Source organism: Callospermophilus lateralis, chromosome X (genome assembly GCF_048772815.1).
Source record: "Callospermophilus lateralis isolate mCalLat2 chromosome X, mCalLat2.hap1, whole genome shotgun sequence".
In the NCBI taxonomy this organism is placed as follows: Eukaryota; Metazoa; Chordata; class Mammalia; order Rodentia; family Sciuridae; genus Callospermophilus; species Callospermophilus lateralis.
In genome coordinates, this window is record NC_135325.1 from 111,081,687 (window position 1) to 111,225,865 (window position 144,179).

At 37.7% G+C, this 144,179-nt stretch overlaps 2 protein-coding genes across 10 annotated transcripts; one reads left to right on the forward strand and one right to left on the reverse strand.

Annotated features, from left to right (window-relative positions):
- Nucleotides 1-6,093: 6,093 nt before the first annotated feature.
- On the reverse strand, nt 6,094-115,573 carry Arhgef6 (Rac/Cdc42 guanine nucleotide exchange factor 6). 9 transcript variants are annotated; one of them, XM_077107373.1, is made up of 23 exons: nt 115,455-115,573; nt 114,609-114,721; nt 113,181-113,264; nt 86,730-86,814; nt 84,408-84,532; nt 82,475-82,676; nt 69,409-69,479; nt 51,697-51,791; nt 48,040-48,135; nt 46,433-46,555; nt 30,347-30,485; nt 28,163-28,222; nt 25,868-26,014; nt 23,011-23,097; nt 22,139-22,217; nt 20,997-21,142; nt 19,807-19,932; nt 18,221-18,241; nt 16,614-16,707; nt 15,448-15,525; nt 12,553-12,652; nt 10,458-10,512; nt 6,094-8,489 (listed from the first exon to the last, which is right to left on the reverse strand). In XM_077107373.1, the coding sequence occupies exons 2-23, from the start codon at nt 114,627-114,629 to the stop codon at nt 8,349-8,351; spliced, it is 2,175 nt and encodes a 724-aa protein (XP_076963488.1). In that variant the 5' UTR covers nt 114,630-114,721; nt 115,455-115,573; the 3' UTR covers nt 6,094-8,348. The 9 variants fall into 9 exon arrangements, with proteins under 9 accessions (XP_076963488.1, XP_076963485.1, XP_076963487.1 ...); XM_077107370.1 differs by lacking the exon at nt 115,455-115,573 and having other exon boundaries at nt 114,609-114,904; XM_077107372.1 differs by lacking the exons at nt 19,807-19,932; nt 115,455-115,573 and having other exon boundaries at nt 114,609-114,905.
- Nucleotides 8,963-9,280, forward strand: LOC143639194 (protein BEX3-like). Its single transcript, XM_077107379.1, has one exon. The coding sequence runs from the start codon at nt 8,972-8,974 to the stop codon at nt 9,278-9,280; it is 309 nt and encodes a 102-aa protein (XP_076963494.1). The 5' UTR covers nt 8,963-8,971.
- Nucleotides 115,574-144,179: the final 28,606 nt, after the last annotated feature.

Genomic DNA, 144,179 nt, shown 5'->3' on the forward strand with positions numbered 1-144,179 from the left:
CACTTAATGTGATTGGGATTTTCCCTAATGTGCTGTGAGATTCTTGAGGACCAAGACCTTGTCCTCTTCACCATGGTAACATCATTGTCTACCACAATGTTCAGCACAGAATTGGCCCCTTTTTTGTTGCATGAAGGCATAAATGAGTGAATAAATGCAGCTGCTTATAACCCAAGAGTCCAGGAAATAGTTCTGTGTGTTAGTTGAAGCAAAATTTACAAAACAAAATTTACAAAATACTCATTATATCAAAAATATCTAAATAATAAAAATGTGTCCCTGGAGTAGAAGACAAATTAGAACTAAACTGTGAATAAAAATAGATAATTTATCTTTGTTATAATTTCATTGTAGTCTGAAAAATAGTACATGATGCTTGCTCCAAACTTCACTTGAACACTTTAGTAGTTGTTCTAATAAATGACAAGAATTTGAGTACATTTCTGACCTACCTATAGTAAGTTATCTAATTTAGTTCCAGTTTTATAAACATGTTACTTAGGTATTCCATCTGAAGATGAAGAAGGAATGCTTGAAATTCCTAAAAATTTTTATTTCTAGATAAACAAAAAATTAACAAAGTAAAAATATTACAATGTTTGTTGTTTGATGGGAAACAAATGACTATAAAATGCAATAGGGTGTGTAGCAAGCTGTCAGTACAGGGCACCCCACTTACAGGAAAAAACACATAAACACTTGGGCTTCAGGAGAGAACCCATTTTGAACCATATTTGACTATTTCTACTGAGTCTGATACCACTGTGTTGGGACCTGTGCTATCTTAGGTCTCTCAAGCAACTTAAGGCCCTTTGAGACACAGAAACATGGAACTAATTACAATTTTAGTTATGCTCTTTTTTGTGAACCACATGCCCATTTAAAAAAAAAAAAACAGAAATATTCATTGTAGTGTGGAGATTAATTTTGGAGCCTAGCAGATATAGCCTTAACTGAGGTTCTGCTATTTACCAACGTTATAACCATATGCAAGTCTTTTTGCCTCCTCTCATCCCTTGTCTCTTCATCTGAAAGTTTTGCACATTTTAGCTTTGAGGTGATACAGACGTACAACCTGAAATGGTAGCTGAATCCATGGGTCCAGAGCTCAAGAGAAAGGTCAGAATGAAAAAAAAATGTATGGATGTGGAAGTCATTGCATTTTTATAAATGAAATAATAGGACTACTTCAGAAAGAGGCTAGAGAGTGAAAAAGAATGTTAAGGGATCAACAATATTCAGGGGACAGGCAAAGGATATGGGTACAGCAAAGAAGATAGAGGGGTGACCAGAAAGATTGAATGAAGGGCAAGGAAGTGAAGGATGACAAAAACAAAGGAAAAAGAGCTCTATTGAGAAGGCAGGGTTGAATACTCTAGAGAGGTCAAGATGGGTATTAGCAGGCAATCATCTGAATTTGTCAATTAAGAGTTCATTGCTATATTCCATGCTTTTATAATTATGCCAAAATGAATCCTATCATCACATATAACTAAAAAGAGTCAATAATAAGGCTCATCGTTGACCTTACAAGGGTAGATAGCTAAAATAGAAGCCTTAACAGGTGTCAAGTGCAGAGGAGGAAATGTGGTAGAAAGAGGTAGATAGATAGAGTCCAAGAGGCAGATAGCTCAGGAGATTAAATCCCAGCTCCACCACGTATTAGCATATTGTTCAACATCTCTGTGCCTCTGTTCATTTGTAAGATGGAGATAATGGTAGATAACATCATATGGTTGTTGGGAGGCTTACGTGAACTTAATATAAAACACAGTGCAGTGCCTAGCACATGAGAGGTACAATGCTATATCTATTGGTTCAGAATAGGAAAGGTTAACCACTGAAGGTGTATCAGACAGAAAGGCTATTAGGTGTCTACTAAAACCTAGGGCTATAGAAGTAGGAGTCAAGGGACTTCCAGTGATCTAACGGCTTCAAGTTCATCCCACTGCAGTTGGAATCCAAATGTCATGAAGCTACTGCTGCTACTACTACCCATGAATGCTGTCACATAGCCTCTCACCCACAAAGGTTTAGTAGACATATTGGAATGTGGAATACAGAAGCCACAAACATGTATTTAGAACTGCCTACAGGCCACCATGCTCCAAGAAGAGAGCTCCTGCCTAATTTAAGTACTCCAAATCTCATTGGCAGAACTTAAAATGCATCAGAATCCTCATTTTATCCAGAAATATAGCTGCAAGGAATTCTCAGAAATGTACTTTTTGGCCTTTGTTTCCAGGAGGATAAATAAAAAAGGGATAGGAATGGATGGTGGATAGCAAGGGATCCTACACAGCTCATCTACCTTTAGGTAGAACAAATGTTTTCTTCCTGACAGGTGACACTAGCCTTTGACCGTGGACAAAATAGAGGATCTCACTGATCAAAAAAGTCATATAAAATATAAAGATAGACAAGGACAAGACTAAAGATCAAGGGATAAGCTTGAACAGGAAAATAAATATATCCTTTTTTAGTATTAAAAGGGAAATGATGAGAAGAGGTACAAATAGTTCATAATTTGGGGCCAAAATAATAGAGGTAGGGAAGTTAAGAAAAGTTCAAATTCATGGGCAGATGATATTTGCTCCCTACTTTACAGAGATAATACATGCCATGAAATAGAAACTTCCCTGAGTAGAAAAGATAGAGATTGGCTAGGGGGTCCCAATGAGACTGGACTAGCAAATAATTCTACCCCCAAACTAAAAACCATCTATATTCCTTCTCACCATTTCCAAAGGAAATGAAATTAGAATGTCAAAGAGCTATCTGCACTCCTGTATTTATTGCAGCACTATACATAGTAGCCAAGTTGTGAAACCAGCGTAGGTTTCCATCAACAGATGAAAGGATAATATGATATACATACACACAATGGAATACTATTCATACTTAAAAAGAAAGAAATGCTGTCATTTATGACAACATGGATGAACCTGGAGGACATTATGCTATGTAAAATAAGCCAGGCACAGAAAGACAGATATGGCATGAACTCAATTTATTTGCAATATAAAAGAATCAAACTATGAGAATCAATAAATGGGGTGGCATCAATATGAACATCATATTAAGTGAAATAAGCCAGACTCAGAAAATCAAGGTTCATTTATTTTCTGTCATATGCCCTTCAGTAGATGAATGGATAAAGAAACTGTGATGTGTGTGTATGTGTGTGTGTAAACTAGAGATAAATAAAGGACAAAAGGGTGATTTTCACAAGAATAGAAGGGAGATCAGCAGAGTAGAGGATGGGAATTAAGAGGGAGGGAAGAAGGAAGGGAAAGAGGAGGTACTGAGCAATGAAATTTACCAAATTATGTATTTATACAAATGTATCCAATGAACCCACTATTTTGTAAAACTATAATGCACCAATAAAAAAGGAGAAGTAAATAAAGATGGTTCTGTCTCTTGCTTTAAAAAAAAAGAAGAGGTACATTTGGCTAACAATTATATGAAAAAATGTTCAGCTTATCAGGGAAATGCAAATCAACATTATACTGAGATTCCATCTCATTCCACTAAGAATAGCAGCCATCAAGAATAAAAATAATAGTGCCTAATAGAACAAAAAGTAGGCCCAAATCTTCATCATGTCGGATTAGGTCCTGACTTCCTTCACCAGACTCCTAAAACACAAGAAAAAAAATCAAGAATCAATAGCTTCTCGGCCTTTTGGCTAAGATCAAGTGTAAGAATCAATAAATAGGATGGACTCTAACTAAAAAGCTTCTTCTCAGCAAAGGAAATGATCAATGGCATGAAGAGAGAGCCCACAGAGTGGGAGAACTTCTTTACTACATGCACACCAGATAGAGCACTAATCTCTAGGATATATAAAGAACTCAAAAAACTTAACACCAAAAAAAAAAAATAACCCAATCAATAAATGGACTAAGAAACTCAACAGACACTTCTCAGAAGATATACAATCGATCAACAAGTAAGTATATGAAAAAAAATGTTCAACATCTGTAGCAATTAGAGAAATGAAAATCAAAAATACTCTAAGATTTCATCTCAGTCCAGTCAGAATGGCAATCATCAAGAATACAAGCAACAATAAGTGTTGGTGGGAATGTGGGGGAAAAGGTACACTCATATAGGGCTGTGATTGTAGTTCAGTGGTAGAACACTTGCCTTGTACATGTGAGGCACTGGGTTCGATCCTCAGCACCACATAAAAATAACAATAAATAAAATAAATATTCACCTACAACTAAACAAGAATTTAAAAAAAAGGCACACTCACACATTGCTGGTGGGACTACAAATTGATGCAACCAATCTGGAAAGCAGTATGGAGATTCCTTAGAAAACTTGGAATGGAACCACCATTCAAGACAGCTATCCCATTCCATGGTCTATACCCAAAGGATTTAAAATCAGCATACTATAGTAATGCAGCCACATCAATGTTTATAACAGCTCAATTCACAATAGCTAAATTATAGAACCAACCTAGATGCCCTTCAGTAGATGAATGGATAAAGAAACTGTGGTATATATACTCAATGGAATATTACTTAGCATTAAAATAGAATAAAATTATGGCATTTTCAAGTAAATGGATGGAGTTGGAGAATATCATGCTAAGCATAGTAAGCCAATCCCCTAAAAAACCAAGACCAAATGTTCTTTCTGATAAGTGAATGCTCATCCATAATGCGGGGAAGGGGGTATGGGAAGAATGAAGGAACTGAGATGGGGCAAAGGAGAGAGGGGAGGGGAGGGAGCATGGGGGTAGGTAAGGTGGTGGAATGAGATGGACATTATTATCCTAAATATATTTATGATTGCACAAATGGTGTAACTCCGCATCGCTTACAACCAGAAAAATGAAAAGTCATGTTCCATTTGTATACAATGAAACGAAATACATTCTGCTGTCATGTATAACTAATTAGAAAAAAAATAGAAAAGAAATAAAGTAAAAAAAAGAATACAAATAACAAAGCTAGGTGTGGTAGCACATGCCTATAATCCCAGTGGCTTGGTAGACAATAGGTAGGCAGGAGGATCACAAGTTCAAAGCCAGCCTCAGCAACTTAGCAAGACACTAAGCAACTTAGTGAGACCCTGTCTCTAAATAAAATATAAAAAGAGGCTGGGGATGTGGCTCAGTGGTAAAATGCCCCTGGATTCAATTCGTGATACCCTCCCCCAATATATATATATATGCTGGCAAGCATGTGTGGAAGGAAGGTGATACTATAAATCAGTCCAGCTACCATGGAAATAGTACAGAGGTTCCTCAAAAAACTAAACGTAGAACAACCATATGATATAGCCATACCACTTCTCAGTGTTTATCCAAAGGAACTAAAGGAGTTTTATAAAATAGAACAAAATTATGTCATTTGCAAGAAAATAGATGGAACTGGAGAGAATTATGTTAAGTGATATAAGCCAGACTCAGAAAAACAAGGGTCATATATTTTCTCTCATATATGGAAGCTAGAGGGTAAAAAAGAAATCTCTTGTGAAAAGTAGAAGGAAATCATGGACAGAGGAAGAGGATCAGGGGAGGGAAGAGGGAAGGCAAGGAGAGGTATTAAGGAGTGAAATTGATCAGATTATTTGCATGTATGAATATGCTGCAATGGAATCCATTACTCTGTACAATTAATGTACACCAATAAAAATTTCAAGTGAAACTCTCGGAAGTAGAGAATAGAATGGTGGTTTCCAGAGGCTGGGGTGGGGGTGGGGAGATGAGGAAATGCTCATCAAAGTGTACAAAGTTTTAGTTAGGAGGAATGAGTATGTGAGACCATTATAAAACATGCTGACTATAGCTAATGATAATTTATGATGTATTTCAAAATAGTTAAGAGAGAATTTATAAATGTTCTCACCACAAAGCTATGATGACTATTTGAGGCAAGAGACATGTTTGTTAGCTGATATGATCTACCACAATGTGTGTGTGTGTATATATATATATATTGAAACACCATACTATACCCATAAGTACATACAATTATTTTTCAATTAAAAATAAAATGAAACTTTAAACAATTAAAAGTGAAAAAAAGAAATCTTTCTTCATTCCACCTAGAAAAAATAGAAACAAGTTACTTATGTTATAAAGCACTGTTTATTCTTCTTTATGGAAAATGTCAATTTTAAAAGTTTTTAAACTAAAAACAAGTTAGAAAATTTGCGCTTGTGTAAGAAGGGACATGACAGAGAAGAAACTGAGAGGCCTCTAAAGGCAGCAGTTTAGTTACAGAGGAACAAGAACCCATTTATAGAGTATTGTAAACAACATAGCTATGAAGACACTTCTCTCGAGTTAACATGGCTTCATTTCCTTTATATTATTGTTTAGTGTATGAGCACGGACAGCTCTCTGCACAAGCTTCATTACCCAGAGTACCAAGGGCCTCTCATCAGAAGGGCCAAGTCCCCAAAACATGCATATGTACATATCACTTTAAAATAAAGATCTTTCAATATCTTAAGCAATCAACTAAAATATTTTATAGTCACAAAAATGTTTCCTATGGATATACTTTGCACATTTATTGCAAGCCATTAACTAACGCAGACAGGGCAGATGTGAAGATCTGTGTTGTTATTGTTTTAATTTTGAGGTGAAAGATGTCATATCTAAACTTCTGCACTTAAAAACCGAACAACAACCATTCTTAGAAATATTCACTATTTACCTTCCAAAGATGTCTGTGTGTGATTGGCTGATGTTGGATTGTGGATGCTGTAATTTCTGCCATGCAGCAGGCACACAGAAGCCCTGTACCATAAAGCTATGGAACCCTGAGACTCTCAGTGCCAGAAAGCAAAAGGGCTCCTCAGCAAGCTGAAGGATTCAAGTTCCAAGTTTGATTTTTAAACATTTGCAAATCGCACATTTATTAGGAATCCATCAAATGTATCTGTGCAGGACAACTTGTATCAGCCTATTGACTATTTGCCTTTCTTTCCAGTAACCTTCCCCATCTGTCCAAATGTCCCCTGTCTAAGTGGGAAGGAGGAGTGGGCTGCATTACTCTGTCCTATAGTCTTGGATAGACATTGAATTGAGCTGAATTTGGATGTGCACTGTTCTTTTGTGACTCTCTTCTAAACCTGGTTTCTCACAATTCTAATTTCTGGGATACTTACAAAATCAATGGTCTGATTCAATAAGTAACTTGAGTAAATCAGTTTCAAATAATCAGCATCACTAGGAACCAACAGAGCTACTAGAGGAGACTTTCATTCTGAATATACAAACTGGACCAACTTCACATTTCTGCAAATAATGCTTACAGTCCTACTCAAAAGAGGCTAATGATTATTACAACTTCTCATGGTGTAAAGGGGAAAAGCAATAAAGTGAGTGACATGTCTATTAGGGCACAATATCTTCTCAATGTAGATTCTTTCAAAGAATGAGAGGTTGCAGTTTGAATATGCAATGTCAAATAACCACTCACATTCTAAGTTCATTTTTTTAAAAAGTAAGCAAAGCACATACATACTAGTTTACACAGCACTCAGTATGGTTGGCTAAAAGCACAGAAGAAATATAGAACTTACACACTAGGCAGAAGGCTTGGAGGAGGGAACCCCATCATGCACTAGGAAGAGCTGGTCAACTCTGCAGCTGAAGGAGGATTGCCTAATGTAATTTGCTGCTGGATTTGGTGTTGGCATGAATGACCAGAGCTTCTGCTCCACCTAGTTAAAATGTACACCCGCACAAAAGATATCAGGGTACTATAGTTTTCTTGGTCTTGTAGACAACATAGGGCAATAGTTTCAAATGGTGTGATTGAAGGGTGGCATATGACAGTCTAGGAATAGTCGGGTAGATCCCTACTCTACTCATAGCTCAGGAAGACTGCCTTCAGTAAATCAGGTACTGAGGAGCAGCTGAGCACAGGAAGTGAAGAGGGAAACCTGGGTTCATAATTATTACTCCATGGCCAGCTACTTTATGAAAACAGTCAACCCAAAAAGCATGACCAGAGGGCAATGGCTATTGCAGAGGCACTGCAAAATGAAGGCCATCTGAAGAACACTGAAGCCATTTGCCTACATTAGCTTTTCTCCTTCTTATTGAAAGAAGAAGATGCTGGGGCCACTTCTACCACCACCTTCTGCTTTTTCCCATTGAAAAGAAAAACCAATCAACCAATAATCGATCAACAGCAAACACCCAAACACAGACTCACACACACATATACCTGAGCACACTCACACATATACACACAGAGAGAGACTCAAACACAAAACAGAAGCCATAGAAGTGAGCAAAATGAGTCAAATCATTCAGCCAGACATTTGAAGATGCACCAAAAGCACAATGCCCAGCTGCACAGTGATGGTTATGGAAGAATCGGGGTCTTGCTACTGGATTCAGCTCGAATGCACTCATCTGTTTGCTTCAACAGCCTCCGGACCAGTTTTTCTAGATCCCTTCTTGACTTCAATTCTTCTTCTAGGCACTGCTTCATTCTTTTATTCTCCTAAAATGGAAAAAGACCTGTCAATTACTGAACAGAGCGAGCCTTTCCCAGGCTCTTCCTGCTAATCTTCTTGGCACCCTTTACCCGTGATTACACTTTTTCTTTCTCAAACTCTGTTCCTGCAGCCTCTAAGACAAAGCAATTTTCTCACCTGTGTCTGCTCAACCCTTTCCATTCCTCTTTACTGAAATACAAGCATTCTCCGAGGTCTGACCTACCCTGGCCCTCTTTTCATTTAACACTCCTGTCACTTAGTGTCTTCTCTTTCAACCAAGTGTCTACTAAGGGACCTCCCAAATAACTCTGGTAGTGGTCACTCATGTCTAGCTACCAGCTCCCCGCTGCCCTGCGCATGGTGGGCTGGCATCGGGCCCAGGGAAAGCAAAGCAAGTCTGTGGGGGCCCAATGTCGCAGCAGCACACCTAGCAGTGAGAATCCAGAGGAGGAGGAGAAGGCAAGGATAGGCCCAGGAAAACAAAGAAATGGAGCAGCCTTGCAGAATGGAGAGGAAGACCCGCCCTTTGGGAGGAGGTAAAGGCTACCAGCCTGCAGGAAATAATAGATGGGGACAGGCCTGCCAACTTGCCCCTAATTTTCGATGGGCCATACCCAATAGGCAGATCAATGATGGGATGGGAGGAGATGGAGATGCTATGGAAATGTTCATGGAGGAGATGAGAGAAATCAGGAGAAAACTTAGGGAACTGCAGTTGAGAAATTGTCTTGGTATTCTTAAGGGGGAGCTCTCTAATCACCATGACCATCATAATGAATTTTGCCTTATGCCTTGACTTCTGCACTTTTCCATGAGATTAATACTGTGATTCCCCCTGTTTTCCTTTTCCTTGCATTTTCCCAATATGCCTTTACTGATCTGTTTGCTGTAAACCTTGTTATTTCCATGTGTCAAGTGGGTCTTACGTTGCCAGCTTCTGATGAAGATTGCCTTTGCACCCAGCCTAAGTTTCTGCCAGCAGTGGAGTTCTACCCATTTGCATGGAAAAATTTAAAGTTAATAAAGCAGTTAAAAAGTAAAATAATAATAATAATAACAACAACAACAACTCTGGTAGTGACCCCATCTCCTGAGCACAATGTCCACAACCCCAAATGCCAGCTTGGTATTTTTACCTAAGAGGTTCCAATCACATCAAACTCACTAAGGATCCACAAACCATGATTGATGGTTCTCTTTACATTTATATGCTGTTGTAATTTGGATAAGAGTTGTCCCCTGAAAGTACCTGGGTTAATGCAGGAATGTTCAGAGATGAAATAGATTAGGAGATCTGAAACCTAACTCGTGGACTAATCCATCCATTTTATAGATTAATAATTTGAATGGACTAACTAGGTAGTAACTGTAGGCAGGTAGCATAAGGCTAGAGGAGACAGGTCACTGGGGATGTGTCTTTGGGGTTTATATTTTGGCTCCTCAGTCTCTTTCTCTCTGCCTCTCGGCTGCTATGAGCTTAACAGCTTTCCTCCAGTAGGCTCTTCCACTATGATATTCAGCTTCACTCAGGCCCAAAGCAGTGGAGTTAATAGACCATAGACTGAAACCTCTAAAACCATGAGCCCAAAATCAACCTCCCCTAAGTTGTTCTTGTCAGGTATTTTGGTCACAGCAATGAAAAGCTGACTAACACACACACACACACACACACACACACACAATTGATTGATATGCCTTTTCTGAAGCTCTGTTTACAGATGTCAAAACAAAATAATCATAACTAAGTTTGGAACCCTATTTCAAACTGATAAGTAGGAATATAAGTAAGCCTCAGAAATCTAAACTCCAGGCCACATGGCAAAATCAATAAAACCCACCATGATGACACAAGGAAAATAAAAATTCCCCCTTACCACCTTGCTCCTGGGCCTTTCCTGACAGCATCTCCCAGTGGGCAGCAAGGAAGATGGAGAGGTTCTGTTATCAGAGAAAATGACTTTTAATTTTATTACCTGCTTCAGTTCTTTGACTTCATCCTTCAAGGCATAAACAGTATCAACGAGGCTTCTAGAACATAAAGAGAAAATTCACAGATGAACGACTGGCACCAACATACAATTAATTAATACTGAACTCCATAAACATATGGATCCTGGGAAGCAGTATTTCTCTAGCCAGTGGGGAATGGGATTGCACTGACTAGTCCTTGCTTTCTTTTCATGGAAGAACAACTGCTGCATTCCAGAGCCGTGTAATGCACCTTCTCTGTAATTCCCTCCTCCTTGGCTACTCCCAGCTTGTATAACCAGAAAACAAGAGACAGACTATCATAAAGTTTTTCCCACCTTGAAATATAATTAACAAATAAAAATTGTATATATTTAAGGTATACAAATAAAATTGTATATATTTAAGGTGTCTGGTGAGAACACTTATAATCTACTCTCTTAGAACACTCCAAATATATAGTACTGTATTGTTAATTTAGACCCCATGCTGTACATGAAGTCTACTAAAATGAACTGATCCTGCCTAACCAAACTTCATACCCTTTGACCAACAAGTTCCCATTTCCTCTATACCATGACAGCTTCCAGCAACCATTCCTCTGCTTCTATGAGTTTAACTTTTTAGATTCCCATCATAAGGTTTGGATTTCTGTGGCTTTAAGGCAGGAATGAATATCACTTAATGTATAATGAGAAGTGTCAGAAGGCCCTGTCCATACTACAGTAGCTCTGCTAAACCATTGCCTTTTTCACTTACCCGACCATAACTGACCTCACATGACACAAAATCAGGGCATTATTTCTGGACTATTTCATATGTTACAAAAAATGAGGAAGTACCCTGGATAAGCTGTGAAGCAGTCTTTCCTCTCAGGCTCTATCCCTGAACAAGGAGTTTAGAGATCTACATTCCAGTTCAGATCCTGCCACTTACTAGTCTTTTAACTTTGGGTAACCAGCTTCCTTCTCATCTTCTCTTGGTCTTAGTTTCTTTGCATATAAAATGGGGATAAAAACCACATTCCCTGAAACCCTAGGAAAATTGTGAAGACTAATATAGATATAATAAAATTTATTATTATTATATTTATGTACTGAGTACTAGGCTTTTATACTTAACTATAATTGTTCATATAACAACTTTAAAAGCATTGCTATCATTTATATTGTACATATGAGGAAACAAGTCCAGAGAGGTGAAGGAAGTAGCCCCAGGTCATACAACTAATGAGTAGCAGAATCAAGAGTTGAACCGGGCCTGGGCGTGCATGCACGTTCGTTCGTTCTCTCTCTCTCTCTCTCTCTCTCTCTCTCTCTCTCTCTCTCTCTCTCTCTCTCTCTCTTTTAATTGTAGATGGACACAATATCTTTATTTTATTTATTTATTTTGATGTGGTTCTGGGGATGGAACCCAGTGCCTCACACATGCAAGGTGAGCACTCCACCACTGAGCCACAACCCCAGCCCAAGTGCTTCACCATTTCTGCCATATCACTTTATACACCAGATATAAGAATACATAATGATGTGAAGCACTTTGAAATGTGCTATCTTGTGCAAATTCAGGTCTGACTTCAGAAATGACTCAAGATTAAACAAATTAATTTTAACTACTTTGTATTTATTTTATGAGCCATAAGGTATCTATCCTCCAAGTCATACTTACTTCTGTGAAAGGTAGATCAGAGACTTAATTTCCCTGAATCTCAGCTTCCTCATCTGTAAAAGTGGTGAGAATCATGTTTGTCTCACTGGATTACTGTAGGACTTTGAGGTCAACCATGTGAAAGACTAGCCCTGACTCAAAAAATGTGAGAGGCACCCCTGTAGGCAGGGAAATCACAGCTATGGCATTCCTATATACCTTCCAGAGCACTGAACTCTTGGGTGCTCTGAAGCACATTACTTTCTGGAGGAGCTGGCTGCAAATGGAATTGTTCTGGAGGATTTTGGTCCCTCCACCATTATTTCCCCATGTTTCCTTCCCTTTGTAAGGGAGATATCCCTCCCAAGGCCCCCAACTGTATGCTCAGCAGAGGACTAGACTTTCTTTCCAGCCCCTGGACAAAACAGGAAAGATGTCACCTGCTCTACTCACTTTTCTTCAATTATGGTCTGGCCATTGCTTCTGGTTTCTTCAATGATGATTTTTTCTTCCTCGGGGAGTAAGACTTGTGGAACAGAATCTTTGCGAGCACCTACAAATGAGGGTTGCAAGAGGGATAAGTGACTAGCAAAAATTACTTGTAAGAATTAGTTCTTTTCCACTATCATTAAGGTTGGGTCTTTGTTCATAGCATCCTGCTACCTTGTATTCAGAGATGAATATTTGCTGACTATTTTTCCTAGCACAAGAAATTCTAAATGCTAAAATATATTACTTAATTTGGAGGGGGCATTTTGCATTCAGAAAAATAACATGAAATGATCACTGTAATAGCTGTTCTCAATCAAGATTCCCAGAGTTTCCTGTTTTGCCCGCTGCAGCAAAGAGCTAACTAGCAATTGCTCCATGCCTGCAGTTCTCTAGGACATTCACACCACATCCTATGCTATGCTATTCTATAATTTTAATAAAGCTCAGGTTGAAAGCAGCACTGCATTAGACACAATGCTCTTGAAGGGTTCCAGAAGCAGCATTCCTGCTCATTTCTTCTCTTTGTGGTCCTAAAAGGGAATGGTGGGTCACTTAAACTGTTTTTTAGGGGGTTCAGGGAGTTGAACTTAGGGGAACTTAACCACTAAGCCGCATCCCCAGCCCCTTTTTGTATTTTATTAGACACAGGGTCTCACTGAGTTGCTTAGCGCCTCACTGTTGCTGAGACTGGCTTTGAATTTGCAGTCCTCTTGCCTCAGCCTCCAGAGCCACTGGGATTACAGGCATGTGCCACCATGCCCAGCCACTTAAGACTATTTTGATCCAGGGTAGAATGAGATCATCATGCCAGCAGAAAAGCTTCAAGTGTCCACACTTCTCTCTGCTCAGACTGTCTCCAGGCAATGGCACAGTAAAGGTGACAAAACAGACATGGAGGCCTGACCAAACAGCTCTCCTGAATCTTCAACTTCCTCCTCTTTCTGGATCCTTCCTCTATGAGCTCAAGTGCTTAATCCTTGGTCTCTCTGAGATGCTGGCCAAGTTCCTTCAGAGTTTTGTAAACTCACTGCCTTCACTTGATCATGCCCTGCTTTCATGAGGTGAGATGTGTCTTTACATTCTCCAGGGAATAGCACTTTGTAGATACATAATAAGTGTACAGAAGACTGGCTGACTGATAAATAAATGCAGCAAAACAAAGAGCAGTCAGTTCCCAGGAAACAGGACATCTGACTGGGCTTGGCATCTGTCAAACATGCAAAAGAGAGGCTAAGGAGAAGGGGCATAAACGTGGCTATATTCAGGCTAGGACACCTGCTTACACCTTCGCCTGTGAGTAGATGAGTGAACACTATGGAAGTAAAAAGAAGTGGTGGGGGACAGAGATGAGGTCAGATTCTATAGGAATATGCTCCTTCTGGTGTCTGCTTGTCTCCCTTGTACTCCTAACTTTCACAATAAAAACTGCTCTGACTTTTTTCTTCTGCATCCTCCAAACTTGTTTTCAAAACTGGGCATGCCTGAAGTCACAGCCAGGTTTTGTCTGTGAAGCAGAAAGTGTCCCTTCATGGTCAAATGGTTGACTTCCATGTGGAATGCTTTCCTCTTGACAGACTCAAGATACTTTGAAAGAATATGTGAAAGCAGTCTGCCTAAAAAGTCCCCTCCCGGGAGGGGAGGGGGATAGTAAAGGATAGGAAAGGCAGCAGAATACAACAGACACTAGTATGGCAATATATAATCAATGTAAGTGTAACTGATGTAATTCTGCAATTTGTATATGGGGTAAAAATGGGAGTTCATAACCCACTTGAATCAAAGTGTGAAATATGATATATCAAGAACTATGTAATGTTTTGAACAACCAACAATAAAAAAAAAAAGATGCAAGGGTTCATCTTGAACAATGTGAATACAGTTAACACTACTGAATATCATGCTTATGATGGTTTGGGGTGATAAATTTTGTTATGTTATGTTTTTAACATGATTTTAAATAAACAGATAAATAAATGTGAAAAAAAAGTCCCCTCCCACACCAAGTGATTGATAAGTGGCTGTTCAAATGGAGCATTGTGGGGCATTTGTTTCTTATGCAAATATGAAAACCTCACAATCAGTATCTTGAATGTCTATGATAATGGCAGAAAAAAGACATTATCCATGTGACCTGGCTTTTATAAAGCATCAGAAAACATAATCCAGCTTTCATTTTGTAGCCTGCAAGTTGTGTAGGGAAATAATCTCACCTCAGAGCTCCCTGATCAATCTCATACATTTTGAACAGCCCTGCTACACTGCTACATATCCAGATTTTCAGAGAAACTTTGAAACTTGATTCTGGTGCAGCATTGTTTGTTTAAAATGCAGCTGATCAAAGATAGTATTTTGACTTCCTTTCCAAATCTGCCTCTAACATGAGATTAGCATCAGTTCACAGAAACAGGAACTCTCTGGGCTCTTTAATTCCTAACTAGTGCTGGTGCAGGTATCTGTGTACTTCAAAGGAGAATGAATGGCTTTTTCAAATTGTTTTCATTTCGATCACCTCCAACTTTTTCCCTCTTGCATCTCTTTCTCTCTGGGTGAAAAGCAACAGTGGTAAACAAACCGCTCAGTAGCTAAAACCACCTTATCTGAAAGATGCAGTCCTGCACCGCTCCTCTGCACTCAGTCAGCTGCTTTCCACACCCTGCAACCCCATATGCATTGCCCCTCCCTCCCTCCCTCCCTTCCCCCCTCCCTCTCCCTCCCTCCCTCTCTTTCTCTCTCTCTCTCTCTCTCTCTCTCTCTCTCTCTCTCTCTCTCTCTCTCGTCTAAGAGGCAGTGAGCAGTAAAGGAAGAAACACCAGTCATTAGAGAAAGTAGTTTGAAAGAATCTAGTTGAGGCATTACCTTGTTGAAAACTGGCGCTGGTGCAGTAGGCTTCGATCACCTTGAGAATCTGAGCATCTTCTTCCAGAGCAGCTGTACCTGTCAAATTGAATTAAAAAGGACTTCATAGATCAGTGCCTCTGAACCCTCAAAATGATGCAGCACACTTCACCACCAAGGACCAACCTCTCTGATGAGTAATGTTTCTAAAAGGCAGTAGGAACAACTATTAGATCCTCATGCTAAAGAAGAGTGATAGCAACCCCACAGAGCTCTGCACTGAGAGAGGCCTGCTCCTGCAGCCCAGAACTCTAAATTGGACAGTCCTGTTTGCCATCTCTTGGAGGACAAAATCACAGTGTGGACTTGATACTGGCTTCAGCTCTCATCCAATATACCACAGCCTTCCTCTCCTTCAAATTTCAAGGCTCGACTTCTCTAGAAAACTTTCCACATTAACCCCCATCCATCTTTCCAACCAGCTGGCATATTCATTGTCTCTCCCTCTTCTCACCCATCTCCCCAACTCATTCTTGAAATGACTGGAAGGCACCCTGTTAATAAGTTGATGAAAATACTCAAGGTGTGTGTGGGGGATGAGGCATGCAGAAGTTAGAATCCAGCAAGAATTCATCCAAACTATAATTTTTACTAATGCACATAGTACTACCACCTGTTTGAGACTTGCTTTTTTTACATGAGTCTCAAAGTACCTTGTCCACAGTATTATAGCCAAATAGGTATGTATGATTGGCTAACTGGCTTTGCAGCTTGCCTCTAAATAAAGCCCTGTTTCTAGATGTCAGCAGGCCAATTCCTTGACAGAAAACATCACTGAGCTTTAGACTTCCTGAAAGGCTTCAGTATTCAGATCTATTTAGTCTACACTGTACAGGAAAACATTTCAGCCATCAGAAACTAAGAGGAAGAAATATTGTATCCTTAGGAAATGGGTCCCGTTAGCAGTTCTAAACCAGGTGGGGTAAAATGTTCGGTGTCATAAAAATAGATGATGTCTGCCTAAGATGACAAGAAATACTTATTTAAAAGTCTTAGAGATGACCAAACCTATCCATGCATTTATGTAACTGATGATGCCAAGAACAAATTGCTCTGATCAAGTGCTTTGAAAAAATTCTCATGTTAGTTCATCCATAAATAACTTTCAGAAAATACAAAACACATACTTTTTCTAATTACATATTCCTCCTCTGATGGTTTTCTCTCAGTCTTTCTTTTATGAAGAAACTTCTTCATTGTTTTGGGGCTTTTACTGGACTCCTGTAAGGATAAAGTTCTCTTAATGAATTAAAATTCTCTCCCAAATTCAATTTAAAATAGAGCAAATTAAACACAATAGAATACCTTTCTCTTATTTGGATAGTTAGGAGTGCATCAAAATTTAATACCTTACATAATAAAAATGACTCAAATAAACTCTACAAGGTTAGATAAAATACAGGCGATGATATTATCCTCTCAAGTGCCATAACAATGAGAATAAGAATGGAGACAGTCTACTAAAGATGAGACCAAATGCCTTTAGGGTACCATCTGCAGAGAAAGTAATGGGTACCAACCCTATAAAAAAATAATAATATTTTTAAATTGGTTTATGTTCCCCAGTGATACCATTTGAAGGGAATTAAATAATAACTGTGGCTAATAATATAGCATTTATCACTTTTCAAAGAGCTTCAAAACTACTTTTAAGAGTATTTTTAGCAACAGCAGCACAAAAAGTATAATGTTCATTTGTCAAATGGGAAAGATTAAGACAGACAGATTAAGTAATTTTTCCAAACTCAGAGAGAAGAGCCAAGTGAAGGATTTTCCAATAAATGATTGGGTTAGGAGTAATATACCAACAGACAAGCTGACATATATATGCATAAAGCATACTTTAAATTAGTAGACAGTGGAGAAGAGAATGACTAAATTTGCTTTTGCTTTAAGAATGATGAGAAAATTGAAAAAGAGTGCTCATTGTCAATATCCAAGCAAATGGATTAAATCTTACATTAGGGAAAAACTGTCATGATTACCTTATCCCAATCTTCCATGCAATGTATATATGTGATGCATAAATGATCATTAGTATTTTAAAATATATTAAACAATGCCAAATGTTTTCTCTGATATGAGGATGATCCATAAAGGGGATGGGGGGTGGAGCATGGGAGGAATGGAGGAACTCTAGATAGGGCAGAGGGAAGAGAGGAGAAGGGAGCGGGTATAGGGATAGGAAAGATGGTGGAATGAGATGGACATCATTACCCTAAGTACATGTATGAAGACCTGAATTAAGTACATGTATGAAGACCTGAATGGTGTGACTCTACTTTGTATACAACTAGAAACATGAAAAATTATGCTCTATATGTGTACTATGAATTGAAATGTATTATGTTGTCATATATAACAAATTAGAAAAAAGAAAGAAAATATATTAAACAAAGAATTTCATTCCTTTTGCTTAGCCACAGTGATCCACTTGGGCTTAAAAACAGACAGACATGAAAAACTCACATGTGACAAAAATAAGAGGAAAAAACAGTATTTAAAAAAACAGGAAATGGACCTTTTTAAAGCATTACATAGAAGATGACACTTTTTTATGTATCTCTCACAAGCCTGCTTTTTGAAGAAAGTACTTACATGTCAGAATCGCATCTTCATATTTGAGCCACCAATTATAACAAGGGACAAAACAAGCATAAAGCAAAGCTTCATTTATCAAAGGTTACAGCACAACATATGTCACTGTAAGCCAAAGATATTGTTCTACCCTTACCTTTAAGATATAAGACATCCTCTAAAATGAATATGTAAAGAAAGAGAAGATGAGCGTGAGAGGTCGATGGTTATAATGACCAAATCCATTTATCAATAATTCTAAAACAACATTTGAAATGTTAGTGTTATCATAAATTACACAGAAAGAATATCATCACATTTCCCACATTAGTTTCAGGTGCAATTTATCATGCAGAAGTCCAAAGAATACAGTACTGTGAAGAATAACGAAAACTGAAAATAACTGAAATACACACTGCATAGTAAGAATATATTAATAAATCTCTTTCTCCAGCAGAAACAAAGTGATCATGCCTTAGTTTTAATAGATTAGTTATGTGAAGGATTAAGTCAACTGTACACTTCAAAGCTCACCCCTGCACTGAATTTAATAACTGACAACTATAAATTATCCAGCATTGAAAAGGGGACCTACATAACTAGGAAGTGGCACTCCTGCTTTAGGTAATTAAAGAAGAAAAGTAGATGATTGCAGGAATTTCAGGTTAATTTCCAAAGCAAATCTATGGGACAGTTTTCTGGTCAAATTCTGAATAGAGGTGAACAATTCAGATTCAACTCAAGCATTTTCTCTCCTATTGTGTTGGGTCAAAAGTGTCCAAAAAAATCTCCTCCAATGTTCATACATTGTTCTATTTTTACTGCACTAAGAGTTGGAGGCAACAATTAATCAAAGCAGAAGCATGGTGGTTAAAATCAAAACATACTCAAAATTGAGCTAAGTCTGCATCATCCACTGAAACACACATTTGATATGCTGCCTTTGCAGTATAATTCTAAAGCTTATATCATAACTGTCACAAACTTATTCTTCCCTCAGTGAGACCTATTTAAAAACAGATATTAATAAACAAGCACTTATTCTGAAATCTAAAACTATAAGAAATTGGTTAGAGGGAGAAAAAAATCCCACTATATGGAAAAACTAACACTCCACACAGTTATAGAAGCTAGTGACTGACCTAACTGCAACTATGAGAGAAAAAAACCACCACCACCTTGAAATCCCACCTACTCAGATATCCAATGACCCTTAAGGTTGTTGACAAGAAACCTCTCTTTAAAAAGACATTTCTTCCATTGAATTCTTTTCCCATTCCCACTGCAGTAAATATTATTTTCATAATTTGAACTCATGGCCTGCTCTTATAACACTTTCCTGATTTGGTTTAATAAGTCAAAATGCTCCAAAATACAGAATTGGGTCTGTTTTGTTGAAAATTCAACTCCAAATAAAGTGGCTCTCATTCAAGATGTGTGTGCATGATTAACTAACTTAAAGAATTCTCACAATCACATAAGGTAAACCAGAGGCACTTCAGGAGGAGGTTGGAAAAATTCAGGCAGTGCACATTAACCATGTAGGTATCTGATAAACTTTTGTAGATGGACAAAAGGGAAATAGAAAATTAAGAAACAAAAAAAATCACCGAGCCTGGTAATTCAAGATTAACTGACATATATCACCTATCGTACATTCTAGCACATTCTCACAGAACTGTTTGGAATAAGCTACAAGATTAGCTTGTCAGAAGCATTTTATACCATATGTAGCAAAATTACCTCTTTATAACCTAGGGCTGCTGATGGTCTAAGTGGAGGTGCAGGTCGTAGACAACTTAAACTCCACGGTTTTATAATTTGAGGAGGCTCCAAGGGTCCTCGGGGCTGTCCAGTAGAGCTAAAAGACTGGGAAAACGTCTTATGAGATGTTGGCAAACTGCCATCTGAACCCGACCTTGGGTCACACAGTAAGACAACCACAATCACTTCATTGGGTCAGCAAAGCCAGCCAGAGAAAGGAAATGATGGGGAAACAAAAGTCTCCAGTTTGAGAACTGGCACTTTCCACTCAAGATTATGGGGTCTCTAAAGAATAGCACAAATTGACTCAACATCCCATGATCCTGTCCTTTCTCTCTCTCTTCTGCAATTTCGTTGAAGTCAGAAGGTTCTCCCCTCTAGAAGAGAGGAAAGTTGTGTACCAGGCAACATTTGAGTTCAGTGATGTGTTTAGAACTCAAACAGGTGTTTAAATAGGTTATTTTATCAGAACAACATACAGCACAGACTCAGCAACTGAAATCTAGCTAGTAGTTGGCAAAGTTAAGATTTGAACACAGATCTGAGGCCAAAGCCCATGTTCTACCACCACAATGCACAGTGCTCAAAATAGGAATTTTGGCATCACGGGTTTGAGTGTTAACAGACAACACAGAATATCTTCCATTTCACTCAACAAGTACAGTAAAATCTCATCAATTCAATTTTCATGAATTCTAAATGCAGGAACTCAGAGGAAGACAACACTGAAAGTTTATCTTTGAAGAAGGTTATTGAGCAAATGTGATAGCATGAGTGAGGTTACATGGAAATGTTTAAGTACTTAGGGAAATAAGCTATTTGTTTGACTCAGCATATTATTAATATGAAAATAACAGTTGCTAAACAAAGTAAGTTTTGTTGATCATGAAAACATCTTAGCAGGACTTTCGGTTGAAAACACTTGGCCAGTAGTTATTTGGAGAATCTGAATACTATCAAACAAAACTGCACACCTCTAAATGAAACTTTTTATTAATTTGGATGAGCCTCACAATGAGAAATCAGAATTAGTGAGGTTTAACTGTACTTCGAAATCTATGAATGAAAGACTAACCAAAGACGAAGGTTGTGCTCACTGCTTCGTATTAAGTGTTCAGCAGGCAAGATCTGAAGTAAGCATTCCTGGGCAGAAAAAATGGACTACTTACGGAATGAGCACTACATGACGATGATGATGTTTTGGATAATGAACCACCAGAGGCAGGTCCTTTAGTCAGTCTGGACAGCTGCTCCAGCCATTCCTGGAAGTCCTGGCTATTGTTGCAATGGACCACAACTCTCTCTACTATGTTACCTGCATCATCCGATTGTGAACATTTGAAAAGAAAAGGCAAGAAAAACCTTGAGTTTGTCTCATTCATAAATATACCTCATGCAACTAAGACTTGGGTGTCTATTTTCTGGGGTCTTCATATTCATGGATAACCCTTTCAAACTTCTATATTAGGAATAGATAAGCTATGATAAGAAAGTAAATAAATATTCATGTCTGCATTATAAAACTGTACTTGATTTCTTCCACTTACAGAATCTTAGAAGTAGTGTAAAACCTCACTGTGAACAAAATAGCAATCCAAAAATTTAAGAATCTAGCTCATAAGTCTGAAGTGAGGCTCTTGTACTGGATCCCCCAATATTAAAGTCAGAATAAGATTTGGGCAAATACCAAATTATATGCTTTCTATTGGGAAAGAAGAGTACTGGTAAGGCCAGGGGTCATTATCCCAGTCTTAGCTGCTGAACCACATCAGTGCAAAAAGTGCAGTCATTACATGTAAATCACACAGGCCTGGCAAAAGAAATAACAGCCCAAAATGTCAGAGAGCATTATCAAGACCTGGCATTTTGCTCAAATTGTGAAGAAAGTTTCATGGCTTTTTAGCACTTTTTTGAAACACAACCAAATCTTGCTAATTCATAGGGGGATATTAAGATTGCTGGTAAAAGTCTACATCTTTGGATCCTCTGCCACTAGGGAATAGATGACAGAGAGAGAGAGAAAATTACATTTACATCAGTCCATTTTGTTATTCTTTAGCTCTCACCAGTAGCTCTTACGCAAGGGAAGATTGAAACTAATGGCAAAGCCAAGGCTTTTAAATGACCAGGTGACTTGTCTGTTCTATCACTGTACCCTAGTTATTCCAAGAAATGGAATATACTGTGCCATGTCCACATAAAACTTTCTCATGGACTGTATAACAGAAAATAATTGCATTTATTTATTTAAACTCCACTTCATCCCCAAAAAGATTTGAAGTAGCTACATGAAAAAGTGAAAATTACCTACCTGTGATTTCAAATGTGCAGTCATTCCCTTCAATTTCATCTAATCTAGTCACCACCATTCCTGGTATTGGTATTTTTCCCTACCAGAAAAAAAAAGTAGATTCCCATTAATTCTATGATTTTATATATCTCTCTTAGATTTTTTGATCCTCTCTGAAATCACTGCTGAATTACAGGTAGATATATTTCTCTAGCCTGTTAATAGATAATGTTTCCTTGTTTAAAATTTTAATCAGACAAGAAAGCAAAGGGGAAACAAGGGTTGTGTTTGCCTAACACACCCTAAACAATAAGATCAGGATTTACAAAACAATTTGCTTTTTGAACACGTTTTCACATGAAGTAGTAAACAAAGAAAAGGTTCAATTTTATGAAAATTTGCCATGGTCAGGCCAGGATATAACAGGCATTAATAACTTATAACATTCTGTATCTTGGGAGCACACTGAGGGAAGTTTAATTTCCTAAGGAGTTTAATGACTTGCATCTTAGATACCCAAATTGTGTGATGTGACTGTAATAAGACAATCACAGGAGCAGGTGCCAGCTTTGTATTTTCTCACCAACAATGATATGGACCTATAAAATATTGCTGCTAATTTATCCAACTGTAGACTTAGATTTCTATTTATACATTCAAAACCCAGTTCAGAAGCAGACCAACAGATATTCAGGACAAACTCATTACTAACACAAAGGTCTTTGATCTAATGAACATCTGTTCTGATAAGCTGTTTAATTATAATGAAGGATCAGAACATTCTGCCTGCCTTTGCTGGCTTGAGCTTTTAATGCCATAGTGGAGACATTATGACTGAATGGAAGCCTATTTCATGTGGGTCCTGCCATTTGTTTTATATGAAATCTACTAACCTGATAGATAAAGCCACTCATCCGAGGACTTGCAGATAACATTAGCAAGACATTTGAAAATAACATAAGGTATCGCTCCTCTTTTTCCTGTGGTGGAATGAAAATATTAAATGGAGAATAGAAATTGGTCATTTTTATTAAGAATTTTAGGTTTAAAAAAAACCATACTCAGCCTCAAAGCACAAAACTAGTTTAATTATACTTTCACATGGACATAAACACACAATTTCTCTCTCCTTCTTAAACATAAAGTTAAATACAAATAACCGTGCTTGTTTCCCAAATACATAAGCCTGAGAGGTCAACAGTTTATGTAGCCAGTGCAATGAGCTAGGCCTGGGAACAAATAAGTCTCTAAGTTCACAAAACAAAAATACAATTTTACTTTGAAAAAGTGGCAAAAGAATTGGTTTCTTACTTTTTTTCCCTTTCTTTCTTTTTTTTCTTTCTTTTTTTTTTTGTGATACTAGGGATTGAACCCAAGGATTTACACATACTAGCAGAGGCCCTACCACTGAGTTACACCCCCAGCCCATGAAGTGGCTTTTGAGTTATGCTCTAATGCATGTGAATTTTTATTCACAAAATTATTTTTAATCATCAAAAATAGGATAATTAATTATATCCATATAAAACACAGAAGTAAACACACTTTTAAAAATTGTGGTTTTTGTATATGAATAGTGCTGGGGGTCAAACCCAGGGCCTCATGCATACTAAACACACACTCTAGCACTGAGCTGCACTCCTCAGCCCAGTTTTGTGGGTTTTTTTATTTACACATAATAATTGTACATATTTATATGGTACAATGTTATATTTCATGTATACATTGTGTAATGATTAAATCAGTATAATTAGTATATCCACCATCTTAAACTTTTCTCATTTCTTTACAGTGAGCACATTCAAAATCCTCACTCCCAGCTCTTTTGAGATACATATAATGCATTAATGTTAACTATATTTTTATAGCATTAGAAGAATCTTCATATATGAGGGTTCTTGGAATCCCTTAAAGAGACATGCAATTGGTAAATGCAAAATTTCCATTTGGCTTTCATGCCCAGCCATCTTAGCCACAATTGTCTGCATGCCTGTCTGTATTCACCTCCTCCTATTTGAGAAGAGTTAACACTCAGAGGCTAACTATTCTAACAAGTGCTCTACATTCTCACCAACCTTTCTCTCATCTAGTTTTCTTCTGCATATATCTCCTCTCCTCCTTCCTCCTTCAGCCTCCCATGCTTTACTAAGCTTTTCCCCTTTTGCCTTTAACATATGTGGATCTGCTGTCCTAAAAGGCTTTGCTCTTCCCATGTGACTCCTTATACATAATATCTCATTTCTTGACATTTTATTGCCAAATTACTTGCTGCCTTCATTTTCTTCCCATTGATCCCTCCCTAACTGCACCCCTACTGCTTTCTCAAAGCCATCAATAACTGCCTTCTAGCAAAATCCAATGGCTTCTTCTTGGTTCTCACATTCCTTGACCTTTGAACCTTCTGGAGCACTCAGCTTGCTGACAACTTTCAAGTGCTCCTCCAGGAATTTCCATGATACCACAAACCCCCAATTCTTTTCTACCCTCCTATTTGTCTTTCTTTTTTCTGGCATTTGTTCCTCCTCCTTTCACCCAGGGGATTTATCCCAAAGATGTGAAATGACTAATAGTTAGACTCACTGCATTAACCTTCCCCAGGGTATCTGCATTTTCAATGAGATTGCTTATTAACCCAAAGTAATGAATCTCTGCCAGAGGCACATCTGGGAATATAGGAAGATGTTTTGGGAGAGCGAAGACAATTCTAACACCCGATAAATCATAGCAGGTGACATAATCAACCTTTCTCCTTTACCCTACCCCCTTCTTAAAAGAAATAATCTATCTTCAGCCCCTGTGCTTCTCTTTGAATATTTACCTCCTAGGAAGGCACATCTGTCAGGGACATCTAAATCTCTGCCTGTAACTCTGACCTATCACCCACATTTCCATACTATTTCAACAGCTGCCTACAAGATATCTTCACATGGATAGCTATAGTCTCTTGAAAGTTAACAGGTCTAAAATTACATTCATCATCTCCTCTAGCCCATGGGTCACCCATTCCCATTGACTTTCCCATTTAAGCATGTTTCAGAGTTGCCTCTTATGCTCTATTACCTCTACCACCACCTTGGCTAGGGGTACTTCTCACTTCCCATTCAGGTTACCCTTTCTGTTTCTAGTCCCATCCTCATCTGATATATGTGTTCACCAGATTAAGTGTCAAACAGCCCTTTCATTATGTTTTTCTGCTACTCAGTACTCTTTCATTACTTCCTATTGCCTGCTGCATCAATCTAAACTGCTCTAGCCCAATTTCCAATGTTCTTCAAAACCTGATTCAATTAACCTTTTCTTTCATTCACTATGTTTAAAATGCTTCCTCTGATGCCCGAAGTCTAGTTTGCTTACTGCCCTACAGAAAAAAGTCACATTCCTGTTCTTGCTTGAAATAAAAATGACCTCTACTTTATCCTCCCTTTTTCTTTTTAGCATCTTCCTCCTTGAGTCCTGTCTCTATAAGGTCTTTTTGGTTGCTCCCTTCTCTGAATTTCTATGGACTCTACTGCTGGTTATTTGGTTTGTTTTCTAGTTGCAATTTGCATTTGAATCTATTTTAGTGTGTTATTTGAAAGCAAAGCTTGTTCATTCTCTCTATTTCCCATAGCACCTAGCAGACTGTCGGGCAAAGAAGGGGTGTTCAGTTTCTGATTTGAATGTTCAAGCATTTGTCCTTGATAGAAGGACAAATAAAGGAAGAAAAATATGAAACATAGAAGAAAAATGTTAATATTTAAAGCACTTTACCTCACATGTTCCATACTGCACCATTACTTGTGACATAAAAATCACATTTCCCAAGGTTTTAATATCTTCCCCTTCCCATGCCTGAATAGGTTCCGAAAGTATCTGTAACTCCAGCTGTTTTCTCTTTCTCAGATCTTGGCACTGTCCCTACAGAACCAAAACAGAGCACATTTTTGCAAAACAGGAATTCTTATGAAACAGATCAGTGAAAGTTATCAGACCTAACAGAAGATCAACGTAAGATGTGACATTTGCCTCTCACATTCACTGAATCCCACTATTCTTCACCTTGAATTCCATGAACAGACCCATTCCTGACAGACAGAAGATCTACTATCTTCAGTCTCAAGCTTTGAGCTCCTATAAAAGTTATATGAGGATGAACTACTTTTCATTTCACCAAAGCATCAAAATAGAAGGGTAGAGGGCTGGGGATACAGCTCAGTTGGTAGAGTCCTTGCCTTGCATACAAAAGGCCCTGGGTTCAATCCAGCTCCACACACACACCAAAAAAAAAAAAAAGATCAAAGGGTAGAAAGAGTTTGTTTGTCCCTCCTTGTAAGAGTCTAGAAGGACAAGTAGTGGAGTCAGATAAAGCAGAGGCAGGAAAACAGCTGACAGATTTAGATCTGTAGATTGGTACCCTGCTCTAGATCCTTGCCATCTTGTCTATCTTGGTATAAATAGGGCTTTAGTTATTACAAAGTAATTTTATTTTTCTAGCATATCTTCACTTTCCATCAAGGTAACATCCTCATAATAACAAAAACAAACAAACAAACAAAAGCTACAAGACTTATAGAAAAGAGACTGGCAAGAAAAATGTAAATTCATTTTTATGGCACAGGGAACCAAACTGAGCTTATAATGAAACATATGCACCACTCTGCTCTGTGCAGAGGGAGCAATACTAGATTGCTATAAAAAAATACTACATTAATTTTCTTTTCGAAAAGGATTAGGAAAAGGAGGACAATGGAATTTCATGATGACAAATTGAAAATTCAAACCAAGAAACAATTTACTGTTTATGTTCACACTGGCAAACAGTAAATTTTGGAGTGTGAACATTATATATATATATATATATCCCTGCTTTAGAAAGTGTGAGGCTATCTTAGAGTAATTTAACAGCACTCATTCCAAATTGAATACAAAAATAAGCATATGGTTAGTTATATTACTGTTTCCAAATGACTGTAATGTAATAGCTTTTTGGAAGTAATTTTTCCATAAAATCTCTGTTGCCTCATTTAGCTAAATGGAGACTTGAAGAAATAAATTTATTATAAAGATACTTTCCTGCATCTATACCAAAAATAAACAGACTACAACCACCAAAGCAGATTTTACATGATCAAAAATAAAAGCAGCTTTTTTTTCAAAGAGGCATTTTATATTCCATTTACACAGGAAAAATAAGAAACAAATTACAACAAATGCCATGGGTTTCAGTGGGCTGTTCAATTAGGTGGAGCCATGTGAAACTGCCAGGATTTGATTGTTTTTAAGGCACAACAGCAGCGTTGTTAACTTAATACCTTACTCTGGTCTTCAACTTGCTGTTTAACCATGGATATGCCAGTTACTGATCTTTTAACAGCAATATAAATGAGGTGATGGTAAACATTGCATCACAAACTTACAGCAAGGAAAATAACTGAACATTGATCCAAATAACTTAGTATGCTACAGAAATGTCAAAAATGTAGCTAAACTTAATCCATCACCAAAAATAAAATTTTCTTTGCTTTTAAAATGGCACCAAGTTGTTTTACTTCAGTGGGTTCAAGAACACACATTAATCATGATGGTCAAGATATAAGATTTCAGTACCTTTGGTAGCAATCTATATAAAGCAATTGTATTTAGTAGATGATAGGGTTTTTTTTTTCCTTTTATAAAGGATTTCTTTTTCATATGCAAAGAACAAACTCAAGGCCTTTGACATAGTTGATTCCAGTACTGATGCCAATCAGTGAATGACGAGTTATACAGACACAGGGTGAGGAAAGGGGGTAAAGACAAAGACAAAAGGAAACCCCCCACCTACACACCAATGCTTAATGTGGCCAAGACTTCAAATGTGATTGCTTTATATCTTTAGCCTGGCAACCTTTCATAGATAAGCATGATTTTTGGAGGACAAAATGACATGAAACAATCACTGCAATACTGTCATGAAAGGTCTGAAGACCTTTGCATAATAAAGAAAATATTACACACAAATCATTCTTTCAGGAACAAAATACAGAAAACGAAGAGTGACCATTCTTCACTTAAAACATGACCTACCATGAGCGTTTTGAATGCTACGATTGCTTTCAGAATATCCTGATGATCTGGATGAGTATCCTATCAAAGTAAATATTGAAAACAATATTAGCAGAGAACGGGTCATCAGTAGCCAGGGGTTCCAGGTGGGAGGAAAGTGTGGCCCCAAATGATAGTAAGCAAGAATTTTGGAGGGTGACAGAATCATCCCAACTGTAGTGATGATAACACAAGTCTATACCTGTGTTAAAGTCAAAGAACAGTGAACCAAAAGAAAATTTAATTATCTAATAATTGAGATTCCAAATGTCAGTCTGTGTTTTAATCCTTAAACTAGCATAAAGTATAACGGACTTTTAAAACAGCAGGTATTACAGCATATATTTAGTAACAGCACAGTAGATATAATTATTGAAGCAAGAGTTCCCATTTCTCTTTTTTGCTGTTGTGCTTTAGATAATAAATATTTAGCAATGAATATGGTAATTAAATAATTACCTGAGGGACCATGTTAAGTCATAGCATATACCTAACATTGAGGGGTTATATGGGGTTATACCTCACCTGAAGGGTGTATGTTAAATGTATGTAAACCTAACCCCTGGAACTCAGCTGGCACAGTAGGAAGATGCAATCTGCTCACCGGTTTTGGGTGAGAAAATACAGAGCTGAACTTGAACATTATCAGAGTCTGACTCAAGCCAAGAATAATATTGCTCATGGAAAGCAGGTTTGTATTCCTTTATAACAAAATTTGTAGTCACCCAAACCAGTTGACAACTGAGAATTTCAGGTTCCATTCTACTGCTAGCCAGCGATCATGCCCAGCAATCAGAAATATGGATAGTGTCTCAGCACTGGTGAACTAGCAGGAAGGAGGTGTCTTATAGAATGGTGGGCAATGGGAAGCAAGCCAAAGACAATGTGAACAATTGAAGGCAGGGGTAGAAACAGGCTCCACTACAAGGAAAGCCAAAATAGAGAATCTGAGCTGTGGGAGCATCTTCTTACCGCTTGAGGTTTTATTTTCTCCCCAAATTAAATGTGTATTTGTACTTCAGTACTAAGAAGTAACAGAAACTTAGGCCATTGGTTTCTGGATTTTTGTGATAAGCAAGGAGGGGCAAACCTCAAACGGTTCAGCCAACCAGTTTGATTATGGAAAGACCCCCCAGAGGCCAACACCTTTCCAAGCCCTAACTGAAATTTCATTCCGGCAGGCTTTATTCACCTGCTCCCCACTGCCTCCAGCTTTCAGGCAGGTCAAACACCCTGAGAATGCGGTTTCCCTCAGAGTACATGATTTCAATCCTGACAAATGCTGACAAACCTGACAGCATGCAACCTTTTGCTTTAAAGATAATCAGCCCTTTTAAAACCTCAAAACCTTCCCCCAGACACAGGAAGAGCAACTAGGGTAAATGCAGCCTCTCCCACCCACACCTCCACACCCCATGCATAATCACCAAAGAACAGCTTAAAGAGCTATCCCTGTTGACTGGTTTTTAATCACAACAGGATTTGGGCTCTTGATGAAAAATGATTCAATGATCAGTCTTCATCACAAATCTTAATATTTACAAAAGATTATACGCTGTGTCACGTAAACTGTAAGTTTATGAGCCAAAATGTGATGGGACTTTGATGTAGATGTACTGGTGTACAGAGAAATGCATTAATATTGGATGCATTGATTAATCTTGAAGGAATACCAGAATCTTCCACTGTAATCCAGAGTCAGAAAGCTGAATGATTGCAGTGTTCTGGAGATTAAATATTCCTGTCTACAATGAATGTGTTATTTGTATTTTCTGATGTTGGTTTGCTTTATCTCCCACAATACGTTTGGTTAATAGATCAGAACAGAGATTTCTAGGTCTGATTTTGACTGCACCACCATCTACAGATGAGAAGGCAAAAGAAAACCTAAGTAAATATAGATTTGAAGCAAGAAACAGGACCAAGACTTGGGAAGAAGGGAGGGGGATAATTATCATGAACATTTAGTACAAAAGAAAATAGATCTTACTTGGTTGCATAAATAAGTAAAGTAGAAGCCTTGGAAGAAGGAAGATGGGAGTGAGTAAATTTTGAAATAGACATTTTCTGGATCCTCATCAGGGCTAGTTTGGAGGCAAACTGACTGCTTCCCAGAGCAGAGGGTCATACAGGTACAGAAGCTTAGAAAAGCTTGCCTTGCCTTACCTCCATATGTCGTTCCAGCTCTTGTAAAAGAGTAACATACTTTTCCAGTCGCATAAATGGCTTGCTGAGGCTTGTGGTTAAAATGAGGATACCTGGGCTGGATGCACCTTGATTTTCCATAAATTGTTCCAGATCATCACTAGCAAAAAATGAATATAGCTTTGTTACTGATGACTATCCCAAGTAAACAGTTGTCAATCAAACATTATTTTACTGTATTTCCCACAATATAAAACCAAATAAAAATTTATTTAACTGGTCCAAAATGCTGTTCAATTTATTTCAACTCAATTCAACCAACATTTATTCAGTTCTTCCTTTGCCATTGGCCCTGTGCCCAGCAAGGGGACTCCAGTGGTGACCAAACAGTCATGATCTCTGATGTCCTTGACTCAGTCAGCACTTACTGACTAAGCATCTACTAAGTGGTATGCTCTGTTCTCTGATGGGGATATAGCAATGAATGAAGTAAAAATCCGCACCCTTCAGGAGCTTCCACCCAGGGGGATGGGGCATGCAGACCATCAGATGACCTCAACTTAAGTTTAAAAAAATAATATATTTTCTTAGTCACTTCAAATATTCTAGGTATTTGCTGGTCAAATACTAAGATTAGCAACTCACTAAGTACTCCTGTCACCCATTTGCAATGTTCTAGAATAAAGCCCTACATTCAGGTAACAATATGTTGTAAGACTCACCAAAAAGTTACTTAGCCTAGGATCTGAATCCAGTATTGCAGAATACCTGAACACTTCCATAAGGCAGCAATATGGTGAAAAGAGTAATAATAGCTTGTGAACTATGTCCTGTAAATGTTTAACTCTCAGCTCTTTAGCATGCTTCCAAATCATCTCCTTTCCACTCATAGGGGTGTGTTGAGTCCTGGGACCACTTGGCCATTTTAATAATCTTCTGCCTGACAACATATTTTGAAATTTTTTGTTTTCTCCCTTGACTCCTTGACTTTCTTGGTTGCCCATTCATATCCAACGAGTCCCAGTTCTCCTTGGATCCATTCCCTCTGCTACAGCCTAAATCCAAGCTCTCATTGCATCCAAATCTGGCTTGCTTCAATAGGCCAACTGATCTCCTAGCTTCCAGACTCTTTCACCTGCAAATCATCCTGCAGACCACGACTTAAGTCCCACAACTTTCCTACTCCAAAACCTCTGAGTTGGGTGTGGTGGTGCATGCCTGTAATCCCAGCAGCTCTGAAGCCTTGAGGCGGGAGGATCATGAGTTCAAAGCCAGCCTCAGTAACTTACCAAGGCCCTAAGCAACTCAGTGAGTTGAGTACCTACAAGGTCAAGTATTAACTTTTTAGACTCTTACTGATTGCAACAACCTTTCTCACCACTCCCTAACAGGAACCCCCCTACTGAGAAGTGACCTACTTATTCTTCCTAGAGCACATCTTGTGCTGTGGTTCCAACTGTAGTATGTTGCCACAGGTTGCAAAATGGGTTTAAAGAGACTTGTTATTGGTATTCAAGTATGGGGGATTGGGAATAGAGTGGATCACAGTTGATCTCTACTAATAATAAACACTCTTCCTCCTTGGGCATCTGTAAGCAACTAACACATCAGTAGCTTGGAGTCATGGATTAGCACACATATGTCAGGGAGAAGAAAGAGGGGTTGGGGTTGTAGCTCAATGGCAGAGCACTTGCTTAGCATGTGTGAGGCACTGGGTTTGATCTTCAGCACCACATTAAAAATAATAAATAAAATAAAGGTATAAAAATGTTTTTAAAGAAAAAAATGATGTAGTTTGATCCCCAACACCATAAAAATCAATTTAAAAAGAAGAGAGAAGAAAGGCAGGAATGGGCGTCTTACTGAACACTAGATCATATTTGGGTGGTCCCATCAAACCATGGCTACTAAGTATTTTATTTCACAGTTTTGTCCCAGAAGCAGCTGAGAAGTAGGAAATGGCCTGGGCTTAGAATCAGAAAACAGATTTGGTGACCCTGGGTGAGTTGCCTGAGCCTCAAATGACTCATTCGTAAAACCTACTTCCTAATAAAATTGTGCTGATCAAATCGGTGGGGTTTGTTAAGGCTACAATTTGATGCTAGGATCATTACATGAATTCATTCTTGTTTAACATTCACAACAGTATTTCAACATAGGCATTATCTCCATTTTACAGATGAGAAACCTGAGAATCAGGAAGGGTGAGTAATAGCTATGATGGGGTCATAACCAGGTCTGAAGCTAAAGCTTCAGGTCATTCCATGTTACCGCCCTGCCTGACTGCAGAAAAGGATTGTTTAAACTTTAATCAATAGATGTATTATTATCTTTATTCCAAGACACCTTGCCAGAATCTGATCTTTAAAAATTACTAGTACCCATGATTCCCAAATTAAAATTCAATTGATATTTAATTTCCAACCAAGAGCATAAATCACATAGAGGTTTAAAAATTCATCACATGTAAAATATAATTAGGAAAATAACTCAGATTTGGAGAGTGCATTTGAGTAGAAATGTAATTTTGAGAAAATCACTATCCTAACTTCTTTTGAGTTATCAAGTCCTATGTTTTCTTTCCAACACTAAATGACTGCTATATCTTCAATAGTCTACTCTAATTGATGAAAGAGTTATAGCAATTAAAAGAAAATGATTATAGGTATTTTATTATTACTTTTCATTCAACATACTAATTTCTAGGCTTACTAAATATTATTAAACAACATATTTTTTTGGTACCAGGGATTGAACCCAGGGGCATTTTACTACTGAGCCACAACCCCAGCCCTTTTAATTTATTTATTTTTAAAAATAATTTTTTTACTTGTAGAAGAACACAATATCTTTATTTATTTTTTTAATGGGGTGCTGAGGATGGAATCCAGTGCCTCATACATGCGAGACAAGTGTTCTACCAGTGAGCTAGGGCCCAGCCCTTTTTATTTTTTGAGACACAGTCTTGCTAAGTTGCTTAGGGCTTTGCTAAATTGCTGAGGCTGGCCTTGAACTTGTGATCCTCTTGCCTCAGCATCTGGCACTGGGATTACGGGTACGTGCCACCAAACTAGCTTAACTAATTTTTAAAGTTTTCAGTATAATATGAGCTCAATATCTCAGATTAAAACAGAGGCTACTGGACAGACAAGAAAATGTTGCTACTGCAAAAAAGAACAAAGCTGTTTTATATGGCCACTGCCTATTATAAGCAGATCCTAAAAAGCACATTTTACTTAGCCAAATAAGCTTAGTAAACAAATTAATATCATTATATGCAAATATGTATCATTATACTAAGAACAATCTGTCTTTAAAATGCAGTTTATAATTTTAAATGATCTGTTTGAAACAACAGTGGGTTAAGACTTACTTTTCAAGCTTAACATGTTCTGTATATGTGCTGTGATAAAATGAAAGAAGTTCTCAATGTACAAATGATGTTTAAAACTCAACATGCATTTATCTAATAGAATACATAGCAGATGGGGCTCTTTTATGTTCCTGGTTGGATAGGAAGGCAGGAGAAAACTATTCTACCTCATAACACTACAGAGCTTAACCATCTCATACAACAGTGTTTCTGTGGAATCTTTGTGTAGATTTTCAATTTGAAAGGTCATGACTCTCCCTAAAAGAGGGTAAAAGATTCCTGTTTCTCATCGCATTCCTTTCCCACAAGCCTGTCATGGGAATTTCTGTGGCCTGACAGATTAGGTGAAGCAAGAGGAGTTGGAAGGTCCAACTTCTGCCAGTGGAAAATCCCAGGTTTGCTACTCACACTGGACTGGGTAGATCCCTATTTTCCCTTTTTCATTTATCCAGACCCAAGATTAAGCTGTCTGCTTCTTTCTTGCCCCTACCACATTTTGTTTGCAACCATTCTCTGTTTTCCTGGTTCCTCAAAGACAGTAGCAAAACAGAATTGAGGCTCAGAATTTTTCCTATGCTCCTTACCCCCAAAGCAAATACACAACTTTTTGGGGGGTTTTCTGAAAGTCGTCATTGCTGGCAACAATGGTAAACAGAAGGTGAATAAAACTAACAAGAGGAAAAGTACACAGGGTGTTTGTGGTAGTTGCTTGCTACAACACAGACGGAAGTGAGATCCACATCTGTCTTAATGCCAACTCTTGTCCTCTTCTGGCTCTCTTGGAACCTTCTCCCTCATGGAAAGAATGGATATTACACCACTACACTGAAGCACAGGAAAGAAGTGGGTATTTTTGTAAGGGAGAAGTTATTCCCAGGAAGGGACAGAAGCTACCTAAGCAAATCAGCAGGGGAGAGATAGGGGAAATCCCCAAAGGCCTCACCCAGGGGATAACAAAAAGCTGGGGCAACCATACGAATATATGTAAATATGGGAATACACCAGGTTGGGGTCAATTACATGTCCAAATTTGGGCAACATGTTACTGCATTTTTATCCCAGCATCTGCATGCAATCAAACAATTTTAGGGTTGGATGTCTTGTCATCGTTGACTGTTGTGAACATTTCTGGTTTGAGATTGCCACCTACAGACCAAAAGAAAGAAGTTACCTGAGCATCAAAGATTCAGCAGAAGGAGGAACTCAAATCCACGGATGTTCCTATCAGCCAAAATATTCATCAAAAATAAAATTTTAATCTGAATTTTCTGTGAATTTCATCCAACTATGTTTTGCCTCTAATATGTCTTCATATATTTACAAGAGACTCATCGAAAATACCAGCGATTACATTAGAAGCATATCTAAGGAAAATCCCAAGAATTTAAGTTCAAATTTCATCCCTTGTATGTAAATGAATCAGAATGTAGGCATTTAGCTCTATGAAGACTTCAGTGAGTCTTCCATCATTTTCAGGGTGTATAATAAAATTCTCAAAAAACAACACTAATTGGGGGCTGGGGTTGTGGCTCAGTGGTAAAGATATTGTGTCCACCTAAAACTAAAATAAATATATTTTTTAAAAATAACATTAATTAAAATCAAGCAAACAGTATTGTGATTCTCAAAATAATTGAGAAATCTTTAAATCCATTGGGTAACAAATTTTAAATCATTAAAGTTGAAGGCATCTTTAGTTAAAAAATTAAATTCTTAACATAGGTAAATGCAGAAAATATTATTTAGCACACAGGGCTACAACAGAAACTTCTCTGAAACACCACAGAGAGTCTAGTCTTTAAAGGAAACCATTTCTTTCTGGTATTTATCCAGAGCTGTTCTCATATCAAAAGAAAAAGAACATGCACTCATATAAATAACTAACATGCCAGGGATCTCATATTTTATTGGTTAAACAATTTTCTCTTACACAAACAGGATATTTATATCTTCAACAAAGGGAGAAATGCCTCTGAATGACTTTTTCCTTATTGTATACATGAAGTAAAGTATGAAAACATTCCTGGAAATGAAAAAACCAAGTTCAGACTATGGTTCCCTCTGGTGAGAGAGGAGGAGCAGAATATATTAGAGAGTAAATATAGGATTTGAATTGCATTTGTAATTTGTTTATAATGTCAAATGTGGGCATGTACATTATATTGTCTATTATTTGTGTCTTGAAATATTTCTTGAAAGCCACTGGTAGCAGCAGGTAGAAGATGAATAAAGTCATATGGTGTGTGGTATCAACTACCTCATACTGTGTACTACATACTTTGTATATATCACTTCATTTAATCCTCACATCAATCCTGCAAGGTTGATGTGAGGATTTATCCTCATTTTATAGATGAGGAAACCAAAATGTAGAAGTTAAGTGAAATGCCTTCAGTAGAACAACTTTTAAGTGGTTGAATTTTGAACATACAATTTTGAGACAATACAAAAGCAGTAAAACTTTTAGGCTAAGATCAGGTAGGGGCACATGAAGACTTAAAAGGAAATGGGGAAGAAATCCCTTTTAGGATGGTGGCATGAGCTGCTCATTAGACCCACTCTCCAGTGAAACTGGCATAAGTGGAAACAATAAAAAACAACCATTTAAATTGTCTAAAAATTATTCTAATGGCATATGACAGATGAAGAAACATTCATTTAAAAAATGTACTAAAACTCATGAACAACAGGAAAGTGTGGCATTTGAATCACAACCTGCTGTGTCCTTCTTCCCAACTCATCTTGACAGACGCTCCATTCCAGGCAAATGTGGCCAAGAAAACAAGCCCTGTCCTTCCTCAGTTCTCAATCAATAGGCGTATTTCACCAAGCGGGGCAGACCACCAGCACATCTCATCCACTATAACTTTGGGTAAAATAGACTAAATTTATGGAGAGTGTGGCTGAGAGGTAGGAAACTCCCTTCATCTAAGCTCCCACACATAGGGTTGAAACTGTACCCCAGAACTGGCAGGTTGAAAATAGTGGGGCCAAATCGCCCTCACCCCAGCTCACTTGAAGGAGGTTCCATGGCAGATGAGGAAAGCTGAGAACACCAAGAGACATCACCTGCCAAGTGTCCAGAGTAGTGACTCAGAGAAAAAGGTCATCTATAGGAACAGAGAGCTCTGAAGGTCTTCCCAAGGAATTGGTTTGATTTGGGAAAGGGTCTGAGGAGACTTAAGACTAAGGGCTCTTACAAAAACAATGGAGATTTTGGTAATAAGAAAATAAAAGGAATCTGGTGATTCCTTTAACTGAAGAGCAATAACCTGTACTCATAGGCCAGCTAGGTCACCAGAAAGAACTAGGGGAAAAAAAATAGGAATTGCTCAAAAGAAAAAAAAAACACTCCTCCTTGAATTTAATCAGATTAAATAGTGGGGCAATTTATGCCCCAGAGAATTGTCAAAAATATTAGAACCAATCAGTGGAGTTTAACAGTGGGTATGATACTAAATTGGTTTTAACAGAGACATTAGGGACAGAGGTGGTCAAAGAGAGTCCTTTTCATACTCCTGTCATTCCAAGAGACAGCATGCCTGTGCCCTCTGAGGAGTGACACCAGAGGCTGTACACTGTAGGGAAATGGACTTCACTAAAATAGTTCAGTCAAGTTACTAAACAAACAAACAAACAACAACAACCAAAGCCCCAAAGAAGGGGTAGTGGAATCAGGATCTAGAGCTGTAAAACCTAAAATTACCTAAAATGTTTATTTTTTCAACCCCAAAAATGTGGTATGCAAAAAAAAAAAAAACAGGAATGTGTGACCCATACACTGGGGGAAAAATAAGAGCAACTGAATATCAGATTTAACAATGATTTCAAGTAGTCATTATAAATATGTTCAAAGAACTAAAGAAAACCATGTTTAAAGATATATGAGGGCAATGTGTCATCAAATAAAGAATACAAGTAAGGACTGGGGATATAGCTCAGTTGGTACAGTGCTTGCCTCACATGCCCAAGGCCCTGGGTTCAATCCCCAGCACCACAAAAAAATAAATATAAGTAAAATTAAATTATGGAGGCCAAAAGGCAGTGGGCTGACATACTCAAAGTACTGAAAGAAACAAAACTGCCAACCAAGAATTCCGTATCCACTCAAACTATTTTTTAAAAATTGAAGGTGGAATGAAAGCATTCTCAGACAAACAAAAACTGAGTTAATCCTTTGCTAGAAAATGCACCTTATAAGAAATATTGAAAGAAATTCTTCAGACTAAAAACAAAAAAATCCAAATGTAAATTTAAATCCACATGTAAAACCAAAGTACCAGTAAATGGAATTATGCAATTATGAATGATAGTATAAATACATGCTTATTCACCTTCTCTTAACTGATATAAAAGCAATTGCACATAGCAAAATTATATTATACCTCTTCCATATCTGTTCTACAAGAAATGCTAAAGGAAGTTCTTGAAACTGAAACAGATGTTATTGAACAAAAAGAAAGAATGGGAAAACATAAAACTCATTAGTAAGAGTAACTATGTAGACAAATTCAGAATTCTCTAATATTGTTAACATGGTGCATAACCCATTCATATCTTTAGTATGAAGACCAAAAATCAAAACAAATAAAAATAATAATACATTGAGTATGTTAAGAGGGGGCTGGGGTTGTGGCTCAGTGGTAGAGCACTTGCCTCGCATTTGTGAGGTACTGGGTTCGATCCTCAGTACCACATAAAAAATAAATAAATAAAGATATAAAAAATATGTTAAGAGATAGGCAACACAGAAAGATGCAAAGTGAAACATCTAAAATTCAAAATGTAGGAAGGAATGGGATACAAGTGTAGAGTTTTAATAGTATATTTTTTCTGTTTCTTTTTTATTGGTGTTTCTGTTCTTATCTTTATGAGTTACTATCATTTTAAAGTATCTTGTTACCATCAAAAGATGTTTTTGTAACTTTTGTGGTAACCACAAAGCAAAAATCTAAAAGAGACAAACAAAAACAACAATCAAGGAATTGAATCACACCACTAGAGTAAATCACATAACCACAAAAAGTATAAGAAGAGAAAGTACAATAAAAGTAGAAAACAAGTTACAAAACCACTGTAGGAAGACCTTACCTGTCGAGAATCACCATAAATGTAAATAAATCAAATTCTCCAATTAAAAGACACAAAGAAACTGAATGGATTTTAAAAAATGAGAACCAATTCTATGTCACTTATGAGGAACTTACTTTATTGGTAAGGACACACAAACTCAAAATGAAGGTACGGAATAATGTATTCCATGCAAATGGAAGAAAGCAGAAGTAGCCATGCTTACGTCAGATAAAACAGATTTCAAATCAAAAGCAGTAAAGAGATAAGTAAAATAATTATATGTAATGATAAAGGGATAATTCATCAAGAAGAAATGATAATTCTAAATACTTATGACCCCAGTATCATAGCACTCAAATACATGAAGCAAATATTAATAGAACTAAAGGGACAGATCAAAAACAAAACAAAACAGAAACCAAGAGAGCCACATTTCAGCCTAGACCAAATGGACCTAGCATACATCTACAGAACATCACATCCAACAGCTGTAGAATACACCTTCTTATTAGCACATGGAACATTCTCCGGAATAGATATGATAGGACACAAAACAGTTCTCAACAAATTTGAAAGAACTGGAATCATACTGAATATGGAATAAAACTACAAATTAATAACAATAAAAATTTGGAAATTAAGCAACTTACTGGAACAACCAATGTATTGAGAAAAAATTTAAGAAGTAAATTAAAAAGTGTCTTGAAACAAATGAAAATGCTGACACAATATAACAAAACCTATTAGATACAGCAAAGGCAGTACTTAGAGGGAAGTTTTAGCAATCAATGCCTGTAACTAAAAAAAAAAAAAAACAGAATGATCTCAAACAACCTATCCCTGCATCTCAAAGAACAAACCAATAATAAGTCATGAGATTGACTTTTCAAAAAGCCTTCCATCCAAGAAAAGCCTAAGGACCAAATAATGGCACTTCTGAGTCCTACCAAACATTTATGGAAGAACAAATACCAATTCTTCTTAAATTATTCCAAAAAAATGAAGAGGAAGGAGTTCTTCAAAACCCATTTTACAAGACTGGCACTACCCTGATGCCAAAATTAGACAAGGATACAAGAAAAAAATAAAACTACAGAGAAGTATCCATCACGAACACAGAAGCAAAAATCCTCAGCAAAATACTGTCAAACCAAATCCAATAGCACATTAAAAGATTGTTCATCGTGATCAAGTTGGATTTGTCCCAGTAATACAAGGATGGTTCAACATATGCAAATTATAAGCACGATAAACCACATCAATACAATAAAGGACAAGACCCATATGATCATCTCACTAGATTCAGAACAATACACTTTCATGATAAAAAACATCGACAAATTAGTCATATAACATACATACATCAACAAAATAAAGACCTTATATAATAAGCTGACAGCTAACATTATGCTAGGTAGAGAAGAACTTAAAGCATTCAAGATCTGAAACAAAACAAGAATGCCTACTTATCAACATTATTTTCAACTTAGTACTGCAAGTCCTAGCCAGAGAGATCAGGCAAGAGATAGAAAGGGCATTCAAACGGGAAAAGAGAAAGTCAAATTGCCGTTGCTTACAGATGACACGATAGTATATAGAAAACCCTGGACTTCACCAAAGAATTATTAGAACTAATAAACAGATTTTACCAAAGTTTCAGAATAAAAAATCAATGTATACAAAAACACTGCTATATCCAATGTATAAAAAAACACTGCTATATTTATTTATCTGAAATAAAAATTAAAAAAAAACATTTACATATTATATATTATAATAGTTACAAAAATAAAATACCTAGGAATAAATTTAAACAAATAAGCTAAAGATCTCTACAAAAAACATTCTTTTTATATTGCTGAACTAAATTGAAGAGGATACAAAAAAAAAATGGTATGACACCCCATGTTTATGGATTATAAGTTAATTTTATTAAAACTATCCATACTATCCAAAGGAATACACAGCTTCACAGAACTAAAAAAAAAAATCCTAAAATCTATATGAAACCACAATAAGCTCCAAATAGCCAAAGCAATCCTGAATAGAAAGAAGAAAGCCAGAGGTATTATACTACCTGACTCAAAAATATACCACAAGGCTATAGTCATCAAAATAACCTGTTATGAGCATAAAAAACAGACACATAAACCAATGGAATCAAATATAGAACCCAGAAGTAAACCCATGCATCTACAGCCAACTAATTTTTGATGAAGGTGCTGAGAACACAATTAGAGCTTTATTTAATAATCTTTTTAATAAATGATGCTGGAAATATTGGGTATCCGCATAGAACAGAATGAAACTAGACCCTTATCTCTCAGCAGTTACAAAAATCAACTCAAATCTGCTTCCAGACTTAAATGTAAGACCTGAAGCTATAGGACTACAAGAAAACAAAGCATATGGCAAATGCTTCAGGACATTGGAATGAGCAACAATTTGGGGGACAAGACCCCCCAAGAGATGCATACACACCCACACCCCAAAATCAAAAGTGGATAAATGATATTGCAACACACTAAAAAGCACAGCAAATGAAACAATCATCCAAGTAAAGAGACAAACTACAGGAGAAAATATTTGAAAACTATACATTTGGCTGAATTATAAGGAACTCAAAAACTCAATAGCAAAAGAAAAAAAAAATACCTGATCTAAAAATGCACAAGACACCAAAGTAGACATTTCTCAAAAAAAGACATATAAGGGGCTGGGGATGTGGCTCAGTGGTAGAGTGCTTGCCTAGCATGCATGAGGCACTGGGTTTGATCCTCATCACCACACAAATGTAAAATAAAGATATTGTGTCCACCTAAAACTAAAAAATAAATATTTTAAAAAAGAAGAAGACATACAAATGAGCAATAAATTTAAAAAATACTAATGTCACTAATCATCAGGAAATGTAAATCAAAATGACAATCAAGGCCAGGCATGGAGGTGCACACCTCTAATCCTAGTGGCTTGGGAGGCTGAGGCAGGAAGATTCTGAGTTCAAAACCAGCTTCAACAAGTTGGTGAGGCCCTAAGAAACTTAGGAAGACTCTGTCTCAAAATCAAATATCTTTAAAAAGGACTGGGTATGTGACTCAGTGGTTAAGACCCCTGAATTAAATCCCTGGTACCAAAAAAAAAAAAGTCAATGAATTATTACATAAGAATGGTTCTTATCAAAATGACAGAAAATAACAATTTTTGGCAAGGATATATAGAAAAGGGAACCCTAATACACCGTTGGAGGGAAAACAAATTAGTACAATCATTAAAGAAAACAGTATGGAGGTTCCTCAAAAAATTAGAAATAGAATTATCATATGATCCTACAAACCTGATACTGGATATTTATCCAAATGATATTAAATCAGTATGTCAAAGAAACATCTGCACTTCCATATTTGTTGCAGCACTGTTCATTAATGTCCAAGACATAGAAACAATCTAATGGTCCATCAACCAATGAATGGTTAAAAAAAAAATGTGGTATGGTATATATAATGGAATACTATTCAACCATTAAAAAAGAACAAAATAATGTCATTTGTGTCCATATGGATGGACCTTGAGTTAATTATATTAAGTGAAAGAAGCTAGGCACAGAAAGACAAGTACTACACAATCTCACTCATATGTGGAATCTAAACAGTTGAATTCACAGAAGCTTAGAATGGTGGTTACTTGAGGCTGGAGAGAGTACAGGGAAGGGAAGGACAGAAAAACACTAATCAATGGGTACAAAATTATAGATAGATAGGAGCAAGAAGTTCTGGTGTGCTATTGCACAGTAGGGGACTATAGATAACGACAATAATAATAATAATAACAACAGCAGCACATTTTAAAAAGCTAGAGGATTTTGATGGGTTTTCATCATAAAGAAATGATAACTGTAGCCAGGCATGGTGTTGCATACCAATAATCTCAGTGACTCAGGAGGCTGAGGCAGAAGGATTGCAAGTTCAAGGCCAGCCTCAGCAACTTAGTGAGAACCTGTCTCAAATTAAAAATGTTGGGGATGCAGCTCAGTGGTAAAGCACCCTGGGTTCAATCCCAGTACAGAGAGAGAGAGAGAGAGAGAGAGAGAGAGAGAGAGAGAGAGAGAGATAACAGTTTGACTAAATAAATATGTATAACTTGATTTAAACATTAGATGATACATACATTTATTAAAACTTCATATGATACCCATTAATATGTATGAAAAGATAAAAATAAAATATAAGATAAAAATAGGTAAAGGCTCTGAATAGACATTTTGCAAATAAATATGTACAAATTCTTAATAAATACATGAAAAACTCTCAATTAGTCATTAGAAAACTACAAATCAATGCCACAATGAGAAACCTACTTCACTGTCACTAATAAGAGTGATTATCAGAAAGACTGACAATAGCAAATGTTGGTGAGGGCATGGAGTAAAGTGGAACGCTCATATACTGCTGGTGGGAAACCAAATTGATATAGCCCCTTTAGAAACAGTCTGTTAGTCCATAAATTTGCTTCTACACTATAATTTAATGAATTTAAGTACATTTGTTTTATATATAAAAACTATAGTGTTTTAAATATGAGAACCTTATTGTCTAAAATATTAAAAAGAAAAATAATTGTGAACTGATGTATACATGTGATGCCCATGTAATCACTGCTTTGGAAACATGTTCACAGTATACCATTTCATGGGTAAAAAGAAGCAGATCAGAAACAAACAAACAAAAAATAAAACAGTCTGACAGCTTCTCTGAATGTGAAACAGAGTTTCTACATGATCCACCAGTTTAACTCCTAGGTGTTTATCAAAGAGAAACAAAAACATGCCCACACAAACACTTATGCATGAAGATTCAAAACTGTACTATTCACAATCCAGCATTATTTACTAGTGGATGGAAGAACAATATGGTAGCCACACAATAGAATAGTATTTATTAATTTAAAACTGAAGTACTGATTCATACTACAATGTGAATGAACCTTGGAAACATGCTAAGTGAAAGAAGACAGACATAAAAGTCCATACTTTTATGATTCTACTACATAAATGTCCAGCATAAGGAAATCCATAATGACATAAAGTATTTTAATGTGGCTACCTTGGGCTGGTAGGGTTGGGGAAAATGGGAAGGGACTGTTAGTGGTATAGGTTTCCTTAGGAAGTGAACCAAACAAAAAATATTCTAAAACTGATTCTGGGGATAGTTACACATATCTATGAATATACTAAAAATCAACTCACTGTATACTTGAAAGGGATGTTATCAATCTCATTCCACCATCTTTCCTGCCCCATCCCCCTCCCCACTTCTCCCTCCCCTTTGCCCAATCACAGTTCCTCCATTTTGAAGTGTAAGATTTGTGAATTATTTTTCAATGAACTGGTAGTAGGAACCTGGTGCTCATTTTAATTCTCTAAATTTGATTTTAGATTATTCTTTGTGGATAACATCTTTTAAAAAAGCATTTTTAGGGCTGGGGATGTGGCTCAAGCAGTAGCACGCTTGCCTGGCATGCGTGCGGCCCGGGTTCGATCCTCAGCACCACATACAAACAAAGATGTTGTGTCCGCCGAAAACTAAAAAATAAATATTAAAAATTCTCTCTCTCTCTCTCTCTCTCTCTCTCTCTCTCTCTCTCTCTCTCTCCCTCTCTCTCTCTCTCTTTAAAAAAAATTCTCTCTCTCTCTCTCTCTCTCTCTCTTAAAAAAAAAAAGCATTTTTGGGGAGTCTGACAGACCCGAATTCTGGTTCAACCACTTAACAATTATGAATTCTTGGGCAGATTGCTTAACCTAAGCCTTCCAATGTCTTATCTGTAAAGCAGAGATGGTAATAATAGTAACTCCCTGGTAGGCTTTTGAATCATGTGCCTGGCACATTGCCAGTACTATTATTAGCTAATGTTACTTCTAAGCATTTGAACCACTTGCCTTAAAAACAAAAATCCATGCCTCTCTTGCTTTAAAATCCAACTTCCATGTTTGCTATTTCAAAAGTGTTTATAACTTTGTTCAGGGGAGAAAACTGACCTTCTGCTAGGACATACTGGATTCAAATCTAAAAATGTCCTTAAATAACAGCTCTATAATACAACTGAAGCTCTAAACAAACCAAGGCAAAAACCAAAATTTCTGTCACTTCTGAGGGTTGGTGTTAACTAATTTTCTCACCTGATTCTGGGAGTTTAAATCTAGGCCAGATTAAGAGAAACTTATTCTTTCAGTGTCAAACAGTCTCCAGAATCTGTGTCTGCTCTGAATCTCGTCCCAGAGTTAAAGTCAAAAGAGCCCCTGAGGGGCTGGGGCTGTAGCTCAGTGGTAGAGCACCCGCTTCGCATATGTGAGGCCTTGGGTTTGATCTTCAGCACCACATAAAAATAAATAAAGATATTGTGTCCAAATACAACTTTAAAAAAAAAGCCCCTGAGCATGGATCTTGCTATTGCTATTGTCCCACTTGGGTTTCTAACATATGACATCAAAAGGCAAGCTGCACCTTTGAGCCTCTCATACAGTTTTCTGGTCCAGATGAACGTGTCAGCGAATGTGTCAGGGATGGGTAGTCTGAAGCTAAGGGAAGGTAGGAGAGCTGTGGCATTCATCCTGGTCCCTTCGAAAGACTTTTATTCTTCTTTTGTGTGTGTGTGTGTGTGTGTGTGTGGTGCTGGGGATTGAACCCAGGCCTTGTGCATGTGAGACAAGCACTCTACCAACTGAGCTATATCCCCAGCCCAAGACCCTTATTCTTTTTTTTTTCAAATATTTTTTAGTTGTAGATAGACATAATACCTTTATTTTATTTATTTTTATGTGGTGCTGAGAATTGAACCCAGTGCCTCACATGTACCAGGCAAGTGCTCCACCACTGAACCACAATCCCAGCCCCCAAAACCCTTATTCTTTTTTTAATATTTATTTTTTAGGTGTAGATGGACACAACACAATACCTTTATTTTTATGTGGTGCTGAGGATTGAACCCGGGCCCCGCCCATGCTAGGCGAGCACTCTACTGCTGAGCCACAATCCCAGCCCTAAGATCCTTATTCTTAAAGGAGACACTATTTTATTGTTCTTCATGAACCTGAAACAATTTATATTTGTGTAAATTATCATTGGAACCCTTTTTTAAAGGTTGTGGCACACAGCTCACACAAGTGTTGGTCTTCTTTCACCATTCCTTACCAATACCTGTTTCGAGAAGTGATTTCCTCTACCCACAAAATATTCAATAAAACATTGAATAATAATATAATAATACTCCAATAAAACATTCTTCAGGGCAGGGAAGGCTAAGTTCATACCACATTACCAAACTCTCCCAGATCCTTTTAATTACGCTTTTGGAATACTATGTGTTCACAATGTTTTATTTAATACCTGTATTTCCCTCAAGAATCTATGCTCCACAAGGGAAGGGTTCTTCTATTCTTTGTTCACTACTAAATTCCCATCAGATAGTACAAGGCCTTACACAAAGTAGGTGCTCAATAAAGTATGTGTTGGATTAATGACCAACTCATGTAACAATGAAGTAATTCCTGGAATCAAGAACATGGATAACCAAGAGTTTAACTAGAGGCCTTGGATTTCCAAATGAGGTGGTCCTAAGAAAGGATCTTATTACAAAACAACATAGTTGGGAAAATATTAGCAATTTACCTGTGCTGGGTAAGCACGTTTACAGCTGAAGGATGATTTGCACAATAAGCCAGATACATAGATTTAAAATGAGGCATGAGATTCAGCAGACAACCTCCTACTTTGTGTTGATTTTCTGGAAATCTGTAAGAGAAACCGGTGAAACACAGAATGTAAAATAGGAAACAGAAGGTGAAAGATGATTCCAGTTAAACTTGGCAGCATGTAAACCTTTTGACTGTTTTGCCATGGATAAAAATGAAACTGTATTAAAACCATTTTATCCATGAAATATACGCTTTTTTGAGCACTGCTTTAAACTCTAACCACCAAATACAGCTATAATACATATGTCAGATGCTTACCTAGAATTAGTAGGTAGGGTTGTTTGTTTATTTCTAGGATGCTTATATTCAAATTTAGCTTGACACATTAAAAATGCTCTTGACTGGTTTATATGAAGTACAGACAAAACTAATCAAATCCAAAAGCTACACACCACAAAAGGATATGATATAGTCCTGTTGGCCTGGTGGTTGCTAGGCAGGGTGGCCTCAAGATTTTAATTTTAAAAATTAAAAGACATCCCTTTTTGTTTGTAGAAAACTCAGAGGAGCATGAGAAAGAAAAACTTACTCAAAATCACACCCTTCAATTATATCTACTATAATAATTTTGGCATATTCCATGGGCTTTTATTTCTACGTGTTTCTCCATAGAACAGCAAACAAAGATCAGGAATCTAGTTTGCAAAACTGCCCTTCTCAGTAAACATCCTGCCATATCAAATATTTAGATCTCTACTGGCATTTGAAGTGGCTCCTCAGGTCTCTGTAGTTTAAGATCTTTCCATCTTTCTCCCTGGACAGCCCTCCGGGTCCCATAAAACCAAAGAAACAGGCAACTACCCCCATTTTCTTTATAGAGATGAAAGTTACCCATATCTCCAAGATATGCTATTTAGAAAATTAATCTTGCAACAGAAATACATTGCATAATGACTAGAACTGTTAACTTTGTAGTACAAAGTTGAATGCCTCAGCAACCAGCCATCAAATTATTTTGTAGTTCATATAAAGATATACTTTTCCTTCCCTCACTTTTATGTGTTTGAACACCTAATATAATAGACACAATTCTAGGAATGAGTAAAAAAGAGAAAATGGTCTGGGGGTGTAGCTCAGTAGTAGAGAGCATGTTTAGCATGCACAAGACCCTGGGTTCAATTCCCATGAGAGAAAACAAACATATGAAATAGATAATCTGAATGCCATTTCCATGTAATTTGCAATGTGCCAAAGAAAATATTTAATCAGAGTCAAAGGTGTCATCCATGGTCAATTAAAGAACTTATGTATCTCTTAAAGTGACCAGAAGTAGTAAATTGATATAATTTTAAATTAAAGTCAGAAATAATTTACCAAACGTACAGCCCTGATATACATCTAGTGCTTTGACACTGCAAACACCACCACCTAGTGCATCTTCTCTGCATTGTTATTTTGCTCTGGGACAATGTATCAAAACTAAAGCAAATGGATAAATATAAAGCACCCTTATGTAAGGCAACAGATAAGACAAGAACAACTCAATGTTGCTGGCCATCCTAACAAACATGCCACACTTACTTTGAACATTCTTCCAAGGCTTGACAGAGTGTTTGTTGAAATGTACATACTTCCTCAAAGTTTCCTAGTAAAGATGTAAACTCCACAGAACTCAGACTGAAAAACAAAAAAAATAATGCACAGAGTTTCAGTTAACAGAATTGAAGGATGATGTTACATTATCTATAGTCTAGTTAGCAGAGGGATTGCTAGTGTCTGGCAAATATGAAGGTAGCAATCCCTGTATTTTAACTGTTGCTTCTTAATTTACACCAACTCTTGGTCTTGGGCAACTTTTTAAGTTTCTTTCTTTGGTTTCCCTTTCCTATATTAACAATTCTAAACAAAATTAGTGGTAATATGGTGGCATTTTGGTAGTTTATAAACCCACGAGGAAAATCAATAACAAGTGCATAAAAACCTAAGTAATCTAAATAGATAAAATATACATCAGGGCTAGGAATAAGTGTAAAAACTTTTGTGTACCCTCTCCTGGGAAAACCAAAAAAGTAATTGAAAGACATATGCTCAAATAATGCACAGAAAAATAAAACAGAAAAATCATCTTTCTCCTGAACTAAAATGCTCATAAATCAACTAAAAGAAATCTTTATGAAAGAAAGTAAGAGAAAGAGAATAGTACTGATGTTTATTTCTTCATTTTTGTAATGCAGTAGAGTCAAATAAAAGCAAATTGAATAATTTTACCTAGGGCCTCTCTATGAAGAATGTTCTTGTTCAGTTTTCCCTTACCAAACAGTAAATGATAATGAGAACAAGATCCAACCTTCATACAGTGATGAACAGTTATTCAAGCTTTTAACAAATAAGAACTCATTTTAACAACCTTATAATATCTGTATGGGGTAGGTACTACTGCTGTATCTATTTTCAGGTTAGACAACCCAGACCCAGAGAGGTTAAACACACCAACCAAAGTCACAATGCCAATGAATTGCAAAGACAGAAATTGGAACAAAACATCCTATCTCCAGATTCCATGCTCCCAACCACTTCTAAAGAGAGAATTTTCCAAAGATTTACTCAACAGATTAGTGTTTGCTGCTTGTTCTTTCTCCTTAAGAATAAAATGATCCTTGGAAAGTATTTCCAAGAGAATATTTTTTCTAATAAAAAATGGGAAGACCCAGAATGATCTCCAGTAACATCTCCAGTAACCCCTAGAGTGTAAAAGCTTCCAGTTCTTCTGCTATAATACCCTCTTGAACAACAAGCTGGAAAACCCCAGTGATGGGTGACAAAAGCGAAACTGCTAGTGGCCAGCTTCTCTGCTTGCTGCTCTTTGTAGCAGCAAAGGCCCGAATCAGGAGCTTACTTAAGCCTGACAGGAGGCTTCTCTGGCACCTTCAGGATCAGACAATAAACACTCTTATTTTCTGAGATCACTCTGGGATCGACCAGATAGACAGAACTAATGGAAACTGACTACAACTACATACCGAATATATTTAGGAACAATGCAGGTCTGACCTCAGGTCTCTCACCTCCCCTGCCCTGGCTCTTGGCCTATCTTTTCCTCTCACTGTGTCTTGATTGCTAATCAGTCTCTTCCTCATTTGAAATACTACCCCCTCCCCTCCCAGGTTTACCACTTAAATTCCTCTATCCTCTGCTTGTCACCTCCAGAAAACAAAGAGCATATTTCACCTGGTGTCAAGAGACATGGTAGATCCAGTCGGGTCTCTTACTGTCTGCGTACAGACAAGGCAGGAAACCTCTCTGAGCTTCAGTCTCTCTTTTTAAGTCTGTGCAATGGAGATAGTAATTTTCTCCCAGGGCACTGGACCCTGAGGTGCCATCCAACTCTAAGAACTATGATTCATATCAAACTTCATAGTTCGCATAGCAATAACAGCCCAGAACAATGTTGTTGATCATGTTCAAACTCTTCCCACAAGGAAATACACAATCCTTTCATACTGAAGAAAGATTCCTATAATGCCATGAGAATAAGCCAGAAATTCAGCAAGACAAACCTGAACAAACATAATTTTTAAAAAGGAAGACAAATAGCGAAAAACTCATTTAAGTTGATAGTAGGCCACTGTCTAGCAAAAGTAAGCAAGTTTAAGGTCTAGGCAAGGAAACTTAGCAAGATCCTGCCTCAAGATAAAAAAAAAAAACACATAAAGGAGCAGCCCTGGATTCAATCCCCAGTACATAAATAAATAAATAAATAAAAGTCAGTTCCTATGGAAATTAAAGGGGAGACTTTTGTCCTTCATTCCTTGGATTGCTAAATTTTCTATTTTATTTATGTATCACGATCTCTAGTGATATATAATCAATTAAAATAATACAAATAAAGCAGTTAGCCCCTATATGTTAAATATATTATGCCTACAAGCATAAAAAATTAAATGGTCAAGAGTTTTCTTTTGTAAAAACTAAGTTTTCATTTCAGGCCTTTGACAATCACTTTAAATTTCTAACACCAAAATAAGGTTCAAACATTTTTGTTTTAAAGAACAAGGGCAGCAGAATAAAATAGACACTAGTATTGCTGTATGTATATACATGTCTGTATAACCAATGTGATTCTGCAATCTGTACACTCAGAAAAATGAGAAACTATACCCCATTCGATTCAAATGTATGATATGTCAAGATCATTGTATTGTCATGAGCAACTAATAAAAAATAAACATTTTGATATTTCATTATCATTCACATTTGCTCAGCGAAAGACTGTCTTGAATTGTTGTTATGAATATCTACAAAATGCTACATGCATTCCACTCTCACAGCATGGCAAAGAAGTTCTGTCCTGGCAAGGAAATACCAAATGTGCACGAGAATTTTCAGTTTATGTGCTTTCTCAATAAAAGCACCAGCAAGTCCTTAGTAATGGTAAATAAGACATGCCACTTTTAAAATGTACTAGATACATGAAAGATTAAAAAAAAAGTTCATCTAATAGATGCAGAGAGTGAAATAATGGTTACCAGAACCTGGGAAGGGTGTGAGGAAGGGAAGAGGATGTTTAACAGGTGCAACTAGATAAGAGGAATGACTTCTAATATTCTATAGCACCATAGGGTAACATGGTTGATACCAATTAATTGTATATTTAAAAATAATTGGTAGAGAGGCTTTTGAAAATTCCCAACACAAAGAAAACATATTTAGGGTGCTGGATACACCAATCTGCTGGATCTGATCATTACACATATGTATTAAAACTTCATACTGGGCTGGGGCTGTAGCTCAGTGGTAGAGCAGGTGCCTACCACATGTGAGGCACTGAGTTCAATCCTCAGCACCACATAAAAATAAAAAATAAAGATATTGTGTCCGTCTATAACTAAAAATTTTTTTAAAAACTTTATACTGTATCACATAAATATGTGTAATTAGTATTTGTTGATTACGTTTTGAAAAAAACTTAAATAAGGGAAGACACAAAAATGTACAAAATAAAAAATTGTAACAGGAGAAATTCATATCTACTCATTCCTTCCACAGAAAGCAAGTCAAGCTCTCCCAGAGCAACATCTTGCATAATTTCTGTTGCCCTGACCATGTTCTTGGCAACCTGTGATCTGTGGAAATTCTTCTAAAGGGCAAAATCAATTATTCAGTGACATAAGAGTAATGACTCCATATGCTGACATTATCTTTCTTTATTTAGCAAGGAGTTTCAAAGGAAAAACTTACTTGTTATTGGATTGCAAGGGTCTCAAGTAAGTAACAAGAAGAGACTGAAGTTCTTTAGCATATTCTCTTTCAGTGTCCAAGATATTCTGTAACACCTACGGAGAAAAAAAGGTTAATGTATTATAACTGTCAAGAGAGTCCAAGGTCTAATATAGCTTTAGATATTTTAACCAAATTACTAGCAAAATAAAGGCCTTATTTATTTAGGTTGGTGCTATAAGTAAGGAGCACAGAATCTGAATGCACTTTATTTTGATCTAGCAAGGTATTCTAATAATTGACAACTGGTTACATTGCATAACTCATACAAACACAATTTTTCAGAGTCACCCATATCTGGAGGAGCTTTTCCATTTACATGTTCAAAATACTTTCATGTGTGTTGAATAATTTGATTCTCAGGAAAGGGCTCAGTTAACAAAGGATTATTATCCCCATTTTATGGATGAGAAAATTGAGACCGACTACCTTAAGATGTAGAGATTCAATGCCAAGATAATTTAAGGATAACTGTATGGAAAGGGTATATAGTTCAGTGGCAGAGCACCTGCCTTGCATATGTGGTGCCCTTGAATCCATCCTCAGCACCCCCCCACACACACACACACCAAAAAAAAGTCACTTTTTTTTTTTTGGTACCAGAGTTTAAACCCAAGGACACTTAACCACTGAGCTACATTGACATCCCCAGCCCTATTTTGTATTCTATTTAGATTCAGGGTCTTACTGAGTTGCTTAGGGCCTAAGTCGCTGGCTTTAAACTTGCAATCCTGCTGCCTCAGCCTCCCAAGCCACTGGGATTACTGACATGTGTCATGGCACCTGGCTTGAAAGTATTTTTTATTGAAAATATTTTTAGTAATATCATCTGTACTGAACATGTATAAACTTTTTTTCTTTTCAGTAAATAATATAGTATGACAACTATTTACATAGCATTCACATTTTATTACTTATTATAAGTAGTTAGAAACTATTTAAAGTATACAGGAGGATGTACACTATTATATGCAAATACTATGTGTGCCCTTTTATATAAGGAACACAGCATTCACAGATTCTGTTATTGGGTAGGGGGGTCGTGGAACCAATTACCCAAAGATACTAAAGAGTGGCTGTACTCACAAGGCAATGCATGACCGTCTGCTTTTAAAAGGTGGAATGGACCAAGCAAGTGGAGGCACAGGTAGCTAGCTGTGGACTTTCTAGGAAACAACTGGACTGGAGGATGGTAATCCTGACTCTGCTACTGAATGACAGGTTACTTAAGTTTTAATGCTTAACTCACCTCATCTCAGATTGTGACATTTCAGCTACCTTAGGGACCATTGTGAACAAGTAGTGAGCTACTATACAGGCAAGTGCTGGGTGAGTGGGAAATAGTCTGATTAATTTAAGAGGTTTAAAGGGTGTTTTTCAACAGCAGCATTACTGACATTTCAGATCAGATGATCCCTGTGTTGTGAGCAGATGCACTGTGCATCATGGGATGTTTAGCAGCATCCCTGGCCTCTACCCACTAGATGTAAGGTGCATCCTACCTCATAGCCCAATTATAGCAACCAAACATGTGTCCAGATATTTCCAAGTATCATCTAAAGGGAAATACTGCTGCTGATTAAGAATCACTAACTTAGAAGGTTACAGGCCACAGGGTAACTTTAAAATATAGGGGTTAAGTTGTAACCCCCACTCCCAGCCATTCTTATCTACTTTCAGTTCCTTTATTCCTCAGAAACTATCTCTAAAAATATAAATACAGAGTTCTGAAAGTATTGATATTCTCTGAAGTTAACCCAGTGACGGAAAAGAAACATTGTCCCCTATAGATAATCCAAGCACAAACACAGCTGATAAGGAGAATTACAATTTATCAGAGGAAAGACCCACAATTAGAAGCCTCTACAGGAATCAGGACCAGGCAGGGAAACCTGAAGCATTAATTGACAAGATTGGTAGGGGCTCAGTAGGGATATAACTGAGAATTGAGAACTCCGGGGCGGGGTCAGTATTAAGGGAATACAGCCACACTTCTTTGAGTTTTATCGCCAGAAGCCCTACAAGTTGTCCCAGTGAAGAACAGAGGAAATGTCCTCATGCTTTATACAGGAGGAGGGGGAAAGTAGCCATTTTGAATAACACCAGAACAGTCTGTTCTTAAAATGTCCTGCCCTCAGGAGAAAACTACCAGCACACAAGTTATTAGAATTTCATGACAGCTAAACAGACATGGAGAAGAGAAATGCTCAACACCAACCATCTTCTACCCTTCAGTGTGGAGGAAGGGAAAACACCCAACTCCATTCTCCTCTAGCCATCCTATCCCACCTGAGTGGGAACTGATAAGCAAATATATGTAATAGGAATACCAGAAATAAAGGAAAGCAAGCAACAGCAACATCTCTAGCAATTAGAGAAGTGCAAATCAAAACTACTCTAAGATTTCATTTCACTCCAGTCAGAATAGTAGTTTTCAAGAATATAAACAACAATAATTGCTGGTGAGGATGTGGGAGGAAAGGCACACTCATACATTGCTGGTGGAATTGCAAAATGATACAACCACTTTAGAAAGTGGTATGCAGATTCCTTAGAAAACTTGGAATGGAACCACCATTTGACCCAGCTATCCCACTCACGCCTGTAATCCCAGCATACTACAGTGATATAGCCACAACAATGTCCATAGCAGCTCAATTCACAATAGCTAAACTGTGGAAACAGCCTAGATGTCCTTCAATAGATAAATGGATAAAGAAACTGTAGTATATATACTCAATGGAATATTACTCAGCATTAAAAGAGAATAAAATTATGGCATTTGCAGGTAAATAGATGGAGCTGGAGAATATCATGCTTAGCAAAGTAAGCCAATCCCCAAAAACCAAAGGCCAGATGTTCTCTCTAATAAGTGGATGGTGATCCATAATGGGGAGAGCAAGGAAAGAATGGAGGAACTTTGGATTGAGCAGAGGTGAGGGTGGGGAGGGGAAGGGATGTGTAGGAGGGAAGGTGGTGGAATAAGATGGAATATTACCCCATGTGTGGGTATGATTACACGAATGGTGTGACTACATCATGTACAACCGGAGAAATGAAAAGTTGTGCTTCATTTGTGTAAAAAATAAAATAAAATTAATTTAATTTAAAAAAAAAGAAATGAATAGAAGGCATATTAAAAAAAACAATAATGGCTGAGAATTTCACCAAAATTCATGTCAGACACCAAACACAGATCCAGGAATCTGAGGGAACAACAAGGAGAATAAATGCAAAATAATCTAGGCATATAATCTTCAGACACCAGAAAATTAAAAAAAGACAAATAAAATAAAATCTTTGAAGAAGATAGAGAAACCAAGCAGCTTATCTATTCAGATCAGGTAAAAGTTACATTTGACTTCTCAGAAAACATGCAAGCAAGAAAAGAGTGCAGTAAACTATTTAAAATGTTGAGGAAAAAAACACCAACCTTAATTTCTGTACCTTGTGAAACTATTATTCAAAAGTGAAGGAAAACTAAGACTTCCTTAGACAAACAAAAACTGTCAACAGTAAGCCTGATTTCCAATAAATGTTAAAAAAAGTTCCTCAGAGAAAAGGAAAATGATATAAATCAGAAACTTGAAGGTACATAAACAAAAAAAGAATAGAAAAGGAATAAGTGAAGACAAAATAAAAATTTTCATTTTTTCTCATTCTTAACTTCCTAAGAGACAATAAACTATTCAAAATAGCAATGATGTATTTGATTATATTTGTGTATATGTATACACTTAGGTATGCTTATATATAAGTGAAATGAATAACATCAATGATGAAATAAAGAAGCGATTAGGACAAACTTGTTATTATAAGGCATTTGTAATAAATGTGGATATAGCGCATATCTTGTATGGTATTATTTGAAAATAAACTGGGATTCGATGTTATTGTATATTTTAAACTCCAGGGCAATCACTAAAAAACAGTTTTAAACATTATTATTAATATGTTGAGAAAATGGAATCCTATAAAATGATAAATTAAAACAATAAAAAAAACAGAAAAATGTAGAAGATATAAACAGAACAAGAACAAGGGCAAGAAGCTGGACATGGTGACTCACACCTGTAATCTCAGTGGCTCAGGAGGCTGAGACAGGAGGATCTCAAATTCAAAGCTAGCCTCAGCAACTTAGTGAGGCCCTAAGCAACTTAGTGAAACGGTTTCAAAAATTTTTTTTAAAGGCTGGGGATGTGGGCTGGGGTTGTGGTTCAGTGGTAGAGTGTTCACCTTGCATGTGCAAGGTCCTGGGTTTGATCCTCAGCACCACATAAAAATAAATAAATAAAACAAAGGTATTGTGTCCACCCACAACTAAAAAATAAATAAATTAAAAAAAAAAAAAGGTCAGGGATGTGACTCAGTGGTTAAATGCCTCTAGTACAATCCCTAGTACAAAAAAAAAAACAAGGGCAACAAATAGAAAACAGCAACAAATATGATAGGTATTCAACCATATTAATGCCTATTTTAAGTGCCAATTGGTTAAATATTCTAATTAAGAGACAGATATTTTCAGAAGGGATAAAAAACCAAGGCCCAAACATGCTATTTACAAGAAATACAATTGAAACATAAAACATATAAATGAAAAGGAATAGAGAAAGAGATATCATGTTAACACTAATGAAAAGAAAGTTAGATGCTGGGCATGGTGGCACACAGCTGTAATCTCAGCAACTCAGGAGGCTGAGGCAGGAGGGTTACAAGTTCAAAGCCAGCCTCAGCAACTTATCGAGGCCCTAAGCAACTCAGTGAGTCCCTGTCTGAAAACAAAGAACAAAAATGGCGAGGGATATGGCTTAGTAGTTTAGCACCTCTATGTTCAAATCCCTGGTAGAAAAAAAAAAGAAGAAGAAAGAAAGAAAAAAAGATAGTTGGAATTACTAAGTGAAAGAAGCTAATCTGTGAATCCTACACACTGTCTAATTCCAACTATATGATATTCAGGAAAAGACAAAACTATGAAGATTGTAAAAAAGAAAATAGAAAGAAATCAGCGGTTGCCAGGAAATAATGGGTTAGAGGGAAGAATGAATAGGCAAAACAGAGGAATTTTGAGGTAGTGAAGCTATTCAGTATAATACTATAATGGTAGGCAAATGTCATTATATGTGTTATGTATAATGTTGTTCTTCACAGAAATAAAGAAAACAATTCTACTTCATATGGAACTAAAAAAAAAAAACAACAACAACAACAACCCTGAATAGAACAAAGCAGGTGGCATCACAATATCTGAATTCAAAATACACTATAAAGACATAGTAATAAAAACAACATAATACTGACATAAAAACAAACACACAGGCCAATGCAACAGAAATAACAATTCAGAAATAAATCACACATTTATAGCCAATGAATTTTTTTACAAAGGTTCTAAGAACACACATGGCAAAAGTATGGTTTTGTTAATAAATGATGTTGAGAAAACTGAATATCCACATGCAGAAGAATGAAAACAGATTGTGGTTTTATGCCATATACAAAAATCAACTTAAAAATAAAAAGCTGGTGCAGTGGCGCACACCTGTAATCTCAGTGGCTTGGGAGACTGAAGCAGGAGAATCACAAGTTGAAAGCCAGCCTCAGCAACTCAGCAAGGTCCTAAGCAACTTAGTGAGACCCAAATATTAAAAAAAAAAAAAAGGTGTGAGGGGTGGGCTTGGGATGTGGCTCAGTGGTTAAGCACCCCTGGGTTCTTAATATATAATAAATAAATAAAATAAAAGCATAAATGGCTGGGGATATCGCTCAGTGATATATTGTCTCTGGGTTCAATTCCCAGTACCACACCCAAAAAAAGATAAAAGACTTACATGTAAGACTAAATGTTAAACTACTAGAAGAAAACAGGGGAATCTCATCCATTCCATTGGTCTGGGTGATGATATTTTTATACAACACCACAAAAGCACAAGAAAGAAAAGCAAAAAAAAAAAAAATCAAACTAAAAAGCTTGCATACAGCAAAAGATCACAGACTAAAGAGAATTACCCACAGAATAGGAGAAAATATTTGCAAACTATACATCTGATAAGGGGTTAATATCCAACATTCATAAGGAACTCAAATAACTCAACAGCAAGAAAACAATCTGATTTTAAAATGGCAAATAGTCTGGACAGACATTCTGAAAATAATATATACAAATCACCAACAGGTATATTTAAAAAAAAATACTTAACATCACTAATCATCAGGGAAACCCAAATCAAAACCACAAGGATATCACCTCACACCTGTTAGGAAAGTTACTATTAAAAAGATAAAATATTGGGCTGGGGATGTAGCTCAGTGGTAGAGGATTTGTGTAGGATGCATGAGACCCTGGAGTTTGATCCCCCGAACCACACACACATACACACAACACACACACACACAAAAAAAAAAAAAAAACAAGTGTTAGCAAGGATGTAGAGAAAAAGGAATCTCTGTACACTGCTGGTGGGTATGTAAATTAGCATAGCTGTTATTTTTTAAAAATGGATATTAAACAACAAAAAACCCTAAAAATAGAACTAGCATGCAATCCATCAATGGGTATATAAATGAAATCAGTATGTTGAAGATATATCTGTATTCCCACATTTATTGTAACATTACTTGGTATAATCAAGAAATAGAATCAACCTAAATATCCATCAGTGGTTATTTAGTGGATAAAGAAAATGTGGTATATATGCACAATATAATACTGTTCCATCCTTTATTTTTTAATCTTTTATTTGTTTTAATTAGTTACACATGACAGTACAATGATCTTGACATATCATACATTTGAATCAGATGGGATATAATTTGTCATTTTTCTGAGTGTACAAATTGCAGAATCACATTGGTCATGCAGTCACGTATATAGATACAGCAATACTAGTGTCTATTTTATTCTGCTGTCCTTCCTATCCCCCTTCCCCTCCCCTCCCCTCCCCTCCCATCACTTCTCTCTACCCAATCTAATGTGGCACATTTCTTCCCCCCTCCCACATCATCATACCTATATTCTGTATAATGATGAGGGTCTCCTTCCATCTTCCATGCAATTCCCCTTCTCCCTCCCTTTCCCTCCCACCTCTCTTCCCTATCTAGAGGTAAGTTTCTTCTCATGCTCTTCCTCCCTACCCCATTTTGAATCACCCCCCTTATATCAGAGAAGACATTCTGCATTTGTTTTTTTGTTTTTTTTTTGGGGGGGGGGGATTGGCTAACTTCACTTAGCAAAATCAGCTCGAATGTCATCCATTTCTGTTCCATCCTTTAAAAAGAGGAAATCTTGCCATTTGTGATGACATGGAAGAACCTGGAGGACATCATATTAAGTGGACTAAGCCTGGTATAGAAAAACTAATAACTGCATCATCTCCTTATATGTGGAGTCTAGTTGAACCCCCTGGTGGTTGCCAGGGACTGGGACAGTTGTAGGAGAAGAGTTAAGGTGATGGTGAACAAAGAGTGCAGAATTCCTATTAGATAGAAGGAATAAGTTCAAGAGATCTATGGCACAATATGATTACTACAGCTAATAACAACATAAGTTTTTCTTGGAAAATGTTAAGAGAATAGATGTTTAAGTGTTCTCACCAAATTATGTTAGGTAATGCATATGTTAATTAGCTGGATATAGTCATTCCACAATGTACATGTACTTCAAAGCTTCATGTTGTACATGATAAATACTATTTATCTGTCAATCTAAAGATAAAATAGTTTTTAAAAGATTGTGTAGTACTGACATAAAGGTAGGTATATAGATCAATAGAGAACAATTGCAATTCTAGAAATGAAACCAAACATCTTTGGTCAATTGATTTTTGACAAGGATATCAAAACCACTCAATGGAAAAGAACAAATGGTGCTTGGAAAACAGGATATCCAAATGTAAAATAAAGAATTTGCATCCCTACCTCACACCATTTATATATATAAAATTCAATTAGATTTAAAAGTTAAATCTATAGCCAGGCACAGTGGTGCACATCTATAATCCCAGTTACTCAGAAGGCTAAGTCAGGAAGATAGTATGTTTGAGGCCAACCTGGGCAACTTACTTAGACCCTATCTCAGAACACCAAACAAAAAGGGTTGGGGATGTAGCTCTGTGGTAGAGTGCTTCTGAGTTTAATCCTTAGTATCTCAAAAAAAAAAGTTAAATCTACAAAAGTCTTAAACAGAGGAGGAAATCTTCATAAGCTTGCATTTGGCAACAGATTGTTGGACAATACCAAAAGGATTAGCAACAAAAGAAAAAAAATAGGTAAATTGGAATCCATGAAAATTGAAAACTTTTCAAGAAAGTAAAAAGAAAACTTACAGAATGGAAAAAATATTTTCAAATAATATCTATGTTAAAAGTCTAGTATCTAGAATATATATAGAACTCTTATAGCTAAAAAAACAAAAATAATCAATTAGAGGCTGGCAAAGGATATGAATAGACATTTCTCCAAAGATTTACAAATGGCCATTAAGTATACTCAACACCACTAAATGTTAGAAAAATTGTAATCAAAACCACAATCAGATACTACTTTGCACTTACTAGGGTGGTGTAATAAAACTTTAAAAACAGATAATAGAAAGTGTTGATGAGGATGTGGGGAAGCTGGAACCTATGTAAGCTTATAAGAATGTAAAACAGTCCAGCTACCAGGAAAACAATTTGACCATTTATCAAAAAGTCAAATAAAGAGTTACCATATAACCCAGCAATTCTACTCCTAAAGAAATGAAAACATATGCCCCACCCCAAAAAAAATGCACACAAATGTTCATAGCAGCATGAGTAATAATAACTCCAAATTGGAAGCAACACAAAGGTTCATCAGCTGATAAATGGATAAACAAACCATGGTACATCCATGCAATAGAATATCATTCATCTACAAAAAAATAGAGAAATACTAATATATGCTACAATATGGATGAAACTTGAAAATAATTATGCTACGAAGCCAGACACAAAATACTACATATTATATAATTCCATTTATATGAAGCTTCCAGAGTAGGCAAAATCCAGAGAGACAGAAAATAGATAAATAGCTGTCAGGGTGGGGAAATTGGGGATTGCTAATAGGTTTCCTCTTGGAGTAATGACAATGTTATAAAATTAACTGAGATAGTGTTCTTCATTGTACATCTCTGTGAATATAATAAAAACAGTGAGTGGTACTCTTAAAATGTTGAATTTTATGGTATGTGAATGATATCTCAATGAAGCCATTATCAAAAACAAACAAACACTCAAAGCACTGATTTTCCATCTATTAATAAAAATTTTGGTTCTTCTCTGATTCCAAGTCCTTTTCCAGTGTTGTGTGATGTCTGAAGTTCAAGTTTGCCCATCTTCATAGCTCTCTGCCCAGCTCAGCTGCTGTTTATTGCAGTACTTCAAAAACAACCATTTATACTCATGTTCATCCCTAATATTCATTTTCTTATTCATAGAAATGGATAGAACTGGGGCTGGGGTTGTGGCTCAGTGGTAGGGCGCTTTCTTAGCATGTGTGGGGCACTGGGTTCGATCCTCAGCACTATGTAAACAAATTAAATAAACAACATAGAGTTATTGTGTCCAGCTACAACTAAAAAAGAAAAATTTTAAAAAGAAATGGATAGAACTGTCCTAGAATTCAACAGTACTATATTCTTACAAGAAAAGGAGGGGGCAAGACTCACATACAGATGGCTTTATTTTAAAAAAATTATTTGGTCGTCTATAGTGTTTGTATTGGGAGTCAAAAATGATGGTGTCTGGGCTGGGGATGTGGCTCAAGTGGTAGCGCGCTCACCTGGCATGCGTGCAGCCCGGGTTCGATCCTCAGCACCACGTACAAACAAAGATGTTGTGTCCGCCAAGTACTAAAATAAATAAATGTTAAAAAAAATTCTCTCTCTCTCTCCCTCTCTTTCTCACTCTTTCTTTAAAAAAAAATGATGGTGTCATGCCTTCCTTCTTATTTTCAAGGGGGAATTAAATCTTCTCATCATATTTTTGTCCATATGTTTTTCTAAAATGACTGTGTCTGGTAATAAGCCATCTCCTTCACTCTCCCTTCAAGCACTGTTGTCTTTAACAATCACACCACATGAATTATAGTGTCTATTGAAATAAAGAAAAACAAAATAGAACACTCAATGCCTGAAGGGAATTTTTTCTTCTTTCTTTCTTAAATTATTTTAGTTTTTGCAGGGCTGAAGATCGAACCTAAGGCCTTGTACATGCTAGGTATGTGTTCAGCTGGAGGAAATTTTTAAATTAGAAAAACTGTGGATATGCCAGGTGTGATGGTACACACCTATAATCCCAGCAACTCTGGAGACTGAGGCCGGAGGATCAAAGGTTCCAGGCCAGTTTCAGTAACTTAGCAAGACCCTGTTTCAATAAAAAATAAAAAGGGCTGAAGGTGTAACTCTGTGGTAGAGTGCACCTGGGTTCAATCTCTAGTACCACCCACAGGAAGGAAAGAAGGAAGGAAGGAAGGAAGGAAGGAAGGAAGGAAGGAAGGAAGGAAGGGAGGGAGGGAGGGAGGGAGGGAGGGACAGGACAGAGGGAGGGAAGGAAGGAGGGGGGAGAAAAATAAAGATATTTTCATCATAAAATTTGATTTTGAAAAAACTAAACATTCCTTTAACTCCATGATTGATGCAATGCAGCCTCCATCTCCCACAATGAAATAGCTTTATAATTTCATTTTTTAAGTCCTAGCATCTGGGACTCTTTTACATGAAATTGCTAAGATTTTTCAAGAAAGGTGCCAACTGTTCTGCTCCCAAGGGTTCATTTGTTAGGTGGGGCAGCATGTATTCTAGGAGTGCCATCTCTACTGGAACCACTGGGATGGGACAAACAAAAGACAAAGGCAAGGGAGACAGACAGATACTTCCTGCTGCCTTTCAGTGAAATCTAGAAAGCTAAACAAAAATATACATTAAACTCACATTACTGCAAGTTTTGAGGGTGGCAAGACACTGGCTTCATAAAACTAAAGGGACAAAGGTAGTTAATAAGTTTTGTCACCAATTATGTCTCCCAAACTATATATAGATGGTAGTATATTAAATAGAACTGTCCTTGCCATGTTTTGATTAGCAGAAATGCCTATCAGGGTGGATGCTTGAGATTCTTTCTCAAATTCACTTGGACATTTATTGCTTTCTTCAATCTCAAAAGACTGACTGATGAACTTCTGAGACTGGTTATTTTTCAGGCCACAGGGCATGTAATATGAAAGGATAAGAAGGGAAGCAGACAGAAAAGGCTGTGTGTTTCCCAACAGAAGGTCTCAGTGGTGAGTCAGAAGGCAAGAAGTTTGGCAGGCCAACCAACTTCAGAGAAGTACAATTTGATCGAGACAAAATCCATTCAAACTTAACTAAAATAGACTGCCCAGACACTGCCTTTGCCCATCATGTTGCTCACCTAACCTTTGCCTGAATCGAGAAGAAATCAGGTGATGAGAAGCCACATAAAAGAGGTGGAAGCCTTTTGTAGTCCATTCTTAGCTATTGATTTTCCAGTAAAATTAATTTCCTACATTTCCTGGAAAGGCTGTAGAGTCAGTTCATCTCTATAATTATGGTTTCTAAAAGGAAGGAGGCATATAAGTACAAAGAAATTGTTTTAAGGGTTTAAAATGCACAAACCATGTCTGAAAATATATTTTGAGACATGTCCCATGATAAAGGAAAAATATAATGATCTCAGGAGACCTGAAATCAAAGTAAAATAATGTTGTTTTACTTTGAGATAATTATGATGCCCCTAAGAATGAGTTAATATTGGTAAAGTACTTTGCGACTGCAAAAGGCAATATATTGCTGAATTAGGGTCATATTTGATTTCTATACCAGTGGAACTATCTGTCTACCTTCAAGAGCAGGGATTCATTTTACACCACCAGGTCATCAGCTTTCACAAAACATGCAGCACTTTCCTTCAGTATCTGGAGACAGACTCACCAACTCCACAAAATTTTGTTACTTCCTCTACCTGCAGCATTTAGATGGAAGAGATATATGGAGGAATAAGACAGGAAGAAGATAGGTTAAAAAAAATAGGGGATGTGAGTCAGATTTTCGTCATTGTGATAGAATACCTGAAAAAAAAAGAACCTAGAGGAGGAAAGATTTATTTTGACTCACAGTTTCAGAGGTTTCAGTCCATGCTCACCTGTCTTCATTGCTATGGGCCTGTGGTGAGGCAGAACATCATGGCAGAGAGGGTGTGATGGAGCAGAGCTGCTCACCTCATGGTGGCCAGGAAGCAAAAGAGAGAGGAGGAAATGGCCAGGAACAAGATATAGTCCCTAAGGGCAAGCCTCCAGGGAATCACTGCTTTCAACCATGTCCTATCTCCTATAGTTTTCAGCACCTCTAAACGTCCATTCAAATTATAAATCCATCAGTGGATTAATCCACTTGATGAAATCAAAGTCCTCATGATCCAATCACTTCCCCAAATCCCTATCTCTAAACATCACTGCACTTGAGACCAAGCCTTCAACACATGAGCCTTTGGGCAACAGTCCAAATTCAAACCATAACAGAGGATATAGAAAATAAAATTAATGGAGGGCTGTGTAAGGTCATTTAGACTAGCAGAATAAAAAGAGTGGATAAGCACTAGAAAGGTAGAGAAAATTCAGGGTGGGAGCAAGTGGGTGGAGAGATGGGAGAGAAAATGAGGGTAAGCAGGTAGGAGGCTAGAGCAAGAGTTACAGGAGGCTTCTTAGGATATTTTATTTAAAATGCCACAGACTTCCTCCCACCTTTCCTACTGCATGTCGGTCCTGTGAGACATGCCCTTTAGGCATCAACTGTAAGTTATATAAAATGGAAGAAAGTCAGAACAAAATAAATAATACTGGGTCTTACTTGAATGTACAGAGGAAGCATATCTCACTCTGCAGATAGAAGCTCATTCCCGAAGTTGAAAACTGTGCATATAGCCTTTGTGATACCACAAAAGACAGCTTTGTTACAGTGTGCTGCAATAGTTCCAAGGGACATTTTGATGGGAGAAGAAGAGAGTATGGTCAACTCTATGACCTACAGGGATGAATTGCAGGCATATACATTCTTGCCTGGTGAACTTTGCTCATATAGTTCTTCCTGTCTGAATTCCCTTTCAGTTTTTCTCTGCTTATATAAGCTCTGATTTTCTTCTTAGACACATCTTGAATACTACCTCCTCCATTCCCTTTCCCCTACTGATTCTCATATTTTACTTTAAGTGAGCACCAAAATCACTTGTGGGGAGGGAAGGGGGTTGTGAAACAGACAGGGTGAGTTGTTTAAAAATCTAATTCATGGGATTTATGTCCAGAGATTCTAATGTAGCAAGTCATCTATGGACCCATCTATGTGTAGTTGTACTAAGCTTCCTGGGCGCTTCTGATGCAAAACATCCCCAACAACATTTTGAGATACCCATCTTATGACATCATTCTCTGTTCTGTGGCTAAAGCTATCATGTCACTCCTACCTTCCTAAATGAGACCATGGGTTCCAAGGCCTATGTACAGTCTAGCAATTAGGCTGCATAGATTCCTTTTCCTGTTCTTTGCTTTTTTTTTTTCTTTTGGTATTGGGGATTGAACTCAAGGGCACTTGAGCACTGAGCCACATCCCCAGCTCTATTTTGTATTTTATTGGACAGGGTCTCACTGAGTTGCTTAGCGCCTCACTTTTGCTGAGGCTGGCTTTAAACTCACAACCCTCCTATTTCAGCCTCCCAAGCAACTGGGATCACCACACCTGGCTCCTGTTCTTTGCTTTTTAATCCTTCCTGGCACATAACATCAAGTTTCAATGGGCAAAGAAAGCCAATATGAAGACTATTAGAAAAAATATATAAATAGGAAAATGAATTTTTTTCAATGATAAGAAAAGTATAACATATGGCAGAAAAGTTTGAGGACAATGAAGAAACCAAGGTCAGATGCAGCTAAGTCTTCCTCTGCGGTGCCACATTCTTAATGGATGCTAAGCTCCCATTCAAAACAACAGGCTGGTGGTAGAAAAGCCTCAATTATACACATTAAACATGTCCCATGGCAGGTATGGGTCTAAGATGGGTGCCTAACTCCATCTTGGTTACAATGAAGAACTTCTTAACATTTCAAAATTGACATGACACCAGAATTGCATCAAGGTTTAAGTGGGGCTGAAATCAGCTAATAATTCCGTGGAAATTTGAAAATTGGGGAGAAAACTGTTCATTTTCAAATTCCAAGAACTCTCTACCCTGCCCAAGTTTACAGAAATTCATGGCTAATTTTACATGTCAACTTGACTGGATCCTGGGGTGCCCAGATATAGTATTTAGCTAAACATTATTTCTGGGTATGCCTTTGAGGAGGTTTCTGGGATGAGATTGCCTCCCCAATGTAGGTGGCTATCATCCAATCCACTGAAGGCCTAAATAGAACACAAAGGTAGAGGAAGGGAAAACTTGTTCTCTACCAAACTACTTGAACTGGAACATTGGTCTTTTCTTGTCCTTAAAATGAAACTCACACTGTCAGCTGTCTGGTCATATCAGACCTTAAGACTCAAGACTGAATTATAGTACTGACTTTCCTGGCTCTCCAGCTTGCAGACAGTGGGTCATGGGATTTCTCTGCCTCCATAGACACATGAGCCAATTTCTTATAGGAAATCTCCCTACTCATATTTCCTCCTCTCTCTCTCTCTTTTTCTCTGTCTCTCTCTCCAACCCCCGCCCTTTGGAGAATTTGACAATACATAGAAGTATAAAGGGAGCTTGGACTAGCAAAAATTCTTCAAATGTAAGAACACAAAAATGGGTCTGAATGAAGGGAAGGAAGTGGGGATGGGAATGGGAAAGACAGTAGAATAAAATCAGACATAACTTTCCTATGTTCATATGTGAACACACAATCAGTGAAACTCCACATCATGTACAACCACAAGAATGAGAAGTTATACTCCATGTATGTATGATATGTCAAAATACATTCTACTGTCATGTATATCTAAAATAAATAAATAATAATGGGTCTGGTCAGAGATAAGTACTTAGGGGAGTGTGGGGATACAAAAATCTCCTTGAAGGGGAAATAATGAAGAATACATAGTACCTATTTTTATTTTAAAAAAGATACAGACATATACCATATACACACATGTATCCCACTATATACATGTATATATATATATACACACATATATATGCATATATATACATATATATGCATATAACATATGCCTTTCATAAAAAGTTTGACATGAGATTCACTCACATGTTAATACTGATCATTTTTAAGTGGTGGGGACTACAGGTGTATCTGTTTTCTTCTTTAGACTTCTCCTGTACTGTCTGATATTTAATAACAATTTTTTATGTAATAGGTCAAATAATCAGAAAAGTTGTTTTTGAAATTGAGTAAAAATCAGTCACTTGTAGTTTTATAGATCTAGCAACAGGAAAGCTACACAATTAATGACTCTTAGTGGGTAAGATCAGATGGAGACATCTTTCATGTGGTGAATGTGACTTTCCACTTCTCCAAATCCTATAGATGAGATAGTATTTGGTGTGGGGTACTGGGGATTGAACTCAGGGGAGCTCAACCTCTGAGCCACCTCCCCAGCCCCATTTTGTATTTTATTTAGAGACAGTGTCTCACTGAAATGCTTAGCACCTTGGTTTTGCTGAAGTTAGCTTGGAACGTGCTATCCTCCTGCCTCAGCCTCCTGAGCCGCTGAGATTACAGGCATGCACCACTGTGCCCAGCTTTGATGGGACAGTATTTTTAAAATTTGTTTCAGGCATTCAATTCAAATAAGGAAGGCAAACACAACACTGAGAACATATGTTGAGTTAAGCACCACTAAAAATGTGTATAAACACTCAAAGCCAAAGAAATGTAAATTGTAAAACAACACCAACTAAAATCTCTTCACATCCGTATATAGTTACAACATGACCAACTGGCCTCTAGTCAATAATTTAACAATATTAATGCGAAAGTTCTCTATTTACTTCATAAGTCAGTATGAATTGGCCAAGACTTTCTATTTTCTTCATTAAGCTTGCGATTTGAGACAATAGCCATCAAAAAGTTTTAAGAACATATATATCTTTCAATCAAACAATTTGCCTTCTAAGAATTTACCCTACATATCTTGATATGCTTTGATAAAGTTGTATATATAAGATGTTCACTGCAAAATTGTTTATAGTATAAAGGAACTAGAAACAATGCACATGTTTTCCAATAAGAGGTAGATTATATAAACTGTAGTTTCTATAAAATATATGTATAGGATTTACATAAAGCCCATAAAAACCACAGAAGTTAATCTGCCAGGTAATCTGTCAGTTAATCCTTACATTTTTTTCTCAATGCTGGTGATAAAATCCAGGGCCTTGTGCATGCTAGGCAAACATTCTACCACTGAGCTATACCCCAGACCCCTAACAACAGTTTGAACTGGTGGAACCAGCAGACACAAAGAGAGATTGCAAGCAGACTTATAGTATGCTCTAGATCTCCAGAGAAGAAACTATGGTAACATTTTCATCTATCACTCAACAGTCTGCTTTCCTTAAAAATTAAATTATTAGAGGTCACCTGGACCAGTAAAAAAGTGATCAGGAAGAAAGGGATGAAGGAACCCAGCTCTGCTGAGTCACACATTTTTTCCTCAGAAATTTTAGAGAAAAAAATATTGACAAAATAGTTTCCTTATGATTACTGTCCATGTTACCTATAAAGTTCCTGTCTTAAATTTTCTTATTACCTACTGCTTATGTCACCAGTATGGAACAAATCCACTGAAGAGTGAAATTCAATTTTTGGAAACCAAATGACATTCACATACCTATATAGAGATGATTAAAAACTTCTTTTCCATGCACAAAATGAAATGAGCATGCAGTACAAATTCACAGAAAACACTGGGTAAAAACTGAAGCTGTGTTTCAGCAGAGGTTGGGGGGAGGCAACCAGACAGGGCAACTTGGAGTGATGATGACTTGGCCTTTTCATTAGTGACTGAGCCAAGTCGGAAAAGGAGGCATGAAGGCAAGCAGAAAGTAGATTAAGGAGAATGATGTGATTTCTTTTCAAACAGGAACTTATTTTGAGTATTGCACATGCCCTATTTATAGCTAATAAAGTTTGACATATCTGTGTTCAAGCCAGAGCTGTTTCATTCTTCCCTCTGTGCCAAAGGGTAGTCTTCCTTAGGGCTCTCCTCAAGAATAGAGTTGATATTATTCCAGAGGAGGATTGATTGATTCTAAAGTAAAATTTACAGAACATAATCACTTAAAACGTACAGCAATAGAGGAACTTGGGAAATCACCTTCTTGATATCTGGAAAGTCTTTGTCTAACTGCTGAATTTCTCCATAATACTTATGTATGAACCAATTTCTCTTTCACTGGTATTTAACAGGCCTCACTCTTTGTGCTACCCTTGAATTGTTTAGTACCATGTATGTAGAACTTCCAGACATCCCTAAGAGTCCTACAAGTAGAAGAGCAATGTGGTAATGCAAATGGCACTGGAACCTTACGATACAACTTTATCCAGTTTTTCTTTTGTGTCACCTGAAAACATCAATGTTTGACAAGTAGAAAGTTTCCATACAGAGTCAAGAAAATTTTTGCTCATCATCTGAACACTCACCACAGTATAATAATTCTTGGTAAGTGGAGCAGTTTCAAATCCTTTGACAGCCTTGGGAGAGATAGGTCTCTCTGTGAAAAAAAAATATATTTAAATCATGTTAATATCCAACAACTCAGTGAAATAACATAGATCAACTAAAATACTATAATTATTCTTAGTGGAAATACTAAGGGAAATATACATTTCTAAATAAATAAAACTACAACTTTACTAAATTATAAACGGTTTAAGCCATTCAACTTGCAAGGTGGAATAAGCCAAGGAGTTAAGCATAATTAATGGTAGAGTTTGGGCAAGAATGTCACTCCCAATTTGAATTTCATTACTCTAGTTTGCCTCTCCATTAAACTTATTAAAAATAGATATGAGGGCTGGGAATGTGGCTCAAGCGGTAACACACTCACCTGGCATGTGCAGGGCGCTGGGTTCGATCCTCAGCACCACATACAAGTAAAATAAAGATGTTGTGTCCACCGAAAACTAAAAAACAAATATTTAAAAATCCTCTCTCTAAAAAAAAAAAAAAAAAACAGATATGAGCCAGGTATGGTGGCACATGCCTGTAATCCCAGCAACATGGGAGGCTGAGGCAGGAGGATCATGAGTTCAAAGCCAACCTCAGCAATGGTGAGGTGCTAAGCAACGGAGTGAGACCCTGTCTCTAAATAAAATACAAAATAGGGCTGGGGTGTGGCTCAGTGGTTGAGTGCCCTGAGTTCAATCCCCAGTAACAAGAAGAAAAAAAAAAGACATGAAAACCCAACACTAATTAAATGTATATTTGTAACTTGCATATTATGAGTATAATATAATATAATCAATAGCAACCGTGCCTTCTTGGAGATGTTTACTGACCCAACAATAAAATAACCAGAGACATCATTATCCAAAGTACATGTATGAAGACATGAATTAGTGTCAACATACTTTATATACAACCAGAGATATGAAAAATTGTGCTGTATATGTGATGAGAATAGTGATGCAAAAAAAAAAACTAGAATTTTTAAGTCACTCAAAACTACCAGAAAAATTTTTTTACATCATTTCTTAATTTCTTAATTTTTTTTTAGTTCTGGTGGATACAATACCCTTATTTTTATTTATTTATTTTTATGTGGTGCTGAAGATGGAACCCAGTGCCTTACCCATGCTAGGCAAGTGCTTTACCACTGAGCCACAGCCCCAGTCATTTTTGTACATCATTTTAACTTGATTACATTATATTGTAAAATGCTGCCTTTCTTTTACAAAGTTAATCTTACCTATTAATTTATGACTGAGGAAAACATTCTTTAAAAAAACACAAGATAGTTAATACCAAATATTTAAAAGTGTCACAACATATCATCTCCCTATCTGTGTTTTCTCTTTTGTTTCTTTTTGTCTTAACATTTCAGTTTTATCTTACTATATTATATGCTACTTTAAAGCCTTTCCAAAATATGGTGGAATATAAATAATAAAATATCAACATCTATCAGACTTTGATTTTTCTTTTTTAAATAATATTTTAAATTTATAAATCTATTCTAGTCCCATCCTTAAAAATTCAAAATAGAGAAAAACAATGATCATCCCATCACCCAGAACTAACCATTACTCAGAGTAACATTTTGAAGAGTGTCTTCTATTCTTTTAATGTACATGTTTGTGAACACACACTTAAACACACATGGATCTTTCTTACTTTACCTATAGTGCTGCAATTCTCTTATTACATCATTATATCATGAATATTTTCTCATTTGACCTTGATTTTTAACTATTATTGTATTAAAACCCCACAATATTTAGTTGGCACTTAATAGCTTTTAAGACATTTTATCTGATCTTTATAATAACTGGGACAGGCAGAGATGATTTTTCATTTTACAGAGGAGGCCATCAAGATTCAGGGAAGCAAAGTCACCTGCCTAAGGTCATGCAGCTAAGAAATGGCAGAGCCAAGACTGAAGCCCAGGAATGTCTTGACAAGACCTTGTGTTCCCAAACCAATGATTCCAAAAACAAAACAAACAAACAAACAAAAAAAACAGCTCAATGGCATAGGCAGAAAATGCTACTAGAGTTCAGAGTGTCCATCAGTTTAATCTGTGATTGCCAGAGAAGATCTCTCTGGTCAGGGATTACTTGATTTAGCCCTGGAGAGTGGCTAGAATTCAGAGAAGTACAGAAGAAAGCAAGGAGATTTCTAGACAGGGAGCATTCCTAAAACACAGTTGCAAAAATGACAATACTCAAGGCAGTTGTGTACATGAAACACTGAAGTCTTCCAACTCAGCTAAGCTGAGTAAGGTGGTAATAAGTCAAAAACACAGCAATGAATGCCAACTTGTTACTCCCCTGGGATGACAGTAGATATGACCAGTTTCTAAAAACTTGATGCTACTTCAAGATCTACCTTCAATCCACTTAGTGACCTTATAAGGCTTCATTGGAATAGACCTAAGCAATGAAGAGTCACTCTGGCTATTCTTTAGATTGTAAGCAACATAGCCAGGACCTAAACCCTAGTGTGGTATCACCATACCTTTCCAGTACACTATGGTCTTGCACACTTAGATGTGTTCAAAATTGGCAACTATCAAATTATTTGGGTATTTTGTTAGGCAAGAGTTCTACAATGTAGTTATAATGGTTCTAATTAGAACTCAGAGTTGTCTTGTGCAATTATTATTTAAAGCAGTCTTAATAAAAAATGAAACCTAGAAATACCAGCAAGATGTGGTCACCTTTCAGAAGCAAGGCCAAAAGGAAGGGTAAACATAATAGAGCACCTGCCAAGACACAGAAGAGGAGAGGAAAGGCCACAGGAATGTGTAATGCAACTGAAAGAAAATGTTAACTATGTAAAAGTAGGATAGAGGAGAAACAAACTGAAAAGAAAGAAGTGACTGTCTTAGAGATTCTCAGTGTGTGAACATGATGCAAAATGAATTGGTGCTTTAAAAAGATCAATAAAATTTTTGAAAATCAATAAAACTATCAAACCTCTAGCATGACTGAGAGGAAAAAAGAGAGAAAACACAAATTACCAAGATCAGAAATGAAACAGAGGATATTGTTCCAGATCAAGGAGCTATCAAAAGAAAAACAAAAGAATATTATGAGCAACCCTACACACAAAATTTGACAATTGTATGAAACAAACCAATTCCTCAGAAAACAAAACCTATAGCTTACCCAATATGAAATAGATCATTTGAATAGAATTGTAAATATTAAGGAAATATGCCGCAGTCTGGCTGGGCACAATTCACTAGCCACTTGTCAACCAGAAACAAACTTTATTTTTAGAACACTCAGGCTACACCACAGGAGCTCTTCAGGAATTCCCTCAGAGCCCAACTGCCACCACTGGCTTCTCACAAGCATCTCAACCCCCCCACTCCTCCTGCTCTTGAGACCGATTGGCTGGGTTGCATGGACAGAGCCAAAAGAGTCCCCCAATGAGCAGCTCCGTGGTCTGAAAGGGCAGGGAAACAGCCCAATGAGCATCACCACAGAGGAGTCAATCAGCTGGAAGTTTGCTGGGGCCCCTTCAGCTGTGGCTCTCAACAGAGATAAAATTTGTAAATTAAAATTCTAAAAAAAAATATTTCCAGGCACATGTAGTTTCACTGGAGAGTTCTATCAAATGTTTAAGGAAAAATCAAAATCAATTATATAAAATCTCTTGTGGAAAATAATAAAGAGATCACTTCTGAAATCATTTTTTAATTTTTTTAATTTTTCAATGGACCTTATTTTACTTATTTATATGTGGTGCTGAGGATTGAACCCAGTGCCTCACACATGCTAGGCAAGCACTCTACCACTGAGCCCCAGCCCCAGCCCCTAAAATCATTTTTGAGAAGGTCTCTATTAGACTGAAACAAATGTACATGTTTGTGAACACACACTTAAACACACATGGAAAAAAAAAAACTTCAGACCAGCATCCCTCAAGTATAAAATACAAAAAAAAAAGAAGAAAAAAAACTTATCAAAATATTAGCAGATAGAGTTCCATAATATATTAAAAATTGTATACCAGAGGATTCATCCTATGGATGCAAGATTGGTTAAATATTCAAAACAATCAAAGAGGCTGGGCACAGTGGTGCATGCCTGTAATTCCAGCAGCTCGGTAGGCTGAGGCAGGAAGATCGTGAAGTTCAAAGCCAGCCTCAGCAACCTAGCAAGGCCTGAAGCAACTTAGTGAGATCCTGTCTCAAAATAAAAAGTAAAAAGGGATAGGGATGTGGCTCAGTGGTTAAGCAGCCCTGAGTTCAATCCCCAGTACAAAAAAAAAAAATAGAATCGATATAACCTGTGCCCTTAGAAGTCTAAAAATAAAAATTACATAATAATTATCAATCAATGCATAAAAAGCACTTGACAAAATTCAACACCCATTTAAGAAAAACAAACTCAAAAAAAAAAAGAATAAAGAGAAACTTCTTCAACTCAACAAAGGGCATCTACAAAAAACCTTCAGCCAGCATTTTATAAAACAGTGAATGACTGAATACTAAATGCTTTCTCTGGGATTAGGAACATGACAAGGATGTATGTTCTCACCACTCTTCATTCAGCACCATGCTGAACTTCTAGTTCTCTCTGCAGGCTTGCTCTAGGAAGAGGGATCAACACAAGGAACAGAAGGAAGACTAATTTGGAAGGACAAACTTGGGAAATCTAAAATAACACAGCTCTTGCAAACAAATGGCTTCATGAAAAAATTCAAGAGGGGGATGCAAAGAGAAAAAACACTAGCACTATGACCTCAGTGACAGTCTAAGGCTTTTTTGTATTTCCTTTGTTCCCCACCCCCCTTTCATTACTCTCACCATGTGAAGTTCTCTCTGAAATCCATGCTCAGCAACATGCAAAGAAGGAATAAATATGTGGAGGTTGAGAAGAGACAAGTTCAGTCCCTAGGGGTAGTTTAAAGTGACTTAATCAGAACTAACATGAAAACATAAATATTTGGTGGTGTTTCTAAGGCAATAAAAAGATTAGTCAACAAGGGTACAGAATAGAAGACATAGAGACAAACCTACATAAATACAGTCATCTCATACTAGACAAAGAGGCCATAAACATTCATAGGAGAAAAGCCTCTTCAACAAATGGTACTGGGAAAACTGGAAATCCATATGTAACAAAATGAAATAGACCCCTATCTCTCACCATGCACAAAACTCAACTGAAAGTGGATCAAGGAAGTAGGAATAAAACCAGAGACCCTGTGCCTACTAGAAGAAAAAGTAAGCCTAAATCTTTATCATGTCAGCTTAGGAACCGAATTTCTCAACAAGACTCCTAAAGCACAAAGAAGTAAAATGAAGAATCAACAAGTGGGAGTTATCAAACTAAAAAGTTTCTTCACACCAAAGGAAACAATCAAGAATGTGAAGAGAGAGCCTACAGAATGGAAGAAAATCTTTGCCACCTGCACCTCAGATAGAGCATTAAATCTCTAGGATATGTAAAGAACTCAGAAACTTAACACCAAAAATAAATAACCCAATCAATAAATGGCCAAAGGAACTGAACAGACATTTCATAGAAAAAAATTCAGTGAACAAATATATGAAAATATTCAACATCTCTAACAATTAGAGAAATGCAAATTAAAACTACACTGAGATTTCATTTCACTTCAGTCCGAATGGCAATTATCAAAAATACAAGTAACAATAAATGTTGATGAGGGTGTGGGAGTAAAGGTCAACTCATACATTGCTGGTGGGACTGCAAATTGGTGCAACCACTATGGAAAGCAGTATGGAGATTCCTCAGAAAAACTGGAATGAAATCACCATTTGACTCAGTTATCCCACTCCTCAGTATATACCCAAAGGACTTAAAATCAGCATACTACAGTGACACAGCCACATCAATATTCACAGCAGTTCAATTCACAATAGCTAAGCTATGGAACTAATCTAGGTGTCCTTCAACAGATGAAAAAATAAAGAAAATATGGTGTGTGTGTGTGTGTGTGTGTGTGTGTACACACACACACCATATTTTCTTTATTTTATATATACACACACACACACACACACACACACACACACACACACACACACAATAGAATATTATTAAGCCAGAAAGAACAATGAAATGAAATTCTGGCATTTGCTGGTAAATGGATGGAACTAGAGACTATCATGCTAAGTGAAATAAGCCAATCCCAAAAAACCAAAAGCCAAATGTTTTCTCTAATATGCAGATGGTAACACACAAAAAAGTGGAGGGGAGGAGAATAGAAGTTCATTGGATTAGACAAGGGGGAATGAAGGGAAGGGAAGGGGAATGGGATTAGGGAAGACCGTAGAATGGATCAGACATAACTTTCCTCTGTTCATATATGAGTACATGACCAGTGTAACTCCATGTCATGTACGACCACAAGAATGGGAAGTTTTACTCCATGTATGTATGATATGTCAAAATACATTCTACTGTCATCTGTAATTAAAAAGAACAAAAATTGGTCAATTTAATTAAATCAGTGAAAAAGAATCAGTGTAAAGAAATATTCACTTTTGATTCTTTCCTCTTTTTTGCTTATGTCCAGATTCTTAGTATTTGTTGATGGAGATAGAACTAAAAGAAATATAGTGATAAACAGTTTTTGTGGACATGGGGCATCTATGTGATACACCTGAGGGATTAAAACAGAAAGTTGAAATATAAAGCTCAACCCTAGCCTTGTTTTATAATGAGCAGGAAGAATTATTTCTTAATCTGCTTTAATACAAATTTAATCAACCATGTACCTAATAATCCCCTCAATTGGTATCTATACTTGCCTACTAATGTTTTAGAAGGATTTAATGATCCCTTAACAGAATTAGAAGGAGAAAACAGAATTTGTTCAAAAATATCTCTTCTAATCATACTTGTCTCAATGCTTTCCTGGCATGGAAAATTTTTTCCAGGAAAATTTTTAATGCAAAGTCCTAACAAAACCCTTTGCCTTTCTAGGTAACAAAACAAAGACAAAAATAAAAAAGATATAATTTATGATGTTATACATGCACTGGCAGAAATTTCTTTGTTATAATAATAACATATTAGTTTATAGATTACCACTACTTTTTAAAAAAGAACAGGAAATTGTATAAATGACTAATTTTCTTATTTACAATGTATCTGACTCAAATGAAACAAAGGAGTAAAGGCCCTTCTATGACTTATATAATGACTGAGTTTTCAATACATATACTTTTATGAATAAGATCTTTGAAAAATATATTTCTGCTAAAATAGGGGTTTTTCCTCACATAATAAGAAATTTAGAGATAGGCGAGAATAACTGGTAACAATGGCTTCTTGATGTCATCAGTGTCCAGGTTCCATCATTTTTGCTGAGAGGTTTGTATCTTTGTTCTTATTTGTTTGTTTGTTTGTTTTTGTAGTGCTGGGGATGAACCCAGGGCTTTCAGCATGTTCAACAAGTACTATGCCCTCAGTTACATCTCCAACCCTTTGGTGAGATGTTTTCATAATCATGGTCATAAAGACACACCCTATCTTCAGCCTCAAGCTCATGCTGAAAGCATATTTGATTATTATGCTCAAATATTCTATTTCTTAAGTTTCTATAGTATTAGGTGGGCTGTTCTGTATGTTATACACCCCTTGAAATCAGTCTTCTCTCAAAGAGCAGAACACAAAGCTGTCCCTAGGGCTTTGGCCATAGTTATCTACAGACAAGAGCTACAGTGGAATATGAAACTTACAATGCCAAGGGAAAATTTACTACATTACAGAGTGCAATGGTGTAACAGCACTCTACAGGGTGAGGATTATATGGCTCTGGACTTGCTTTACTTAACTTTTAAGGCATTACAAAAGTTTGTGTACTGTCAAGCTTTATGTATGAATTTGTCTCAATTGCTGACTATCCAAGCAACCCCAGTATCACACATTGGACCCAATAGTAATCACATGGAGACCACTGAAGTTCTTCAGTTACATTCCTAATTCAACTTCATAAATGGCCCAATAGTTTGTATGGCAGTGGGGTTTAAATTTTTAAATTGAAGCTTTTGTTTCCCTGAAATATGCATTTCATCTAAGAATCATTATTTTTCAACCTCCTACAAGACAAATCTTCTTTCCTAAGTTACAGAACAGAGTTTATGGAAAGAAGAAAAAATGACAATATTTTCTAGACTAAACATGAAAAAACAAGCATTAGAATTCATAATGTCCCTCTGCAGCATCCTAGATAGATTTTGGCTTACTATTTTGTAGAAGTGGCAAAGAGTTGGGTTGAAAAAGAATTCAGGTCAGCAAAGATTTATTGCTCATCTAACTTTCCCAACAAGAAATTTTCATTATACTATGTTAATCTATTGTACTATCCCCCAAGCTCCCTCTGCTCTGTTCTACCAGAGAACCTTCATGGTGTCTTTTTTCCCAACCAATTATTATGACTTAGATTGTCCCTCCCCTTATTCTGGGCCTGTCCATAGCCTGTCTGTCTTTCAGAATTCAGCTCAAGCCCTATCACTTCCATCCTTAATGCACTTTCAGCCTCAGAGTTTTGATCTGCAATATATTTTACACTTCATTGCCTATAACCTTATACTGTCATTTGTTTGTTTCATCTCTAGTTCTTAATCTCCCTCCCATGTCCCTATCCACACAGTTTTCTGGAAATATTTGGAACTATGACTTGCTACACTTTCACTCAGCAACTCTCAAACAATCCATCATCTTCAGTATCAATCATCACTAACCCCCAACACACACACCACCACCACCACCACCCATCACCACCACCAACACGACCAACAACAACCTCCTCCTATTTTCTCCACTAACTGAATTCAGCACTATATTAGTTTGTTTTCTGTTGCTGTAACAACATACTTGAAGCTGGGTACCTTATAAATAAAGTAGAGGTCAAAAGTTCCAGATTGAGTGGCCTCATCTGTTTAGCCTCTAGTCAGGGCTCCTTTGGCTAGGTCACAATATAGCAGAGAAATGGAAAGGAAATCAGTCATGTACAGAAGGGGAGATCACTTAGTGAGGCAGAAAGCCAGAAATGTTCAGGGTCCACATTTACTCATTTTATAACAACCCATTCACACAGAAACTAACTGGCATTCTTCAAGGACTACATTAATCTCTTCCAAGTGTGATGCCCCTGGTGAGTAATCATTGCTTACTAGGCCCAACTTCTAAAAGTTCCACAACATCTTAACACTGCCACACTAGGGGCCAAGTTTCAAACACATGAACTTTTAGGGGACATGTTCAAACCATATCCAACTATAATAAGTATGGATAAAACACGTCTTATGTTTAAAGCCCTGTGTTATGGAGACAGAAAGGTGCATAAAGATCAATAAGTTCCCCTTGACCTCCCTATCAGGATGATTAGATGCCCCTCTTTTCCTTGCCACTTTCTATAGAACCTTGTAGTAGCTCTATCACTGAACTTACCATACTATATTCTAATAGCTTCCTCTTATTTAGATCTCTATTTATGTCACTCTAGCCTATCCTGTTAGTTGTGCATGCACTTATCTTGACTATCAAAAAGTTTTAAGGGGCAGAGTCTATGAGGAATAGATTGTTATAGATGCCCTGAGTACCTAGCCTTAGGTACCATGAGGGCAAGAGTCATGTTTTATTCTTCTCTACTCTACCAGTGCCCAGGACAGAATTAATATCCTAATCATGGGAAATACATCTTTATTGGATGGCTGGATGGGTTATAGTGCATGCCCTAAAGAACCCACCATCAAGCTGAACCCCTAGATGTAGAATTATCCTCACCTCTTCCCTTGTCATCATAATTAATCACTAGCAAGTTTTTAATTGTTTCAACAACATGTACTGTATCCATCCACTTCTCTTCCTCCCTACTATCACCAAGATTAGTCTATACTGCTATCTAGACTGCCTGGACTTCAGCAATAGCCTTTGCTGGCATTCCTGAAATTCAGCCCCTAACAGAAAGATCTTCCTACCACCAGAAATATCTTCTCAAACCATATGCTATCCTCTGCTTAAAACTTTACATTGGCACCCTCTTCATGCAGTTCTAGCTCAAGACCTCAGTCATACTCTTTATGTACCTAATTTAAACCCAAATCACTCTGCCACCCATATACCATGCTTTCCTACTTTTGTGCTTTAACTTACTACCTCCCTCTAACCTTCTATCTTCTTCCATCTTTTAAGACCCAGTTCAAGTTCTTATACCCATGTATGTCATTGTTAATTGAATTGTGTCTTTCTGCTCCACCAGCATCTTATTTAGATCTCTCTGTCACTTACCCTAGCCTATCCTGTTAGTTGTACACACACTTATCTTGACTATCAGAAGGTCCTAAGGGGCAGAGTTCATGAGGAATCGATTGTTCTAGATGCCCTGAGTACCTAAGAGATACTCAATGAAAACAATGAATTTCATTACATACCACATGATATTCATTCATTTTATAAATATTTACTGAGCACAAGCAAAATAGAAAAGAATATCCCTGCTCTTGTGGTGTCTACATTTAAATGGTGAGATTCAGAGAGTAAATTAAATAAATAAACAGTAATATAGCATGTTAGATGGAGAGAAATGACAGATAAATAAATAAATAAAGCAGGAGAGGGGCATAGAGGCAGTGGGGACAGGGTTTGATTTTCTCCTGTGTGACCAGGAGTTTCTACTGTGAAGCAGAAAGTAAGCAGAGCAGAAGGAGGTGAGGGAAGCAACCATGTTGACATCTGAGAAAGATGGTCCACATAGAAGGACCATACAGGAGACAGAAGTCTGTCTGTCACAGGCAGGCAAGAGGCCAGTATAGCTAGAATGGAATGAGTGATGGGTCAGAGGTCAGAAAAGAGGCAGGATCCTGGAGAACTTCTAGTCTATTGTGATGACTTTGGCCTTTATCTTTTTTTAATTTTTTAATATTTATTTTTTAGTTTTCGGCAGACACAACATCTTTGTTTGTATATGGTGCTGAGGATTGAACCCGGGCTGCACGCATGCCAGGCGAGCGCGCTACCACTTGAGCCATATCCCCATCCTGGCCTTTATCCTTTTTGAGATAAGGAGTTGTGACTCAAAAGTTTTGAAAGAATCACTCTGGCTCCTGAATTTAGATCACATTACAGAAGTGACAAGAACAGGACCAAGGACACCAATTAGGAAACTATTGTACTGAGCTAATGAGAGATGCTGTTTCATAAACTTCTAATCCTAGGCCATCTCTGACTAGCAGGCCTCCTGTCTCCCAAATCTCAGACCTATCCTTAACATCTGGTTTAGCTATTTCTTGGGATTACCTAGTTGCTTGACTCAGAGTCAGAATTTACCATATGAGTCAAAATCAAAATCAAAGGGCATATAGGAAAAAAAAAATTGAAAGGAAGGGGTTGGACACCAGAACTAACAGTCTGGGGCAGTCCACAAAGGAGTGACCAGACTGCTACAAAAGGTATCATGATAGGGGACACCATTATGAAAAGCCATCAAAGTGAGGACATGCCATGCACTTTCCATGTCCTCTCAACAATGCTTGGAATTTCCAGACCAGGCAACAAGGTCTGTTCCTTTTGGTTCTGCAGATGAAGACACTTAATCAAGGAAAAAACGTCAGAGTAAATCTGGAAAATGTTTTAGGAATCCTAACAAGCAGATTATATCAATGGAAAGATGTAGCCATGGGTAAATATCAGCTGTAAAAATCATCAGAACCAAGGAAATTCCAGGCAAGGCCTGTGAAAATACTTCAAGACTTAACTGAAACATCTCAATTCCCAATAATTAAAAATACTGGAGGCTGGGGATGTGATTCAGTGATAGATTGCTTGCCTAGCATGCATGAGCTGGGTTCATCCCCAGTATTGGGGAAAAATGTTGAGAAGTCTATGCACCACAAAAATAATTACAAATCTGGTAGTAAACATATTCCATTAAAGGATATGCCCCTTTTTATCCAAACACAGAAAGTGTGCAAACTAAATTTTATCTTAAATGCTTTTGGGAGAAACTTCTAACAATGGTTATCTAGGAGGAGGGATAAAGAGAAAAGGAACTTTTATTGTCTACACTATATTTCCATAATGTTTCATTTTATTTACAGTGAATCTATAATTTTATTAATTAAAAGTAGCAATTTGGAGGCATTAAGAAAGCAATGAAGCTAGGTGTAGTTGTGTACAACTGTAATCCCAACAGCTTGGGAGGCTGAGATGGAGATTATAAACTGGAGGCCAGGCTCAGCAACTTGGCAAAGCCATAGGCAACTTAGTGAAACCCCATCTCAAAAAATGAAAAAGGTCTGGGAATGTAGCTCAGTAATAGATTGTACCTGTGTTCAATTCCCAGCCCCCCCCAAAAAAAAGCAATGAAGATACCTACAGAAGAGATAACGCACAAAGAGCTATTAACTGAAAGGAGCCCTTAGGTAGATATTATTAGAAAGTGAAGTCTATGTTGTAACATGCTTTTATGTATCAGAGTCTTGGAATTAGTTTGGTTTTGTTTTTTTTTAGTTTGGTTTTTGAAATATAAGTAGAGTTTCCCTTCTTTCTTAAGAATATACAATAGGTTAAAGACAATAATGTTAATAAAGCAGCCAGACAACTTCCTACAACCCTATGATTGTTATCTCTCAAACACATCTTTGAGGCATGTAGTCTTAGGTTTACTTAGGGCTAAAAAAGGAAGTCAGCACTTGGCCTCCTTTATTATTGTATTCTGCCATGGAGACTCAGAGTAGCAGGAAGGACTATGTACTATATTACAGGGGCCTGAATTAGTAGACAGAAAGGGACATAGTTAAGGTGGAACAGTTGTCTGAGCTTTGAATTCCTTTGCTTTTTTAGCTTTCTGTTGCCTTGATGTAATCTAAATACAACTTTGTTTCAAAATATCTAACCACAGATTTTTCCCAGTTCTGTTCTAGTCTTATTTTTGACTACACATGTAAGTATAAACAGTTTCTGTTAACCAATTAAAACTACAAGATTTTCAATAAGAAAATTTCAATAAGAAAACACAAAAGTCGTATTCAAAAAGACAGTTAAAGGTCTCACTTACCACTGGATTTAATTTCTCGGACATAATTACTAGGGAACCAGCCTGTTCTCCCATTTAATGTGCCTTCCCACCAGCCTCCTTCTTCAACTCGAGTGACATAAATGATGTCCCCTTTACAGACTGACAGCTCATCTTCATTAGTCTGCTTAAAGTTGAATCTTGCCTTCACTATCAACTGGTGACTTCCATTTTCCGTCATCTCCTAGAGAAACAAAAGCCACAGCAGATTAAGAGGCATCTAATTGAGGCATAGTAGAAATTATATGGTTTTAGGTAAGACCTATCCTTGAGTGACCAAGAATAAAACCCTATATCCATCTCAGTTCTGATGTTTAAACTTAGGAGTCTAGGAATGGCCCTCCGGAGGTATTAATTAACCCCTTGAAACTTTATGCAAATTTTTGTGTTGTCAGAATGTGTATTTTGGATGGGGTCATAGCTTTCATTTCCCTCTCCCTTCATCTATTATCTAAAGATACCTATTTAACCAACCTAAGTAATAGAGTGAGTGATGATAAACGATTTCACCCTGCCTCTACCCAACACACAATCTTAGCCCACATATTAGGTACTAATCAACTCTCACAGAAATCTGTTCCTATCTTCCAATTACTAAGAACATCTTTTTAATATTTATTTTTTTTTTTAGTTTTTGGCAGACACAACGTCTTAGTTTGTATGTGGTGCTGAGGATCGAACCCAGGCCGCCCGCATGCCAAGCGAGAGCACTACCGCTTGAGCCCCATCCCCAGCCCCATAAGAACATCTTAATTTGGTTATACTTGGTCCCATGCAAAGGTCAAATATCTCATAGCTAACTAAATTAGGAATAATTTTAGCCTGTCTTGCATCAATTGGGCTTAAATTTTTGAGACCCTTTTGAGAAAATAATAAGCACAATGGCTCTTTACCCAAACGAGTTCATAAACATGACTTTGGGTATAAAATTTAAGAGGGTACAAATGGTGTGGTGCCATGATGTTTATCAGCTTCTCAATGAGATCTGTGGTCTCAGAAAGGTTAAGAACCACCCATTTAACTGCTTTGGAAGTAACAGGACATGATGGCCTACAGGGAGCAGGTGGCTTTTGACAGAGAAGAGAGGCTTCACCCAAAGACAAGATGGAGCATTTCCTCCCAAATAAAAACTCCCAATAAGATAAAATGCATCAGAGCATGGTGGCACGTGCCTATAATCCCAGTGGCTTTGGAGGCTGAGACAGGAGGATCACGAGTTCAAAGCCAGCCTCAGCAACTTGTGAGATCCTGTCTTGGGGTCAGTGGTCAAGTGCCCCTGAGTTAAATCCCCGTACCCTCCCCCACAAAAAAAAAAGACCAAATGCAAAGACAACTGAGTAAGACTTGATTTTAAATATCAGCCTATGATGAACTTTTATATTGAGATCTCCCAGTTGTCTTTTTTTTTAATTTTTTTTGAATTTTTATATTGAGATCTCCCAGTTGTCTTTTTTTTTTTTTTAATTTTTATTGCTGGTCCCAGTTGTCTTTTTCTCCCAGAGAAAAATAAAGATGACAATAATGCTAAGAACAGCACTGAATATTTATTGATTGCCTACTAAAGTGCCAGGTACCCACTTAGTTCTAATAAACCAAGGAATAGGGAAAATAACAGGAAAGTGTCATCCGGAATAGTCATAAATTACATTTGCATAGCACTCTCAGTTAAGTAACTTGCCAGATTCTAATAAGCAGCCAAGCTGGGGCTTTAACCCTGATTTTCAGACTCTGGGCCCCACATGCCTGATTTGTTCCAAAGTCTAGCCTGAATGGGTGTTTAGTTTATAGCTAATTTTCTTGGTGGCACCCAAAACAAACAGAATGACAATTTCACCACATATGAAAATGCAACTGGGATATGAGTCCTATTTTATGAATTTTAAAACAGACAGGGAGAATTGGGGACTATACTTACCACTGTCTTTGCCTGCTTTTGCAGCCCTGGAGCTGTGCTAGAAACTGCTCCCTGTGGGTTTGTCTGAGAACTGTTAGCAGCATTAAGAGAAGAGGAACGTCCACATGGTCTTTCTGAGAGCTGATCTGTGAAAAGAGGAAAAGGCATGGTAAAGGAAGCACTCAGGTCAGAAAACCATCTACAACATAACATTATCTTGTATGGGACTTTATAAAAAGCATCCTAGCTATAATTCCAATGGTATTGTTATGAACATGCCAACTGTGTTTCAAACCCACCACCACCCCCACCTCCTCCCTTTTTGGTGGCCAACTTCTTGTTCTTAACCTTACTGGCCATTGCTCTCCAGTAGAATGAAAAGCAGCGACAGAACCACATTTTCTCTTAACCCATTCCCTACAACTCTTCCTTCCTGAACCAGTCGCAACTATATGCCCTGTTATCCAAGGCAGAACTATATCGGGTACCAAACAGCTGTTTGTGGCTCTTATTACTTTGAAATATTTTAAATTTCTCGCCCTGTTTTCTGGCCCATAACTCAGTGGCTCTTTCTTACATGTAAGGATTTATGTGGCACACACAATCTAAAATCTCCCTAGTGTGCCGTGGGAAGAGTGGAGAATGAGAATAAGAAAGAGTGCGTGTCTGAGACAGATGCGATCTTGATACTAGAATAATTTGTTGTTTAAAATCAAACTCAGGAGTCTTCTCTTCCTTGAAACCTTGTGCAATTTGATCAGACCAAAGCTGAGTTGGATGTTTTCAGTATGCTGAAAGTGTACTAAAGAGAGAATCTGGCTTCTTGACAAATTCAAATGAGGGTTCTTTTCCTCTCCATTTATTTTTAAAAGATATAAACTGCAAAAGTCTAAAGCCCAAACATTCCCTAGGCGACAAGCTCAGTATCCAAGTAATTTCCTTGATGCCGTGGGTTTTAACTTTCACCTTCTTGTATTTTTATAAATATCTGCGGCAAGGGAAGAGACTGTAAAACTTGCTAGGAGAGTTTGGCAAAGGAACATATAATTTGTGTGGCATAATGTTAGAATTATATGATCCTCCCTGCCCAGAACTGGATAGTTGTCATGTGTGTTAAATATAGTTACTTGAATTAGCTGTACTTTGTGCTATACGCCTTGCAATAGCTCAAATGCATTTTTTTCAAATAGCAAAAGAACAACTTTAAAGAAGTATTTTTCCATGTCTTGCTATTATATACAGCTCTTTTGACTAAAACTATAATTACTTGATAGCTTCCTAGATGTTCCATCTTATTTGGCACTTGATTATATTCTCTGTTCTTGCTCTCCAATTGTTTGTGCTGGGTAAGTTGAGTCTCCCTAAATAGATAGTAATTTTTCCAAGGGCGGGGGAACTATGTCTTCCACTTTCTTGGTAACACCTGGCAGTGCTAGGCACACAGCTTCTTGCCTCTCTAACAGTTTGAGCAGGAACATTCAGATTTGAGTTCAAGGGCTCTCAAGTCAGTCAGGTATGAGTTTGAATTCTAACTCAGCCACTTTCTAGTTGGGCAACTGTGGACCTGACTTTCCTTATTGATAATAGGGACCTAATAATAATAATGCCTATCCCCAGGTGTGTTTCAAACATGGAATAAGACCACTTAGGGCTCTTAGGACAGGCTAGACCCAGGGAAAGGGTTCAAAGAATTTGAACTATGATTATTACTACCACTGTAGGTAAGACACTGTATCATAGAAGGAGTGAAATTCCACTCTTAAGTTTATCAACACTTTCTTCAAATTTACTAGAATTTATATTTAATAACCTCCAATGTAATGGATGGTAAACATTTAAACAAAAGATACTCTTAATTTACTAAGACCTTCAAGTTTCATTTCCAGTGCAAGGTTACTGAGGGGTTCCTTCAACATACACACAGACACAGGGAAGACTATGAGAAAAATGTGTTCCTAGTGTGGAAAGGGAAGTGATGGCTGTACTTGGTAAACTTTATTTTAAAAAGAGGGAACTGGTCTTTTTTTTTTTTTTTTTTTTTTTGTCTTGCTATACTGAGTTGACTATTCAAAAGTTTTGGAACAAAATTGGGTTTTCTTTGTTCCTATTATTGTACTAAGGACATTAGAATACCTCTGTGATATGCATGTTTAAATATGGTGATAAGTATGTTTAAACCATGAAAAATTAAAGTATTTAATATTTGTTGGGGTTTATTTGGGGGCAAAAGGGGCAAATTTTCACCAATTAATCAATCCAGGGCATGGTTAACTCTTAGAACAATCAGAAACACATGGATTCAAAAATGTCAGCCAGAACTCATAAATCACAAACTTTACTTACCTTCTGTTGCTTTGTTGACAGCTAAAAGAGTACTCAGAACCTTGGAGAAATTAACCCCTGAATAAAGGTCATCAGGATCAAATACCTATGAGCAAGAAACATTGAAACTGTAAGACACGATAAGTATTCAACTCAATGAACCAAACTGTGAAAAGGCCACTTCCTCCAGCTCTCGGAGGAAAAAAAAAAATGTAAAAGCCAAGATGCAAACCTCTGTATACCTTTGGGAGAAATGAGAGCAGCAGCTGAGCTGCCTAATGACATGTGGCAGGCCATCAGTGAGTCACAGCAAAGCAGTAATGGGAAATGAGAGCCAAGCTGAGAAGGCAGCACCCACCCGGAAATGCACAGCACATACTCAGACCTGCTCTTTTGACCTAAACATATCAATATGCTCAGCCCAGTTACAGGAAGCTCTTGTACCTGGGTTATAGTTAATGCCTATCACCTACAGAATGTCCTCAACTGTCCACAAATAAGTAGGTGGAGCCTTTTTGACACACTTTCATCTTTACAGTTTATTCTCTGTGTTCACTAGGGGCACTTTCTGAAATGCATTTTTCTCTAATCCCCTTCCTCCCTAGTGCTGACTGCTGGATGCCAATTGCCTGGGATCCCAACTCCATGTTGCCAAACTTTCTGCCCAGGTCTGCCTTTTGCCCCCAGCCTCAGTTTTTGGATTCTACTGCTTCATCTTGCCCTTTGCAGTTCATCTTAGAACTGAGAGAATATAAACCTTTGCCTGGTGGAGCCTATGGGTTCTTCCCAGCCCTAGGTGACTTTTCCAAATATAACCTCTGGCCTTCCTGATACCACTCATCTTTTAGCAACACACTGTTAAGTAAATAGAAAATTTCACTTTCCCCATCACAATTACATGCTGATATGCTACTGTCCCTAGTGAAGACACCAATCACTTGTTATTGTTTTAAATATAGTTTAAAATTGTTAATTTTTCCATGTATTCAATACGTTAAAATGTATTGAGAGTGTCTATCTTATTTATAACAGTGAGAGTGAGACTTCTGATCCCTGACCTCTTGGTGGCCTGAAGTACCCCTAAGAAGATGGATCTTCACCCCTCACCAAGTCTCAAGATTAAGGGATCAATATCTCAGGGAGGGAAATGAGATAGGGAATTAGGATAAAGAGAGAGATATACTGAATCTTAAAGGAAATATTCACAAGCCACTGAGATGCAGAAAACACACTTATAAATCTTGAGCTTAAGGGACATGCCCTTGGTCCATGCCCTTGTAAAATGAGGGAAATGTGCAAGCAAAGGAAAAACTGGCACAAAATTGTGTAGCTCCACCCCACCTCCATCTCTTGTCCAGCCCCTAGCAATGACCTTCTGTAAATATTAACACCCCACACCAATGGGTTGGCATCTCTCCCTCTGGAGATAGCCCACATTCTCCCTTGAGTGCATATTCCTTGCTTTACCCAAAAGGTATCTCTCTTGTGAGATTGTTCCCCCATCCCATTGTCCCTTGAATGCGTATCTACTCTCCTAAATAAACCTCTGTTTTATGCCTTTAGGAAACAAATGTTGAGACTTCTTATAGTCTCTAACACATATGTTTGAAACTAGAAGCATTCTCAGGCATAGGCTCAATCTATTAATTGCTAGTTGAGAGTGTAGAAATACAGAAATGCTCCTTCTGAAAAACATCTCATTCCAGGATTTTAAAAGTCTCTTGAAGAAAACAGATTGCATCATTTTTCCCCAAACATGGTGATGAGAGTCACATGTACCTTTTCAAATGGGACATGATTAATACTAATTTTGAAGGGTCTGTCTTCCCATTAGGTAGAGCCATTTGATCCATTTTTAATCTGCATATTTTCTGGGAGTCATGTCAAGATAATTTTGATCTTATTTTTGTACATATTCTTGAAGAATCAAACTTTGTTTCTAGAATGGAAATATGTAATATCCTTTTATTCACCAAGTCTGGGGGCAATATAGATTCATGCAAATGTGAGCCTACACAAGTCTGACTATTTTGGGATTCTACTATTCACCCAATCCATGAATGGTTTGGATTCAAAGTTAAATGACTGAAGAGCCCAACTGCACCTAAAAAGGAAACACTGCCAGACTTTTAATAAAAGGGTAGCATTAATATTACTAAAGAGTTAAATGACACTACAATCCAAATAATTTCTGACTGCTACAATATAAAATGAGAAGTTTTCCAAGAGCAAATTAAGGATTCTATTTTTGTCAAACCCTGGGTGAACAAGATGCAGTAAACTCTAGAAAGAGTATTTAGAACCCCAGAGGATTCCAGACATATTGAATCCCCTCAAAAGTGGTCAAGTAGGAAAGGGTTAATGACATCTATGCCAAACTAGTCACAAAGCAAAACAATCACTTGTCTTTAGCCTGTGATTCTCAAAGGCAGAGTGAATATGTGTGTGTGCATGTAGATATATTCATTGGGTGGGTGTGGGGGAGGTGAGTAGAGTAAAATTATAACCAGAAGTAAATACTAGCAGAATAAGGTAGATAAGCAAAAACTGATAAAAATCTCCCCTTTTTGTTTTGCTTGCTCCTTATCCAGGTTAATTGACTGCCTATTCATGGAAACGTCAGAATTATTCATTTGTACTAATTTGAGAACAAACTGATCAGAAAATGAAATGTGCACCAACAAGAATCATTGCATCTGCTTGAGGGAAGTTGCCTGGACTGTGCAGTTCCCTTTTCAGAAAACCACAATATACTCAAGTCTATCCATGGGTACTGCTGCTCTCACTGCCAAGTCCATTCTATAGTACTAGGAACTATACAGGAAGGAACTACAAGAGGCCACAAGGGACTGGTATGGAGAGAGAAAAGGCAAAGCCTCACCATTATTATTTCAAAGTAGTCAGAAGCTTAGATACAACTATGAATATCCTACACCACCCCACACCCTCCCAAGCTCCAAATTGAATAATGTTAAAAATTCCACCCCAGATTTTTCTTCCATAAAGATCTATCCCCTACAAAATGGAAATATTATTTGGGAAAAAGCATACTTTCAGCTACTATCACTCATGTTTGCCTTACTGGAAATGAGAGTGGGAGACCAAGTTTAGAGATGATGATGTGCAGAAAGACTGACGGCTCTGATGCTCAACTGGGAGAAAGCAAGGAAGAATCCCTCAATGTGGAGAGGTGTGAGAAAGGTATATTACAGTATAGACCACTTGCTTTGGCCTACTGCCACTCATACATACAAAATAGAGAACCAATTCCTCTATCTGTCTGAAAAGCAGAGGAATGTGTTAAAAGGTAAAGTATAGTCACATGTTTATGTTGTATGCGATTTTCCAAAGTCCTTTTCAAATGAATTTTTCAAAGTTCCATCATGACAAACTTATGATGATACATACCCATCTTCTGGCATCTTGTGCTAGCCTCACTAGCCTGCTTAGCATCTCTGGTATGTAACTGAGTCCCAGAATAGCTGAACTTTCTTTTTTTAATTATTTTTTTCTTATTTATATGTGTCAACAGAATTCATTACAATTCTTATTACACATATACAGCACAATTTTTCATATCTTTGGTTGTATACAAAGTATAATCACACCAATTCGTGTCTTCATACACGTACTTTGGATAATAATGTCCATCACATTCCACCATCATTTCTAACCCCATGCCCCCTCCCTTCCTCTCCCACCCCTCTGCCCTATCTAGAGTTCGTCTATTCCTCCCATGCTCCCCCTCCCTACCCCACTATGAATCAGCCTCCTTATATCAGAGAAGACATCCGGCATTTGGTTTTGGGGAATTGGCTAACTTCACTTAGCATTATCTTCTCTAACTCTGAACTTTCTTAACATCTATTCTGCACTAGAAATAAGCTAGTTAGTTCCAGTTAGATCTGTGAAGATCAGATGAACAGCAGGATTTCTGCCCCCCATTCATTTTACCACTACTATGAGGCCAACAAGAAAAAAAGGACTGCTTCTTAGATTACAGATAGTTTCAAAGTATCACTTTTGCAACAGAATGAGGCAAGATTCAACTGTAACAACAGCAAAAATATTTACACCACTCTGTGTAAGTAATAGGAGAGACAGGGACTAAACTTCATTAAATATATTTTAAGCATTTATAAATTGCCAGCCTAGGGTTCAATCCTATATGAGCAGATATAGGATTGAAAAAAAAAAAAAAATATATATATATATATATATATATAGACATTTTGCTTCTAAATGTTTATGTTTCCCCATACTTTTCCACTCTGGATACCCACAATGACAACAAAATCTATTTTCTGTCCACTAAACACCAGGTGCTAATTCTGAAATGTTGGAATCTGTCAGTACAAATTGAGCAGAAGTTAATATTTTTATGACTTTACAAGTAGATTCTTTTGGAGTAGCTTTCGGTTTCAACATATGTGCTATTTTAAGACACTGTCCCTAAACTGACAAAAGCAATGAAGCACATGAGAAGAAACTCCCCTGATCCCCTGTTCCATTCCCTCACTAATCTTATAGCTACCATTACTGACTTACTGTGCCCCTACCATGTGCCTAACACCATACTTGGAGATTACATATATATTGCTATGGTTGGATTGTTTGTACCCAGGCCCTACATTCTTACATTTAAACCTAATCCCATTTCTGATGGTAATTGAAGTTGGGGTCGTTGGAAGCTGATTAGTTCACGAAGATGGAGCCCTCCTGAATGGGATCCCTTTTTAAAGGGATCCCAGAGAGCTGTCTTGCCCCCTCCACCAAGTGAGGACACAATAAGCATATCCTCACCAGATAGTGAATCTGCTACTAGTGCCTTGATTTTCAACTTCCCAGCCTCCAGAACCATGGGAAATATATTTCCATTGTTTATAAAGTATTCAGCTTATGGTATTTTGTTATAGCAGCAAAAATGGACTAAACTGTGTATTTTTTCATTGCATTTGATTCTCCCAGAACTCCTGCACTAGGGGCACAATTATTTCCTTCATTTCTTAGGTGAACAATAAGACTTGGAGTAGTTAAGTCACAGAACAAGAAAGGGGTGGAGCCAATAAAAACACACACATAAGTGCCCTGAGGGGTGTTGTAGCTCTGTGTGCACGCTTTATGTTTCCGTGAAAGAGAAAAACACGAAAAAGCAATTTGTGGATTTCTACACAAAAAGAAATCCCTTGCTGCTGTCAACACAAGCAGAACCTTCCTCATCTGGGGCAAGTTGGTTCAACCTGTAAAATGACTAATTCAACTAACTGTGGGGAAGAGAAAATCTTCCACATGCCTAGACTGTCTTGAAGGGGCTTTGCTTAATTTCTGTGCTTCCTTCCGATTTCAGGGGACAGCTCTGACTAAGTAGGCGCTTGGCCACTTTTGCCAGAAGTGGGGAAGAGCTACACAGTCCGTATTTTGTGAGTTGCTAATAGGGTGGGGTTCCACTTGTGGTTACAGGACCAAACTAAGCTAAGGCAAACAGGCCCAAGGTATCGGTCACATGCAGTGACATTCAGCCCCCAATTTCCTTGGTATTATGCTATGACTATCTAAGTCAACCAGTCACAGCACTCCAGCCACATCCTGGTTAAGAAAGGAAGTCATACTTTATTCTCACTCAGAACTAGTAATGCCTTTAATGCCATCTTAGCTTCAGTAATACCCAATCAACTTCCATTAAAGATAACTTATGGTTTGGGGTGATCACAGTAGATTCCATCACACAACTTTAAGAAATTTAATCAACTGAAAAGCAAGTGATTCAGTGGGACCACAAGGATATACAACTTATGTTTTTAAAAAATGATTCCAAATATTTAAGAACATTTCAGCTCTTCCTTATTTTTCTTACTCTTATTGAACAAAATCTTTGTTGCTGTTGTTGCTGTTATTATTGTTTTGTTCATGTGGTACTAAACATGGAACCCATGGGTGATTTACCACTGTGTTCCATCCCCAGACCTTTTGATTTTTTGTTCTGAGATAGGGTCTCCCTAAGTTTCTGAGGCTGATCTCAAACTTGCTGTCCTCCTGCTTCAGCCTCCCAGAGTAGCTGGGATTACAGGTATGTGCCACCATACCCAGCTTACTGAACAAAATTTTAAATTGACTTAGATTATAAATAAATCCTCAGAGCTGAGCACCTGAACCCTTGAACTTTGGAGGAAAAGTCATTACATAGTGAGATAGAGCAAGCAAATCTGAGATGCTTAGTCATATCTCACTGGGTAATACTGCGCCTGGCTCTGGGAACTTGACCTGGGATGCTTTCACATAGCTCCTACTAATAGCAGTCACAAAGTCAGTAAAAAATAATGTTCTTAGTTCAGAAACTTGATTCATTGCCCACTGGCATTCCACTTAATAGAATACAGTGGATGGCATTTGTACCCTGCCTGGTTTTAAATAATAACTCTTCCTATTGATGTGGAACAAACTTAAGAGACCAAAGTCTGCACTCTACTTTTGTTTTCTCAATTTCTCTATGTTTCAGAAATTTAGAGAACAAGATCTGACTTGTGTACTATAGCTGCAGCAACCGAGGTATATTGAAAAGAAACTGGTGTTGGGGGTCAGAAAACCCTGATCCCAATCCTAGGTTTGTCACTCCTGAGCAGTTATAAGGACGTTAGGGAGGCAGCACTACTTTTCTGTGGCTTTCCCATCTGAAAATTGAGAGGTATCTTTGACTTAAGGAAGTCAATGAGAGGCCTGATGGTGCATCTTTGAATAGGAGCTCTCAAAGGCAGCAGCTTAGCTGGGTCTCCCAGGTCCAAAATCTGGTCTTCAATCCTCAAGGATCTTGAGAATGGCATTACACTAGCCAAGTTCACCAAAGACCAACACATAAACCAAAATGCCAATTTCTTAATTTTGGATAAAATGAACTACTAAGAGGACTGGGTACTCTCATTTCATGGCCAGGCATTCTCTCTCCATACATAAATCCACCTGGTAAGCCAAGTTATAATTATAAATGGGTTGGATAGTGTAGAATGAGAACGAGAGAGTCTTGGGTATTATAGACTGAGATAATTATTATCTCTTTATAAGTTGATGTTTCAAATGTCATTTTAAAATGACCTATTTATAAATTCTACCTCTATCTTGCTGCCAAGAGGCATTTGGACTTCGATTGTGGACAGTTTAAACTATCTATGTTCTTTTGTCTCTATGAATTTCTATAATTATTTTATGTAACTAATATGGGCTTCTGAATGACTTGAACCTCATATAATTCGGAGCAAGGAAGTTCAGTTCCATAGAGCTCCTGTGGTAGCAGCCAAGATGTGAGCTTAATCCCTCACTGTTTACTCCCCATTTTAAATTTACCAAATCTACTTCCTGCCCCCTACCCCCGTCACTGTAACACACCTCATGACTTCCATTCTTCTGTTAGCACTCCTTTAGGGGAAATTCAGCTTTCTCCACAATAGAGATTTATCTTCAGTTGACTATTAAGTGTTCAGGAAAGAGGAAGATGAATGAGGAATAAAATAGATACGTTGGTCTAAAGGGAGAGATCACAAAAGAACAACTGATTTAGGATAATCTCACCAAAAAGAGAGTAGGCATGAAGGAAAGGAAAAGACGAAATCTTTCTTGTCAGTAGTGCTTGCCAAGCCAAGGTCAAGAAGCAGAGGGCTTAAAACCAGCTGACTTTCAGTCAGCCAACCAGTGTGGCTTGCCCCTGCCCCTCCTCCCATTATCCTGTCACCACAGCCCTTGCAGGAGCCACACTGGCTGCCAGTTTTAAAGGATGGGGGTGGATGAGTGATACCTCAGCTGCTGGAGTGTCTGTATACCAGAGTGGGGGTACCCTCCCAACACCCCCCTATTCCTTCAGAGAAAGGAACTGGCTTCCTAGTGTTCCAAATTGGAATGCAGAACACATTTTCCCAGAGACATAGCATCACACCTGTCACTTAGTCTCTGTTAGTTCTATAGTTTAGTGACATTAAGTATTAAACAGGCTGTTGTGGGCCAACCAAAAAACATAATCATCATGTAGAACCTTGTTTCTACAGGGAAACATTTTCTGTGTTCCCAACAGTAACTCACAAATAAATTGTTGGAAAATAATCCATTTTCATTTTGAAGAGTGCTCGAATGTGTGTTTCCAATTAATGGCCAATATCTTTTAGGGTTTTTTTTCCCTTGTCCTTTTATATAACAGATGAACAAATGCCCTAGACACTCATAGTACTATTTATTTTAGAACTCTCCTTGATTAAAGAACCAAGCAAATATATGAAGACTATGAGAATATTCTCAAAAATGTCAGTAGTTAAAAGTAACTGCGTGAAGCAGGCGTGGTGGCGCATGCCTGTAATCCTAGCAGCTTGGGAGGCTGAAGCAGGAGGATCGTGAGTTCAAAGCCAGCCTCAGCAACTTAGAGAGGCCCTAAGCAACTTAGTGAGACCCTGTCTCTAAATAAAATACAACATAGGGCTGGGGATGTGGCTCAGTGGTTAAGTGCCCCTGGGTTCAATCCCCAGTACAAAAAAAAAGTAACTGCCTGGGGCTGGGGTTGTATCTCAGTGGTAGAGAGATACAGCTCTTGTATAATACATGAAAGGCACTGTGTTTCATCCTCAGCACCACATAAAAATAAAGATATTGTGTCCATCTACAACTAAAAAAAAAATTGTTTTAAAGTAACTACCTCTGGGGCTGGGGTTGTACCTCAGTGGTAGAGCGCTTGCCTCGCATGTGTGAGGTACTGGGTTCGATTCTCAGCACAATAAATAAATAAATAAATATCCATTAATAACTAATAATTTTTTTTAAAAAAAGTAACTACCTCTGCAATTGTCCAGGCAGCTAGGGAAGATGCTTACCTACAAAGAGAGGGCTCCCTCAGCCCCTGATTTCCTAGAAGTTTTTGATGGTTTTGGGTTGGAGCCCTAGAAGCTAGTAGAAGCAATTACTTAGGTAATCCAGGTACAGGAGAGACAGATGGTAAATGAGTTCTGCACAAAGATCAGGGAGAGACAAGGGCCACAAGCAAAGGCACTGCTGCAGGTTGCTTTAAGTAGCAGTTCCTCTGGTAGTTTCTATCAAGTCTTCCACTGACCTACCTTTACATTTTTTTCTTCTGAACAGCTCCAGCCTGCTGTGCTGCTGCACACTTGAGCCCTCAATGATCTACCAGCATAAAAATCTTTATTTAGTCTCTGTGTGTTAAGATTCTTGGATTTCCAAGTAGGAGGTGGGTTCTTTGAAGTCCAAATTTCCCTGCACACCTGACCTAATACTCAACATATATGAAATACTTAATAAATAATTATTCACTGGTTGATCAACAGGGTGCTCTCTCAAAGAGACTTATGGGTACATTACGCCTAAAATTTAATGCCACCAGTATAATTTTTGTTCACCTCTGTATATTCACTTTGTAGAAGAGTTCCTATAACATGGTAGGAACTCAATCAACATTTGATTAATTAATGAACATGTAGATGCTCTTGTTAATAGATAATAATTGAAGAAAAAGAATTTCTGGAAGTAAAATAAACTCAGAAAGAAAAAATAGTTAGGAAAGAAAATATCAATATCCATACAACTTTTCAGGAAATGTCTATTACATAAAACGAGATAAATCTGTTCCCATCTACAAAACTAAGCTCCGTGACTGTGAGGTGACCAAAGATGCTTCCATCTCCATGGTCGTACATTTTTTAAGTCATGTACCAAGTATAGACAATGTCCACAATAGCTTGCCTGTCCCAGGCAATAGAAGTTCCTTTCAATCCCACCACAAACACTATGAACTAAGTATTATGATGAAGGAAACAGGAAAGAACTGTGGAATTTTGCTGCTTTGCTGATATTGGCTGTATTTTTTTAACTTTTATTACAAAATAGAATAAATAACAAATACTACAAGCTACACTCGCCTGTCTATACCGTGCTCTAAAACCAGCTCCAAGTTACAGCCAGAGCACAGTAGGGCGTAGCAAAACATTTCACCAGAAGCAAGAAGGGTTAACAAACAATTTAAAAGACGATAAAGCACATGCCCAAAGTCTTTCTAACACCAGCTAATTTGGGAAAGAAGGATGTTGTACAAAGTTACTATCATTTTCTTTCTTTCTTTAGAGATCACCTTCAGTAATTCATTTGGGAAAGACTTTTGGCACTCCATGCTTTTATCTCTGTGTGAGTTACTTTTTCAAAAGCATGTCATTGTCAGGAACTGGAGATATAATTCAGGGATAGAGCACTTGCCTAGCATGCACAAAACCTTGGATTTGATCCTCAGCACCACCATAAGAAGAAAAAAAAAAAAACAGATGTCAAGTATGTCATTTTCAGAGACACCAATTGATGTCTAACAGACATCAATTAATTGATGAATTGATAAATCAATTTTGCTACATCTTTTTAGAAACTGGATTTGCACCTCAGAAACAATCCAAACACTGTGAGGAGGATATTCAGGAGCTCAGATATGAGAGACATCAGGAATGGTGCTTTCTGTTAGCACTCACGTCGCAAAGCACAGAAATTCTATGCAGCAAAAAAAGAATGTGACCCAGCCTACAACTACTTACAAGATGAAGTCTACCCTCTTCAGGCTAGCATCCAAATTTCTTCTCAAGCTGACTCCAACCTAGCCCATCATTTTTCACTGTGTTCTCCTTGTATTCCCCTGAATATTTCATTTGCTTTGCTGGCTTCTCTGTAATATTTATACTTCTCCTTCTGAAAGTTCCCTCAACTATCTGAATCTGAGCTCTTCATCAGAGACCATCCCAAATCACTCCCATCAGGGGGTTTTCTCCTACCACTACTCCTCTGTTTACAACGGGCCTCCCTATTTCTGAACTCCTCTTGCATTTGGGCTTTAGACTCTGGATCCCCTAGCTTAGACACCCAGCTGTACATGGCTATACCCTGTTAATTTCCACTCTTTCATATATTCACAGGCAGAAGCCCACCTGGTACTCACTGTCTAGATGGTGAATATCAGTCTTTCCTCCCAATCTAAAATTCAGATTATCCTGAAACACCTGTCCTTTTGGCATGCCTTTCCCCAAAGAAAAAGGAAAAACCTTTTTTTCCCTTGTAGAATTGGATAAATCATGGTTCATATAGTTTCCATCACTTGCTAAAATAAATTATTCTTTTAAAAGAACATGATTGAGTGAAGTGAAGAATGCTGACAGAGCACCTACCTCACCAAAAGAAAGTGAGGTTGCTGACTGGATCACTTTGGAGAAAGTCACAGCTTAGGGAGGTTGCGTTCAAAGCTCACAACTTGAAAGCTCAATGAAATCAAAAGACTTTGGGTAATATAAGAAACAAGAAGCGGCCTGTGGACTGGAAAAGTAGAGAAGAGCTTCCATATGAACCATGCTACCTAACCTCTCAAACCTTATTATTTTAATTTTATAAAAAACATGAAATAGGTACTTTAGTTTGGCATAGAGACTCTGAGTAATGCTATGTTAGGGGAGCCCTGGCTTTATTTTTATTCTTTCTTTTTTATACTTTCTGTTTATACTTTCTTTTATCCACTAAAGAGTCATTTCTATGAATAAAAGTCAACTCTTGATCATCTACATGTAGGCTGATATCTCAAAGAGAATTTCTAAAAATTCATTTCTATTCCAAAATCTACTTATTATGTATTCAATAAATATTTACTGAACACCTGATATATGCCAGGAACTAATAAATAAACTCATTTTAAGAGAAAAAAATCCAGCTGGGTGTGGTGGCGCAGGCCTGTAATCCCAGTGGCTCAGGAGGCTGAGACAGGAGGATCGTGAGACAGGCAACTCGGCCAGACCCTGTCTCTAAATAAAATACAAAATAGGGCTGGGGATGTGGCTCAGTGGTCGAGTGCCTGAGTTCAATCCCTGTACAAAAAAAAATACAAAACTGAAGGACAGTATATAAAATCCAGCAAATGAAGAAGTCACCCACTAAGTATATCAACCCTTAAACTATTGTTTTCCATTCTGCTCATTGTCCTTCTTTTTAATCCCAAAACAATATTTTCCCCAATATACAACATATTCCCATATGCCTCCAGAGAAGGCAAACTGATTAAATTACAATGTAGATGCTTATACTATCACAATGCATATTTTCCTCACAAAAGATGTTCAATTTCTTTTGCAAATAAAATATTGTGTTTTTTTGGCATGTATACCTTTCTCAAAAACTATTAGTAAATATCCCCATTTTGCTGTAGACCAAGACATGAGGAACAGACAAATTATAAAAGAAAATACTTCTTAGTGTTAGGCCTGCTTCACAGGCAGGATCTTCATAAAAGACATTAGGATCTTGACACGTTAAAGCTGCCTCTTAAAATAATGTCCACACTTCCAGAGAGTAGGAAAATGTCTTTGTTATTGTCGAGGGTGAGACAAATGCTTCGTAACGGTTTTACTTGCTGCTTTGCAAACTGCTGCATTTCATCTCACCTTAATTTAATTCTTTCTTTTCCCTATTGTCCTATTCAATCCCTCAATTGACATGTCTGATCTCTGTAATAATATTCAAGTCCCCAAGAAAATATAAAACTGGGATTTTACTCTATTTGTCTAAGCAGAACTTAATTAGGAAGGTAAATCTTCTGCCAGAAGTCAAACAGAAATGAGGTGTGACTCTATGCTGTTTTGGATGATCCATATCTCTGAACCCATACACTTCTTTGTGTGGTAGGGTACAGTTTGCCAGGATCTGACAAAGCCTGGAGCTAATCAGACAGAAGTCTGGCAGTGTCTTTCTTCCAGATGACAGCAAAGGAAACAGCAATGTCCAAGTTGAAATGCAGATAGGGAGAGCTGCAAATATTCTTTTCTCAAATTCTTTTAGTTTACATGTAGACTAGAAAAGAATGAAAAGCTTTCCTGATTTTTCAACTCTGGAATCAGGGGAGGTCACCCCCTCTAAAATGTTGGTAAACAAGGGCCCCAAGAAACTGGCAAATGCCTTCACACATTACCAATTCAAAAAGCAGACCTTGCATATTTTTTGTAGTAACCCCAAATATATGCACACCAATTGCTGTGCATACCTTATGCTGTGTGCTGCCAATGCAGCATTACCTCTTAGACTGATCTTGGTGGCCACCTCAGTGACACATATGACCAAATTATAATGGAGATGGAATAGAGAATAGCTGGCCAAGATTGTGTGGTTTTAATAAAGGGACATATTGTGCTCTGTTGCCCCCAGAAACAGTCTGGATTAAAGTCAGCATTAAAACCAACTTACAGAGAGTTCAATTTAAAACAAAATAATTTACATCTCCAGTTAGGAAGATTCCATTGATCAAATTTTCTAACAAAATGCTTTCCTTTTCTTATGGTTTTGGTACATTCAACTCAATTCAGAAACATCGTATTTCCTTTTTAGAAATTATATTATATACTGTTATTTTTTTTCAAATGGGATCCATTGATACTGATTTCCCCTCAGCTATGCTCAATTCAACAGGTTTATTACTTATTTCCTGAATGCAAGGGGGGAATGTTTCTGTCAGTAATCACCAAAAAGAAAAGATGATTCATTTAATTGTTAAGTTTAACCAAAACATTGAGCATGTTTCTCTGGGGTGTATTTTAAATTTCTGAGATATTTTAATTATAAAATACATAAAACTGTTTTAAAAGACACACAAAAAGGTGAAACTACTTTATCTGGTTAAACATGAGAAGCTGCAAATATTCTTTTCTCACATTCTTTTAGTTTATGTGTAGACTAGAAAAGAATGAAAAGCTTTCCTGATTTTTCAACTCCAAAAGGAATTCGTCCAAACTATTTCTATTATTAGAACACAAAATGGTAGCTAAAGAAGTTACTGTGGTTAACAACTGAATAATTCATAGTCTCTGAAGAGTTCAGTTGCTTTGTCTTCTCCAGTTCCCCTTTACAACTGGATCCCCAAACATTTCTAGTCCTGATTTGTTATAAAGGAAACCATATACAAATTGGTTTCATCAGTTAAAAAATTGACTCTGCTAAGCATTGAGAACAACACAATAAGCAGAAAAGAAAACAAGAACCGTTATAACCAGGTCTTAAAACTCTTTAAGATTATGCATCTATTGTCTAAAACTACAATTTAAATTCCAACCTGTGTCCATGGACATCACTGGAATTTCCAATATCACTGAAATTTACACTTACTGTAGTCGTCCAAATAAATACACAGATTAAATATGATATTTAAATGAGTTTAAAAATATTTCAAAACACTCTAAATTCAAATTGTTTTTTATGATGAAAGGCACTGAGAATTTCAAGTTCAGGAAAATAAAAAGATACTTCAGGGCTGAAGCTGCAGCTCAGTGGTAGAGTGTTTGCCTGGCATGTGTGAGGCACTGGGTTTGATCCTCAGCACCACATAAAAATAAACAAATAAAATAAGGCATTCTGACCATCTATAACTACAAAAAAAAATAAATTGTAATTATAGATGTATAGCATCCCTTTATTTTATTTACTTATTTTTGTATGTGATGCTAAGGATTGAACCCAGTGCCTCACCCATGCTAGGCAAGTGTTCTGCCACTGAGCCCCAGCCACAGCCCCTCCAAAAAAAATTTTCAAAAAAAAAAAAGATTCTTCAGGTTGTGGCTCAGCGGTAACGCACTTGCCTAGCATGTGTGAGGCCCTGGGTTCGATCCTCAGCACCACATAAAAATAAATAAATAAATGTATTGTGTCCAACTACAACTAAAAAATAAATATTCAAAAAAGGTACTTCAATTAGTGAAAGAAAGATGCTTATGATATTGAGAGGATTATTTTTGCTGCTCAGCATGAGAACAGGAGCCAAGCCCATGATCGCTATTCATCTAAAACACCCAGAAACATTCAACTTTGTTTTTCTTTCTGAAGAGGTGTATTAAGTATTCAAAAATATGTGGGGCTTTCACCTTTGACTTTATTTTTTAAACCATTTTTCCAAAAACAAGTAACCTCTGCCAAAATAGTACATGGATCTGAGACACAAGATGGCTGGATCTCTGTTTTCTTATTTCAAGCTTCACCCCTGTCTAAAATTGCAATGTAACTAATGTAAAATCTCAGAACCCTTAGAGAGCCCACAGTTTATCCTTCTCTGCATTCAATTTGTTTAAATGTGAAGATTTCAAGAGGAAATCATTCTAAAAAGCAACAGAGTTAGCTTAACATAACTGAATTAAGTAAACATTTTTTTGATAATGCAATACCATTTATGAACACCAGTCTACTAAAGTACAGTTAGGAACTAGCTTTCATTGAGAGTTTACTTAGTGTCGGGCACCGTACTAGGTGCATTACTTGCTTTCTCATTTAACTCTAGAGGTAGCAACATACCTTATAAATGGTATTCCCTACCACTACCACCTAGGAGATTAGCATATACTACTAAGTGACTGACCCAGGTCAGTTCAAGTCCAAAGCTCAAGATTTCAGACTCGGCGCTACTGTACTACTTTTCAAAGGAAAATAAAAACAAATTACCCTAACCAGAAATCAAACCCAGACCAAAGCAAGGAAAGGGAAAAGCTCTTGCCATTAGACCTACACAGATTATGCCTGACCCCACACTAAAGGGCCTCGGGTAGTTATGCGTGTTTGTGGGTCTGCTTTTTTGGGGGGAGGGTACTGGGCATTGAACCCAGGGGTACTTAACCACTGAGCCACATCCCCAGCCCTTTTTATGTTTTATATAGAGACAAGGTCTCACTGAATTGCTTAGGGCCTCATTAAGTTGCTGAGGCTGGCTTTGAATTCATGATCCTCCTGCCTCAGCCTCCCAAGCCACTGGAATTACAGGTGTGCACCATCATGCCTAGCTCTATCTATTTAGATGCTGTGTTCCAGTTTATAAAGTGCTTCCACATACCTTACTTCATCTCATCTAAGTTTCTATTTCTAATCAGCTTTAAGATGAACAACCAGGGTACCCATAATGCTAACATGTTTAGATAAGTTAAAACAATCAAGCTGTGAGTGAGGACCTGAGGCATTCTCCTAGGAATAAAGTACATAAGTCTTGGTGCAAAGATAGGACTTCTTTCCAGCCCAGATCCTCTCCAACTACTCAGTCATCCTATCGATGAAGCATTTAATCTGCACCTCTATGTGCCATGTTCTATCCTGGGTGCTAGTGTTATAAGGATGACCAAACTTTGGTTCCTGCCTTCGAGAAGGTCTAAGACTAGCATATAGGTGTGTTGAATATGACCAAAATCAGAGTGGATGAATAGAGTGAGGGTAGCTTGGCAAAAGCAATTATGGTGAAATTGATGCAAGCTGTGTAATTTAGCAAAGAAGATAATCTAGAAGATCTGAGGTTGAAAAGGAGGCTACTATCTCATTTATGGTTCTCAGCCAGGTGGTAGATGTTTGAGGTGGTCACACTGCTGAACTCTGCATAAACCAGGGAATTGGTTCTCAACTCTGGATACACATAAGAATCACTTGTGGAGCTTTAAAAAATATAACCACAGGGCTTGATCCCTTTGGAAAACTATTGGGGAGTACCAACTAAAGCTGAATGTTATATTCCCTAGGACCCAGATTATAAATTCAACAGAAATATGGGTATATGTTCTTCAGGAAACACCCACAAGGATATTCATGACAGCATCATTCATAGCAACCCAAAACTGGAAATGACTTAGATATCCATCAACAAGTAAGTGGAAAAACAGAACATGGTACGTCCATGCAATTAAATGCTACTCAGCCATCAAAAAGGATGAACCACTATTATCTGCAACAACATGGGTTGCTAGTACAATTATTCTTAGTAGTAGAAACCTTATACAAATGAGTACATACTGTTTGATTCTACTCATATAAAATAAAATAGAAAAAAATAAATTTATTATTTTAGAATTCAGGGTGGTAATGCCCCTTAAGGAGAGATAGTGACTGGGAAGGGGTATGAGGGTGGCTCTGGGTGTCTGTACTGGTCTGTTTCTTAATTGGTTTGCAGATTATATAGTGTATTCAGTTCATGAGTATTCATCAAACTAAATACTTAGGATTTGTGCAATTTCCTGAATGTATTTTATATTTCAATATAAAGTTGACTTAAACATTTTAAAAATATTTTTAGTTATAGATGGACACAATACCTTTATTTTATCTGTTTATTTATTTTTATGTGATGCTGAGTATTGAGCCCAGTACCTCACATGTGCTAGGCAAGTGCTCTACCACTGAGCCACAACCCCAGCCCTGACTTAAACATTTTTTTAAAAAAGAAACACCAATGCCTAGGCCTTACTGTAGGCCAATTAACTCAGAATCTGTGGGTGATTGGACTCAAAGATTTGTCTTTTTTAAAAAAAAGCATCCCACATGACTCTAATGTATCATCATATCTGAAAACCAAGGGGCTAATTGGTTCCTGGATTTGTAAACAGCTCCTTGGAGGCAGCAGCCCAGCACATGATAAAAGAAATGAGCTCTGGAATAAGGTACATCAGTGAACCACATGAGTGGTTCTGCTTTGGGCTGGCAATGTGAAGCTTTTGTCTGGATCATGCTCAAACCTCAGTCTCGCCCTCTGTATAATTTGCAATGCCACCTGCCTCCCAGGATTGTTGTGAGGGCTAAATAAGATAATATACTTAGAGCACCTATCACAGTGCCTGCAACATAGTAGGTGCTGGAGAAATGGTAGATATTCAACTCCTTTTCATCCTTTGCATCTGAGTTGCTAAGCACTGTGGTGAACATATTGCCCTAAATGAACAAAAACTCATGCTCCCAGGTTTCTCCTCCTGAATGAATTTCTAAAGATTGAAGAAATATTATAGTTGGAATAATGATGCCAAATGAATATTGGAAATTTCTGGACCCTGAGCACTCACTCTGTTCAGCACCTACTATCCCTGAGTGTGATTGAAGAGGAAGCAGATCATAGATAAATACAAATCACAGACCTTCTTTGGAAGACTTTGCCCCTGTGTTCACCTCTAAGAATGTGCTAGTCAAGATGAGACCAAAATGTGAGTTGGCAAAAAGAATAGAAAAAAAAAAAACTAGTAATCCAGAAGACATACTATTCATAAAATGACAAATGAACACTTTTGTACAAAATGTCATGCTTTCGCAAAAACAAACAAAACAAAATGTGGGCTGAAAACAGGAGATCCAGGTTAGATAATAAGTTGTATGACTTTGGATAATCAAACTTTTCTGTTTGTCAAATGAAAGTAATGCCATCTCCCCTACATCCTTTATAAGGACCCAATGAGTTTGAGATAAGTAAAAGGCATTCAAAAATTAAGCTCCAAAGAAATGCAAGATGAGAATACTAGCTGGAAATTTACTTTGCTCAAAACTCCAATCATCTCCCCCAGCACCCCAGACTGAGACAGACGCTCTTGTTTTAACTACTCTGAGCACACCAGGACCTACACCGGCCTGAGCTCACTTATGTAAGAAGGGACTGCAGCACTGCCTGGCATGTAGCATAATACTTTGCTTAATAGAATTCCTTGAAAATGTGAAGTCCAAGGACAGGCCCAGGCTGTATATTTTGGATAGAGGTACTCTCAGTCACAGAACACCAAACTGTGGCTGGAGAAAATGATGTCATCAAAGATCCTCTTACCATGGCCAATGTCAAAATTAAGATAGGAAGTTCAAGGACAAACTGTAGGTTTTCCAGACAAATATAAATTAGAAAAGCAGTTCAGATCCAAAATTCTGTCTTAAAATTTATGAACACTTTACAAAACATCAAGTGAAATTCATCCTATTCTGTAAGGTTTTTTTGGTTGTTGTTTATGTGAAGGTTTTGACAAAAATATACCTTAGTTGTACAGGAAAATATATTCCCTGACTGTATTTTTACTCCCTCTACACATTAAGGGGGAAATTTTCATTGAGTCTCCCCTATATCTAAAAACAATGCCAAACCAAAAATAAATATGTTTTAAGAGACAGATAAACTTGAGGGCTCGCCACTCTGGAGCTAAGAAATGTAATAGCTCAAATACCTGTTGGGTTCCTAAATGTCTAGAAAATGAAAACTCGAAATTAACCATGAACACTAGGAAATACCTTGTTTGGTACAGAGCTTTCCCATCCACAAACCATTTCTGCGACAGACCAGTGTAAAACATCCCCAAATGTACGGATGCCTGGGGTTGGGAGGGCATCAAATTAGTAGCAGAAATAGTACTGTTGACTCTTGCTCTGGTTCCGGGGGAAAGAAAGAATCCGGTCTGATGCAAACCTTGAGGCCAGAGCTGGACAACTCGCCCCTAAGTTTGGCGCGTCCTAGCTTGGCGCCCTCTGCCCCCGCTCCCCCCCTTTCGCGGCACCCAGGATCCCAGTGCACCGTGAGGCCCTGGCAGGGAACGGACCCCGCGGCTGGGGCTGGGAACCGTGGCAATTGGGGAGGAAGGGCGGCTCCTCTCTAACCGGTTCCTTCGGCACCCAGCCCCCGGCCCTCACGCGCTCCCCTACCCCTGACCCCTTGCCCCCGGGCAGGTCACCTGGCTCGGCCGCTGCCCGCCTGTCCTCCAGCTGCTCGCTCTCTCCTGCCGCGCCGCCGCCGCCTCCTGGAAGCGGCTCGCCCTCCCGAGTCACGGGGCCGGCGAGCGGGCGGGCGAGCCTGTGCCAAGGTTGCGGGAACCGTTCTACCCAGCCAGAGCTGGGACCCTGCCCTGAGCACGGCCGCCACCAGAGCGAAACTGGAGAGCTGGGCTCAGCTCGCCCCAGCAGGGAGGGGCGGCTGCAACTTTGCTCCTGGACGCGGGCGAGGAGGGGGCGCCCGTCTCCAAACTCCGTGCCGCGCCGCCAGTCTCTCCAGTCCAGGGATTTTTTCAACGCCCCCCCCCCTTTTTTTTAATCTAAAGGGAAGTCATTCTTGTCCTCAAGTTCTTGCTGCCAGAGCTGTGCGGCTCAGCGGGGCGGTGGACCTCGGGGCCCAACTGGGGGTGCGGGAAGCGCGCCCCGCTGGGTGCGCTGGCGACTAGCCTGGTGAGGGCGCGTGGGGCGGCGGCGGGAGGGGAGCGGCTACTCAGGGAGCCTGCTCCTAAGGCTCCTTGGGAACCCCACTCCTCTACCAGCACTGACCTCCCTCCTACCCAGAGCCAGAGCCGGGGAGGGGAAGCGGCCTGGAGGGACTGGGCCAGCGGCAGGGAAGCAGTGACCCGGACCTGGATCGCAGAAGTAGGAACTGGAAGTGACAGCGGCATAGGGGCAGAGCAGCAGCAGCAGCAGCACCAGCAGTAGCAGCAGTAGCAGCACCAGCAGCAGCAGCAGCACCAGCAACAACAGCAGCCTGGCTAGCTGTGGCAGCAGCAAAAGCCGTGGTACAACAGCAACAGCCACACTGCGCATGCTGCTGCCACCGGGTTCAGTCCCAAGCCCTGGGCTACCAGTGCCTGGCTGGCCATGGACCACTGCCAAAGATTCGGGCGGGAATCCTGGACTAGACGTTCCTAGTAGTGGCCCACTTTCTCCCCCACCCCCAGATGCTACTCAGAACCCCCAAGCTTCCTGTTGAGCTATGAGACACCCAAGCACAAAGCTCTCAGTGGCCCTTCACATACCTCTCCTCCCTGAACTACTCTAGATGCCCTTCCTAAGCTCTCTGACAACAGACCCCAAATCAAATAGTCTCTTTGAGGAAGAATAAAACAGTTTCCTGATAGATGGGAAATATTTACAACCTTACTTGAAGTCTAATTTTTACAGAAATACAATGTGGTCAATAAAAAATTAGAATGGGCAGAGTCATGGGTGACATTCAATTAAGTTGTGGAAATTCCATTTGGTGTGTCATATGTGCTCAGCAGGAGAAGAAAAACTTACCAAAATCCTCTTTAGGCTTCTCACTAGTCAAATTGAGCAGCTAATTATGCAAAGCTTGCCCACTGGAGAATGATGGCAATGTAAAAATTAAGAGGAGTCTCAGACCATTAGACATTACCCAAGCCCTACACTAGTCTCATTTTACAGGTGAGTCAACTGAGGCCTAGAGAGGAGGCTCCGATTTCACACAGATGACAGGGTCAGGGCTTGGAAGAAGGCCTGTTGTACCATTACAGCTATGGGTTGGTTCTGGGCCTTGGGTCTATGCTCCAGGGAGGTACAGCTCTCCTAAGAGCTGGAGCTGGCTGGTTGGAGATTTCTCCTTGACTCATGATTATTAGTAGAGCTGCCTTACTCCTGCCTCCCTGCAGAGCAGCCCCTGGGAAATGGCAAATCGTCCATCCCACAGGCCTCACTTTGGGGAAGGCACCCATGCTGTTCCGGTGACAAGGCAGATGGAGTGACTCAGGAAGACAGGAGGGAGTGAGGGGGTGGGGACAGAGAAAAAGCCATACACTTTCCAGCTGGTATTGGAAGGAAGGAAGAAAGAAGGAAGAAATGAAGAGAGAGGGGAAGGAAAAAAAAGGAAAGGAGGGAGAGAGAGAAAGTGAAAGAAACACTAATTGAGCCTCATATTCATTCAATGAAACCCTTCATGAGCAAAACATCCTTTGGCAAAAGTAAGCTGGACCCAGGAGCAAAATACTAGATGTTAGGATGTCCCTAGCAGTGAGTAGGTAGCAGTGGTGGTAGAGGACAAAACAAGAGTACCTATTGGGGATGAAGCAGGGGAAAGGCCTGGTCCTTTAAGCAGAGGAAAGCCACAAGGCTGGAACTTTCACAGACTAGTCAGTCCTGTGGCTGTTGCCAGAACAATGCAGGGAGGTACTACATAGGCTACTTCCAATAGATGAGAATCATATGTGTCCCTGATACCCACTGAGTCCAAAGGCAAAACACCAACAAATCTATCTATCATTGCTAGAACTCATGTTGTCATGTTGTGAAAGACTTCCTAGTCACATTAATTACACTACCTGGAAACAAAGATTTTTTTCCATAGGGGATTTGGAAAGTTTTTACTTCAGACCCAAATACCACCCCCTGGCCTTCTTCATTGTGTAAGAAACTAAAAAAGATATATTTGGTTTAGAAAAAGCAATACAGATGGACTATAAGAGAGAGGATGTCCTAATTCATTAGGAATCATGAAATACAAATTACAGCAAAAAAATAAAATATAGTTTTCATCCATTAGTTTAGCAAACTTTAAAGATAAATAATATCCCATGCTGTCATACACACAAGAAAGAGGACACTTCTAACTGTTGGTGGCAGTGTAACTTTGGATAGCATTTTTCTAGAAGAAAATTATCTATCAAATTTTGACACAGTCATTCCACTTCTGAGAAAGATTCTTCAAGAATAATCACAATTGTACACAATTTTTTATGTGCATATGTAACATAACTCACTGGAATTTATCCATAATGGAAGACTGATTTAACATATGAAAATCAATGAATGTAATAGAACATATCAATATAAAAAACAATGATCATCTTCACAGAAGCAGTAAAAGCATTTGACAAAATCCAGCACCCTTTTACAATTAAAAAAAAATCCCTCAACAAACTAGCAGTGTTAGGGAATTTCCTCAACATGATAAAGGGTATCTATGAAAAATACACTGCTAATAACATATTCAGTAGTGAAAGTCTGAAAGCTTTAGTCTTTAATATCAGAAACAAGACAAGAACATTCTCACTACTTCTATTTAACATTGTGCTGGAGGTTCTAGGCAGACAGATGAAGGAAGAAAATGAAATGAAAGTTATCCAGATTGGAAGGAAAGAAGAAATGGTATCTGTTCACAGATGACATAATCTTATACAAAGTTGAAGAGAAATATAAAAAATCAATTGTATTTCTATACACTTGAAATGAAAAATTCAAATACAAAATTAAGAAAATAATTCTATTTATAATAGCTTCAAGAAGAATAAAATACTTTGGAAAAAATTAAACCAAGGAGGTATAGGACATTTACACTGAAGACTACAAAACATTGTCAAATAAAATTAAAGAAGATCTAAATAAATGGAAAGATATCCTGTGTTTATAGATTCAAAGACTGAAAAATTATCAAGATGACAATATTTCCCAAAGTGATCTGCAGACTGAACACAATAACTATCAAAATCTCAGCTGGCTTTTCCCCCCACAGAAATGGACAAGCTGGTCCTAAAATTCACATGGGCATGCAAGGGATCCAGAATAGCCAAAACAATTTTGAAAATGAAGAACAAAGCTGAGGACTCACACCTTCTGATTTTAAAAAGATACATTAATCAATTCAATTGAAGAAAGAATAATTTTTCAATCAATTATACTGAGGAAAAATGCATGTGTGCATGCAAAGGAGTTCATTTAGACCCTTGTCTCCTATCACATAAAGAAATTAACTCAAAATGGATCAAGGCCCCTAGTGTAAGAATTAGAACTGTAACACTCTTAGAAGAAAAATCAAAGTAAATCTTCATAACCTTTGAATAGGCAAGGGTTTCTTAGATGACATGAAAGATACAAATAACAAAATTTAAAAAAATAAATGAATTTGACTTCATCAGAATTTTTTAAATTTTTGTGTTTCAAGGGATTTTATCAAAGTTGGGGAAGTGCTTCAGAGAACACTGTTACCCAGGTATCTCAGCAGACTTCCCCCATCAGTTACTATTTGTGTGATCCTCTGGAGACCCTAAGACATTGTCACAATATGAGAACACAAAGATAGAAGTCATCTGGAAAAAACCAAATGGCCTCAGAGGTCCAGAAGGCAGCAGCTCTTTAATGTGGTCCCTATGCCCCAGAATCTGATTCCTAACTGCATCTCAGGCTCCATGTTTTCTACATTGTCAAACTGACCATTTCAAGCTGGCACTCATTCTTTAGATGAGTAATGGTGTGTTCTGGGCAATAGTCAAGCCCTGATTTTTTCTTGCTTTTAATATATTCACAGTTTTATAGAGTGAACAAAACTTCATTAGACATGTCTTATGTCAGGCACTATGCTAGGCCTGACAGATACTCTGTCTAGTGACACTTGAAAATATTTGTGTGTTTGAGTCTGTTTCCTGGCTTGAGACTTTATGGTCAACATAGCTGCTTGGAGCTTCCCAGCTCAGCTTCCAGTCTCATCCCTTGTTTACTAATTTTGTGAGTCTTCTCTCAGGGTTCTAGGAGGGCCCCAGTATGCACCTGTATATCACCTACAGGCATGAGTAACAACACATCCAAGAACAGCCAGTGTTCATATTTTTGTACAGTGATATATTAAGTGCCTTGGATGCATCATCTCATTTGATTCTCAAAGCAATCCTGTGTGGTACATATTGCTAATGTCCTCGTTATACAAATGAGGAAACAGGAGCATAGACATGGCAAGTAACTTTTCCCAGAGTCAGTAACTGACCAAGCCAAGACTCTAACTCAGATTAAACTAGGGAAGGCTTATGAGTAACTACAATTGCAGATATTGCTTTTTACCATATTCATAACACACTCAGGTCAGCCTGAATTATCAAAAAGAGATGAAAATATGCCCAATCCTTTTTAAGAAGATGAATTATTGTGATGCACTTTTTAGAAAGATTTCTACCCAAAGTGGATAAAAATATTTTAAGCACTTATGCTTAAAGGAGTAAGCATTAGTTATTGGAAAAATCCCCAACAATGCCAGACCCAGGAGGTATTTCTGTACCATCTAGTATTCTTAGAACTGCAGAGAAGCTCAGTCTACCTTCTGGCAGCTTCAGAGCACAGCAATCATTGGCAACTTCACCATGTTTTTATTTGAAAAATTAAAAAAGAAAATACCATGATCTGTTCCATAGTAGACATCATTCTATAAGGAATATCAAGTGGTGGTCTGAAGCCCATGTCTACCCCAAAAGCCACATGCATGCACATGTGTGACACACACACACACACACACACACACACACACACACAGCTCTCAAATTGGGCAATAGGGAAAACTGGAATAAGATATTCTGAGATAGGTGTTGCTTTACACTAGGGCTAGCTTTAGGGAAAATTGTGAAGCAAGCTAAGTATCTGGGGTGAAGTTCCTAGTACTGCTAATAAGAAGAATAACTACCACTTGCAAATGTTCCAAGAACTTGTTTGGGGGATTTATATGACTAAATTCATTGAGATTTCACATCAGTCCTATGACATAGGTGCCCCTATTATTTCCATTTCACAAGGGCATAGAGGCATATTTAAGTAATATGCCAGAGATCACAAATCCACTAGTGAAGAGAAATTAAGATTCTTTTTTCTATTTTTGGTGGTGCTGGGGATTGAACCTGGGAGGCCTTGTGAATGCTAAGCAGGCACTCTACCAACTGAGCTATATCCCCAGCCCCTGGAATTGAGATTTAAACCCAAGAAATCTAGCACCAGAGTCCAGGCTCAAACCTCTACTACTCTGGGCTGGGATTGTGGCTCAGCGGTAGAGTGCTTGCCTAGCATGCTTGGGGCCCTGGGTTCAATCCTCAGCACCACATAAAAATAAGTGAATGAGATAAAGGTATTGGGTCCAACTACAACTAAAAAAAAAAAAAAAAAAAAAAAAAACTGTCCACAGGTAACACTGCTAATGCTAATCTACTAATAAAGGAAACTTTTGTCCCGGCCCTGTGCTGAGGACATTACATAAATTATCTCATAGATCTTATGAGATTGGTGCTTTTAGCCCTAAATTGTTATTCAGTGTCTCATTTGATCCATTAAGGAAAAGTAACTATTATTATGTCCATTTTGCAGATAAAAACATCAAGGCACAGAAAAGTTAAGTATCTTGACACACAGGTGGAAGCATCACCTCCTTTTCAGTAACACCATTATAAAAGCTGTAAGGACCCATTAGTGATGCAACATACTTTAATATATAATTTATACCTCGAGTCCAGGCTCTCTCAACTTTTCAAGACCCCTGGTCTGAGGAGTTAATGGGAAAGAATGGCAATGGCCTTTCTTTGCTTCCCAACTCAAGGGAATTACAGTGACCCTCTTCAGCTATCAGTGGCCCACTTTTGGTTCCCCTTTATGGGGAAGAACACCCACAAAAGCTCTGTCACTGGAAGCCTATTTTAAGGGATTGGATGTGTGTTTAAAAGGCATAATTTAGGGCTGGAGATGTAGCCCAGTGGTAGAGCATTATCCCAGAGTGCTTGAGACCCTGGGTTCTATCCTTAGTGCTGAAAAATAATAATAATAATAAAAACAATAATAATAATAGGCACCACTGTTATTGGTAGTTGACAGAATTTATTTATTTATTTGTTTGTTTGTTTGTTTATTTATTTATATGTGGTACTGAGGATTAAACCCAGGGTGTTGCACGCACGAGGTGAGCGCAGTACCACTGAGTCACAACCCCAGCACCATCTTTTGAGTTTTGTTTGGAACTGGTTTATGGAAAAGACCAACACTAGCAATCTACCTCTGCGGGCCACTAATCTCAACTCTGGTTTCTATAACATACTACTCCTGTTTAAGTCAGTGGCCATTGGCAGTGAAAATCGATGAAGTACTCTTACTCACCAATTTTTATCAGCAGAGCAAAAATAGTGACAAGAAGGAAGATAAGCTGGGTAGGCTTACCTCCACTTGGAGGGCTGCACATCCTTTCAGGAAGCCATTGATGTTACTGATGCAGCTGGCTTCATTTTGGGGCTCCAGACAATACTAGAGAAATACAGTCAAATGTCACTTGGAGATTGTCATCCCATGCCCAGCAAACCATATTCATCATTCGCTGATAGCTAAATAAGGCAGAGGGTAATGCTGCTGCCAAACCAGGAAGAGAAATAACCACCAAAGGAAGTGATGCAAAAAATCTAAATGGTTGGTTTTTCTTTCAAATGTCACCAAGCCACTTCTACTTACGAGCGTTTTCTCATGCCTTCAACCTTCAGGTGGTGATAACAAATTTAGAGAGACCAAGACAGTATTTGTTTGAGTTCAGTTCTTGCTTTCAAGCAAGAAAGCAATACTTCTTACCTCCCCTCCCCATGACAAATTATTAAAAAATTATTTCCCTTGGCTGTTGTCTAATTTGATTATATTTCTCTGTTTTACTCCCATTTTATCACTGTGTCTCAGGTTTAAGAGATTATAAATTAAATCTACTTGCTCAATAAAAATACAAACTGGTTCAAGAAGACAAAAGAATGCTACTCAGTCATATTCCATGATGAGCTTAAGAAAATAATTGCAGGACTCTACCATTAAGCTTACTTAAAGGGCCTAACTTAGAAATTATCTATTGTCAATAACATGGGCTCCCAACATCAAAATATCTTGGGATTTTGGGCTGGGATTATGGCTCAGTGGCAGAGTGCTTGCCTTGCATGTATGAGGCACTGAGTTTGACCTTCAGCACCACATAAAAATAATTAAATAAAGGTATTGTGTCCATCTATAACTTAAATAATATTTTTAAAAATCTTGGGATTTTTTTAAGAGGGTAAGTTTAGTTTCACTTTGAACGCACATTGCATTCAAAATATATATTTGGTTTCTCTTGTTTTCACAAACCTTATGTGACATTTTAGACCACTTCTGCTTGCTAAATAGTCCCTTCTTCAATGGCAATTTTTTGAAAAGGAAATTTACATCAATTTTTAGGCAACCTGTCAGTAAATATCATCAAGACCTGCTATAAATCATACAATTATTCCAAAGACTCATATGCACCCCAAGTTTTAAACATGTCTGAGATACACAGGGAAGTGCAGTATGCATCTCCACGACACAGAAAATTTGTGATATGGGTGTTGCCCTGTCCCCTCTTGCCAGTGGTGTAACAGGTTATTATTCTGCGAAAAATTGGGGGCCAGTTACTGAAGGAATACACTTAGCTTCCTGACTATTTCAAACTACAAAAGCAGTACAAAGGAATGTCTAACTTTCAGAAACATATTCAAGTAGGAGATTCTCACAACCTGAGTAGTGGGAAATCTTGAGAGTTATATTATTACTGCTTTCTGATGGCAAGCAATCCCAAAGATACTTCAAAATTGACCTTACCTTTTCCACTGAGCCAGGCATAAGTCTGTTGATCAGTTTGCATAGCACTACCCCATTTTTCAGCGAGGACTTCAAGAACTCCTCCGGATCACAGATGGTCTTTTTCGGGGAATCTAAAACTCCCAAAGATATAAGCCATGTCACGATTCGCTCTTCTGGATTCATTACTGTGGATGGTACACTCTGAACAGTTCTCTGGGGCAGCTGCAAGGACTAAGCCACATCCGTGATTGCATCTGCTGTTGTCTTCCTTTTTCTGAGTTCTCTGCTGGTGCTTGCAGAGCAAAGGTTTAAAACAACTTTCCTTAGACAACAGTGGAACCCACACAAAAACGTGGGATCTGAAAACTACAGAGATCACACACAAAGATATGGAAACAGGAAAAAAAAAACCCAGATAAGAATCCTGGATAAACTGGTTTTCTTTTTCAAAATCTGAAAAGCAAATTCATTGGGATAAAAAAGGAAGAAGAAGCACACATGCATGCACTCTCTCTCTCTCTTTCTCTCTCTCTCTCTCACACACACACACACACACACACACAAAACCAACAGTGCAAGAAGCTATAAGGAAAGGAAGTGAGGAGGATGCTGGGAGGGAGGAAAGAAAAGGAAGCAAGTGCTGTGGAAAACAGAGGTGAGCCAGCACTTCAGGGACCTTGGAAATGAGACATTCATGGGCCAGTCAGGGAAAACACTATCAATAAATAGTGTAGCCTCAGTGAAAATCTGGCTTCTGTTAGGGAGAAGATGCCAACTGGCTCTTAGGGCAGACAGATCTAAGCCTGGTAGGGAGCTGTGCTGGCACAACAAAGCTCGGAAAAGTTAGGCAGGCTGAGAAAGTACCTCCAAAACATGACCGGATGTCCTTATACTATCTCAGAGAGATGCTGGGTGTCATGATCCTTCCTTGCAAAACGTTGCACAGTGACACTGTGCCAAGCAAATGAAGATTGTGCCTGCTGTCAGCCATCACTGTGTATAAGCAGAAGTTAGAAGAATGGCATTTTACTTTGCAGCCAAAAAGCTATGTTTAGGGAAATAGGCTAAGGATAACATCTGACATCCTGTTTACTTGCATTCTTGAGCAATTCTTTTTCTGGACCTGATTCCACTACACAATCCAGCTGCAGTACCCTTAGCAAAGGCTCAGACACAGTCACATAAGTGGGTAAAATACACTTAATAACAATGTATGAGAACAAAAGAGCACTCGTCCTCTGTCTATACTACAGGCTTGAAGGTTCATGTTTCCCCAACAAGAAACACTTTGCATTTAAAATACTGCTCTGAAAAAAAAGCGAGTCCATAATAAGAGAGCTCTATTATTTTCAACTATATTTTCAGAACCAGTTAAAATAGTCATATTATTGAGAAATTTAAGTAAAGCCAAGTTTAATAGGATAGCTCTACATTGGCAAATGTATGTCATTCACCAAAATCACTACCCCTGATGCCTGGGGGACATCTAGTCACAGTCCTTTCCTGCTAAGCTTCAGAATCCTTTTCAACACAGTTTCAGGCATCTACTATCAAATAATCAGCTCAGATAATCCTGATAAGCATTTTCAAAACTGCCCCTTCTTGCTCTGTCAGAACACTTATCACACTGTTATTATTTGTTGACCTGTCTCCTCTGCCACAATGTAAGCTTCCTAGAGTAACTCTTATCTCCTTATTTAACACTGTGCTCTCAGCAGAGTGCCTGGTATGCACCATAGATGTTCAGTAATGCTGAATGTGTGAATGAATGAACTCAGATGGTGTCCCAGGTATAGACAACACTTGATTATAACAAGGATTTTGTTTTGGAGGTTTTTTTTATTTTTATGTTTTGGTTTTCTGGTACTGGGGATTGAACTCAGGGGAACTTGACCACTTAGCCACACCCCCAGACCTATTTTGTATTTCATTTAGAGACAGGATCTCCTAAGTTGCTTAGTGCCTCCCTAAATTGCTGAGGCTGGCTTTGAGCTACAGATTCTCCTGTCTCAGCCTCCAGAACTGCTGATATTACAGGCGTGTGTCACTGCATCTGGTGTTTTTTTTTTTTTTTAATGACATAAGACAGTCTTACTAATTATTTTTGTGACTTTATTGAGATATAATTAATACATAATAAACTGCAATACTGAAGGCATACAAATTAATGAATTTTGACATATGCAACACTTTTGATATAATCACACACAAAATCTAGATAAACTTTCCATCACCCCCAAAAGTGTCCTTGTACTCTTTTAACACCTTCTTCTCTTCCTTCCTCTGACATCTCAGGCAACCAAACACCAATGTTTTCAGTCTCTTTAAATTAGTTGGTTAAAAAAAAGAGATTAGTTTGTATTTTTAATTATCTTATATAAATGGAAGTATACAGCACACTACTTCATTTCATGGGGTTTGTTTTTTAATAATATCATTTTTATTTATATATGACAGCAGAATGCATAACACTTCTTATTACATATATAGAGCACATTTTTTCATATCTCTGGTTGTATAGATAGTATATTCACACCGATTCCTGTCTTCATACCTGTAATTTGGATAGTAATGATCATCACATTCCACCATCATTAATTACCCATGCCTCCTCCCTTCCCCTCCAACCCCTCTCCCCTATCTACAGTTCATCTATTCTTCCAATGCTCCCGCTCCCTATCCCACTATGAATCAGCCTCCTTATATCAAACAAAACAATCAGCATTTGGTTTTGGGGGATTGGCTAAATTCACTTAGCATTATCTTCTCTAGCTCCATCAATTTACCTGCAAATGCCATGATTTTATTCTCTTTTATTGCTGAGTAATATTCCATTGTGTATATATGCCATACTTTTATTTATCCATTCATCTATTGAAGGGCATCTAGGTTGGTTCTACTTCATGGGGTTTCTTAATTCAACATCATCATTTAGAAATTCATACATGTTGTGTCTATCCATAGTCTATCCATATAATAGGGATTTGACCCCCATATGTTTTGGCTGATATACTTATAAGCAAAATAAATATAGTCAGATGTTTTATTGCCTTTGACCCATGGCCAAATCTATGTAATGGAAATAAAAACAGAATTCATTTGTTAAGAAATTAAATTCCCCAGTCTGACCTCTATAAACACTTTTATATGTCATTTGGACAATTTTCACAATTGCTCATCAAAATTTTACTCTACAGACAACAAAATTTGGCAGTATTATTAAGGTATCACTTTCATTTTCTAATGAAGAACAAAGCAAGAGTAACTTCAGGAACCTGGCCTAGTCCAAAATAGGCTTGAGTTTATTGAGGTCACCTGGATGAGAGTCTGCCTCATTTTGGATGCTGGCTATAGCAAATTAATATAAGGAATAAAGTAGAACCAGAAAAGCAAGGTCACCACCTCAAGACAAAAGAAACAGCTCTATTAACATAAAGATTGGAGTCACAGTTGGTATGGTATAATGTCAAAAAGCAGGGAATTTCAGGGAAGTGGCAAACATCTTGGTGAAATGACTAATCGTGGAACTTGAGCTGGCTTGCTAAAGCAACCGATGAACTAGGGGAATAAGGTTGGCAGGGGAACACTGGAGGTCACAGGAACACAAAGAGCAGACTTCATCCATGAGCATGAGTAAAAAGGGCAAAAGTCTAGGACCACACCCTCTGGGACACTGAACCTGCCTCTGGAGTACTTGTCCACCTCCCCTTCTCATTTTATGAGTTCTCCAGCTGAGCACATTTTTACCAATTTTCCAAAAGCACCTCTAGCGTTAACATCCCTACTCAAAACCCTCAAAGGCTCTCCATAGCCTAAAGCAGTGATTGACAAACAAGGAAGTTGAGAATAATCACCTCCTAAGAGTGATAAATGAGAAAGGAATGAGTAAGTGGAACTTGAACTAAAATAGGTTTTGATGTAAAATAAAAATATCTGCAGAAAATAAGGCAAGTGTGAAGGTTTGTTAAAACTGGATATTTGGTACACTGGGACCTGTTATACTTTTTTCCTTTACTTTTATCTACTTGTAATAGTCAAAATTGATGTACTTTTAAATTTCAAATCTAATGGCACACTTGTTAAAAAGAAGGTTTGGGGGCTCAATTCTCAAATATATTCTAACTCAGAAGATGTGCAATGGGGAAAGGAAAATGTATTATTAAGATCACACTTGATTCTGCAGTAGATAGACGAACGTCACAGTCACACTTGAAGAAATAAATTGATTTCTGACCTTCTAGTGTACTCCAGTTTCTGCCAACACCTAGTTCACTTCAACTCCACCAAAACAACAATCCAACACCATGTGCACTGTTATTTGACTGCTTCTTCCAGTAATTAATGTGTTAACTTTCAGTGTATCTTCATGCCTGTTCTGTGAAAATAGACCTGGAACTTTGAAATATATTTTGATTTGCCAGCTTGTATGGTTTAAAGTTTTACCAGTAATCAATGGTGCAGAGACATTGCAGTAAAGAGGGGTTTTACTTCCTGTTTCCTGTGTGCTCCCTCCACATACTCTTGCTGAGCTCCCAGCTTTCCTTTTGGTGCACCATTATGTCTACTCTGTGAAAATGGACCTGGAACTTTGAAACATTTTTACTTTGCCCACCTTCTGAAGCACTAGCTTCTCCAGGACACAATGTACCAAATGTACTGCTTCCCTTGGCACTGGCCTTGGGCAGTTCTGTAGCTAATTGTCTCTGTTAAGACACCTTCCTTGAGAACTAGTATCTTAGAGGAGCATATTTATGGCTAGTTCCAGAGGACAGATGTCCAACAAGTTCCACTGACTCAGCACCAAACAACTTCTCTAATATATGACCTAGATATCAGAGAGGAGGGTTATCATAGTTCTACGAGTATTGGCTATTACACGTTATTTGTCTTTGTGTGTGTGTGTGTGTGTGTGTGTGTGTGTGTGTGTGTGTGTGGTGCTGGGGATTGAACCCAGGGCCTTGTGAATACGAGGCAAGCACTCTACCAACTGAGCTCCATCCCCAGCCCCTACATGTTATTTTTATATTGTCTGTTATTCTATATTACATCTGCTATTCCTATATTCTTTTAGAGTTCCCTTTTTTCTTACTAGGCCAGTCCCTCAATGTTCCAATCCTGTTATACTTCTTTTTTTCTGTTGTTGTTGGTGGTGGTTATATTGGGGATTGAACCCAGGGGCACTCAACCACTGAGCCACATTGCCAGCCCTTTTTATTTTTTATCCTTAATTTTTTATGTTAAACTTTTTCTGTTCAAATTACTGTGGGGTTTCTCTATCCTGATGGAACCTAAATTAATATACCTTGTTATCTTCAAAGAACAATTCCACTTTAGCAAACCATGTGCAAGGTTTCACCTTGTACTTTGTCATCACACAAAATTTTCTGCCTCTTGAATCATGAATTCAAGCCTCATATTTACTAGACAACCTATATTTCCAACTTACTTGCTCAGTTACTCCTACCATCTTTCCATAACTTCAGATTTTCAAATCATTGTTTTCCAAAATGATGAGACAATGAATTCTTAGCTATCACACCAATGCCACCAACAACAAAAGAAAAAAAATTATATGAATTTACATTGTCACAAGCAAGGTATAATTTCCCATTGTACCATATCATAGCTAATACTTGGTATTTCAGACTTTCAAATTTTTGTTATATTGTAGATATAAAATTTCTATTTCTATTATTACTACAATATTAAGGTTGGGCATTTTAATATGTTTATTTGCCATATATATTTCTCTTCTGCAAAACACTTGCTCATTTCTATGCCCATTTTTTATTGAGTCATCTTTTTGTTACCAATTGCTAAATGTTATACATTATGGATTCTCAACTTATGTCAGATACATGTTTGCAAATATAGTCTTACTCTCTCATTTTTCATTCTATGGTGCATTTAAGGAACAGAAGTTCTTTATTTTAAAGAATAAGATGTTTTATCTCACTCTCATGCATAACACAGTCAGAGTTTGGTGGTCCAAGCCTAGCATGTGGCTTCATAGTTATCAGAGACCCAGAGTTCTACTCTCCCGAAACATTCCCACCTCAAAGTCAGAATGATAGTTATATGAACTTGACATTCTGTGGCTCCTTCAGGTAGGATTTTGACACTGCTGAGAGCCTCTTGGGAACCTCAGTGGGACCAGCAGCCACAAGAGGGGATGCAGCATTGCTGAAGGTGCCATCTTCCTGGGCTGGGCTCCAGTACAATCACCATCCTATAGAAATACAATAAGCAAGCACTGAAACTGCCACAAAGATGTCTGTTCTGAAAAAAAGTAAGATATGAAACTCTTTTATAATAAATTATTATACTCTGGTGGCTTTGAGTTCTTAATTGCTATGACCAAATTTGCAAATTGTCTATACTTTTGTGCTCAATATTTGATTTGTATAATCTACACAGAATGACTTTATGGTTTTTGTATTTCTTCTTACTGGAAAGTAAATACAATAGTAATTGAATTTATTTTTACTTAAGGAAGAGAGGGCTTTTGTTTGCTTTGTTATGTTTTCACAAAGGAGTATCATGGCCTTGCAGTGGCTCTGCTGAAACAGATTCCTCGTTTAGCTTCCATGACTCTCTACTGTTTTCCTCTTATCTCACTAGTTTCTGTTCATCTCTTTTGCTTGTTCCTCCTCCTTCTTCCAGATTGTTAAACATCGGAATGATCCAGGTCTCAGGCCTTGGGTATCTTCTCTTTTCTATCAATACTCACTCCCTGGGTGATTTCATCCAGTTTTGTGGCTGTAACTTGCCAACCCTGACATCTATTTTGAAGTCTAGACTCATATTTCAACTGCCTACTCACCATATTCACTTGAATGATCTAACCTCAAACTCAATGTGACTCAGCTTGAGTATGTGACCTCCCACCCCACCACACACACACACATCAAGCCTAAAGGAATTAAGAGGGAGGGAGTTGGATGGGTCATCTATATGAATACTGAAATCACCAAGCATAAAAATCTTCTAGTCATGCTTGACTCCTTTTCTTTCTCTTACACCTCACACCCAGGTAACCAATGGTCCTATCACCAATAAACAAGTCCAGGACCCATCCTTGTCTCATCCCTTCCACTGCTATCACCCTGGTCTAAGCCACTTTGCCTCTCACCTGGATCATTGCTAACAGCTCATCACTCTGAGGTTCACACTTCTATTCTTGCCCCTATACAGTCTATTTACTACACAGGAGCAGAATAATTCTTTTAAAACAAAAATGAGATCATCTCTTTCATCTGCTTCCACTACTCCAATGGCTTTCATCATATTTGGAATAAGACCCATAGGATTTATCCCAAACTATTAGGCTCTACACACCCTACCTACATTCAAACCTCACTTTCTACTACTTTTCTCCTTGCTTTGTCTGCTCCCCCCACCCCCTCCCCCGTCTCCTTGCACACCAAACACATTCCAATTTCAGGACTTTTGCCTTCATTTTCTCTCTGACAATAAAATATAATTTCTTCTAAAAAAATACTATTGAGTATCCTATCACTCTTTTAATATCCTTACCTCTCTTATTATCAAGTATTACTTAATATTACATCAGATATTTAATTGTGTATTTGTTAGTAGTTCCCACTATAAAGTAAGTTTTATGATGGCAAAGACTTTGTTTGGTTTATTGCTATAACCTCAGTGTCAAGAAAAATGTCTAGCACATAGAATGCATTCAATAAATGACTGTTAAGTTCATGAATAAAGTAGTCAAAATTTCCATGGGGCGGGGGGTGTTTTTCAGTGATACAGTGCCTTCCAAATATGTATAAGCCCTAAATTCCATCCCTTAAACTGCCACAAAAGAAGTACCATAGCCTTCTAAATGCTTATTTATTTATTTATTTATTTGTCTGTTTATTTATTTATTTTGAGTAGCTGAAATTACGGAAAATATGGGAGACAGTCTCTTTGTAAATCATATACTTCAGTAAGTAAGTATATACATATAGTAAGTATATATATATATATATATATATATATATATATATATATATATATAAGTAAGTATATATAGTAAACATATATTACTTTTGTAATCAGAACAAAACAATTTTAGATATATATATATATATATATATATATATTGACATGAAAAGGAGAAAAATGTTATCACATAGACTGATCTTATGTTTATAGTTGTGTCTGAGTATGTGTGGAAAACCTTCTGAAATTTATATTGGAATGTTAATAGTAATGAATTACTGATACAAATAACATGGATCAATCTTAAAAATATAATTTTGAACAAAAGAAGACATACATATAAAAGAGTAAAAATCATAATTTCATGTATATCAGTTTTAAAAATTGGTAAAATTAATCTACAGTGATGGAAATTAGAATAGCATTTGCCTCTTGTGGATGGTATAGACTGGAGGTACATGAGGTCACATATGGGTCAATGACAATATTCTATATTTTGATCTGGGTGATGACTGCACAGTGCATTCATATATAAAAATTTACTGAAATTTATTATATGCAAATTATTCTCTAATAAGAAATTTAAAAATACTATCAGTACTAATCTCTGGGTAGTAGTATTGTGGCTGATTTTTATTCTTTTTTTTTTAATTCTGCTGTCCTTCCTTTCCCCCCTTGATTTTTATTCTTTATGTCTTTCTGTGTTGTCTATATTGCGTATCATAAGAAAACATTACTTTTATAAACAGAGAAATGAATGCTATGGTGTTTGTAAAGAATGAAGTCCTCTGAGACTCATAAACACATAGCATTAATTCATACTCCCTAAAAAATAAGTAGAAGCCAGGCACTGTGACGCACACCTGTAATCTCAGCTGCTCAAGAAGCTGAGGCAGGAGGATCATAAGTTCAAAGCCAGCCTCAGGAACTTTGTGAGGTCCTAAGCAACTCAGCGAGACCCTGACTGTATTTACCTGATGGTTGAGGATGTTAAACATCTTTTCATGAGCTTTATTCACCATTTGGATATCCTCTTCAGTTAAATGTCTGTTCATATATTTTTCCATTTTTCAATGGATTATTTTCTTAATGTTGAATTTTTAGAGATTTTAATAAACTTTAGACACTAGTTCTGTGTCAGAAATGGAGTTTATAAATATTTTCTAACAATCTATACCTTGTCTTTTCATCCTCTTTACATAGACTTTTGCTGAGCAAAAGATTTAGTTCTGATATGGTCCAACTCATCCATTTTTCCTGTTATGTACAACACATAGATCTGGTGTCAAGTCTAACAGTATGTAAGCAAAACAAAAGTTGAATGAGCCTCTTTTTTGCAATTTTATTGTTAATAATATCTCACCTATTCCAAAAAGTAGGAATATCCTCTTCTTGTTTTTCTTGCTCTGAACATACAAAAAGGAGCATTTTTTGAGTCATCAGTGTTTCTGGAGTCTAAAGTTTATCTTGATGCTTAATCTTCCCAAAATTGTCCTTTTAAGTCTTCCTTATTAGATACTCTTCCTTCTATTGTCCTAAACTATCCTTAAAATATGAATTCACCAGAGTTCCCAGTATAATGACTTCAATTTGTATGACTATCTTTTCTCTTTACTCCCTCATTCATAGAAACACATTTGATTATGCAATGCATTATTCTAGACTAGCACTGTCCAATAGAAACAAAATTTGAGTCAAATATGTAATTTAAAATTTTCAAACAACAACATTCAAAGCAAGGGAAAGATAATTTTAATGATATATTGACCAAACAATCCAACATATTGTCATTGTACCAAGTCTTAGTCTGGTTTTGTTTGTTTGTGTGTTTGGTTGGTTGATTGGTTGTTTTTTGGGGGTTTTTTTCCTACTGTAGTAGAATCCTGGGTAAATTACAAAATAGAACTTTATTCTACTCATGGTTAGAGAGACAATGAAATTCAAGAGTATGTGTGCTAGTCAACTTTCCATCACTAACAAAGTATCTCAGATAATTAACTTATAAAGAGAAAAGATTTGTTTTAGCTCATGGTTTTGGAGATTCCAGTCCATGATCAATTGGCCCCACTACTTTTGGGCCTACGGTGAGGCAGTACAACATGACAAGAGCACATCAAGAAGAAAAAACACTAACCTTATGGCCAGGAAGCAAAAGAAAGAGAGAATAATGAGTCAGGGTCCCAGAATCCCCTTCAAGTACACTACCCCAATGTCCTAAGGAGGTCCTATCAGGTCTACCTCTTAAAAGTTCTACCACCTCCAAATACACCACCCTGCGGGTCCAAACTGTAGCATGATGGCACCAGCATCTGGCAAGGGCCTTTGTGCTGTTATAACAGGGCAAACAAGAAATTTGGGACACAGAGAAAAGGTATAGGGTAGAACTCATCCTTTGATCAGGAGCCCACTCCCCTGATAATTAACCATCTCCAACAACAATGGCATTAATCCATTCACAAAAACAGAGCCCTCATGACCTAATCACCTCTTAAAGGCCCTACCTCTCAATATCACTATATTGGATATAAAATCTCAACATGTGTTTTGAAGAGGATATTCAAACCATAGCAATATGTACTCAGTAGAAAAAAAACCTATTGAGATACTTTGCAAACTTTGTTTTCATAATAAGTCTTTTGAATTCAGTATGCATTTTATGTTTAGAGTACATCTCACTTCAAACTTCCACATTTTGCCGCAGTCTGGCTGGGCACAAAATCATGAACCACTCACAGCCTTGTAGATTCAAGCAGCAACTCTTTATTCTCGAACTGTCACCGGCACTCTACACGCATGTTCTGGGAAAATCCACACCTCCACTGGGCTCTGCATCCCAAATACTCTCTGAATCCCACCACCACCACCCCCCGCCCAGAGAACTCAACCGAAACTCAAGGAGTGGGCGCCTGAGGCAGCAGGATACGCCCTATTCCCAGCAGGATCCACCCTAAACCCGGATCACCCTAAACCCAGATCCACCCTAATCCCTGAGCAAGGTCACCTTTCATGCAATGTCACTGAAAATGACCTGGTTCAAAGGCAAGCCCATTTCCACAATGGAGAGTCCTCCCTCTAAGCAACATTGGGTAGGCTGACAAGGAAATTGCCATGCGTCATTCCTACTTGGCTATGGCTCTCAGCATCTCCCCCCTTATGATTAATTAAACAACAAGCAATGTGGCTTAGGGACCATGCCTGTTAGGTTGTCCAATTCAACATATGGTTCTTACCCGTCATCGGATGAACTGACCTCTAGGCGTCAGCCTCCTGTCTTAGGTTGATACTACTGCAATTGGATCATACCCATCACTGACTACAGGTCCAGCATGTAGCCATACTTGTGTATAGGCCTATGCACCAGTGGGGGAGTGAGGTTCTTTGCCTCACCTCTGTTGGCCCCCAAATTTGGCCTTGGTGCCAGTGGGGGGGTGAGGTTCTTTGCCTCACCTCTGTTGGCCCCCAAATTTTAGACCATCACTAGCAGAAGAGAGGAGGATACAGAAATGCCACGACACCAAGCCAATTGACGGCTCCTTTGGAAAAATTGCATCACTGGTGACACCATCATCAAAGATATGCCAGCACTACCACAATTTGCTGCACCAAACGATAGTTCACAATGTATACAAGTGATACATAGTCCAGGAAAGTTCTGCAAGCAGTTCAAAGCAGAGGAGTCTATCAATATATCCATTTCCTCCCAAAGTAAATCAACTCCTTGATTGAGCATTACTTGTTGAATTTATTATTCATTGATGCATCAGTTTATACAGTTTACTGTGATGGCTATCATAGAAGCTGTAGTTTGGTTTTATCTTTGTCTTTACCGGCACTGGGATGAAGATAGGAATTCTGGCAATGATGCTAAAGAGACATTATCCTGAACAGAATTATTAAATACAATGAAAAGGAAAGGTGAAAGTAAACAAACAGATCTGTTAACCTACTTTAAAAATAATCCTTAACAACTGTTTACCTAATTTAAATTAAATCATTTAAATCACATGAATAAAAAAAATTCGGATCCATTTTTTCATGAGCGCTCCTCATATATGAAATATGGACATACGCACATACAGACATACACACAAAACACAAGAGTGCACACAAACGTACAACACATAAGACAATAGTAAAGGCCTTGTAGCTTTACACAGGTGAAATTTCCATTGCAATGTTTAAAAACTCCAGTCAAAAAATAAAACTGATCAGAAAAACATTAGCCTAGGTCTGTATGAGCTCAAAAAATAAAACAGAACTTTATGATGTGGGAAAATGCAATAATAAAATAGATATTGAAAAAAGCATCCTGATTAATCACTGTTGCAGATGTAAGAATAGCCAAGCTGGAGCTCTGGATATCAGCTGTTATGGATTTGAGTCAAATCATCTTCTTTTTGGTCTGTAGAAATTGCTTTGGTTAGTCTCTCTGGAATCCAAATCGGCTGCTGTTCTCCCTGTGGAAACACACAAACAGAACTCCGACTGCAGACAATCACTGGGTCAGGACCTTTCCATTGTCCTGTTAGAATATCTTTCCAAAGTACTTTAGGCTTATGTACATTTTTTGGATACATATGTCTTTCCGCAGCACTAAGCCCTGATGAATCCAAATTTTAAAAGTTTAGAGTAAAGAGGGTTATTTTAAGTTTATCTTTGGGGGATATATACCCCTTTCCAATTCCCTCTTTTTGCTTTAATAAGTACATTTTAATAGTTTGATGAGCTCTTTCAACTATGCCTTGTCCCTGTGGATTGTATGGGATTCCTGTTATATGAGTAATGCCAAATGATGAGCAAAATTGTTTAAAAGAGGTAGAGGTGTAGCCAGGACCATTATCTGTTTTTAACTGTTTTGGAACGCACAAGTGGCAAAATTTTGTAAGCAATGAGCTATAACATCTTTAATTTTTTCTCTGGCATGAAGGGAGCCCATCAAAAATCCGGAAGAAGTATCAACTGTAACATGCAAATATTTTAATTTTCCAAATTCTGGCAAGTGTGTGACGTCCATCTGCCAAATATGGTTAGGTATCAGTCCTCTAGGATTGACTCCAAGATTAACTTGTGGTAAAAAGGTCACACAATTTTGACATTGTTTTATTATATGTCTGGCTTGTTCCTTGGTTATTTTAAAATGCTTTTGTAAAGTATTAGCATTAACATGGAACCTTTTATGAAAATTTGTAGCTTCTTCTAGTGTAGAGAAAATATGTATGTCATGTGTAGTTTTATCTGCTAAATCATTGCCCAAACTAAGGGCTCCAGGCAATCCTGTATGTGCCCTGATATGTCCTATAAAGAATGGATCTTTTCTGTCCCAGATTAGACTTTGTATAGTGGAAAACAAAGAGAAAACAGTAGAGGAAGGAGAAATCCTACCAGCATCTTCAAGGGATACTATAGCATTAACTATATACTGACTATCAGAAAATAAATTAAATACAGAATCTTTAAACATCACAAAAGCTTGTAATACTGCATTAAGCTCTACCTTTTGAGCTGATTGTTTGGGTACTAAAAAATGTAAAAGTTTGATCAGGGGTAACTACTGCTGCTATACCATTATTTGACCCATCAGTGAATATATTTGGAGCATTCATGATAGGGGTTTTTCTTGTCATTTTTGGAAAAACTACAGGATGCTTAGACCAAAAAGACAACAAAGGATTAGATGGTAAGTGATTATCAAATGAAACATTAGATTTACACATGATTATTGCCCAAGTATTTAACTCATTAGCTAACTCATCAATTTGATCCATAGTATATGGAGTAATAATTTTATTGGGAGAAATTCCAAACAATCCCTTCACTGATTTTATTCCTTTGAGTATTAATTGTCCTACAGCCTCAGGATACCTAGTAAGAATAGTGTTAGGAGAATAAGATAAATGTATCCACAATAATGGACCTTCTTGCCAAAATACTCCTGTAGGAATATTTTTTGTTGGTAGTACAATAAATAATAAAGGCAAACTTATATCAATTCTATCCAAATGCATATTTTCCAAATATGTTTCAATAATTTTTAATGCCTTTCTTGCCTTAGGAGTTAATATGCGGGGTGAATTTGGATCTGATGGACCTTTTAGAATATCAAATAAAGGTCCCAACTCTCCTGTTGATATGCCTAGATAAGGCCTTATCCAATTTATGTCTCCCAATAACTTTTGAAAGTTATTAAGTGACTTGAGTTGATCTACTCGTATTTGAATTTTTGGTGGACAGACCATGGTTGAGGATAATAGAACTCCTAAATAATTAATTGGAAAATTTAATTGTACTTTATCTATTGCTATCTCTAGATTATAATTTTTTAATAAGTTTGTAAGTGTGGCATAACATTCCAGCAATGTGTTTTTATCTTTATGTGCTAATAATACATCATCCATATAGTGAAATATTTGTAGTTCAGGATTTTGATTTCTAAGTGGCTGGATTGCTTTGTTAACATAAATTTGACACATAGTTGGACTGTTAGCCATCCCTTGAGGGAGTACTTTCCATTCATATCTCTGATCAGGACCTTCATGATTTAATGCAGGGATAGTAAATGCAAAATGTGGACTATCCTCGGGATGAATTGGAATTGAAAAAAAAACAATCTTTGATATTTGTAGCTAAAACATGCCAGGTTTTTGGCAAAGCAGAGAATTGAGGAATCCCTGATTGAGCAGGTCCCATAATAACCATCTCATTATTAATGGCTCTTAAATCTTGCAATATCTCCATTTACCCGATTTCTTTTTGATGACAAAAATGGGAGTATTATGGGGAGATACAGAAGGTTGTATATGTCCTTCCGCTAATTGTTGTTTGACCAGGTCATGGGCTACTTGTATCTTTTCTTTAGTCAGGGGCCACTGAGGAACCCATACTGGTCTTTCTGATTTCCAAGTAATTTTTATTGTCTCAGTGGACCCTTCTGAAAACCCAATCCATGTCTATTTATTCCTTGATCTATTTGAATTGGTGCTGCTATACCTTGTTCTTGTTCTCCTAATCTTTTTTCTTTCCTAAAACCTTGTCTAGCCCTAGTAGTGGACGCATTAGGATTGATGTTATTTGTTAATGTCAAACCTAATTGATCTAGGACATCTCGTCCCCATAAATTTATAGGAAGATGATCCAATACATATGGCTGTATAGTTCCTTCACATCCTTCAGGATCCTTCCAATCTAATACCATTGCACTTCTATGGGGATTAGTCGCCACTCCTAGTCCTCGAAGTGTTTGAGTGGCTTGTTATAATGGCCAATGTTTTGGCCATTCTTGACGAGATATGATGCTAAGGTCAGCATCTGTGTCCAGTAGCCCATTAAATTCATGTCCTTGAATATTTAGTTTTAGCATTATTCGAGAATCTAAATTTAAAGACAGCATAGCCCAATCTACACCTGTGGAGCCTAATCCCCTGGAACCTCTTTAAATACTATGACTAGAAAATTTATCATGTAGGCTGGGTATTATTAACAACTGTGCTATTCTATCTCCTGGTGAAATTACTGATATACCTCTTGGAGAACTAGCTATAATTTTTATTTCACCTACATAATCGGGATCAATTACCCCAGGACTTATCATAAGTCCTTTTAGTGTAGAAGAACTGCATCCCAATAATAAGCCTACTGTTCCTTGGGGAAGAGGTCCTTTTACTCCTGTGGGAATGATTTGAACTCCCATCTCTGGAGTTAGTACTGCTCTGGCAGAGGCGCAGATGTCCAACCCTGCACTCCCTCTGGTTTGTCTGATGAGGGATTTAATGGACAATGTATCCTGGGCACTACCCTGATGGTGTTGCTGGGTTCCTCCACTGCCCCGAATATTTGTGGTTGTGGGCCCCGGAGCATTGGGCCCCCCAGTCCATTTTTTGGCAATGGAGCCTGATGCCTTTCTCCACGATATCGTGGGTAAATACCTGGTCCTTGTCCATTTTTTGATAAGGGAGTACCCTCTATGGTGGTTTGAGAACGGCATTCATTAGCCCAATGTCTCCCTCTATGGCATCGTGGGCAAATACCCAGTATTCTATTCCTTTGATACCTAGTTTTGTTAAACCCTTTTCCTATGGAGCAATTCCTTTTAAAATGTCCTGTTTGTTCACAATTGTAGCATGTTTTTGGCCTGGCATCTAAAGCCTGTTGTACTGCAGCTGCCAAGACTTGCCCTTGTTCATTAATGTCTCTACATAATTTAATATATGTGTTTAAATCTTCATGTCTCCATGGTCTAATACCCTCTCTGCAGCAACGATTTGCTTGGTCATAAGCCAGTTGTTTTATTAATGGCATTGCTTGTTCTGTATCCCCAAAAATTCTGGCAGCTGTTTGAATAAGCCTATCTACAAATTCAGCGTAAGGTTCATTAGCTCTCTGTATTACCTTAGATAATTGGCCTTGTAAATCTCCATGTCCTTGTAAAGTCTTCCATGCCCTAACTGCGTCTGCAGCAATTTGTGCATATATAGCAGGATCATATTCAATTTGTTGCCGTTGAACCTCATAAGGTCCTTTTCCTAACAACATATCTAGATTTCTTTGAGGGTAACCGGCTGCTGCATTTCGCCTAGCTGTCTCCGTGCAAAATTCCTCATTGGCAACCTTCCATAACAAATATTGTCCTCCCTTTAGCACAGATTTACACATGCTAGCCCAATCTGCTGGCGTCATGTCCAAGTTGGTAATGGATTCGACTATGCTTACCGTGAAGGGTGCTTGGGGACCATAGGTTGTTACAGCCTCCTTTAACTGCTTCACTGTTTTGAAATCTAAAGCACGGTGAATTCACTGCCCTCCTGTCTGCTTAAGTACAGGGCATGCTAATCTTTGAGGTCCTGTCTCCGGATCCCATTTATCAACTACGGGGGTTGAGGGCCACTCAGCTGTCTCCATAGGTGGAGCTGTTGGTTGAATTACGCCCTCTGGTGATAGAACGGAGTTAGTAGCAGCCTCCTGTTGTAGCCTTTTTCCTAATAGCCCCTTTTCCTTTAAATTTTCTTCCTCTGTCTGACTAGCTCGAGAGACCTTCTCTTTTGCTTGATCTAAAATGTCTTTCTCCATGGTCAGAACCTCTAACAATTTACTTAACACTCATTCGGTTTGTTTTTTTACTAATTTCTAATCTACTATAAAGATAACGCAACCCAATAAGATAACACAAAGCAAAACCGAAACTGAATGAAACAAAAACGGAATAAAAAATCGTTGTATCAATTTTCTCTTCCTCAGGGCCGACAAACTTCAAACCTTGAGCCAACCATTTTTCCCACTTTGCCTGAGAAATTTCTAGGGATAGGCAGTTTGAAACAAAAACAAAATAAATCAAAACAAGAACACATTGTTTTTTGAAATGGTCACCCATTCTCTCGCCTTTCCTCAGGGGCGAGCAATTTCACTTACCTCTAAGCTTCAGGCGTCCCCCGCACGGGCCACCAACTGCCGCAGTCTGGCTGGGCACAAAATCACAAGCCACTCACAGCCTTGTAGATTCAAGCAGCAACTCTTTATTCTCGAACTGTCACCGGCACTCTATACGCATGTTCTGGGAAAATCCACACCTCCACTGGGCTCTGCATCCCAAATACTCTCTGAATCCCCCCGAGAACTCAACCAGAACTCAAGGAGCGGGCGCCTGAGGCAGCAGGATACGCCTTATTCCCAGCACGATCCACCTTAAACCCGGATCCAACCTAAACCCGGATTGCCCTAAACCTGGATTGCCCTAAACCTGGATCCGCCCTAATCCCTGAGCAAGGTCACCTTTCATGCAATGTCACTGTAAATGACCTGGGTCCAAGGCAAGCCCATTTCCACAATGGAGAGTCCTCCCTCTAGCAACATTGGGTAGGCTGACAAGGAAATTGCCATGCGTCATTCCTACTTGGCTATGGCTCTCAGCAACATTTCAAATGCTCAGTAATCACATGTGGCTATCATATCGAACACTGCAGTTCTAGGCATTGGCGATCAGATATGTTTCCAAACCTCATAGAATTTATAATGTAAAAAGAGAGGTGAAATCTGGGCATAGTGGCACATGCCTGTAATCCCAATGGCTCTGGAGACTTGAGAATTACAATTTCAAAGCCAGCCTTAGCAACTGAGCAAGGCTCTAAGCAACTCAGCAATACACGTTCTCTAAATAAATTAAAAAGAGCTGTGGATGTGGATCAGTGGTTAAGCATCCCTGGGTTCAATCCCTGGCACCAAAAAAAAATAAAAATAAAAAGTAAAATAAAATAAAAAGAGAGGTAAACTTCAATGGGAATCAACTATGTTTTCAATATTTTTTTTTTCAGTAACACTAGGTGCTAATTGCTTAGTATACAAAAATATGGTCCATATAAAAGATCAAATAAAGAATCGTATCTTACATGGTCACACTTATCCCTACAGTAGGTAATTGATAAATATTTATTCAACAAATAGTAGTTTTCAAGAGCCTACCCTCAAACCATTTTCCCTTTCAGAATACAAGGTTAAGACCTAACAATATATTTGCATATTCTTTCAGCTTCTTAACTTTTTTCCTTGAAATTGAGGCAGACCACTTTACCCAGTGTTTCTTCCTTGACTGGCATGAACTCTTAGACATGGTGACTTTCCCCAAGGTTCCTGCCACTTCAGAGTTCCACCATATTTGTCAGTATTGAGACTAAAGTAATACTTCCTCCTGTTACTTCCTCTGTCTGTTCAGAGAAATAACTGCCAGTAAGGCAAGGTGTGAAATCATCAGAAATCTTGCTTTTAAATGAATGAGAATTTAAGCAAAACAGTGCATTGAAATCACTAATTTTTTAAAATATTTTTTAGTTGTAGATGGACACAATGTCTTTATTTTATTTATTTATTTATTTTTTAATTTTTATTTTTTAGTTGTTGATAAACCTTTACTTTTTTATGTGATGCTGAGAATTGAACCCAGTGCCTCACACATGCTAAGCAAGTGCTCTAACACTGAGCCACAACCTCAACCTGAAGTCACTAAAACCTCTTTGTCCAAGTCATTTCATCTACTAGATGGGTATAACTGAACGAAATCACTAGCTGTTCCTCAAAAAATTAAATATTGAATTACCATTTGACCCAGCAATTCTACTCCTGGAAATACCCAAGAGAAATGAAAATATATGTATGCACATAAACCTATAATGAATGCTCATAGTAATATTAATAATAGCCAAAAAGTAGAAACAACCCAAATGTCCATGTTACAATGGAATATTAGTTAGTTACATTTAGTCATAATGATTATGGACTACTGATACATACTACATCATAGTTATACCTTGAAAACATTATGTTAAGCTAAAGAAGGCAGATATAAAAAATCACATGCTATATAACTTCATTTTTTAATATCCAGAACAGGCAAATCCATAGAGGCAGGATATAGATTCCTCTGCCATAGTCAATATGCTCTGGTATCCTAAAGGTGGGAATTGTGTGTAGTGAGAGAGCCCTTATCAATGCCTGAACACTGCCTTTTTATTATTTTTAAGATAGTAAGATCACTCAGCAAGATATCTACTCTTTTAAATTATTAAATGTACAATACAGTATTATTGGCTATAGGTACAACATTATATAGCAGATCTCTAGAGCTTAATCTTGCTTAACTGAACATCAGATTTTGCAGAGGGAAATATTTCAGGCCATCAAGATGACATAAATGGCCAAATGTTTTCTCTGATATAAGAAGGCTGACTCATAGTGGGGTAGGGACGGGGAGCATGGGAGGAATAGATGAATTCTAGATAGAAAAGAGGGGAGGGAGGGAATGGGAGGAGGCAGGGGATTAGCAAGGATGGTGGAATGTGATGGACATCGTTATCCAAAGTGCATGTGTGAAGACACAAATTGGTTGTCAACCTACTTTATATACAAATAGACATGAAAATTTATGGTATATATGTATAATAAGAATTATAATGCAAAAAAAACAAGTACATGTATAAAGACATGAATTGGCGTGAATATACTTTATACAAACATATGAAAAATTGTGCTTTATATGTGTAATAAGAATTGTAATACATTCTGTTGTCATGTATTTTAAAAATGACATAAATGACATGACCAGAAAGAATCTCTTACCATTTACAAGCAATATTTCTGTGAAATTCAGCTACCACCATATTCCTGGTAAAGCTGGTTAGGGAGACCTCCCTATGCTTAATTTGGAGGTGACCTATAAAGAATTCTGCTGCAGGACTGGGACTGTAACTCAGTTGTATAGAGCTTTCCTAGCATGCACAAAGTTCTGGTTTTGATTAACAGCACCCCCCCCCAAAAAAAAGAAGTCAGGTATGGTGGTGCACACCTTAATTCTAGCTACTTAGGAGACAGAAACAAAAGGATTCCAAGTTCAAGGCTAGACTGGGCAACTTACTGACACCTTGTTTCAAAATAAAATAATAAGGGCTAGGGACACAGCTTACTGGTAGAGCACTTGTCTAGCATGCAGAAGACCCTCGTTTCAATTCCCAGTACCACCTCCACCCCCTCCACATACACACACAAAGAATTCTATAGGCAGATAACATATCTCTTAAAATGTTTTTAACAATTTCATATTTTTGGTAGGCCTAGTAAGGGTCTAGTGCCATCAGAATTCCTCTTTTTTTAGGCAATTTTGTTGATAACACTAACCAAGCAACTTTGGATGAAGGTATAGGAATTATCGTTAGGTGATTTCCATAGTCCAGTACAATTTCTTTTACTCCATGTGTCAGACAGCTTTTTGTCAGTGTGACAAAATGCATGAGAAAAACAACTCAAAAGAAGAAAGATTCATTTTGGCTCACAGTTTCAGAAGTTTCAGTCCAAAATCAGATGAATCCACTATTTTGGGCCTGAGGTGAGGCAGAACATCATGACAGAAAAGTGTGGCTGAGGAAGCTGCTCAGCTCATGAGTTCTGGAAAGCAGAAAGAGAAGTGACCTAGGACATGATATAGTCCCTAAAAGCATGACCCCAAGGACCCACCCCCTTCAACTAGGTCCCACCTTCTATACTTGCTACTACTTCCCAATAATCCATTCAAATTATGAATCTATCAATGGGTTAATCAAATAATGTAGTCAGAGTGCACTTGATCCAATCATTTCCTGAAAGCCCCACCTCAGAACATTGCTTCACTGTGGACCAAGCCTTCAACACATGAGACTTTGGGGGACATTCCAGATCCAAAACAACACTTGCTTCTTCAATCAATTTGCCCATTTCCTTTTGTGAAGTGCATTTTTAATAATGACCAATGATTTCTCATTGTATTAAGAATGGAGTTTCGGGGCTGGGATTGTGGCTCAGTGGTAGAGTGCTCACTAGCACGGTGCCCGGGTTTGATCCTCAGCACCACATAAAAATAAAGACATTGTGTTGTATCCATCTACACACACACACAAAAAAAAAATGGAGTTTCGCAGCTCTTTCAGCAAAATGACCTTCTGGTGTCTGAGTAGGCAGTTGTAAAGTTTAACAAATTATCTATGACTTTTTTAGCTGTTACTGAAGTTAAAAATCTGTATTTTTAAAAAAAATTGTTACATGACAGATACTAAACATATATTTTTATTTGTGTGTGCATGTGTGTGTGTGTTCTGGATTTAAAACATTATATACATACATATCATTTTATATATATATATATATATATCCAAAATCAAGAACCATAGCTCTAGTAACTGATATTAATACATCTGCTTATGCAGGTTTAATTCCAGATGAAAAGAAGCTTCCACAGCTGTCTGATAAATTACTACAGCTAGGGAACCTTACATGAGGCTCTTTTAGCCATGATATATTACAAATTGATAAATATTATTAAATCTTCATTTTGAACAGGAACATCATATAAATTAAGTCTTTTTTTTTTTCAATTTTGGATTCCTCAAAGCTGGACAAGAGGCTCTACCAATTTTAGTATTCAAAAGACTATCCAGATTATACAGACCCAACTAGATTTGTAGGATTGTCATAAGCTGAGTGGCTAACAAACAAAAAAATACTTACTGCTCATAGTTCTGGATGCTGGGAAGTCCCAGATCAAGGCACCAGTAAACTTAGTGTCTGGTGAGAACTGGCTTTCTTGTAGACAGCTAGTTCTCATTAGGTCCTTATATGGTGGAAGGGTCAGCAACTTTCTAGAAGCTCTTTTATAATGGCTCTACCATCATGACCTAACCACATCCCCACCTTCTAATATACTCACATTGAAGATTAGGATTCAACATATATAAATTGCGGGTGGAACACAAATTGCAGATCCTAGCACTTGTTATGGTTTAGATGTGAGGTGTCCCCCAAAAGCTCATATGTGAGACAGTGTGAGAGGGCTCAGAGTGGAAATGATCGGGGTGTGAGATCCTTAACCCAATCAGTGAATTAATCACCTGATGGGATTAATTCAGTGGTAACTGAAAGCATTTGGGGTGTGGCTAGAGGAATCAGGGCTTTAGGGGCATAGCTTTGAGGTACATATTTGTATTAAGCAAATGGAGATCTCTCTCTCTCTCTCTCTCTCTCTCTCTCTCTCTCTCTCTCTCTCTCTGCTTCCTGATCACCATGTGAGCTGCTTCCCTCTGCCCCCAGTCTACCACCATGATGTTTGGCCTCATCTGGAGCCCTCGAGAATGTAGCTGGCTATATAGGGACTAAAAACTCCGAAACTTTTCCTCCCCTAAAATTGTTCTGGTCAGATCCTTTAGTCACAGCAGTGAAAAAGCTGACTAAAACAGCACTACATTTTTTTAAAATCAAATGGGGTATAATTTCTCATTTTTCCAAGTGTACAGGTTGCAGAATCACATTGGTTATACAGACACGAATATACATACAGCAATACTAGTGTCTATTTTATTCTGTTGCCCTTCCTATCCCCCCTTCCCCTCCCCTCCCCTCCCATCACTTCTCTCTACCCAATTTAATGTGACACATTTCTTTCTCCCCCCCTCACATCATCCTACATGTATTTTGCATAATGAAGGTGGTCTCCTTCCATCTTCCATGCAATTCCCCTTCTCCCTCCCTTTCCTTCCTACCTCTCTTCCCTATTTAGTGGTAGTCTTCTTCTCATGCTCCCTACCCCATTTTGAGTCACCCCACTTATATCAAAGAAGACATTTGGCATTTGTTTTTTAGGGATTGGCTAGCTTCACTTAGCATAATCTGCTCTAATGCCATCCATTTCCATGCAAATGCCATGATCTTGTTATTTTTTAGCAGCACTACATTTCTTTTTGAGAGAGAGAGAGAGAGAGAGAGAGAGAGAGAGAGAGAGAGAGAATTTTTTAATATTTATTTTTTAGTTCTTGGCGGACACAACATCTTTGTTTGTATGTGGTGCTGAGGATCTAACCCGGGCCGCACGCATGCCAGGTGAGCGCACTACCGCTTGAGCCAAATCTCCAGCCCCTACTACATTTTTTTCATTGGCCATTTGATCTACAAAACAGAATGGCTCTTCGACTGTAACATTCTGTAGCCTACAGCTAATAACAGATGCTCTAAATATTTTACCTTAGAAAAGCAATACTGCAATTTGTTTAGTGAGGCCTTAGGTTCTCACAAAGCAAATAATTGTAAAAAAAAAAGTCAATTTTCATTGGTCTTCATTGGAGGCTACCAGCAAATCATCTACAGTTTGAAAAACTAGAGAAGCTGCTGGTGGAGCAAATTTTTCTTAGTTTTCCTATAAAGAGGAATCTCAAAACTTTTGAGAAACTCTTTGCCTTAGATAGTGGACTCCTTCATAAGCAAAAGGAAACATGAGTTAGATTTGTCCACTAAAAACAAAAACAATGAAGGAAGGGGAGGGAGAGAGTAGGAAGGAAGGGACAAGAGAGAAGTCGGTGAGGGATAAGGACATTGAGGAGAAACAAAGGTTTCTCCCTCTTGCTGTGGTTTTGATATGAAGTGTCCCCTACAACTCCTGTTAATGAAGGAATATTCAGGAGTGAAATAATTAGATTATGAGAGCTATGGTCTATCAGTCTATCCTAGTTTGAATAGACTGACTGGGTGGTTACCATAGGCAGGGGGGCTGCGTCTGAAACAGGTGGGTCACTGGGAGTGTGCCCTGGAAGGGTGCATCTTCCCTGAGACCTGTTCCTCATTCTCTCTGCTTCCTGGCTGCCATGAGGTGAGCAGGATTCCATCACCATGCCCTTTCCCCATGATGTTCTGCTTTACCTTGGGCCCAGAACTATGGCATTAGCATCAGTAAACTGAGAACACTGAAATCATGAGCCCTCAAATAAGCTTCTCCTCCTCTAAGTTGTTCTTGTCGAGTGTTCTGGCCATAGGGACAAATATAAATATATAAATAAATAAACAGACTAAAACACCTCACCTCTGGCTATTTATTTTTATTTTTTTTTTATTTTTATGAACTTTAGGCGGGGCTAGTTAGGTCACTAGCTACATTGAAATCATATGAAACTTTAGTTTTTTCAGTGTTGAGAATCCAAACCAAGGCTTTGCACATGCTAGGCAAGTGCTCCACTACTGAACTGTAACCCCAATCCCTCTAAATCATTCCTTTTTTTTTTCTTTTTCTTTTTGTACTGGGAATCAAACCAGAGGTGCTTTCCAACTGAGCTAAGCCCCTAGCCCTTTTTATTTTTTTAATTTTGAGACATAGTCATGCTAAATTGCTTAGAAATTCACAAATTGCATGCTGAGGCTGGCCTCAAACTTGCAGTCCTCCTGCCTCAGCCTCCCGAGTCACTGGGATTACAGGTCTGTGCTGCTATGCCTGACTCCCTCTAAATCATTCTTAACTTTACTCTTAAAATAATATTCATCCCATTAATACCAGAAATTCATTCACTAGGATTAGAGACATACAAGAAACTCCACTGATGTCTTCATTTATCCAAAACAAAATAACTGTCCTAGAGCTGGGGATATAGTTTAGTTGGTAGAGTGCTTGCCTCACATGCGTAAGGCCCTGCCTCCATTCCTCAGCACCAAAAAAACAAAAACAAAAACAAAAAAAAAACAAAAACAAAAAACCTCTCCTTTGGCCAATATAGGACTGTATTATCATGCAGTAGAGAGAGAATAACCATTTATATGAAAGACCTGTAGAAAACACTCCTGCTTCCCATATTATCTAACCATACATTGATGCTGAAGGAATTTTAGAGTCCATATTACCCATGCTTATTTAATAATATAATAATTTAATTTTGAGTGGGTGGATTTTTCTAGCTACTATTCCAAAAAAGGGAGAACTGGAAGGGAGATTTTATAACTCAGGGTCTCTTTACCTCATTGTTCTGTGGCCATATACCTTAAGTTGTCGGTTCAAATTGGGAACTACCAGATTCTTCCTTGTCCTTATCACACAATTGTGGCAGAGATATGAAAACAAAAGATATGAAAACAAAAAATATTTTTAACCCCCAAATTCTCTTCACAATGGTAGTAAAGCAAGAAAATAGTTTTATTATTGAATAAGCATTAAGCCAGAAGGTAATGCATATTGCAGGCAATCAGCTAAGAGATTTCAAAGACAGAAAGGAACATCACCTCTAATTCACAATAGCTAAACTGTGGAGCCAACATAGATGTCCTTCAGTGGATGAATGGATAAAAAAAATGTGGCATTTATACACAATGGAATATTACTCAGCAATAAAAAATAATAAGATCATGGCATTTGCAGGGAAATGGATGGCATTAGAGAAGATTATGCTAAGTGAAGTTAGCCAATCCCCCCCCCAAAAAAAACAAATGCCAAATGTCTTCTCTGATATAAGGGAGGTGACTCAAAATGGGGTTGGGAGGGAGAGCAAGAAACAAAGATTACCTCTAGATAGGGAATAGGGGTGGGATGGAAAGTGCCAATGAATCCAGCCAAAGCTAGACTTTACCATGTATCATGGTATTTAGCTAATTTAGCTAATTCACTTTATCCAGAGGAAAAAAATAAACTTCTCATATCTTTATGCAAGTGGTATTTTTACAACTTGGAGCAAGTTTTCCACCAAAGTTGTTCTCCTACCCTCCCATATGTACTTTTCAAAAGGATTTATATACATTTGACAGAGGAGAAAGTACTTAAAAGTTTAAGAGAGACTCTCATCATTATCCAAAATACATGTATGAAGATGTGAAAAAAAAGACCTCAGGGGGGAAAAATTGCTAGATTGTACACTCAGAGTATGGTCTTTCTCTTTTTCACTGTTACATTATTGTACTCTTGAATGAATAAATAACTTATAAACATGAAAAAAAGAAAGAAACATCACCTCCTACTATAATCAAGCAGATACAACCCATTACATGCATGTTCTCAGGATGATCAATAACTAGTACTCAAGTAACAGGATTTGACAGCACCATTTGTTGCACATAGTTCAATGCTAACTTGACCTGATAATTTGGGTGACCATCTGATGTGTTAGCTAATTGACTTTATCCAGAGGGAAAAAAATAAACTTCTCATATCTTTATAACAAGAGGTATTTTTACAACTTAGAACAAGGTTTCCACCAAAGTTGTTCTCCTACCCTCCCATATGTACTTTTCAAAAGGATTTATATACATTTGACAGAGAAGAAAGTACTTAAAAGTTTTCTAAAGTCCACTAAAAAGGGGGAGATGGAAAGAATTAAGTCTCTTATTCTTAATTTGTATTAGTCCTTATACTACCACTGTACATGCCCAGAGATGTTTGGGAAGTTACATACACCTCCTCACTGGGGCCACCAGTGTCTAATATGGGGATATAAAAGTCCTTCTTTGCTCTAAGGTGGGACAAACTGCAATGCAATGTAATTCTAGATGCCTCCTTCCAGTGCCAATGAATCCAGCCAAAGGTAGACTTTACCATGGATCATATTATTACTTAGCATCTTGCCCTATTCTACTTCCATTAAAATTTTACAGATTTTTCATAAAAAGCACTCTGTCCATAAATTGCAAGCACCCAAATCCCTGTCCTAAGGATTTCTAAAAACCAAATCAAAGACACTTGGAATTGGGAGGAAGTGAAAGTCAAAGGATGGGATTCTAGAATTGAGTTTCCTGACAATCAATTGGCATTGATAACTCTGTTACTAGAAGTAGTTGGAGGACAGGTGTGGTGGCATACACCTATGATCCCCACAACTTGGGAGATTGATGCAGGAGGATTGCAAGTTCCAGACCACACTCAGCAATTAGCAAGACCTTCTCTCAAAATTACAAAAAAATAAAAATAAAAGGGTCTGGGGATGTAACTTACTGGTAGAGTTCCCCTGACTTCAATCCCCAGTACAAAAACAATAATAATTATTATTATTATTACATTATTAATAAAACTAGTGGTAGTTGGTGTACTGGTAATCACTGACCTTCCTTAGCAATTAATTATTAAGGCTTTCATCTGTGGTAAAGTGGGATAGAATACAGGTAAATGGAGGTGAAATGGCATATAATGTAACTCTGGAAATTAAAAGGTATGGGGAAGGGACTGGGGTTATAGCTCAGTGGTGGAGCGCTTGCCTAGTACATGTGAGGCATTGGGTTCAATGTTCAGCACTACATAAAAAAATAGATAAATAAAATAAAGGTATCATGTTCATCTATAACTAAAAAAAAGATATGGGGAAGTAGTAATCACAAGTACTGTAGTATTTGTTGGGTGGCTGTTGCTGAGTACAACTGATGGTTTTGAAGACACCAAAGAAAGAAAGAAATTGTGAGTTAATCATTTACCAATGCAAAGCAAAATGTGGAGCTGTAAACTCTTCTTGACAGACTTTAAACATCCCCTTATCTTCTATGGACAGAGAACTGACTGTTCTCTGGCACAACATCAAATCATAAGAGAAGCATAAATTAGAAAAAGTTGAATTCTTAGTTTCAGTGACCCTCCTCCATCAAAATCATGGACCTAGTAAAGAAAAAACATGGAACCTTGATAACTGTGATAGGGATTGCTGGGTATATGCATTTGGGATCCTTGAACCACATGATCCTCCAGAAACTTCTAGGCCTGTAGAATTGCTTTAATTCCCCCTTTAGAGAACAGCAATCCTTCCTTGATTGAAGATCACAAAAAGAAGAATATTCGAGTCCAAGACACTGCCTGCTCTTTTAATGTTCTGTCCCTCTCCTTTCCGGGCAACTAGAACAATAACTACAGTCAAATTTTAACAAGGGAGGACAGAAGTATTTTGACATACTGACGAAGAAGAACAATTATACATTTTAAAAGCTGCAGAACATGGCTGACATTCATTAGCAAGAACAGGAAGATTATATCTGAGGGTGCTAGATCTATAAAAGTGGATAAGGAAAAGCATGTTAATATGGAGATACTCTTTAGTGATGCTGGGTTCCATACACTGGCAAGGGCCTCAAAGGCCCTTGAGATGATTACTGTGTGTATATTTGTTTGTTTTTAGAAGGGAGGAAAAATTAATGGCTCCCATTAAATGAAGTCATAACACTAGAACTCAATGGTAGACTGTGAAGGAATAAATCAAAATCCATTAAAACAGATTAATCATGAAACGAGACCTACCAGCTAACCAAAACTAAGTTCTTTGGTGGAGCCCACAAAATACTTCACCTATCAAAGCGATAAATAATGTGACAGAGGGCTGGGGATGTGGCTCAAGCGGTAGCACGCTCGCCTGGCATGCGTGCGGCCTGGGTTCGATCCTCAGCACCACATACAAACAAAGATGTTGTGTCTGCCGAAAACAAAAAAATAAATATTAAAATTCTCTCTCTCTCTCTCACTCTCTCTCTCAAAAAAAAAAAAAGAAAAGAAAAAAAATTAATGTGATGGAGAAGGAGCACCAGCATAGTAGCTGTCCTCTATGAGCCAAAGTTGATGATAGAAGATACTATTACAAAACTGAGCTTCCTAGTAGCATAGGGTTGTTAAAATTCTGGAATAGGGGATGCCATGAAGCAGCACTTAACCATCAGAAGCAAGATGAGTATAAGGGCAACAATGCTGGAATGTATGGTAGTTATCTTTTCATTGCTGTGACCAAAATACTTGATAAGAAAAATTCAGGGGAGGAAAAGTTTCTTTTGGGTTATCAGTTTCAGTTTCAGTCCATGGTCTACTGAATCCATTGCTCTGGTCCTGAGTGCAGAACATCATGGTGGAAGAGTGTGATGGAGGAAAGCTTCTTAGCTCACAGCAGCCAGAAAGCAGAGGGGAGGGGAAAAGGCCAGAGACAAGATATATAATCCCCAAGGCACATTCCCAGTGACTATTATTCAGCCACACCCAACCTGCTAACAGTTACTACTCAGTAATCCATTTCAATTATTGATCCATGAAATGGATTAATTCACTGATGAGGTTATAGCTCTTCTAATCTAATATTTCACCTCTGAACATTACTACATTGCCTAACATTAGCTTTGTGGGGAGGCACCTCATATCCAAACCATAAAATTCTGCCACTAGCCCCCCAAATCTCATGTCCATATCACATGCAAAATGTATTCAGTCAATCCTCAAAAGTCCCCATAGTCTTAACATACCCAGCATTACACAAAAGTCCAAATCTAAAGTCTCCTTTGAGACTGAAGGCAAACTGTTGGCTAGAGCCCCTGTAAAGATAAAGCAAGTTACATATATTCAATATATATAATGGAACAGAGTAAACATTCCCATTCCAA

Bases quoted from the DNA above. Each gene is read 5' to 3' on its own strand.
- Arhgef6 (XM_077107370.1), bottom strand. From the start codon at position 114,773: ATGAATCCAGAAGAGCGAATCGTGACATGGCTTATATCTTTGGGAGTT. The intron at 28,223-30,346 runs GTAAGGCAAGGC...TTACTTTGATAG, and splicing joins AGCTGGAACGACATATGGAG to GATACTCATCCAGATCATCA. The intron at 18,242-19,806 runs GTAATTTTGCTA...TATTCATTTTAG, and splicing joins CAGCCCTAGGTTATAAAGAG to AGGATGTCTTATATCTTAAA.
- LOC143639194 (XM_077107379.1), top strand. From the start codon at position 8,972: ATGGAGCAGCCTTGCAGAATGGAGAGGAAGACCCGCCCTTTGGGAGGA.